General features: G+C 42.3%; 1 protein-coding gene and 1 long non-coding RNA gene across 9 annotated transcripts; one reads left to right on the top strand and one right to left on the bottom strand.

Moving 5' to 3' along the window:
* Positions 1 to 29,622: 29,622 nt before the first annotated feature.
* On the bottom strand, positions 29,623 to 93,201 carry WT1 (WT1 transcription factor). 5 transcript variants are annotated; one of them, XM_072619238.1, is made up of 10 exons: positions 92,325 to 93,201; positions 84,131 to 84,253; positions 83,011 to 83,113; positions 65,910 to 65,987; positions 65,012 to 65,062; positions 49,296 to 49,392; positions 44,922 to 45,072; positions 37,074 to 37,163; positions 36,368 to 36,460; positions 29,623 to 31,053 (listed from the first exon to the last, which is right to left on the bottom strand). In XM_072619238.1, exons 1-10 carry the CDS (start codon positions 92,758 to 92,760, stop codon positions 30,932 to 30,934), a joined length of 1,344 nt encoding a protein of 447 aa, XP_072475339.1. In that variant the 5' UTR covers positions 92,761 to 93,201; the 3' UTR covers positions 29,623 to 30,931. The 5 variants fall into 5 exon arrangements, with proteins under 5 accessions (XP_072475339.1, XP_072475340.1, XP_072475341.1 ...); XM_072619239.1 differs by having other exon boundaries at positions 36,377 to 36,460; XM_072619240.1 differs by lacking the exon at positions 65,012 to 65,062.
* Positions 93,202 to 93,380: 179 nt separating this feature from the next.
* Positions 93,381 to 133,387, top strand: LOC140510507 (uncharacterized). Of its 4 annotated transcripts, XR_011969257.1 has the most exons (7): positions 93,414 to 93,537; positions 115,191 to 115,291; positions 118,263 to 118,379; positions 122,989 to 123,246; positions 123,767 to 123,876; positions 126,117 to 126,230; positions 127,013 to 127,686. It is a non-coding gene; the product is annotated as an uncharacterized lncRNA (long non-coding RNA). The 4 variants fall into 4 exon arrangements; XR_011969256.1 differs by lacking the exons at positions 118,263 to 118,379; positions 127,013 to 127,686 and adding an exon at positions 131,469 to 133,387 and having other exon boundaries at positions 93,381 to 93,537; XR_011969258.1 differs by lacking the exon at positions 118,263 to 118,379 and having other exon boundaries at positions 93,381 to 93,537.
* The last annotated feature ends 10,792 nt before the right edge of the window (positions 133,388 to 144,179 follow it).

The raw sequence follows: 144,179 nt of genomic DNA, 5'->3' as shown, positions 1-144,179 counted from the left end.
ACCTGAGAGTTACTGTGATCTGACCCCCTCCCTTTACAGATGAGGAAGCCAGCGCCCAGGGAAATGAAACCATTTGTCCAAGATTACATAGGCAAGGTTTGAATTCCGTTCTTCTCACTCCAAATCAACAAAACTCATACTATTAAACCAGAAAACCTGTGTTTGATTCCTGCTGTGGTCACCCACATAAAAGCTTAACTTCCCTCTACCTCGGTTTTTTCATCTCAGAAAGAGAGAGAGAGATAGACAGATGTGTTTATGTATATATGTATATGTACACCCATATGTATGTATACATACATATATATGTATGTTAGCCTTTATTTGAGCCATTATTAATATTGTTAATATAAGGGACTTAGAGATGTTGGATGAGTTGCCCAATGTCACAAGAGCATTTTGACAGGAGGGAGGAAGCAGACAGGACTAGTACTTGAGTCTTTTGACATGTCCTATGGTGCCCTTTCCGCTGAACCCCCCTAATTCCTTTCTTATGAAGCAGTGGGACCCTTCAGTGAACCCAAATAGTGGTTTAGTTTGTCTAAACATCAAGCAATTTCGAGAAATAATCCCTGGAAACTAAAGAAGTCTGTAAATTACCATGATCTTTCACTGGCCAAATCCTTAGAGGTTCAGGGTTAGGGTTCATGAAGTAGTTTCTCAAATGAATGGACTCATAGCCCTGCTCTGCCACAGATTAATGACTTACTGAATGAGGCTAGTCATTTGATCCCCAGGAAATGTTTCTATACAAGGGTCACCGTTGCCAGCATTAGAATCCATAAGAGCGAATAACACCTCAAGGCTGGGAGTGAGTGATTTAAGTTTGGTGTTCCCCTCCTGGAGCCAACAAGGAACATCAGCCCACTTAACAGCTTGAGTCCAGTGTCATCCTCTGTTCTCCAGCTCCACTGCCCTCTATTCCTCCCTATCACTTGGTGATCCTCCAACTACCCAGAATGAAAAGTCCTAGGGAAGCCAGGACTTCCATGTGGAAAAGTCACATGGAACCTTCTCTACTGCTGCCCCAAGAAGTCCATTCCAAGCCAAGGGCAAAGGGAACATGGTGAACTCTGAGTAATTCACCCAGCTGGCTGTGTGAGTGAGGCAAGCACGGGTTACGGCAGCAGTAAACAACAGTCTCTGATATGTCCATTAGAAAGTGTAAATCAGCACTCTTTGGGAGGTTCATCACCCTTCATCTAGACTAACAGCTCCTGTTGGTGTGGCTTAAGAATAAGAAGGAAAAGGAAGCATTAAGGCATTGAGGCAACTACCATGCTGGACTTAGAGTCCAGGAGAGCTGAATTCAAATCCTGCCTCAGATACTTACTGACAATGTGACCCTTAGCAAGTCACTTAATTTCTCTCAGTCTTGATTTTCTCATCTGTAAAATAGTGATAATAACAGCAGCTATGAGACAGTATATATAAAGTATTTTGCAAACCTTCGAGTGCAACATGAATGACAGCTATTATTATTAAGGGGCAAAGTGACTAACCTCTCTGACCTGAGCATAACCTCAGTCCTTCGATAAGACAGACTCTTCTGCCGGGCCTTGTGGGGCTTAAATCCAATCCAGGAAAGAATAAGGTGAGCAGCCTCTGTGAGGGACTGGACACACATCTGTATGACCTTTGTCTCTGCTGTCTGTGCCCGGAGACTTAGCAACAAGCCTTGGCTATAAATCATGAAGCAGTCCAAATGGAGCTGTCCACTCACAGCTCTAAAGCAGAGCATCCCCTTGCCACCCGATTTGTATTCTCCTAGATGGTCCCTGGGCCTTTGAAGTTGAGGACAGCTCCCCACATGGGAGGGATGTACAGGGAAGGGGGGAAGATGGACTTGGCTTTTTATCAAAGAAATGAATAACTAACAGCTTCAGGCTTATGGCCTCCAGAAAGGGGACTCATCCCACTTCATTATCTGTTCTTCATTACTCTTCCTGGATGCTCTTCCGAAATGTTTGAGGATGCTTCCTCCCATGAACCATGCTATTTTTTCAGAGGGTACCTTCAAAAATCCAAGTTGGATTACCTAGAAACTCATTGAATTGGTGGAGGGAATTCTCCCTCAGGACTGGCTGTGTTGTGTTGTGTTTAGAGAGGCAGCCTTGTAGAGTGAAAAGAGAATTTATATATTTAAAGTTGGGAGATACCTAGATCTAAATCCTGTTTCTGACACCATGTGACCATGGAAAAGTCAATCAATCTCTGTGTGCCTCAGTTTGCTCATCTATAAAGTGGAGCATTTAGACTAGAAGATCTCTAAGGTGCTTTTTAGCTCTTAGTCTCCAATCCTAAATTAGAAAGACAAGCAGAGAAGGAGACAGAAAGGCTTAATGACTTTCAATTCAACAAGTATTTATTAAGCAACTACTATTGGAAAGTACTGGGAACTCATAGTTGAAAAATGACACAGCTGCTGCCCTCAAAGTGTTTCTATTCTACTAAGGAAGGTGGCCCAGTGGAAAGAGCACTAAATATGGAATCAGAGGAACTAGTTCAAATCTCACCTCTGTCATTTACTACCTATGCGACCTTGGGCAATTCACTTTACTCCTAAGGCTTCTAGCTGTCAATCCCATCCGCTCAGACCACAAAACATTCTCAAGTTCTCATTCTCTAATCTGGAGTCTCTTCCAATGGCCAGTGATGTTGGTCCCATGTACTCTGCCCCATATCTGGGGACACACATCGGGACCACATCTGGCATATTGTATTTAGATCTGGGCACCACAATTTAAGATGGATATTGATAAATTGCAAATCAAACCAGAGATCCAAAAGGAGAGAAAGTAATTAGGATCAATCAATCCACAAGCTTTTCTTCAGTTCTTACTGTGTGCAGACACCATGCTCCCTGGAGGAAATACAAATTCAAAATCAAAATGGTTCTTGCCCTCAGAGTGTTTGCTTTCTCCCCAATAGTGGAGACCCTTGATTTCATGCCATATGAGACGAGGCTGAAGGAATTAAGCATATTTATAGATGTGAGGGGAAGGGCATGACAGAGGTTAGAGTTCAAGTATTTGAAAGGCTGTCATGTGTATGGAAGAGGAATGAGGCTTGTTCTACTTGGTCCCACAGGGCTGAACCAAGAGCAATGGGGAAAGCTAAAAAAAGAGGAAGATTTAGGCTTGATGTCAGAAACATTTCCTACCAATTGTTGAAGCTAACTCAAAGTGAAATGCTATGCCTTGGAAAGTAGAGGATTTCCCTTTCTCCCTGAGGTCTTCAAGCAAAGACTGGAGGACCACTTGACAAGGAGGCATAGAGTCTAAGATCCCATCCAACACTGAGAATCAATGACTCATGGTCAAGTCTGGCAAAGATGCGCACTTCAAGAGAATTGGGATGAGCTATGCCCCACCCCCACACACTATTTTTCTAAGTCGTGAGCATCCTATAGAAGAGTGGACCGGGATGATGGCTCTACCATAATTAGTGGATGCTGGGTCACAGTGGCAGTAAAAGAGTGCTAAGCCATCTGCAGCCTGTATTCTCTCCATCGGGAGACATAATCCTCCAATGGTGCAGGCTGGTGTGTTTTGTTGTTCTAAAGCTGAGAAAGCAGTTCAAATAAAGCACAGTGCTCTTCTGTCCTGGCATTGGGGAATGGGGAAGATGTTGGTCCTTATTCATGCTTTAGTTTGATGATGATTTTCCTTTTTTTATTGTAAGAAGGGGACCTAGCAACTGACAGATCTTTTTGAGTTAACAAGTTGCTTAAAACAAAAAATGCAACATCATGGAGCAGTTCCAATGGAATATTTTTTTCCAGTTGGTAAATATTGTCTCCTTGTTTAGTAACTTTCCATTCCTGCCATCATCATGCTTTAAGATGTCTCCTTTTAAAATTTTTATTCATTTATTTTTAGTTTTCAACATTCATTTCCACAAGATTTTGAGTTCCAAATTTTCTCCCCATCTCTCCCCTCCCCCACCCCAAGACACCATGCATTCTGATTACCCCTTCCCCCAATCTGCCCTCCCTTCTATCACACCCTTCCCTTCCCTTATCTCCATTTTCTCTCTTTTCTTGTAGGGCAAGATGCATTTCTATACCCCATTATCTGTATTTCTTATTTCCCAGTTGCATGCAAAAACAATTCTCAACATTTGTTCCTAAAACTTTGAGTTCCAACTTCTCTCCCTTCCTCCCTCCCCAACCATCCCCACTGAGAAGGCAAGCAACTCAATATAGTCTGTATATGTGTAGTTATGCAAAAGACTTCTATAACAGTCGTGTTGTAAAAGATTGACTATATCTCCCTCCGTCCTATCCTGCCCCCCATTTATCCCATTCTCTCTTTTGACCTGTCCCTCCCCAAAAGTGTTTACTTCTAGTTACTCCCTCCTCCCACTTGCCCTCCCTTCTATCATCCCCCCTATACCCTACTTATCCTTCTCCCCTACTTTCCTGTAGTGTAAGATAGATTTTCATACCAAATTGAGTGTGCAAGTTATTTCCTCATGTCTTAAGATGATTCCTTTGAAGATAGTAAATACAGGTAGCCCCTTATATCTCATATTTAAATCTTAGTGATTACATCCCTACAATCTCTCTCATATCTATCCCTTCCTTTCTATTCCCACTGTTGCGGTTGTTTAGTCGATTAGTCTTGTCTCACTCTTTGTGATCCCATTTGGGATTTTCTCCACAAAGATGCTGGTGTGGTTTGCCATTTCCTTCTCCAGCTCATTTTACAGATGAGAAAATTGAAGCAAACAAGGTGAGGTGACTTCCCCAGGGTCACACTGCTAGTAAGTGTTTGAGGTCAGATTTGAATACAGATCCTCCTGATTTTACAATTGGTGCTCTATTCACTGAGCTACCTAGCTGCCCTCAATATTCTCACTACCACCATGCGACTACCTGTCAGATTTTGGGTCAGTTACATAAACTTTTCAGGTCTCAGTTTCCTCATTTGTAAAATGATGGCACTGAATTAAATGATTCCTGAGCTCTCTTTCAGCTGTGATCCTCTGCACCTTGGTGATCATTGGCATTTTCAGTGCTACTTGCACTGTCTGTATATGGGAAACATTAAATATGTCAAATACTAAACATAAAATACTTCTCTGGACAGATGTGGCAACCTCCTAATGGATCTTCCCACATCAACTCTAGCTTGCCTCCAATCCAGTCTTCCCACTGTTGTCCTTTATTCTAAGCAGATCTGGTCATCCTACCTCACTGCTCAAGAATCCTCAGTGACTCCCTATTGTCTCCCAAGTAGAGCTTAAACATCTGTTTAATTATCTCCACAGTCTGGTGTTGCCTCACCTTTCCAGCTGAAGTTAGTAATGGTCCCTTCCACACTGTCTAAACCCCAGCCTCATTGGTACACTGTAAGCAGGGAACATCTCTGCTCTCTGTGCCTGAAATGTTCTACTTCCCTTCCTCACTTTTTAAATGACTGTCCATCCTTGAAAGCTCATCTCAAATACCACCTTTTCAATGAATTCTTTCCTCATCCCCCAGGTCCATAAAAAGCCCCACTCCCTTCTAGACCTCATATCAATCTGATTTGGTTTTAAACTTCTGTAGTACACTGAGGAAGTTATCTCATGTATTATAGGCATCTAGGTGGCTCCATAGAGCATAGAGTACTGGGTCTGGAGTCAGGAAGACCCAGCTTCCCGAGTTCAAATCTGGCCTCAGACACTTGCTAGCTCTGTGACCCTGGGCAAGTCACTTCACCCTGTTTGCCTCAGTTTTCTCATCTGTAAAATGAGCTGGAGAAGGAAATGGCAAACCATGCCAGTATCTTTGCCAAGAAAACCCCAGTCAGTTCTTGGGTCAGTCACATAAACTCTTTGAGCCTCAGTTTCCTCATCTGTAAAATGATGGGGTTGGATTAAATGATTCCTGAGCTCCCTTCCAGCTATGATCCTTTGTACCTTGATGATCATTAGCATTTTTAGTGCCACTTGCACTATCTGCATTTGGGAAACATTAAACAACAGTGCATTGAGCTATAAACATGGAAGAAACAAAGGCAGATATGTGTCATTGCTGGAAGAGTACAATGTGCTTTCTGGAGAGAAATCAAAGGAATTCAAATACCATAAATGAAAATCAGTCTCTACGCCTTTGAGACGTCCAATCCTGCACACTCCCCAGTGTTCACCTTGAGTCAATCCAGAGTAATGCTACTGAGTAAAGATACCAGAGGGATCCTTAAACAGGACATGGTTGGATTGAATTGAACCAGGGGCAAGTCCTTTTCCTTCTAAGAGTATCCAGGGGGCCATCTCCAGGCATGCTGATCTATACCTAGCCACTGGACTCAGGTGGCTCCAGAGGAGAAAGTGAGACTGGTGACCTTCGTGCACAGTCCTACCTCACTTAAATCCAATTCATTGCAAGTCATGACATCATCTTCCTGATGTCATAGCCCTCTTTGAGAATGAAGGATGAATAATGACAACAAGAGCCTTAATTTCATCTACAAAATGGAATAATGATATATGCCTATCTACCTCACAGACAGGAGTTCAATGAATGGGCAGTGGGTCATCTCCATCTACCTCACAAAATCATTGTGGGCAGAGAGTTAGGCACATTCCATTCCAACAGGAATGAGATCTTTTTGGAAGTTGCAAAGGTACAGATTGATTTACTAATATGTTTTAAATTATATTAATAAATTATTAATCAATTTATATATTTTTAATTAACTAGGAGACAACGAGGTGTCACAGCGAATAGGGCACCGGATCTGAAATCAAGATGACCTGAGTTCAAATCCAGCTCCAGACACACACTAGCCCCTGGGAAAGTCTAAACTCTGCTTGCCTCAGTTTTCTCATCTATAAAATGGGAAGGATAACAGCACCTACCTCCAGGGTTGTTGTGAGGATCAAATGAAATATTTGTAGAGTACTTTGCAAACTATCAAGCATAATATAAATGCTAGGTATTATTATTAATAATTATTATTAATTATTATTAATCTCTCTGATTCTTCCCAGCACAAAATTTAAATAGGATCATAGATGCCTGTGTCTTTTTTTTTAATACTACTCCTTTCCTTTTTGGTGACTTGGAATTACACATTGTTGCTTTATAAGACCATGGTGTAGAGATTGTTTGTCACCACTCAGATTTCTCCAGCTTGTTTTCTACTTTTGTCTAGAGACACAGGCTGGAACACTTTGAAAGTAGGGACCAGGAACAAGGTGATATGGGAAATGAATCACAAGCCCTTCGTTACTGTGAGATTCTGAGCATGAAAATAATAAACATTTCACAAAACGTCCTATCAGAGACTTTGCCTCCCCTTTATCATTGGGAAGATTTGTCTGTAGCATCTATAATCACTACATCTTATTATCAAGAAGAGCTGACAGCAGTCAGAAGCCTTGTGTTCAAACTCACTTCTGTCACTTACTTCTCTTGTGACCTTGGACAAGTCACAACCTTTCTGGGACTCAGTTTTCTCCCTTGTGTCACCCTCATCCCAATGCCCATTAATATAGAACTCTCTCCTTATTGGTAGAGATCAATGTCCCTGGCCTACATATCAAAAATGGCTTGTCCATTTATATGCAAGGAACCACAGCAGTGCTGAGAAAATGGCTACTATTTTTTAAAATTGAGTTCTTCCCAGAACTTTTATTTTGAGGAAGGGTCCACGTCAGACATCCTTCCTTCCTCTCCCAACTCTGCTTCTGACTCTCAGAATTTCAGTACCATCTCCCCACCTCCTTTAATTTAATTTAAAAGTAATTGAAATGATTTAACCTCCTTTCTTTAATCTGTTGTCTTCCGTCATTAGACTATAAGATCCTTGAGGGTAGGGACTGTAATTCTTTTTACTTCTGTTCTATCCCCAGCATTTAGCCCATTGCTTAGGATACAAGTAAGTGCTTAATAAATGCTAATTGGTGATTATTGCCATTAATTAAAATGATGATGTTAGTAATGACGATGATGAAGTCTCATTCCTTGTAATGATAAAAACTAATGCTGAAATTGTACTTTAAGGTTTGCAAAGTACTTTCTGAATGAGATCTCATTGGAGTGTCATGATATCCCCGAGAGGTCAGGAGCAAGGAATTATTATTCCCATTTTACAGATGAGAAAATTGAGGCTCAGGAAGGAGAAGTGACTTGCCCAGTCTCTTTTTCATGTCCATCATGCCATCCCCTGCTGAAGGATCCCTCTGGCCTCTCTCCTCAGTGGCTTTCCACTTGACCGAGCTAAGCTGAACATTTCCTGTTCAATGGTGAACATCCTCTCATGATAGCCCTTCACCACAATGGTTCAGAGCTCTTGGATTAGCGAAGCAAAAATCCCCCAATTGTACATGAGTGCTCTTTCAACTTCCCAGATGAGAATAAACATTCCTTTCCAGGACACAGAGGCAAGTTTCCTCAAATGAGCCTCAGTCATCAGGATAATTAATAACTGTCTTTAAAGGAATAAGACTTGCTGCTGATTTAATGGAGCATCCGGGGGAGGGAAACATAAGGAATTAAAATGCATTTTTCTTTCCATTTATTGCTGCTATCGGGGCTTTGCAGATTCCATACAAGAGACTGATTAGCAAGGGTTAAAACAAAAGTCTCTCTTTAAGTAAAATAAGACTTTCCCCCAAATTTGACAGTTACTGAGAAAGGACCAACCCTACCCTCCCCAAAACTCTGTGTTGACAAATACCATGTAGGGAAATGTCTTTGTTCTTATCAAATAACGAATGCTATCTGTGTTCCTGCATTTTTTCCTGAAGGAACCAAGCACAAAGTGAATACAATTTGATACAAAGAAATGAATTTGCTTGGGAGCTATTGGACAAAAACATGCTGACAATTAAAACAGGGGCTAAAATGCATTGTTTTTTAAAGTTCCTGCCAAAAGTCCTTTTTTGTGAAAGTAATAAAAAACAATGACAATTGAAATTCATGTGTTTAGCGCTTGCGACAGGCTTTATGTACTTTATTGTACAACCACCTTAGGTAGTAGGTGCTATTTTTATCCCCATTATACAGATGAGGAAACTGAGGTTCCTAGAAGTTAGGAACTTGCCTAAGGGCACATAGCTAATGAAGTCAAGGGAGGATTCTAACTGGAATTTCCCCGACTCCAAGTCCAATACACTCCATCATGCCAAGCTAGAAGCAAAATATACACACGGACACACACATTACCCTGGAAACAAAGTAGAATACCCACCACCTAAGAAAAGACTGAGCAAATTCTAATACAGGAAGAAAGCAAAAATGTATCCCGATTCTAAATGACAAATGTAAGGAATTCAGAAAAATTTAGGAAACTTTGTATAATGGCTAAAAAGACAAGAAAGTAGAACCGAGAGGGTGAAGTATACAGTGGGCATATAAAAAAGTAAAGGAAAACCCTCCTGGAAAATGACAGATTTCAAATTAGAGCAATGCCCAAACTGGATTCCAGAGGAAGAATGATGTGACGTTTTTCCTTCCTTTCAATATCAAGGTGGTGGACTACGGGTTCAGGATGCAGCCAACACTGTCAGATATGATTGATGTGATTGCTGATATGGCTTAACTATTTTTTACTGGTGGCACAGTAATGGATAGAGCCCTAGGCCTAGAATCAGGAAAACAACTTCAAATCTGCTCAGCTACTTACTAGTGATTGACCCTGAGTAAGTCACAAACTCTGTTTTGCTTCAGCTCCTCAATTGAAATGGTTATAATAATAGCACCTACTTTGCAAGGCTGTTGTACAATGCTTGGCACATAGTAAGTGCTTAATAAATTTTTATTCCTTTCCCTTTTCCCTACTCTTTGTTGCAATGGAAAATTCTAGAGCAGGGATATTTTTAAAAATCAGTAAAGCATATATCTATTTACCTATTTATACATTTTTTATTTCATTTCAAAGATTATGATGAAAGGTATCCTGAACACGGATAATCTGCAAGTCTGAGGACTTGGAGCACAAGGGTCTAAACTCCTTTGGAGGTATTGCCCTCCGAGGCTGGGACTTAACTGTCCGAATAGCTTCTTAGACTAACGTAATGATTTACCAGTCTCACTAGGCAGCCACTCAATCAAGGTCTCTCTAATCCCTTAATGGTCTCTGCTGTGTCTCCAATGTAGCCCCCCAAATTCCATAGCCCTCTCTGCTACACTGGCTACAATGACCTGCCCCTCTCCCCTGACTTATCTTATCAAGCAGCTAATTCCCACAAATTCTCCTTTAGTTCAAGTGAAAAAAAGATGAAATGACTTTGGAGTCATAAATTTGTCACTCTCCGGACAGACGCTTAGGCCAGAAAATCTTGATCAAGTGGGGGATTAGTCACTGACTTGGATAACTGAGGCCCGCAAGGGCAGAGCTTGTTTATTGATTAAGAAAGAAAGAAAGGAAGAAAAAAGTTTACATAGAGAATTAAGATGTGAGTCAGCTGGTAAGTGGAGAATAATCCTTCATGTGGGATAATGAGACAGTTAGCACACACTGTCTTAGGGCAGCTGGATGGGCTGCCTTAAACAGAGCTAATCAGGCTAGTAATGAGGGAGAGGCTCTGAGAGGCTGTTATCGTACAGTGCAGTTCTGGACCCCAAATCACCATGGTCCCTCTGCTTGCCTCAGTGCTTAGGCCAAAGAGAGAAGCAACTGGGGTCCATAAATTTGTACCTTCGTTGGTGAACTCCCCCCAGAGCTGCATGGCCTGTCAAGAGGATAAAGGTAGACAGAGTGCTGCTGAAGGAAAAGGGTGGGAGCAAAAACCAACAAAATCCTGAGAAAGGGGAGTGCAGACAAGTAGGAGCTTTTGGAATTATCAGTGTGACATACCTCCATCCCAAGACAGGCAACTTGCCCTAGCAGATCTAGCAGATAGAGAGGACTTGTCTTTTGGTTGAACCATCCAAAGCTGGACTTTAGACAACATCTAGACCAGTCTCTTCATTTTAAAGTTAAGGGAAATGAAAACCAAAGAATTTAAAAGGTTTTCCCATGACCACACAGGTAGTCAATGGCAGAGGGGAGACTAGAACCCAGGCCCTCAGACTCCAGAGTCAAAGTTCTTTCTACTGCATCAGTCAGAAGAAGAGCTGAGTTTTAATTCTCACTCTACCATTTACTGTCTAAGTAACTTTGAGAAAATTATATAATTGCCTGGGCCTCAGTTTCCCTCATTGTAAAATGACTAGATCTTCCCAAAATTCCCTTCTACCTCTAAATTTATGATCTTATAATAATGAATGTAAAACATGGACAATAGTCACCTAGGATGAGGTGTGGATGGCTTTCTATTTATCCCTCCATAAGAAGTGCCTACTAGGCAGCACCACAGCCAACAAAGTGCTGGGTCTGGAGTCAGGAAGACCTGAGTTCAAATCCTGCCTCAGAAGCTGACTAGCTGTGTCACTTTGGAGAAGTTACAACCTTCTGTTTGACTCAGTCTTCTCAACTGAGAAGATGAGATAGTAATAGCACCTACCTTGCAGGGTTGTTGTAAGGAATAAACGAGGTGATATTTGTAAAACACTTAGCACAATAGGTGCTTAATAAACTCTTATTTTCTTCATTCCATATTGATAATTATATGGGTTATACCAACACCTTTATAATACTCCCAGAGATAGAGAGACATAAGTGATGGATAAATGATAGATAAATGGTAAATAGATAGATGAATGGATGGATAAATGGAAGACAGACAGACAAATAGATAGATGGATGGATGGATGGATAGATGGAAGATAGATGGATGGATAGATGGAAGATAGATGGATGGATGGATAGATGGAAGATAGATGGATGGATGGATAGATGGATGGATAGATGGATGATTTATTAAGCATGCTGCCACGCATTGTGCCAAGAACTGGGAATACAAAGACAAGCAAAAAGAAAGTCAGTCCCTGTCCTCAAAGAGCTTATATTCTAATGAGGGAAGGGAATCCATAAAAGGGAGCTGAAAATCATTGGGAAAGGGGGACATGAAGGCACCCTCCAGGAGCCATGGTGGAGAAGTCAAAAGAGCCAGGGGTGGAGCCAGAAAAGGAACAAAGGAACGAATATGGCTGGTCCAGACAGCTCCTACAAATGGAGGCTTGGGAGGAACTTGACAATTGGAAGAGCCTGACTTCTTCCCTCAGGATGGAGAAGGCTGATCAAACATGATGGATGAGTCCAGAGAGTCAGGTACAACCAGAAGAGAAGTAAAGAAGTGAGAAAGGTAAGACAAACATCATAAAACAACAAGAAAATAAAGGAACATGGACCAGAAATAATCCCAGGCAACAATTCCAAATCAACTTTGACATTCCAGTGGCTCCAGTCTCATCATAGGAACCTACCTAAGCTTCTAAACTTTTATTACTCTGAGAGCTGAAGCTCCTACCAAAGGGAAACAGTGGCTTAGAAGTACCAAAGAGTTGTATTCTAATAGGAAGGAGTTATTTGTCCATTCTCTGTGTAATCCACAAAGTTCATTGGTTCAAACCCTTCACCCTCTTGAACATACCTTCCTCTGATGTTAATCTACCATTGATTTTAAAACTTTCCCTACTTACAAGAGATTGGAGAGAATCCAGTCTCTAAAAAATGGATTCCCATTTTGGTGGGGTTTTTTGCTTAAGAAAGCCTTATAAATATTAGACTGATGCCAAGGGGAATACCCTCAGAGGTGAATTCGTTCCTCCTAGTCCCTGGGGGAAATTTGGTAAACGTCTCTGTACTCTCTGGCAATTAATTTTCAGTGTTGATCTATCTACCATGACTGGGCAGCAACAAGAGGCATGTGTGTTCACCATAGGGTCAGGATCAGACAGGCAGAGCTACAGCATTATGAAGGGGAACAAGCCCAAATGACCTACAGTGAAAGTTGATTGTCTTTGTAGTTCCCCTTCGGTGTGGTGTCTGAAGGTCCTTCTTCCTCTCATTTATCTTTCAATTACTCATGAACTTCTAATTATGAAAAAGATAGCATAAAACACAACCCCTACTAGAAACAAAGGTCAAGACATCACACACTTAAAATTAAAGGGTGCTTGTCATTCAGGTGAGTTTTAGGAGTGTTTTTTCTCTCTCTGGCACTAATTTGAACCTTTACTCGCTCTTTCCTCCTTCTCGCCCCCCATTACTTGCTAGTGCTACCCCACCATGGGTTCTGGGAGAAGACTGGACTGAATTTTAGCCCAGTTTCTACTGGCAATGGTTCCAGTAAGTTCATATTCAAATGCAGCACCTCTGCCTAATGAGTCTGTCTTAACTACTGTTGGGCTGGGCCCTGAGGGTCACTAGGTCACTCCTGAAGGTCACTCCTTGCCTTTAGGGTCATGGATGTTGACCTGACTGCAAAACTTAGCATGGATTCTCAGACTCCTGGAGGCTCTCTCCTGACCTTTGGAATATTACAAGATCAGAGACTCAAGAGGAATCTTCTTCACCTAAAATCAAAGAACAAATCAGTAGATAGGCAAAAGACCTAACACTGGGCCTTGGAGGGAAAGAGCCCAAGGCTTCCTCCCTTACAGCATGGTCTCTCACCAGATGGCATCAGAGAAGGAATCAAATCAGGGGCAGGGCTCTAGGGTAAGAGAGGGCCAATCTGGGCTAAAGTCTTTTGAAGGCACCCTCAAGCTCTTATTCTACAAACGGTAGCCAATTCAAGAGGTTACCATCCACCCAATGGTTGGCATATCAGAAGCAGTAACAGAATGTCTTCTTAGACACCAACAATACCACTGCTCTCCTACAAGCAGGCTTCCCAGTATCTTCCACTTAGGAAATTTGCATCAAATCTAGTACATTCAAACATAGTAATTCATTTTGTGAATATACCAGTGTCCATTATATTAATATTGCAGAAATTCTCTTATGCACATATAGACTTAGACACAAATTGGTATAAGTGTGCATATACTTTAGTAGTATATGTAATATAAGCAATTTATAACATATAGCACTTTCCTCTCCTCTCCTTTTCTTTCCTTTCCCTTCCTTTCTCAAAACCTTAAAGAAACACAAATGAGCCTTTAAAAGAATACACTTCCTCTTTCAGACCAGCTCTCAGTGATTGGCCAATAATACGTCCCAGCCCAAGCCTCACTTACTCATTGTTTGGATTTTGATGACTCAGAGTGAGTGCAGATAGCAATTATTTCTTTTCTGGCAAAAACCCTGAGAGTCTTCCCCTTCCAGACTGATTCTTTGGTGAAGGCAAACTGGGCCATCTTTTGCCTCCATTCTTACTTAGCCTTTGATCATTGAATTGGTGTTGCCTCAGACAAAGTGAGACCTGGGAAGACCTTAGCTTAAAAAGGCCAAGGTTCCACACTGCACTGAGGCCATTACCAGTTATCCTAACCTTACTAAGTCTCACCAATGGATTCCTGATGACTCTGGAGGAGAGAGTAAGGCTGGTGACTTTGCACAGCCCTATCTCACTTCAAACCAATTAACTTTTGAGTCAAGACATTATCCCCCTGATGTCCTTGGTCCTCTTGGAGAACAAAGAACAAGCAACAACAAGAGAGGTGGGGTTGAGCGTCTTGACATACCTTCATGCACACTTAGGACACACCTCCCTCTAGTTGTTGGGGAAATGGGAAATGAATGGTTGGGAAAGAAAAGGAAGGATGGCTACCCTACGCATCCAATATGCAATGTAACCCCATCCTGTCCTACTGACATTATGTAAATATCTATTGAGTACAAGAATTAGTCATCAGCTATCCTTCATCATTGCTACCTGTTGAGTCCATCTAGAAGCAGTGTGGCACAGTGGAAAGTCTAACGTAATGACCAACCATAATTTCAGAGTACCACATTATGAATAATGCTATCCACAACCTGACAAAGAAGTAAAGAACTTGGATATGCAAAATGAGGCCTGGATTTTCCAACACAGACAATGTGGGAATTTGTTTTGGTTGATTATATGTATTTGTTACAATAGTTTTGGTCTTTTTTTGTTTTTCAGAGGTGGGGAAAGATAGGAGGAAGATAAAACAAATGCTTATTAATGAAAAAATTTAATTTTTAAAAAAGAAAGAGCACTGGATTTGAGGTCAGAGGACATGGTTTCATCTCCCATTCCTGCACTGTCCTCTGCACCTGAAATGCTCTCCATTCTCACCTCTTCCTCTTAATTTCCCTGATTTCTTTCAAGACCCACTTCAAGTCCACACTTCTACAAGAGTCCTTTCCTGCTCCACTCCAGCTACTGTTGCAGTCTAGGAGTCTTGGCAACCCTGAAATGCAAGGGCAAAAATGTGGGTCTGCCTGGAAAGAATTCAAGCACTCAAACCTTCTTCCAATCAGAGACAAGATTTATTGTGTTGCCAATAGAAGTGGGCAAGATTTTAAGGATCCATGCTATTTGTGATGCCAATACAAGTGGACTAGATTTTAAGAATCTGAGAAATTTAATGGGGGCTAGATGGACCCTAACCCTACAGTGAAAGGGCTACATTCCTATGATAAAACAGCTCTAAGATAAGTGGGCCTGGCACATGGCAGGCATCTAACAAATGTTTTTTGATTGATTGATTGAAAGAATAGCATTCTCTCTCTCATTACCCTGTTAGTAAGAGTTGTAAATGAGAAAAAGGCTGAGTTGTCATGAATAAGATGAGAATTTGTAAAAAGTCTGAAAAATTTTTTGAATTATTAGAAAAATAAAAATTTTTGATGTAAATCACGGTAATCATCACCCTTATAATACAATGAGCATTTACGTAGCATTTTAACGTTTGCAAAAACATTTACAAATGATCTCTTTGTGTGTGAAAATGTATACATAACATGCATTTATTATATATAGTGAAATTTCACTTGTATCCATGGTGGACTTGGAATGGTATTGGAAGGCAGAGTGATGGACTAAATGATCTCTCACCACTTCCTTCCCTATGTTTATATAACCCAAGTGTTTCTAATTTAATCAAGCACAGAAAGCCCCTAAAAATGCCAGTTCCATGTAGCAACACTTTTCAACAGTCAAGAATATCAATAGTCATTTCTAGCTAATGGCCAAAATAAACACCCAGTAAAAGGAGGGGAGGGGGAGCCCTTCATCATTTAAAAAAAAAGCCTCACATAATTTACATTTGGTCAATAATCTGCTCCAAGTACATTTACTTCTTTAACTGATATTTCATTTTTTGCCAATTTTCCAGCTTTGTCTTATCTTCTACCACGTCACATTCCAGCCAAGGAGAATGCTTCATCTCCCTTTGCCGTCTTGCCGCTAGTTTTACTCTTCGAGGAGCAGCCAGATTCCTGGATGACAGATGGCCCATCATCTATCAGTAATTTTGGTCTCCAGTTGGAGTGGATGAGTCAGTATGCTCAGCAGTTCTGGGCAACAGTTTCCATGTTCTCTGGAGCCTGGCCCCAGCTTCATTCTAAGGTTTGTCCTTTATGTATGCCAGAAATCTGAATTCTAATTATCCTCAAGCATCCACAGTGCTTCCCGAGGTTATTCTGGCCGTCTTGCTTTGGGAAGAGAGGAGTCCAAGCTATGGGCAACAAGAGATTGAAAACAGGAGGCGCAATCTTTCAAGTGTAACATCCACAGTTGGTTATTAGGTAGGGCTGTAGTGCTAGACAGAGAGGAAGCAATACTGTGCTAAGCATTTTACAATTATTACTTCATCTGATCTTCACAACAACCTTGCGAGGTAGATGCTCATTTTACAGTTGAGGAAACTGAGGCAAGCAGGGTTAAGTGACTTGCCCAGAGTCACACTGCTCATAAGTGTCTGAGGTCAGATTTGAACTCAGGAAGAGGAGTCTTCCTGACTCCAGGTCCAGAATTCTATCCACTGAACCACCTAGCTACCCCATATCTTTATATACAAAGACAAAATATAAGCTCCTTGAGAGCAAGACATGTCAGGCCCAGAGAGTAGTGACTTGCCTTGGCCAAGGTCATTCAAGTACTAGTGGCAGAGTTGGAATTTGATCTCAGATCTTCCGACTCCAATGCAGCGTGTTTGCTGATACCTAACCCTAACCCTGACAATCACTGTCTAGACCTGCTCTCTACCAAGGCCTAAACCCAAGAGAGAAGGGCTAGGCACCCCCTAATAGAGACCAGAGTAGAAAGAGAGAGAGACAGAGAGTTAATGTTCTCGACATAAACAGGTGATAAAAGCCGATAACAAGAATGACAAAATGAAGAGGAAAACCAGTGCTCCAAAGATTTATAGGCCAGCTAAAGCAGAACTAAATAAGTGATAACCATGCTGATAAAGTGCCATGGGGCATCCCCCATCTAAACAGCCAGGCCACTTCAGTGCTTCTTTATATCACAATGACACTCGTCTGCTTACACTGGCACCCGACCTTTTGCTCCTGGGGAAGTATGTCCACCATCTTGTTGCCTTGAGTGTTGCTGGACTCATCAAGGAGGGGTTTGATGGCCTGACGCTGACAAATAGCCTTTTCAGAAAGTCCAGTTATCCTTGACTGGATGCAGATGGCCCCGTGAAAAATGAAATATGCCAGGAGACGTTGCCTTTATCAGTTGTAACAGTTCAGCAGGGCCTAGACTTCCTCATCCTTGGCCTGAGTAAGCCGGCCTTCTGTTTTAGCACTGTATCACAGACTGTCCTAATGAATTCTTGTAACGCACTGCAGCCCAGATAAATATGCGTATATTAATGCTCTTTGGCAGGCTGGGTCTTGGTACAGACCTCACCCCGGTGTTTGAATTCCAGCTGGAGAAGACGAGGAGGAATGCAAGCAGAGAAACATTGCATCTCTCAGTCCAACTCTCCTTCTGTCAATCCATTGATCAACAAGCATTTATTAAGCACTTACTGTTTACTGGGCATTATGCTAGGCACTGGAGATACAGAGACAAAAATGAGACTGTCCTTGAGGAGTTTCAATTCTACTGAACAGAAGACAACTCTCTAAGAGAGACAATTCTCCATTATCTCATATGGGCTATCCATTGAGTGAGTTATCCGTGTCATAGTTTTGAATGTAGGACACCTTTTCTTATCAAAGACAGTATAGTCCAGTGCATAGATTTGCAACCTTGGTTCAAATCCTAGCATGACACAAGGAAAAGAACATTGGACTTAGAGTCAGAAGACCTGAGATTGAATCTCCTCTCTGTCATTTACTGCCTGTGGTTGTTTATCCTTCATTTCAAAGCAGACCAATGACATCACAGGATGATATCTTGACTCTTGCATGATTTGGATTTAAATGAGACAGAGCAGCTCAAAGTCATGGGCCTCACTCTTTCTTCCAGGGTCATCAAAGGCCAGTAGTAAGGCAAAATTCAGGACAACTAGCAATGGCATGGGATTCAGTGGATGACCTTGGCATCCTCGATGTCTGACCAAGCCCTAAGCACTCCACAGCTCCTGCTTCAGTCACCTTAATGGCTACTGGAGCGTTCTCATCCACCCATCCCATTAGGGGAAGTATTCCCATGCTTGGGGTACACACCGTCCTAACTGACTATCAGGTTTGAGGCATGTTGGTCACCCTTACCCTGATTTAGCCCATAAACAGTTTACCAAGGTGTGATCACTGCACATACTACAGCTTCTTGGAGTCACAGGTGAGAGTTGAGTGCCAGGTGGACACCAAAGGTGGATGAGCAGCCCTGAAAAGGACTCAGCAACCCTCCCACCAGAGGTGTTAGTCTTCCCTGAGTACCCCAAACATCATGATCTGTATGACTTTGGGCAGTGGTAGAAAGGGGGCTGGTTCTAAGTCAGATGACCTGGATTTAAATTTGGGCTAATCACTTCACTCCTCTTTGCACCTCAGTTTTCTCATCTGCAAAATTAAATGAGGAGGTTGAGCTAGATAGTCCCTAATATTCCTTCTAGCTTAAAGTTATGATCCTATTATCTCCTTGGGCCTCAGTTTCCTCATTTGCAAATTGAAGGTATTGAACTATGTTCCTTTTAGCTATGATTCCTTGATTCTCTATGGTCCTCTAGCTAATTCATGCTTAGAAAAGTCAATCCAACATACAGTGTTGAAGAATCTCTTATGGGAAAGATGCTTTGCTAAGATGCTGGGGGTATACTGGGAATAGACTGGAGCTAAATAAGACACAATCCCTGCCCTCAAGAAGCTGATAGTCTCAAAAGCAAAAATGATGGAAATATCAGCCCAAGTCAGACATAGACACAGACACTGATCTGATATTCTGATGTCTGATTTTAGGACAAAAGGGAGGAAGCGGTGTATTGATCTGGATATTTACTACATATCTAGACCTTTGGTATCATGCAGAGAAGAATCAGATAATTAACTTAATTTTTTACTTAAATTTCATCCAGGTTTCAGGTTTCTTTAAATAGTCATAACTAAAAAGATAAAACTTTAAAAAACAATTGCGTCACTTATTGCAAAGCCAAATACTATGGAAAGTATGAACTTTTTAAATTAAAATTCTTATTTATTTTCATTAAAATTATGCTAACTCTCCTAGTACAGGTAAACAAAATTTCCCATATTATTGTCCGGAGCTGGCCAGGTACATACTTGAGGTTCAATGATCCACAGACCCTCCCCACAAGAGAAACACCTGTCTAATTCATAATTTGGCACAGTGGATAGAATGGTGCACCTGGAGTCAGGAAGACTCATCTTCCTGAGTTCAAATCCAGCCTCAGACAGTAACTATGTGACACTGGGCAGGTCACTTAACCCTGTTCGTCTCAGTTCCTCATCTGTAAAAATGAGCTAGAGAAGGAAATGGCAATCTTTGTCAAGATCACAAAGAGGCAGACACAACTGAACAACAGCACATATATCCTCTATGGATGGTCAGCTTGATCAAGGGGATTTTTTACTAAGAGCTACACTGCTCTAGGAATGAGAAGGCCTGAATTTGAACTCCAGCTCAGCCATTTATGTGGTCTTTCTCAAATCACTTCATCTTTCTGAGCAGTGGTTTCCTCATTTGTAGAAGGAGGGAGTTGAATCTGCTCATCTGTAAGATTTTTAAGGTCCCTTCTGGTTTCAGGCTTCTAGGACCCACTAGTGGCTTGGAACAAGAAAGCACTGGATTCCAGCTTATTCACAAAAAAATGTCAGTTGCCCAGAACTACAGGACTTCAGATACCTCTTCCAGGTTCAGAATCTGTGATGAGCTATTCTAAGAGATTTATGTGTTGTTCAGTCTTTTCAGTTGTGTCTGACTCTTCCTGACCCTGTTTGGGGTTTCCTTGGCAAAGATACTAGAGTGGTTTGCCATTTTCTTCTCCAGCTCATCTTACAGATGAAGAAACTGAGGCAAACAGGGTTTAGTGATTTGCTCAGGATCACACAACTAGTAAATATCTGAGGCTGGATTTGAACTCAGGAAGATGAGTCTTCCAGTCTGGTATTCTGTCCGTTTCACCACCTAGCTGCCCAAGAGACTTACAGAATCCTCTAAAAAAAAAAAATCAAGATCCAAAAAGATCTCAGTACACTGAATCTAATAAGACAAAACTGAAGGAGAGCAAACATTAAGTCCTACCCTTGGGTTCAAGGAATCAACTGTAGACCCACAGGATTGGGGAGGCGAAGAGTAGTTAGACAACAGGTGGGACATATCAGAGAGGGTCAGTGACCAGCAACCTCAACAGCTCACGATGGGAGCCCAAAGCACAAACAGAATAGCACACTGCAGGAAGAGATACGGAATGTCAGGGACCAGGGAAGCCAGGCTTGGCCCCAGCCAGGTCACCTCTGGAATTCAGCTATGGCTGCCCCATTTTAGAAAGGAAATGGACAATCCTTTCATGAAGGATAACAACGAGAGCCTCAGGAATAGTGGATTCCTATTTCCTCCTCCTCCTCCTTCTCCTTCTCTTCTTCTTCTTCACCTTCTTCTTCCTCTTTCTCCTCCTTCTCCTTCTTCTCCTCCTCCTCCTTCTCCTCCTCTTCCTCCTCTTCCTTCTCCTTCTCTCTCCCTCCTTCTCCCTACCTCATCCAGGCTAGAAGTGCAGCAGTCACACATAGTCTAATTTCACCATTGATTCACATGGTAAACAGGTCTGTTTCCACCTTGGGTCACTATCTCCCTGTTAAGCAACCTGTTCTTCAAGACTCATCACATTGGAGTTATCATATTAGTGTGGACAACCAATTTATGTTAACCCAGCTGCAGCTCAGAACTCCCAAGCTCAAGAGATCCAGCAGCCCCAGTCTCCCCAGGAGCAGGGACTATGAGGGTACATGCCCACACCCAGACTAGATTCCCTCTTATTGCTGGTTTCTGTGGGGAAGTTAGAGGACTATTCCTTGGGGTATTATGGAGGAGATTCTTATTCAGGTAGGGGTACAATTATATGGCACCTAATGGGTCTCAGAATCCCTCCACCTTATATTATCACGATCACCCACTGCGCTTCTACAGCCCAGGCATATTGTCCCTCGTTGAATAGATTTTCATCTTAGCCACCTGATGAGACAGGTCCTGTTTTCTCATTTCTTCATCCTGGAATTCCACATTTAATAATGGCATAATATATTGGTAATAGCACTCTATAATGTTCAAAGTATTTTTCCATCCAACATCTTATTTGTGCTGCAATGGACAGAGCTCTGGCACTGAAGTCAGGAAGACTTGAATTCAAATACAGCCTAATATGCCTGCTATCTGTGTGAACCTGGGCAAGTCACTTAACCCTGTTTGCCCCATTTTCCTCATCTGCAAAATGTGCTGGAGAAGGAAATGGCAAACCAGTCCGCCTCTTTGCCAAGGAAACTCCAAATGGGGTCACAGAGAATTGGGCACAACTGAACAACAACAATACCATTTGTGGCATATGGTTCAGTGCCCCCAACAGGTCAATCAGCTTGACACATAGCACCACAGTATCTACAAGGCACTCACTATATAGTCAGTCAGTCAACAAGTATTTAGTAGTGAGCCAAGCACTGTATTAAGCTCCAGAAATATAAAGGAAGAAAAGTAATGATAAAATAGTCCTTGCTCTCAAGAAACATACATTCTAACAAAGGAGACAACATGTAAATGGCTAGGTCCATACAAAATATATGGCTAGATATAAGACTAGATAAAAGTAACCTCAGAGGGGAAAGCATTGACAGCTGAGGAACCTAGAACAGTTGCCTTGGAAGGTAGAATTTGGGCTGGGTCTCAAAGGAAGCCAGAGATGGAAGAGCTCCAAGGAAAAAAGCAAGTATTTACTCTGTGCCAGACTGTAAGCACTGGAGATACAAATACATCAATCTAATGGGAAAGACAAAACATAAAAAGGGGCAAAAAGGGTGTGGGAGGAAAATGAAGGCAAAAGCCAGTGACAGGGCAAGGAAAAGGGAAAAGGCCAGCTGAGTCCCTGCACAAAACGTGTCAGGAGAAACTCACCAATGGGAGAAGGGGCTGGGCTTACAATGGGGTGTTCCAGGATGAGATAGTTGCAACAATCACTGAACGTCACCCAACCAGTATGAGGAGGGCCCAGGAACCAAGGGAAATTCAAGGATGAGACAGAATATGGTTTGGAAGTCTGAGAGCCAGGAACAAGGCCGGCAGGGGAATGAGACTTCAAAACCAGTTTGTCCTCTCTCTCTCTCCTCTGCCCACCCACCCCCAATTATCATCTCCTACAATCCTTTCATTTTATACATGAGGTTGCCTTATTTGGATACGTCCAGTAATCCCTTACAGGTAGTCTTACAGAAGAGGTGAAGAGAACTTTGGGTATGGCCAATGTCCTATTGCCCTTGGCCTCTCACAAATCACTAGTTCCCTTCTAGTTCTTCTTCTGCTCTAGCCTTAAGCAGTCCTATAAGGGAGTTATCTCTAAGACTTGGGCATAGGAGTTTAGAAAAATGGGTGCTTTGGTTAGATGAGAATGGTTATTCCCAGGGCCCAGTGCTGAGTGCCTAAGGAACATGGTTGCTCAGTCATGGAGTTTTTGAGAAGATCCAGGGATTTGGGAAGTCACAGCCTCAACTGGGTTTCCTTGGGAAAGGGTAGGCAAAGGAAATGGGATCATAGGTTTGGAACAGGGAGATACCTTAGAGGTCATTGAGGGTTATTCTTATTTTACTGGTCAGGAAATCAAAGCTCAGAGCCATACAGCTAGTGTCTCAGACAAGTTTTAAATCTAGCAAATATATTGGTAAGATAGAGACTGTGTAAATAGAATGAGGAAAAAACCCTTTTCATTTCTACTTGGAAAGCCTACTGAACCAGCTCTGCCACTTCTGGGGTGAGTTTGGACAAGTCCCCCTCTTTGGGGCTCAGTTTTCTCATCTATACAATGAGAGGTTGGATCAGTCTAAGAGTTTGTAGCTTTTTTAGGTCATGGAACCCATAGAAACCAATGGATTCTTCAGGGAAAAAAAAAGTTTGTAAGTGCATAAAATAAATGGGATTACAATGGAAACTAATTATATTGAAATATAGCTATAAACAAATGAAAAGCTCCAGGTTCATAGATCTCTGAAATCTATCTGTGGACCTGAGGGGAAGAACCACTGGATTTGTTCTATAAGGTTCCTTTTAGCTCTGAGAACTATAGGTCTGTGAGCACATGCTAACATGTTGCCTACTGAAATAGACAGCTTCCTCCACCTCCCCTTCCTTCTTGCTATGGGGTTATTTGGGAAAGCAGGATGCTACCATTTAAAAATCATCATTGACCTTGAACTTTCAAAGTTTCTCAATTTTCCCTTTTCATCTTTGTCCGACTGGCAATACATTACGCCATTTCTCAAATTCTGGCGTTTAACCTAAAGTAGAGATAAAAAACATCTTTCACAAACAGTGTCTACAAAATGTGTAACTAGGGGAGAAAAAGTTCTTTTTACCAATCAGGTTCTCGTAGATCTATTCTCTTTCTTTTGGTCTTTTCTTTAGTTCTGGAAATAAGCTGACACAGATTTTATTTCCTGGCATCCATTTTCTTCTGGCTCTTGGAGTCCATTTGTGATTAGATGGGGGTAATGTCTGCTCCAAAGCAGTATGGTTTCCACCATGGGATGTGGGTAGCTGGGCTGACTCAGGTCCATGATAGGGTCAGGCTCTATTAGGGTTGCATTTTCCTGTCAGGCCACTCTGATGATTTTCCAATGGAATATTGAAGTATTAGAATATCATCAGTATATTATAATGGATGCCATTTCAAGTTTAGGGTCAAGGAAACCAAGGTTCAAATTCTGCCTCTAAGACTTACTAGCTATGACACCCTGGGCAATCCACGGTACCTCTCTGTCTGCCAGAGACAACTCCAGGATTTATCTATTCAGTCATGGTGGTGAGGTGGCACAGTAGGCGGAGTACTGGATTGAGCATAAGGCTTGAATTTGCAGCCTGCTTTAGATGTTTACTAGCTGTGTGGCCTTGGATAAGTTACTTAAATTCTATCAGCCTCAGTTTCCTCATCTGTAAAATCAGATAACAATAACACCTTCCCAGGGCTGTGAGGATCAAGACAGGTAACACACATAAATCACTTTGCATATTTTAAACTGCTACATTAATGCTAGCTATTATTGTTTTTGCAGTTTTCCCAGTGGTGAAAGGAGTTTCCAAACCCCACAACAACAAAGTCACAGATCCTTGCAATTTCTCATACCATCAAAAAGCCTTCATAGCTGTCCAATTAGAAACAAATAGAAATTTGCCTTTGATAATCAAAAGGTTTATTTAAAAAACCAAATATTAGACTAAATTCCCAAGGTCATTTAGGGTACTTTTTCCACAGGGGTTTTTTTCACATTAATCTGAGAGAAATTTTAAGGATACATTATCACTCTCAGAGTTTCAGAGAACAATATCTTTGAGGAAATTTGGCCTGCTAGGTAAATAGCTGGCTTTTAAGTCAGGAAGCCCAGGGTTTGAAACCCACCAAGGATACATACTTGCTGTACAAACCTGATCCAGTAACTTAAACTCTCAACACTCTGGGTAACTTATGAATTTCAGCAGTTAGGTGACCCAGTGAATAAAGTGCTGGACCTGAAGTCAGGAAGACCTAAGTTCCAATCAGCCTCAAACACTTTCTAATTGTGTGACCCTAGGCCAATCACTTACCTTCTGCTTCAGTTTTTCATCTGATAAAATGAAAATATTTGTAAAGTAATTTGCAAACCTTAGACACTGTATAAATGACAGCTGTTACTATTGCTATTATCTCAAAGATTATAATTTCATAGCAGATACCAAGCTGCATTGAGTAAGAGGAGCTTTCTCCTTAGGTCCTTATTACAGCGAAATTACAGGTTTACCAAAAATTTACCCAAAAAAAAGAGCTCTCCCAAGGTTATATAAAATTCTTTTTATTTTTTTTAATTAACAAGCATTTTTCTTTCCCTCCTCCTCCCACTGGAGGCATGGAACACCTTTGTAACAAATATTCATAGTCAAAACAAATCCCCAGCCTTTTTTTTCTCTCCTCTCTTTTCCTCTCCTCGACTGTATCCCTGGAACTTCATCTTACCATGTGTGTTGTGTGCCCTGGACCAAGACTCAGAAATCACGATCAACCTCATCTAGAGCAGACACAGATGAGAGGCTCTGGTCTCCCTGTCTCCTTCTTCCACCCCCTCCCCTAGGGCTCCATCTTTGACTCTTTGCTCTGAATGTGCCCCCCACCCCCACCCCTTCATAACCTGTTCTTGAACTTAAATAACAAATGACTATTTAAGCCAAAAAAACGAACCAAATTCCCACATCGGTCATGTCAAAAATTCCTTATTCTGACCCCATTACCTACCAGTCCCGAGATAGGCAACATGCTTTATCATCTGTCCTTTGCAATCAGACCACAGAAAGTTCAATTTGAAAAAAGCTTATTTAAAAGAGGCCTAATTAGTGTCAGTCTAACAATTCTTATAGTCATGAAGGATATGGAGCTGAGTCCCTTGATTTCACACATAAGGAAACTGAGACCAGGGCATATAAAACAATTTGCCTTATGTCACACAGTTAATAAATAGTAGAGTTCAGACTTGAAAGCATTTCTTTTATTTCCTAAATCCATGGTGTATTCGCTAAACCTTGTTTCTTCCTTCCAATTTGAAAACTACCAACAGCAGGATCTATGGTCTTCCTTTTTGAGCCTTGGTAAAATGTTTGTCTGGAGAGATTCAGAACCTGGAAGAGCTTAGGAAAGAAGCAGATTATCTCCAAAGAGGGTTCCGTGGCCCCTTTTCCTTCAGTGGCCCTTGGTAGCAAAGCAGTCATTGGCTAATTAGCAAAGTAGAAAACTGGGGACCATCCTGATGCCATGGTACCATCATTGACCAGACTTAGCCGGACAGAACTTTGCTGGAAACACAGGTTTGGAGCCAACCAAGAGCATGGTTGTAAGAACAGAGTAGGTTCTGATTTTCTCCTAACTCAGTTTTCACCAAGGGAAAAGGAGGAAAACAGATTTGGCTGTTGTTAGCTATTCATTAGTTGTACGACTTCAGGCAAACTGCTTTACCTGCCTTACCCTCAGTTTCCTTAGGTGCAAGATCAAAGAGTTCAACTCTAATATATGAATCCTTATGTTGTACTTAATACACCTCATATTACGTGTATCCTTTGTGGCAAACTTCAGGAGAAATATGCGTTAACAGTTGTACAAGATGGGTTGTGATTTGCATTGTTGGAGAGAGTACTCACATCAATGAGATTACAATTCCACTGGAATATTGGACTATGGGATACTCCCTCCCCTGACAGATTGTAGCTCTCATGCTTCCATAGACCATGTTCTGTCTGAGTTTCATCATACTGGTGCCAACCTGGTGTTACATTCCTCTGATTTTGACTTGCTTCTTAGATGACAGATGAACAATCCATCACTAGGCTTATGCTAGGGCTCCATCAGCATGGCCTTCCAAGAACTCAGCATCATGAGAGCCAAGCATAACTCACAGAAAGAAGGGTCCCATATACACCAAACTATTCAGAGCAGCATTTTTTTAATGGAAGCGAAGAACTTGAAACAAAGTAGATGCCCACTAGTTGGGGAGTGACTAATCCAATTGTGGCACATGAATATGATATATGCACCATAAAAAAATAATGAATGGGAAGAATTCAGCAAAGCACAGGAAGACATCTATGAAACAGATGCAAAGTGAAATTAGCAGAACCAGGAAAGCAACATTCGTAAAAATTGCAACAATGTAAACGGCAAGAACAAAAACCCCAAGCTGAATATGGTGACGAAGCTGAGCCCTGGACAAAAGTGAGAAAATGTACCTCTCCCTTTTTTATAAAAGTGGGGGACCATGGGTGTCAATTCTGAATATGTCGTCAGACTCAGTTGATTTGCTGTTAGTTTGGCCAAACTGCTTTTTTTGTTTTTCTTCCTATTTCATTCTTTGTTGGGATGGATTGATGTGTATATAGGGGAGGAATATATTTGAAAAGCAAAATGATGTAAAAACATAAAATTATCAATAAAAAATGTTTAAGAAAGTGTAGACATGTTGCTGCCACAGTGTAGTACTAGAGGAAGACTTGAATCAAGGAGTTATTTTTAAAAGGAAACAGAAAAAAACCACACTATCTTCCTGGCACTTAATATGGTACCTAGCATGCAGGACTGTGCACAAAAATAGTAACAAATCAATCCATATGCAGTCTGTCATTCAGTTCACTCAGAGTTCTTGGGGTCCATTGTTTATATGACCCTATAATAGATTCTTTAGTGGTAGATGGAGACCCTGCCTTTTAGGCAATAAATCTTCAGTCATTCTAAGGGGATCAGAACCCTTGCTCCAAGCAGGATTTTTGGAACTATACTTTTGATGGCAGCATGACATAACAGATAGAATGCTGAACTTGAAGGCAGAAAGATCTGGATTTAAATCTCACCTGTGATAATCACCAGCTGTGCCTCCCTAGGATCCCTTTACTCTGGTTCTACTCTGGTTTGTCATTTCAGAATAGCATTTGTGCCTTCCAGTGCCTTAAAAAAGGAGGGATTGGAACTTGTGAGAAAAGACCTTCAGGCAGATTGAAGAGGCATCCAGGTGACACAGTGAATAGAGTATTGGACATGGAATCAGGAAGACTTGAGTTCAAATTCTGTCTCACTTATTTACTAGCTACAAGTAACTGTGCTATTACTTACTAGCTCTAAGTGACCCAGAACAAGTCACTTATCCTCTCTCAGACTCACTTTCTTCAGCTATAATGTGAGGAAAACAATCACACAGAGTTGTTATGATAATTAAATGAGATATAGATATATGTAAAGTGCTTTGCAACCCTCAGAGTGCTAGGTAAATGCTACCTGTTTGTGTTTAGAGGTAAGTGGACACTCTGAGGAGCAGAAAATACCAATAGGTTTGTGACAAAAAGAATGTTGGACCTTGAGTCAGGAGACCTGGGTCTGAATACCCTATCAGCTCTTTAATACATGGGTGATCGTGAGAAAACTAGCTTTGTATTCATTGGAGTGGGGCTTGGATTAGAAACTCTCTAAGATGCTAATACTCCTCTTTTGGCCAGCCTTAATGAACCCAACTTTTATTAAGAGCTCAGAGCTAAGTGGTTTTGTCTTAGGGTTTTTTCCCCAAATCTGGAAAGCTCTCCACATCTGATGTGTGCCATACTTATTCTGAGCTTCTCCAGAGAAGTGCTGTCTTCTGGCAGGAAAAGATAAAAATGCAAGATACCAATGAGTCACTAACTCAGCTAAAATTAACAGTGATGCAACAGCCATCTGAAAAAAGAAAGTGATGGTGGGGTGGATGACCCATTGATTGTTATGTTGTCCCAGGTTACAGCCAGAATTCAATACAGAAAATACCTCTCTGGGGCTGGCTAAAATACACCTTTAAAGAATAAAAGGAACAGAGAATTCATGCAGACTCAAAGATACCACTTTAGGTAACCACAAATCTGTGTGTTTATTTGCAATGGCAGACATAGTTTACTGCCAGCGTCAGGCTTCCATTTCATGCATGGCTGTCTTGGAAAGACTGAGTGGTTTCCAACCTGTGAAGGCATTTAAAGAAACTATGGCCATAAATTAAGTTGTACATGGTGTCCACTGTATCAGCTCCTTAGCTCAAGGGGATGTGTGTGAACAGCTCAGAAAGGCTGGTCACCACTTAAGGGCTTCATTTTCATGGGCTGACCTGGAACGAGAGGTGATGGCTTCCATGGTGATCCACTAAACAAAAGTAACTTAAAGGTTGCTCTATAACCCTAACTTCTACCCATTCCACCCCTCATCCCAGTGAACACACAGAGCCCATCCCCAGCCATAACTCCTGCCCCAGAAGAACAGCATGACTGCTTTATAACACCATGTGAAATCAAACACTGTTGGTATTTTTTCCCCTTGCTGGGACAATTCTGAATGAAGATGGATAAATTGTGGTCAGGACCTAAGCAGGTTAAGTAGTGGTCATCATGCCGAGAGAGAGAGAGAGAGAGAGAGAGAGAGAGAGAGAGAGAGAGAGAGAGAGAGAGAGACAGACAGACAGACAGACAGACAGACAGACAGAGACACAGAGAGAGACAGAGAAAGAGAGACAGAGAGAGGAAAGAAGGAAGGAAGGAAGGAAGGAAGGAAGGAAGGAAGGAAGGAAGGAAGGAAGGAAGGAAGGAAGGAAGGAAGGAAGGAAGGAAAGAAGGAAGGAATTAGGCCCAACTGGGCAAAAACATTTGTAATCTACTACCAGTTGCAACAGAAGGCAGATGTTGGAATCTCACGTGTTTCCTTTTCGAATGGGTTTTAATTGAAATTGAAGGTGAAAAATGCAGATTACATTCTTACGTGTTATCATCATCATCATTATCATCATCAATATGTTAAAACAGTAACATCTGAACAGTGAGGCATCTAGTATTTATACACTTTCTAATTTTAATTGGCTAAGAACAATGCATTATCAGATAGATAATTACACAATCATTTCAAGCCACAGTCAATAATAAACTCCCTCCCTCAAAACAGAGCAACAGAAAAGACCCTCCCCCAACAATATATTTTTCTCACACTGATGAGTCTCTTCCCTTCCCCCCCGCCCCACATATTCTTTTAGACCCAGAGTCTTTTTAAGTTATTTAGAAACAATTTCTCCATGGAGATCCTGGACCAGCCCCCCTTTTCTCTTAGTTCCATCTCAATTTTTACAACTTTGCAACCACATAACCAGTGTGGTCTCGCCACATAACCAGTGTGGTCTCGCCATCACAATAAAGTCCTGAATGATTAGAACAATTTCTCGTTTCTCTAACATGAGGAGAAGTGAGCATCTCTAAAAATAAGCTGTAATTCATACCAAAATAACAATAAAAATAACAATAATAAAATTTCAGCTCCACAGAACAGTTTCTTCAGATCGCTATAACAATATTAAAAACAAGTTAATTTACTGGTAAAAATTCTTTTGAATTTTGCTACAGAGGTACTGATTAGTTCTGATTTTTTTTTTAGCTGCTTTATAAACAAGGATTTTTTTTTCTTTAAGTGAACTGGTAGAGGAGACTTTCCTGCCCTCCAGGTTAGAATCACGCTTGACCCCAGGGAATGCTGTGTGAGAAACCCACCCACCCCCAAACGCCCTGGTTTTCTGATTTATGTCTCACTGTTAGTAAATGGAAACCGTGACAAAGTTTACATTAGCAGACACATAGACATGCCCCAGCCTATAAATATTCCACAACAGAAAATAGTGTCATGAATCCATCCCAAGAGAAACTCAAGGTTTCTTTGGAACTTTGGAGAAGGGGGTAAGAACAACTCTCTTTCACAGTGAGAACCCCAGGTGCGAGATGATTCAGATCTTACTGAAACTGGGACATTGAGCCCTGGGGAGTGAATGAAGAGATGGGAAAATGGAGGCCACCCTGCTGCCTGACAAACCTGGAACTGGTTCCATCTGAACAGGTTAACTTGTCTTCACAGTCAGTTGTGGTTTCCTTATCGTAAAGGTGGCTGAGGATGAGTTTAAAGCCCAATTCCACAGTGATTCGCAGAACATCCTGCCCGGGAGATGGACGCATCCTTGAACTTGATCCTTTAAAGTGTCAGCTGGAGCTTGGTCATGTTCCTTTGATGCATGTTGTGGTGACGCACTAACTCATCTGAGCGGGCAAATTTTTTCTGACAACTGGGCCACCGGCAGCTGAAGGGCTTTTCACCTGTTAAGAGAAGAAATGATCAGGGGCACGGGCAGCTGAGGAAACGGGCACATGCACAGTACCAAAGACACACCCAGGATCAAAGGCATGGGTTAAGTCATGATAAAGGAGCAGAAGGAGCTGCCATGGGAAGTCATCGGATCACAGGATTTAGGGCCAGAAGGGACCTGAGAGGCCAGCTAGTCCAATGCTCTCATGTTACAGATGAGGAAACTGAGTCTTGGGGGACGGAAATGACTTGGAGCTGGAAGGGACCCTTACACAGGTTGAAGTCCAAACCCCTCCTTTCACAGATGAGGTCATTGAAGGCTAAGAAGGCTGTGACTTGTTTAAGGTCACAGAGGTAGCAAATGTCCATGGCTGGATTTGAACTCAGGTCCTTTAACTTTAGAGCTCTTTCCACCACACCACCATGTTTCTCATAGCGATATACTCCAACCCCCTCATTTTAAATGAGATTACTTGCCTACACTCACATAGGTAATTAGTACCCAAGCTGGGATTTTAATTTACTTCTTCGACTCTAAATACTCCATTCTCCCCAATTGCACCATGAAGCCCACTAGTGGGCATGCTCTCAGTAAAGCTCTTCAAGGAAAAGCTGGATGACCATCTTGCACCACGTTGTCAAGTATCATTCACAGAATAAGCATCAATTGCATTTCTATCCACTGTCACTGGACACAAAAAAGAGTAGATCACTGATCCTTGGACGCTACATGAGATGCTACATGGCCGCTGAGGTCCCTTCCAGCTCTGAAGTTCTGTGATTTTGAGTCTCGAAATTAGTTTGGACTCTTTTCCTGAAAAAAAAGCGAGCTTAATATGAAGCAGAAAAGTGACATGGCCCTAAAGCCACAGTCACAGAAATAAGGTATCCAGGCCTGGGAAGGTGATGGCACCATCCTGTCCTCTGCCTTGATCAGACGTGTTCAGTCCTGGGACTGGGTAATCCAGGAGGTGTCAGGACTGGAAGCCAGGCCATATGAGAACAGATGGAAGGAATTGTGATCACAGGACATAGACTTAGACCTGCACCTCAGGCTTATCTAGTCCAACCCCCCTCCCTCATTTTACAGATGAAGAAACTGAGGCCCAAGGAAGTGAGGTAACTTGCCCAAGGTTACACAGGTAGTAAGCAGCAGAGCTGGGATTCGAACCCAGGTCCTCTGACTCCAAATCCAGCATTCTTTCCATTGCACCACACTGGTGATATTTACCCTGTAAAACAGAAGACTTAGGGGGTACATACTCTCTGTTTACAAATGCTTGAGTTTTCGTGGGAAAGGGAGAAAAGTTTTGCTTTGTCTTAGAGTTCAGAAGTAGGACCAAGAGAAGAAATAGAAGTGAATTTCAGCTCAATATAAGGAGACACTTCCAACAACGGGACTTCGATCTATCCAAAGCTGGAATGAGCTGGTTCAACTCTGTCCCAGGAGGTCAGATGGCTACCTCTCAGGGATAAAGTAGAGGAGGATCTTATTAAGGTGGGGGTTCAAGCAGATGATCTCTGAGGCTCTTCCCATCTCCGAGATTCTCTTAAGTGCTTTCTAAAGAGATTCTTAAAATGCAGAGACTGAAAGAGGCTTCTAGGGTTCTTAACCTTCTTTGTATTTGTAGAGTCTGATAAAGCCTGTAGAACCCCTCTCAGAATCATGCTCATAAAGGCATAAAATAAAATAGCATAGCTTTACAAAGGAAATCAAATAGATTGAAGTATAATAAGCAAAATAAAAAAAGGTCACAGGCCCCCAGTTAAGAACCCCTGCTGTAGAAGAAATACAGGAATTGGAATATTTTAATTGACAATTTATATGGAAGGGTCCGTTAGTTCCTACCCTTTGACATTTAATTAAATGCTGATCAAGTCCCTAAAAACCAAAGGTAACAAAATAAAATATTAATCAGTCAGAGGACTTGAGGAATAGGGAAGGTTGGGTAAATAGAATCTTTTGGTTCACTCCTATGTAAATAGAAAATATATTTTTTTTGTTTCATCCCCTGATTACGAGGATCCTTGAGACTGGAGGAACCTTAGGGGTGATGATTCTATGCCAACTCATATCTGAAGAAGGAAACTTTATTTTTAAACTTGAAAAAAAAACTTTATAAGAACCACTAGTTTGCTTTCCTGCATCAGTAAGCACAGTATAATGAGCATCTTCCCTTGGTAACTGAGAACTTTCCAGGGCATGAAAGAGAAGACAGTTTGGGAGGAACAGGCCTGGACTGAGGTGTTTGTAGGCCCTACTAGCCCCCTAGTGGATACATATTTGTAAATGCATGGGATTTAGCAATAGAAAAGTCTCAAAAGCTCCATCCTCAGAGTTAGCTTCATGGAGAGAGCAGAGGATGACCTACGGATAGCCTACATGATTACAGCGGCATCTCCTTCTGTCACAAGATAAATAAAAGTCCCTTATAAGGTTGGACAAACCACCATGAATGATGGATAGGAATATACAGAGAAGAGTTACACAGGCTGGGCAAACATTTAACTCTTCCAGCCAGAAAAAGGAGTATCAGTGATCTTGAGGGTTCTAGGTGTTAGTTCTGCACAGTTGAAGTCTTGCTTATCAAGCTTTGCCTCAAACTCTCTAGATCAACATCTCTCAACTAAAGCGATCTCATCTCAGCATGACCATCCAAAAGATAGGCTACATAAGAACAATGAAATCCTTTATTTTCCAGTTTCTAAAAACTCTCACATGCCTTGCCAGAAACAGAAGAATAGACTGTGACTCTGCGATTAATACGAATGCTACAGAAATCATTCTATAAACCATCGGAAGGACCTTGGAAGGCCACCAGCTGCCCTAGTACTCCCTGTGAGCATCATTCATGTTGCCTGCCTTAGAGGGGACATCTGGGATCATCATATTACCATTCCTAATGGCAACAGTCCCTTGAATATGATTTTTTAAGGGCTTGTGGTTACTACAGACAACTTCATGACTACTCATGGGAGGAGTAAAATAAACTTTGGAAAAGTTTATTAATTCTTCCTAACTACTAAAACACTCATTTGGTGCATTAGATTTTGTTATATTTGGGAGGTGGAAGGTGGAATTCAGCTCTGGAAACTGGATGTGAATACAAGCAGAAAGAGAACACCAATCACTGCTCTATTCTACAGCCTTATCAACTTTTGCTTCAACTTTTCACCCCTTTCAACATGGCAAAAATGCAGCTAAGTAAATTATTCTTTTTGGATCACAAAAGGAATTCCTGTTGATGTCAACTATCTCACTGGCTCAGGCTATTTTCAAATGAAATTATCAACTTAATTATCAAGCACAGGTGCATTTTCCAAAGGCATCTGGGAAATTTTCCTTTTCCCTGCCATGCTGAGTTCTCTCCCACCATATGGGAATATATCCAGAAGAAGAAGAAACTGCCCCAAATATACAAGGTATCCCAGAAATCTTAGTGCAATTATTTTAAGTTATTGAAACTTAAAATTTCACTAAGACTTTTGGAATACCCTATAGGTATACAAAGAGTAGCCAAGTGAAACGTAGGATACATGCTGTTGGACACTGTCCTTGGTGACTCTCTGCGAGGCCAGGGCAATCTGAGTCTGCACATATATCCTTATACCAAGAAGGATGACATAGGAAACAAGTAAAAGAGAGAGGCCTTCTGGGTAATTAGGGACATCATTTTCCTTCTTTAGACTTTCCATAAAATGAGGGGGATGGACAGAATGGTTTTGAAGGCTCCTTCCAGTTCTAACTCCTACGACCCTGTGATCCCTAAGCATCTCTGTGGAAGGCAGAGATGTCTCTGCCCCTTCTCTGCCAAAGCCAGTCCTCACTCTCTTGCCTTTGTAGAGGGGAGACTCAGACTCCGTGTGCATTTCTAGGTGAGCAGCTAAAGACAGTAACATGGATTGTGTGAGATCATGTATGAGAATCGTGACACACAATACTAACGGAAAGGTAGCTAGGTGACACAGTGGACAGAGCTCTGGGTCTAGAGTCAGGAAAACCCGAGTTCAAATTGAGACTCAGACTCTTCATAGCTATGTGACCCTGGGCAAGTCACTTAACCTGTGCTTCCCTCATTTTCCTCATCTGTAAAATGAGGATAATAATAACAGCACCTGCCTCACAAGACTGCTGTGAGGAGCAAAGGAGATACTGTCTACAGAATACGTCACACGGTGCCTGGCACAGAGTAGGTGCTTTTGTCATGTTTATTCCCCTCCCTTCCTTTCCCAAAAGAAGTGCTATCATTATTGTTTCGACAGGAAAGCAGGACAAAACACACACATGCTGGTTTGGGAAAAGCATTCCTTTTGATGGAATACAAGGAATAATATAAAAGGCCATGTTCTTGGCCCTTGGGTCATGGTACAGAAAGAACAATGGGCCTCAAATGAGCACATTTGGGTTCCAGTCCTAGCTCTGACACTTAGTGGCTGTGTAACCTCAGACAAGTTCTTTCGCCTCTAGAGGCCGTGTCCTCATCTATAAAATGAGGAGGCTGGACTAGGTGACCTTTGAGATCCCTATTAGTTCTAGGATCCCATGGTCTGTGCTGTCGCCTCCCATTTCCATTGTACTCTAAGGTTTACGATACATTTTCCTGCCAACAACTCTGAAGAGGGTATGCAGTTTTTGAATTATTCCTCCCATTTTATCAGACAAGAGAAACCAAGTCTCTGAGGGAAAAAAGCCTAGACTAGCATCACACAGCGAGGACCAAGATCTGAACTGTCCCAACTCGAGTTCCACCACTATCTACCCTGACCTTCGGGAAAACACTTAACTCCTCTGGACCTCAGTTCTCATCGGTGAAGTGACCTCTAAGGTATTTTTGTGCTCTAACATGCTATGATTCTATCAAACATGCTCCATCAGCCTGGGAGAATTAATTATTCCTTGCACCAGGGCAGTGGTTACAAGATCTCTGAAATTGGCCAAGGTGGCTCATCTCTCCTGAAAGAGAATGACCTTAATGAGATCTATAAAGAGTAGTTATTTGGGGGGTTTGAGGCATGCTGCTTTTCCACTGAAGCTGGTCATTGCCTAAAAATTTCATAGGGGATAAAATCTGATTCTGAACAAGGATCTCTTCTACCTCTTCAAAGATAATTGATTTTTAAACATGTCGGATAGGAAACAAAGGTTCTTATCTCTGCCTATTCTCTTTGCTTTTTTCTTTCCTTGAACATTTCAATGAATTGTCCTTTTCCTTGGGTTAGATTAGACCTGCCTGGGTTTGGGTCCTTTTTCATGACAAGCAACTTCATTCCACATATACATCAAGAAAACAATGAAAAATAAATGTGAAGAAAAGTTTTACGCACTTGTTTTACCTGTATGAGTCCTGGTGTGAGTCTTCAGGTGGTCGGACCGGGAGAACTTTCTCTGACAGGTTTTACACTGGAATGGTTTCACACCTAAACAGATAGAGAGAGTCTAGTCCCAAACTGGAAAACCTTGGGTGGAGAGCGCAAGGACGTTAGGTGTGTCCCCACCAAGAGACTTCCAACAGGTACTAGAATTAATAGCTACTATTTATCCCAAACTCAAGAAACAAATGGCTCTTCACACCAGCCTTCTTCTGTGTTGGGAGCTAGGTTCTCCACCAGAAATGTTCAGCTTCTTCCTAACTCCAAAAGAACTGAAATATACCTTCAGAGTCAGTTTGGAAGGTGGCAAATTTCTCATCTCTAAAACCTTTCTCTCTTTGTCTCTCTCTGTATCTTTCTATCTCTCTCTGTCTCTCTCAATCTCTGTTTATCTCTCTCTGTCTCTGTCTATCTCTCTAACTCTCCCTGTCTGACTCATTACTTCCAGATGACTGCTAATAGGACTATTATTCTGTGGTTTGGGGTGATTAAAATGATATCTTGGTTTTCTTTGTTTGAAGCAGAAAGTCAACAGAGATGAGAAGTTTCATGGAAATATTAAACAGAAGAGTGACTCATGACCTAATTCCAACTAGCAGTATTCAGCATTAATGAAAGCCAAGAAAATATTCACTTCCTGTCAAGAGCTGGACCTACAAACCTGTGTGTCTCCTTTGGTGTCTTTTGAGTTGGTCCGACCGAGAGAATCGCCGCTCACAGTCCTTGAAGTCACACTGGTAGGGTTTCTCACCTTAAAGAGGACACAGGTAACACATGAAAAATAATATTGGACATGGGAAGCAGAGAGACAAAGGACAACTCTGCCTCCATTGAGAATGGAGAATACCAAAGAGAAACAAGAAGAGCTTCTCTTATGGGTAATATTAAATCTCCATTTTTGGAACCAATCCTGGATGACAAATCCAGCATCATGTATTATGGGAAACTAAGATGTTGGAATCAATTCAGTTCAATAAGTATTTACTGAGTGCCTACTATGTGCCACTCAGTCAGCAAACATTTGTTAAACACATATGATGTAAGGGATGCTGTGCTAAGCACTGGGTGTATACAGAAAAACAAAATTTGAAAAACCAAAACAGTCCCAACTCTCAAGGCGCATATATTCTAAAAATGGGGAAGGCAAGACAATATGTAAATATCTAGGTTCACACAAGACACATACAAGAAGTTTGTACTGAATCGACTTAAATGTGAACTCATTATAACCACCACCACCAATCCCAAGTAGCCTGTCAGCTTCTGGAGGTCAGAAGCTGTATCACTTCTATATTTACATCCCTAGAGCCTAGCACAATCCTTGGCATATAGTAGTTGCTTAATCAATGCCAATTGATTGCTGGTTGATTGATTTCATCCACAAAACTTATAAAAATGGTTTAATAAATTGTAAAGGGGTTGGGACTGAAGCGGAGAGTAAAGGGAACAAGCATTTATTAAGTACCTACTATGTGCCAAGCACTATTATAAGGGCTTTAGAAACATTATCTCATTTGACTAAAAGATCATAGGTAGAAAGCTGGAAGAGATCCCAGAGGTTATCTAATCCAACTTTCTCATTTTTCAGATGGGGAAACTGAGAGCTTGAGAAGACAACAGGTAGGATTTGAACCTGGGTCCTCTGATTTGAGATCTCTATCCTCGGACACTTGCCAGCTGGATGACCCTGGGCAAGTCAGTTAACCACTGCCAGCCTCAGTTTCCTCAACTGTAAAAACAGGAATATAACAGCATTTACCTCACAGGGTGTTTGTGAGCATCCAATGAGATAATACTTATCAACACCTTTAGCAGAGTGCTGGCACATAGCAGATGTTATATAAACGCTTATTCTGTCCTTCCACCACCGATGGTGGGAATACCCACATTGACAAAATCCAAGAGAAGGGGTTCTTAAGTTTGTCTATAAACTCTTAAAACATCTCCATTGATAACTGTATATCTATGTAACTGGTTTCCTTTGCAACCCATGCATTTTATTTTATGCATTTGAAAGCCAGTATTTGGGGGAGGAGGGCATGGTGTATAAGCTTCCCCAGACTGCCCGTGGGGTCCAGGACACAAAAAAGGTTGAGAACTCCCCCTCTGAGTCCTCCCATAGTAACAGTTGACATTTATTCAGCTTTCTAAGGTGCAGATCTTAACGTATCTCACGTGATCCTTCAAATCTCGAGTGGAAAATGATATAATTAGTCCCATTTTTACACGTGAGGAAACTGAGACTGAGATCATGAAGTGACTTGCTCAGGATCACAACATAGCTAGCAAGGATCTGAGACAGGATTTGATCTCAGGCCTTGTGTACTCCATCGTACTATCCACATGATACGCTGCATCCCTACAAGAGTGTTGTATTTGTAGTCAGGAGAACCCAGCCTGATACAGATTCCTAACTGTATGCCCGTGGGCAAATCACTTAATCTCTCACAGCCTCAGTTTCCCAATCTTTAAAATAGAACAATTATATCACCCACCTCAAAGAGTTGTTGAGTAGATCAAATAAGATAATATATGTCAACTTATTTAAAAATCCTTAAAGTGCCATTAAAATGATAGTTATTATTATGAAAAAATGTTGGCTGCTTCTTAAACGGGAAGATTAGATGCCTGGATTGTGAAATTGCTTTTCAAGGTCTGGCCTCAGTAAGTGAAGCCCCTTGCCTAGAAAAACCACTAATGTTGGGAACAAAGCTGGAGAGGCCAGCTCAGTGACCACAGGGACTTCCTGGCTTCTCTGTGGAATCCCCAGGTCTAGCTGGAGTAGGATATGTCCACAACTTTGACTACTTCTGTGCGTCTAGGATTTTCCAGGAGGCTATAAATGTCCCAACAGCATTTTTTAAAAATTAGTTATGGGGAGGGAAAGTTGCTCACTATAGTAACAAGATCATAGAATCATGGAATCTGAGAGCTAGAATGGACCTTGCAGCTCATTTTGATCAGCCCTTAACTCAAGCAGACATCCCTCTACAAGGAGGGTTCTGAACCTGGCATTCATGGACCCCCAGAAGTCCTATGCATAGATTTCAGGGGGGTTGTGGGATCGAACAGAGGAAAGAAATTACAACTATATTTTCACCGACTTCTAACGTTAATTTAGAATCTTATTCTGAGAAGGCATTCATAGGCTTCACCGTACTGCCAAAGGGGGCCATGACACAAAAAGCCAATCAGTAAATAAACATTTATCAAACACCCTACTATGTGCAAGGCACTGACCAAGAAGAGAAATGATGAAGAACTTCTGCTTTTCAACATCCCAGCTGGCCAATAGCATCTTGGCATGTAGGACAGAGATAGGGACAGGACCTGTGATTTCTTTGGGATGAGGACCTCCCAAATGAGGAAACTCCCTCTACCAATGCAAGATAGCCCCTCTTCCACAATCTATAGTCTGAGAAAGCTGCCAAGGCCATTGAGAGAAAGTTAAGTGACTGACTCAAGATTCCACTATCAGTATGTATCAGAGGTGTACCATAGTGCCTGGCACATAGTGACTGACTGGCTGGACATAAACTCAGGTTTTCCTAGCTTCAAGGCTAGCCACAATCCCCCATACCACTCTACCTGCCTTGATGCATATGTGTGCGTGTACCTGTATGTGTGTGTGTGTGTGTGTGTAGATATATATATATATAATAGACCTATATGTGTGTATATATGTATGCATGAAGACATATGTATACATATACATGTATATGGATTTTTTCTTGAAGATCAATTGTCCAATAAGCATTTATTAAGCACTGTGTGCAAGATATTCTGTTAGGCACTGACAATACAAAGATAAAATAGTACCTGTCCTCAAGAAGCTTATACTCATTCTATCCAGGGAAACAAAGGAGAAAGGGAAAGAGAATAAACACTGAGATGGCGGCTACTACGTGGCAGGCACTGTGCTGAGTGCTTTTCTTTCTTTTTTTCATGTTTTTAACAAACGTTCTCATCCAATCCTCACAACAACCCTGGAAGATGGATGCATTATCCCCATTTTACAGTTGTGGAAACTGAGGCAAACAGAGGCTAAATGACTTGTTCAAGGTCATACAGCTAGTAAGTATCTGAGCCAAGGTTTGAACTCAGGTCCTCCTGACTCCAGGCTCAGAGATCTGCTGCATCACCATGTACCAATGTAAGTGGATATATGTTATGTACAAGGAGCTATATATGCATAATATATGCAAAAGTACTTTGTGGGAGGAGACATCCACAGTTGAATGAGTCACCAAGCCCCTTGTAAGAGGAGGGCACTTCAGTTAAACCCCAAAGGAAAGAAGAGATTCAAAGAGAAGGCCTGGTGGACAGGCTGGGTCAAGGCATGGAGATGTGTGTGAGGGATGCTACGAAGACCAGCTTGACTGGACCACAGAAAGGAAGAAGAACGATGTGGAGAATGAAGCTGGAGAAGCAGGTTGGAGCCAATCCATGGAGAGCTTTCAATTCTAGACAGAGGAGCTTATGGTTAATCCTAGAGGCAATAAGGGAGCATCCAAGTCTCTTGAGCTCCAACTGTCACTGATAACTAATGATACTTGGTCACTAAACCCACTTATCTCAGGAGAGAGGTGGGAGGCTCTGGGTGAGTGATACTGCATGCACAATCAGGGAAGATCACTGGATAGGTTGTTTGTACTGCACTGTTTTCCTTTGTTACAAGGTAAAACTCAATGGGGAAGGGAAATATTGCAAACTGACTGACTGAAGTATGCCACCCTACTTCTGGTGGAGTGACAGACTCAAGATGCAGAATGAGACAGACTTTTTTTAGACATGGTCCACTCTGGAGTTTGTTTCACTTGACTATGCATGTTTATCACATAGGCTTTATTTTTTTTTCTAATCCATCAGTGAGAGGTGGGAAGAAGGGTGGGGGAAGATAATTTTTAAAATTTAATTTAAAAAAGAAATGACTAACATCAAAAGGCATAAATAAAACATCTTTAAAAATTATTCTCCATTTCCAATTGTTTTGAAAGGAAACACCATCTTCTGTATTATGTGAAAATTTACTGTATCATCATTTTTCTAATCTTTATCCTTAAATATCCTTAAATATTTGCCAATGTTAACATTAATTTGGGTTTGTACATGAGTTAACATTTCTCAAATGCAATTAACAAGTTTAATTATGAAGAATTGAGTGATCAAAGGTCTAGAATAGATCCATTTATTCAATGAATACATCTCTTACGTGTGGGTATAAGTGTCTATGTTGGGCACTTGGGGGGAAAGACAATTTTTAGATAAGATATAGTTCTTTCTCTCTTGGGTCTAAGTGATAGCCTTCTGCGGGGTAAGATGTGGGTGCATATAGCATTATCTAAGTTTATTATGGAGGTCTTTGAGGAAGGAAAAGAGAGATCCTTAATGACCAGGCAGATCATAGATGGCTTCTGGAAAGAGGCAGTATTTGCTCAGGGCTATAAAGGCCAAGTGGGAATTCAGTAGGCAAAGAAGGGGAGGGCATTCCCAGAAAATGATGTTACCAAAAGCAGAGAGGGCACAAGAGCACAATCTGTGTTTGGGAGGCAGAGAAATGTTCAGTTTAGCTGGAGTATAGTGTGATTGAAGGGGGATAATTTGAAATCAGGGCAGGAAAGTAGATGGGAGATTGTGGAAGGCCTTAAAGGCCAAGCAAAGGAATGCGAACTTTGACAGTAGCCAAAAATGCCCTTGCACAAACGGTCCCCACATTCAGAATGTGCTCCCTCCTCACCTCGGCCTCTTATATCATCCCTTATTTCTTTCAAGGCTCAATTCCGGTGGCTCCTCCTCCATGAAGACTTTCCTGATTACTGCAATAGTTAGGTCACTCTACCCCTCCCTCAAAATCATTTTGCCATGGTTTCTATATATTTGATATTGATTTACTTATGTACATATTGTTCCCTCCCCTAAAATCTAAGCTCCTGGAGGGCAGTTATTCAAGTGGTCAACAAATATTTATTGTCAACTATGTGAAAGGCAGTATGCTAAGGGCTGGAGATACAAAAAAAGGCAAAAGACAGTCCCCACCCTCAAGATTACAATGTTATGAGGGGGAGCACATGCAAACAAGAAAGTACAAATAAGATTGTAGACAGGATAAATTGGTGATTATCAATGGAGGGAAAGCTCTAGCATTAAGGGTGCTTGGGAAAGGCCTCTTATCTTCATTTTTTTTATCCCTTGCATCTAGTAGAGTGCCAGGAACATAGGATACCCCAAATAAATGATTGTTGAATAAATAAATGAACCCCTGAGGATTTAGGGGGAAGAGGGGTGCATGACCAGCTTTGTTTTCTGTTTCCCAGCAGAAGGGAATTTCATCATCATCGCCATCATCATCATCATCATCCTCAACATCACCATCATCATCATCACCATCCTCATCATCGCCATCCTCATCATCGCCATCATCATCGTTATAATAGCAATACTGAAACTTTTCTTCCCAGATGGAGATGATGTTACTGACCAGTAGACTGTGGGCCCTTAATTATGTTTTCATTGTTGGGGGAGATTTTGACTACTTCCACCACATGTGCACATCTGCTAAGGAATGGGAAGGGGTGCTCTGAAGCCTGTTGACACATCCAACATCCCTGTAGACCAACACCCCACATTTATGAAATGCCAGGTCACAAACTAGTCCAAGAGTGTCTGTGACCATGAGGAGAACAGAGCCAACTGGCCTTTACACCAGGGAAAACATGACCTTGGCCTCAGAAGCACTGCATTCCCATCAACTGGGATTGTGCTAGATTGTCACGTAGCCTCTTTTAAAGAGAATTTTTAAAAAATGAAAAGATTTCCCAAACACTCTACCCTTCTCAGCCCACTCAAAATTTCTACTAGCTTGCAAAGCAGAATTTCTCTTTGCTACCTCTCATTTCTTCTTTGCTCCTCAGCTGTGACCAAAATGTTGGTCCCTCAAAGAAGGAGTGGGCCAGTGGGAAGCAAAGACTCACTGAATCTCAAAGGAAAGAACTTCTACTTCTACTAATTCCTAGGAAGGTTTGACTTAAAAGCAATAATAGCTAGCATTTCTATAGCACTCTAAAGTTTGCAAAGAGCTTCACATGGGTTATTTCACTTGATCATCCCTCTAGAGTGCCAAGCCTGGAATCAGGAAGCCTCATCTTTTTCAGTTCAAATCTAGTCTCAAGACACTTACTAGCTGTGTTACTCTGAACAAGTCATCTCACTCTTTTTGCCTCAGTTTCCTCATTTGTAAAATGAGCTGGAGAAGGAAATGGCAAACCACTCCAGTATCTTTGGGGTCACAAAATGTCAAACCTAACTGAAAAATGACTGAACAACAATGAGGTGAGGACTCTGTGAAATAGACGTTATTTTTATCCTATTTTACAAATAAGGAAACTGAGGCTGAGAGGTTACAATTAAGCAACTTGCCCAGGATCATACAGCTAATAGGTCAATGCTGCAGGATCTGGATTCTTCATCCTAATTCCAAGTCTAGGATTCTACCCACTACCCCACAAATCTGGACTAAATTAACTTCTCTGTAACTCCCCTCCCCTCCTTTGCTCCTCGATTTGAAAGAACAAATGTAATAACTAATCCTTTGCCCACGTGTCAGTCTTTCTACTAATTCAAGATGACTAACACTCTCTCCCTCCTTTCCCTCCATTGTCTCGTCTCCAGATTAAATACCCTTAGTTCTTTTGATTGATATTCATATGACTTGAGCTTAATTAAAGACTTTCATCATCCTGCTTTTCCTCCTTTCCCCAGCTTGCTTATAACCTTCCTAAAATAACTTGTTGTTCAGTCATGTCCAATTCTTTGTTGAACCCATTTGGGGTTTTCTTGGCAAAGACCCTGCAGTGGTTTGCCATTTCTTTCTCCAACTCATTTTACGGATGAGGAAACTAAGGCAAAAAGGGTGAAGTGACTTCCCTAGGGTCATACAGCTACTAAGTGTCTGAGTCCAGATTTGAACTTAAGAAGATGAGTCTTCCTGATTCTCAGTCCAGAACTCAATCCACTGCTCCCCCTACCAGCTCCTAAAATATGGGGCTCAGAACCTCGCACAATATTTTAGATATAGTAGCACCAGGAAAGAGTCTACTCTAGTGGGACTGACAGCAGTATAGGGAAGTGAATAAAGCACAAGACCTGGAGTCAGGAAGACCTCAGTTCATATCCTACCTCAGATACTAGTCATAGGAATGAACCTCTGAGTACCTCTATTTCCTGGATTTGATGGCTTCCAAGGTGCCATTTTGCTCTAAATCTAACACCTCTTCCTCTCTCCATTCACCTCTGTTAGTCCATCCTTAAACCTCTCAAAACCCTCCTTACTTCCCACTACAAAAATCCCTTGTTTCCTTCCCACCATCCCTAAACCCACCTTGGATCCATGTTTGAAATACTTCCATAAGGTTCTTAGGGTAAATCCCAGGGGTCGCTGTCCAACACAGAGCAGCTCAGAGTGAGAACAGCTAGGAGTGAGCTCAGATGAAAAGGAGTGAGATTGACTTACCAGTATGCTTTCTGCTATGCATCTGTAAGTGGGACAGTTTAAAGTATCTCTTGTTACAGCCTGGATACGCACACATGAATGGGCGTTTCTCATTGGTCTCTGTGGCTGACCTCACGATAGTAGGGGCCACCCCAGGTACTCGCCGGACATCCTGCAGTGACAAAGCCACAGGTCAGATGAAGTGTTACCTCTTAGAATACAACTGTAAGGGATAGATGGGAACATCCAGGTCCCTCCCTGGGGAGGGAAATGGACAAGTAGGTGGAGCCATAATGCTTAGAGCACTGGGCTTGAAATCAGACTCCTCATTCTGAGTTCAAATCCAGCCTCAGACACTTCCCAGCTGGGTGACCCTGGGCAAGTCACTTAATCCTGTTTGCCTCAGTTTTCTCATCTTTAAAATGGTCTGGACAAGGTAATGGCAAACCACTCCAGTGTCTCTGCCAAGAAAAATCGGATCACGAAGAGTCAGACACAATTGAAACAACTGAGCAGGTTACACCAAGAATGGAAGAAAATTAAAAAAAAATGATGAGCCGGGAAAGCTCCCAATACATCCTAAGTTTCTGGCCTTCCCCTTCTCCAGGGGAAGCACTGAGGTGGTACTTTCAAAGTCACTGACACAAAAAACTATAAAGTTGCTCACATTCTTTGACCCTGTGATTCTCCTTTGGGAAATAAGCCCCAAGTAAGGAAAAATAGCCAACATTTCTATTTAGCTTCCAGGCTTTCAAGTACTTTATGTACAATATCTCATAATGACCCTGTGGAGTAGGAACTAATGGGTATTATTATCCCAAAGAAACAGTTTCAATTTAAAAAAATTGAAAAAAAAGAAAGAGTCTCAGTCATTGAGTAACTTGGCCAGGGTCACCCAACTAGGGTCAGTGGTGAGATTCAAACTCATGCTTTTTCTGACTCCAAGTCCAGAGTTCTTTCCTTGATACCATGATGTTCCCCGATGTAATAAAAAGAGGAGGTGAGAAAAAAAAGGAATTTGCATAAAAATACTCGCTTGTTTTTCAATAATTTTTTTACTCATGTTCGACTCCTCTTGACCCCATTTGAGGTTTTCCTGGCAAAGATACTAAAAAGGGTTGCTTTTTTTCTCCAGCTCATTTGACAGATGAGGAAACTGAGGCAAACAGAGTGGAGTGATTTGCCCAGAGTCACACAGTTAATGAATGTCTGAGGCTGGATTTGAAGTCAGGAATTTGATTCTTCCCAGGCCTGGCACTCCATTCACTGTGCCACCTAGCTGCCTTTTCATGACCATTTTTAAAAACGTGTCATTTCATTCCTCCTCTCATGAGGAACATCCTCTACCCAGCCATATCAGCTCCTTCTCTGTGACAACCTTAACTCTAACAGATTATGTGACTTTCCTAGGGTAGCACAGCTGGTGTTCTTGAACTCAGGTCTTTCTGACTTTGAGACCAGCTACCATTTACCCTCAAATTCTGATCTCCTAATAGTTTAGTCTGTCTTCATCTACCTATGCATCACTTTATCATTTTAGTGGACCTTATCACTTTCTTAAGATTCTTTACTCCAGGTATAATGCCAGGATTCTGTAGATTCTCCCATATCTATTGGTTATCTTGCCTGTTAGGGAGATATCTGAACTATCCATCCCCTCCCATGCCTAGCATAGGCTTTTGCATATAGTAGGTGCTTATTAAGCTCAATGGAAAGATGGATGGATGGATGAGTGAATGAATGAATGAATGAATGAATGAATAATGTACTTGACACACACAGTGCTTAAAAATGTTAGAAACTTAGGATGGTTAGAACTGAAAGGGCTTTAGAACATAGAACATCAGAGAAAGCCCTTAGAACAGAATGGTTTAGACCTTTAAAGCAATTTTAAGCCTAGACCATAGAATATAAGAGGTGACAGAGACCTTAAAGGGGTGGAGAACCCGAGGCTTCAAGCCACATGTGACCTCAAGGCCATAGGTTCCCCATCCTTGTGTCTTAGAACATAGAACACAGAATGTTATAGCCAGAAGAAACTTCAGATTATAAAATGCTAGAGCCAGAAGGGACATTAGAGACCCTCTGGCCACCCTCTTCACTTTATAAATGAGGAAATAGAGACTCAAAGAACTTAATTGACCTTCTTTAGGCTACCCACCTAATGAGTCCCAGAGCTGGAGCTAGAATTCAGTTCTCTTTAAATCCTGTAAAGCATTTTCCCGCTATGTCATATTCCAAGGTATTTTCACAAGCTACCAGGTATTTTCGGTAGATGATCAAATTGATAGACCATCACAGTATCTTGGCATAACTAGCTGAGATGTCATGAATGTCACTTTTGATTTTAGAAATTTTGGTACAAAAATTAAGAGATAAAGCAACACCATTTTATTCATTTGTAAAATTAGTGAGTAGGATGAGGCAATCTCCCAAGGCCCTTCCAGCAAAGACAATTCTATGATTCTCATCCAGAATTCTAACCATGGACCACTGAAATTAAGCAGGGATGATTGGAAAAGACCAAAAGAAAGTCAAAGGAAATACTGTCCTTGCCTCCAATCCACAATAAATGAACTATAGTGATAGAATGACAAAAGAGTTTTCAGTGAAATGAGTCTGGAACAGTGAAGACAATCAGGGGAAAAAACTGTTAAGATCTTGGTGTAAAATAACTTAGCTAGAAAATGAGGAGGTTCAACTAGCTCATCATTCTCTCTCACCTCTAAAATTCTATTATTTCATTGCCATAAGGGTTCTTAACCTGGGGTCCATGACTTTGATTTTCTTTTTTCTATTTTGAGAACTGCATTTCAATATAATTGGTTTCAATTGTAATTCTTTGTATTTCATTTTATGCATTAAAAAATATTATTCTGAGAAGGGGTCCCTAGACTTACCAGACTACCAAAGAGGAGCATGATACACAGGAAAAAAACTAAGAGTGTCTGTTTTAAAGACTTGTAGGTTTTAGCACTGAAAAGGAACTTCAGTATCATATTATCTAATAGTCCCTTCATTTTACAGATGAAGAAATCAAGGCCCAGAGTGATTAAGCAGCTAACTTTTGCAAAACTGACATGTATTTGGGATTCAAACCCTGTTTTCTGACACCCAATCCAGTGGCTTTTTCCACTATGCCATGGTCTCCTACATGTTGCTTCTGCTAGTAGAGAATCAAGGAAGGTAGCCTCCTCAACCTCTGACCTCGCAGTCATTCCAGACCATTCCTGCATCTCTAGAAAAGGAAGCCCATCTAGTTCCAGTTTAGTCCTACTCAGAGATGAAAGTATTTGGGAATCTCTCAAGATTTTCCTGGTTGTATTGAATTGAATTCAGTATGAAGGAAGTGGTCAAATGGGAGTTTCTATATTACATAAAATATCTGTGTTCCATCACAAAGGAACTTCACTGGAAACATTACCAAGGATCTCTCACTGATGATGCCAGCAGCCCCCAGCCAATTTCAGTTATTTCTAATCTTGGACACTGGTTACTTTGAAGAAAGCATCCCATGAGTGATAGGAGCTGTAACACTAAGAGCCAGTTACAGTACCAATCTTTGGTAACTGTATTCATTTTTGAGCTGTTGAAAAGAGCTGGGGAGGTGGCCTTCAACAAAGTTCTCTGATTTCTCAGAAACTTTTTAACTGTTATTTTGCGTTGGATTTGTAGCTCCCTGGGGGCTGGTCCTTCCCTCACAGTGGCCCATTGTTAAGGTGGCTCCCTCTGGACAAAGGAGACCAATGTGCAAGGTCAGCCCAATAGAAGGACCACCCTGAATGAGTATAACTGACATTTTTCACATCTGCAAAGTGCTTGCCATACATTAGAGCAGTTGACCCTCACTAATGACCTCTTAAGGTTGGGACTCCAAGTCAAATCATCCCCATTTTATAGATGAGGGAAGTGGAGCTCAGAGACATAAGTGGTTTAGTTTACTGGATACAAAGCTGGACTTGGAATCTCGGTTTCCTCATCTGTAAAATGATGAGGTTCTAACTCTAAATTTGTGATCTTATGATTTGTCCATGGTCATACAGCTACTAAGCCTCAGAGACAAAGGCAGGTGTTAGTGTCCCCATTTTATGGAGCAAACTCAGTTCTTCCAGATCCTAGGTCCACTCACTGCAGGAGCCCTGTATCCCCTCACAGCCTCTCAAGGTAAAGGAAAGTTGAAGAAGAGGAAAGGGCAGGAAGGATCTTGGTTTGAGTCATAGAGTTTATATTGGCTTGCGGAGGAGTAGGAAACCAGCTTATCTGGAGGATGGGGATCCTTGCTGTCAACAAGAGGTGCCCTAAAATTAGCAACAGATTACCGAACACCCAACAAATAGTCAGTGAAGAACCAAAAGGTGAGTTTGGGGGAAGGGGGGGTGAGTAGGAAATACTCACTTGTATTCCTCTAAAGACACCATGAGTGTGTATCCTGTATTGGGCTCCACAGAGGATTGGAGTGGCGTGGTTATCATTTTCATATCCTGTGGTATGACTGCAAGCATAAAGAAAGAAGAATTCATGAAATTCACAGCTCCCTTTTGGAGACACCAAGCTTCCAATCCAAGGGGGGAAATCCTTTAAAAGCCCCCCAAAACAGACTCTGCCTTTGGTCTTTGCCCTGGGAGGGGGAGGGGAAGCCAAACCAGCATAAATGCAGTGCTGGACCATGGGAGCAAACTGCTCATTCAACCCCCTGGCCTTTGCTTTTTGTCCAGCTTCATCCACGGTGGCTTGGAATGGATAAGAAGCTCTTAGTTCCTGAGGCCCATATCTGGGAGAGTCTGCCTCTCACAGGGTGAGCAGAGAGGACTCCAAGGGGAGTGTTTACCATCCAAATGGCAGACCAGGCGGGCAAGAGCATCTTAGGAATGAGCAGAATGCCTCAAGTTTAACTTGAAGTCCCCTGGATCTTTGTCAGCACCTCATGACTCAGATGTTACCAGATAGCACCAAGAAAGTGATGACATTTACAAGAATAGATGCCATGGCCTGAGCAGTGGGGATTACAAATCAGTGGCCTAGCTCCACTTAACTCCCAGATCGGCTTTCCAGATTAGTTTAACCCTTTGTGCCTGATTCAGACTGGCCGCAGAGAAATCCCTGACACCCTCCTCCCCCCCAAAAAACCCATTAGAATAATCTCCCCCTCCTGATCAAGGCACTCAGGAGAATCTAGAAGAGTTAAGAAAAACACTTAAGCTGAGAAGGATCCCTCCCACCAATCTACAAGAAATGGGGGTGGGGGGTTAGGGAAGGTGGGTGAAGGCCCCCAGAGAGATGGTCATTGGGAATGTTCCCCTCCCCGCCATGGGCTGGCACAATGAACCCATGTTCTATGCACCCCCAGTGAGTAGAATCTGGATTTATAAATTAGAAGTCTCCCTGACTCCTACTTTAAGCAGGATGGAATAGGGAGAGATGGTGGAACTGTGGCGTCAGAAAGACCTGTTTTCAAATCCTTCTTCCAACCCTAGCAGAAGTAGGAACTTCACTTCCCACCATAAAACTTCCTAAGAAGCTTCATACTATAGGTGTGGGGCTATCACTTAGCCTCAGTTTCCTCATCTGTAAAATGGCTAGGCTGGATTAGATGACCTCCATGGTCTCTATCTACGTTCCTACCAGAAGCCAGAAAGGGCATAGAGATGTGTTTTAATGACTGACTCTTCCAATTTCAGTTCAATCACCTTTGCAGTTGTTTCTGACTCTTTGTGAGCTCATTTGTGGTTTTCTTGGCCAATATACTGGGGTGGTTTACCATTTCCTTCTCTCCCTCATTTTTAACAGATGAGGAAACTGAGGCAAACAGGTTAAATGACTTCCCAATGGTCATACAGCTAGTAAGTGTCTAAGGCCATATTTGAACCCACATTTTCCAGACTCCAGACCCAGCACTGTATTCACTGAGTCACCTAGCTGCCTGATTTTCCCAGTTGCCAAGGCTCAGAGTCTGTGATGTCTTCCCTCTCTTCCACCTCCCACATTCAATGAGTTGCCATAGTTCTATTGTCTCTAACTGAATGAAATCTCATGGGTCAGTCCTTTCTTTTCCACTCCCATGGCTATGACCTTCACTCTGGACCCAGTCACCTCTTGCCTGGACCATTACAATTGGATCCTCATTGGTCTTTTTGCTTCTGCTCTCTCTTCTCTAAGGGGCCACTTCACACCATAGCCAAAATCATCTTCCCAATGCACAAATGTCATGTCACTGACCTGCTCAAGCACCTCCAATGGCTCCCCATTGTTTAACCAATAAAATGGAAACTCCTCAAACCTAGTATTCAAGAGCCTCCATGTCATGGCTCCAATCAGTCTTTCTAGCTTAATTTTACACACCTTCCTTGATACATACTCAGTCTTCTAACTAAAGGCTCCATTTGCCAATCTTACTCTCAAATTGTGGTATAAAGGAGAGAATATTGCCTCTGGGTTCGAATTCTGCCTCTGACACTGACCACCTATATGACCATGAATAAGCAAAGTCACTTCCCTTGGCCTCAGTTTCCTCATCTGTACAATGAAAGATTGGACAAGGTAATCCCTTCCAGCCTTGGATGTATGATCTTATGATTTCCCTCAGCTTCATTCACTGACACACCCAACTCCCACTTCAAAGAAGGGGTTGCCCTGCTTCTTCCCTGACATTTCTACTTGTTGAAATTTTCCCTTTCCTTCAAGGTCTAACTCAGGTATAATTTCCTTCCTGAAGTTTTCTCTGATTCTCCACTTCATCCCTTCTATCTCCTCAAATCTTTCACACTTCTCAATTGGAGCCCTCCTAGACATTGAAAATTCATATTATATTTATTTCACAGATTCATAGATATGGAGCTAGAAGGATCATCCAAGTCTTTATTTTACAAGTGAGGAAACTGAGGCCCAAGAGGTGAAGTAGCTGAAGGTCATAAAAGCGGTAAGCAGAGCAGGATTTGAACCCAGACTCCAAGTTCAGCTCTTTCCATTACACCACACTGCCTACATGTCATAGGCAGCTATGACATATATGACATAGCCTAGGCAGCTAGAAGTCATGGAGAATGTGTCCTTCATTTTGCTCTTTATGACCTAGATGTAAATCACAGAATTTAGAGCCAAAACAAACCTTAACAGTAATCTAATTCAACTCTCTCATCTTATAGATGAGGAATTTGGTAGCCTCGACAGGGGAAGGTAGCCTCCTCAACCTCTACTAGACAAACTGGAGACCCAGCTATTAGAAGGGGTTTGGAGGAGGGGCTGCTCTAGTATTCTCCCTTTAGTTCCAGCCCTGCCTGGGGTTTTGAGAAAGGCTCATCTGGCTTCTTGGTGTGGAATCATAATAACAAATTTGGAGAAGTGTGTGGTATCTCTTCTCAGCTATCTCTCTGAGGCAGCTTGGTGACTCAGTTGATAAAGTTCTAAACCTGGAATCAGGAAGACATGAGCTCAAATCCAGCCTCAGATACTTATTAACTGTGTGACCCTGGGCAAGTCACTTAACTGCTCTCTACCTCAGTTTCCTTTACTATAAAATGTGCCCAATGATAATAATATCACCTACCTCCTAGGGCTGATGAGAGGATCAAGTGAGATGATATTTATAAAGTGCTTGGTTTAGCATCTGGCACACAGTAGGTACTTAAGAAATGCTTGTTTTCTCACTCCCTTCTTCGCTTTCTCTAAGCTAAAATCATCACCCATAAAAACCTCGGTTTTTCAAGGAGACAGATCAAAATTGAAAAAGAACATAAAAAAATAGAAGGGGAGGAGAATCCATCACCCAGAGTATCCATCATCCATGAGCAAACAGTATTGGAGAAACTGAATGGAATTGGGCTGTAAGAAATGGTGGATTTGAAGAAGTTAGAGAAACATGAGAAATCTCCAGTGAATGTGTGCAGAATGAGGAAAGCCATCCCTGGAGAACAGCAAACACACAACCATGTCAAAGAAAAGAACGCTAAAAGGCACCCGACCTCTCCAAGCACACCTCTCTCCTCTCCAGAGAGGGGCAGGGAGGAGGAGACAGCACAAGACGTTTCATGTGCTGGCAGATATGTCTCTGTGGCTCTGTTTAACTGTTTTTCTTTGTTGCCATGGGAGATTCTAGTCTGGAGGTTAGGGTAGGCTATATCAGGTGATTATTATGGTTATAAAAAAAGCAAAAAAAGCATTTAAAAAAATTTAGCGTCCAGTCTCTGACATTACAAACCTGAAAACATTCTAAAAATAATAGCCAGCATTTATACGGCACTGTACAGTTCGCAAAGGCTTCTACATATGGTAGCTCATCTGATCCTCTTGACAACCGTGGGGGTCATTATTATGCTTATTTTACAGATGGGGAAACTGAGGCATTGAGCAGGTTAAGTAACTTGCCCAGGGTCACATGACTAGCAAGTGTCTGAAGCAGAATTCAAATTCAGGTATTCCTGACTCCAGCATTCCATCCATTACAGCACTCAGCTACTTGGTGGATATCTGGGAAAGGAGAGGCCAGGTCAAAGTCATGAGGAAACGAGTTAATATTGTTGGCCAAGTGTGCATGGGAAGCAGCTAAGAAAGAGATGACATCATCAAAGTTCTTGGCTGATAAGACCCATGAAGCTCTTTCTGCCCCTTTGTTTAGCTCCAAATTCTGCAGGAAGTGAGACCATCACCCCAGTGGACATCCTCAAAGGTGGAGTTCGAGGGACTTTGTCTGGAGTGAGGAAACCAAAGCACAAAATTATGGAAAAGCAGAATGTTCCCAAATCCACAGAGTGTTTGCTTGTAAGCTCATTGCAAATAGAGATAATTTCATTCATTTTCTTTGTTTCCCCAGTACCTAGAACAGTGCCAGGTAAACAGAAGAAGCTTCATAATGCTTGTCGATTGATTGATTCCCTCTAATCTGGAGCACGTAGATGAGCTCCAGGAGGACCATGAAGCAGAATTTCCCAGGGATACTTTCATAACAAAACTGAAGCAGTAATAATAACAACTTCCATGTCTCTGATGCTTTAAGACTTACAAAACATATTCCTCATCACAGCTCTGTGAGGCTGGTAGTGAAGATATTTTCATCCCCATCTGACATATGAGTAAACTAAATGGGTTTCTTCTCCAGGAAATACTTTTGGTCCCTGTGGTTGTCTGTCACAGGCACACACGATCATGGATTTAGAGCTATAAGGGGACTCAGAAGTCTTATCTAAGCCAATCCTCTCCATTTTACAGTTAAGGAAACTAAGTCTTGGAGATTAAGGGACTTATTTGACCAAGGTCTTATAGATAATAAGTCACAGAGGCAGAATCTTAGAAACCAAGCCTCTTGACTTGAAAGCCAATGCTCTTTGCCCTATAATACTATCCATCTCCTCCTCCTCAAATTATCAAGGTCATGTCAAACTCCCTCTAAGCACCTAGAGTGTCACATGTGTGAGGCACTAGTGATTCAAAGATAAAACAGGACATATCTCCTACTCGGAAGGAGCTTATAATACAATAGAGAGGAGATTGGGAAGAATGTATACAAATAGCTATGACCAGGAAGGATATGAGAAGTGCAAATTGAAAGATTAGACAAAGTAATAGAAATCTGAGGAGGGAGTGATCAACTTCAGGTGGGGAGAGGCTAATCAGGAAAGACATCCTCTACAAGGTAGCAGCTGAGTTGGGCCTTGAAGGAAGGAAAGGATTAAATTACTTGGAGGGAGGGAGATCCATTCCAGGAGGTGTGTGAAAGTGTGAACAAAGGTTCAGAGAGGGCAGGATGAGAACACCAGATGCAGAGTAACCCAGTTTGGGTAAAACACAGAGTATCAGTGGGAAATAAGAGAGGAAGGCAGGTTGGGGGCAGAGGGTGAGTACCTTAAAGCTGGAATCCAGAGTCTGTATATTATTTGATAGGGCAATGGAAGTTCATAGGAACTTTAAAAAAAAAACACTAATGTCAGAGTGGCCTATTAGGAAGGTTATTCTTTCAGCAGGGTGAGACAATGTTTTGAAGTCAGAGACCTGGTTCTCCTTTCACGTCTGCCACTTACTATAACCTGTGTTTCTTTAAGCAAGTGATACAATCAAGTCACTTAAATTCTCTAGACCTAAATGCCAGGTCTGGAGTCAGGAAGACTTGAGCTCAAATCTAGCCTCAGACACAAGCTGTGTGACCCTGGGCAAGTCCTTTGACCCTGTTTGCCTCAGTTTCCTCCTCTGTAAAATGTGCTGGAGAAGGAAATGGAAAACCACTCTAGTATCTTTACCAAGAAAACCCTAAATGAGGTCATGAAGAGTCAGACACAACTGAAAATGACTGAACAAAAACAACAAAAAAGCCTTCTCTTCTGCAAAATGAGGACATTGGACTAAATTTACAGTAAGGTCCCTCCCAGCTCTAAAGCTATGGCCTCTTTATTTGGTATATACTTAGGGATGTATATGTATCTCTCCTGATAGAATGTAAGGTCTTTGAGGGCAAGGACTCTTTCATTTTTTGTCTTTTGGCTCAGTCATTTTTCAGTTGTGTCTGACTTTCCATGACACCATTTGGAGTTTTCTTGGCAAAGATGCTGGAATGGTTTGCCATTTCCTTCTACAGCTCATTTTACAGAGGAGGAAACAGAGGCAGATAGGGTAAAGTGACTTGCCCAGGGTCCCACAGTGAGCAAGTGTCTGAGGCTGGATTTGAACTCAGAAAGAAGAATCTTCCTGACTCCGGGTCTGGTGCTCTATCCACTGCACCACCTAGCTGCCCCAAGGTACAGAGCTTGTCACATATTAGTTATGTAATAAATGCTTGATTAGTGGATAATCCTGGATATTCAGTGGATAATGAGCTGAGCTGAAAATTCTAGCCCTGTCTCTTACTATGTACATATGATGGGATTCATTGTTTAGAAACTAATAGCGATGGTTAGCTTTTCTCAACATGGGGCAGCTACCAGAGCCATTTTTCATGGGTAACATACAGGTGTTTTGGGAACTGAATGTGACCTTGCTCTCTGGAATATCTAGACCATGTCATTCGTATGCAGATATGGTACCAGAACACTGGGCCATTGAGCCTTTGTGAGCTTTCTCTGTTTGACTATTTCATTTTTCTTTATTGGAAATAATATTTTGTTCATTTTTAATGCTAATGGCAAAGAATTGTGGGGGAAAGAGGGAGCTGAGGAGGGAAGCCCATGACATGCCCTGCTCAGGATGCCTAAATTGCCATTCTAGGACTCAAGATTGATGAATAAAAATCAAACCTAACCAGCAAAACAATATTGAGGCATTTCGGTGCAGGACAAGCAAAACAAAATGAACCTTCAGATCAACCCTGCAATTCAAAATGTAAGAATATCACAAGCAGGAATTGAGTCAAATTAGTCTGAGCATGAGGGGAGGGGTAATCAGGGAAGGTTTCCTGTAGGAGGCAGTGGCTTCTAGAGTGTTAAAGCCTCCATAGAATAAAAGTTCTTTGAAGACAAAATCATTTTATTTTTTTATCTTCATATACTTAGGATCTAGCACTGCATTGTATTAGGCGCTTAATAAATGCTTGTTGATTGAAAAGAACTTCTGCACTAAACGTCTGTGCTCTAAATTTCAGCACTCTGAAGCAAAGGCTCATTGATCTCACTCTCAATATGGCTTTCTTAATTAGTGCTAGTATGTGATTCCTCTAACCACAACTAACATATAATAGCACCTAATATGTGCTCGATTCTATGCTAAGTGCTTTCCAATTATCATCTCATTTGATATTCACAACAACCCTGCAAGATAAATGCCATTGTTATACCCGTTTTACAGATGAGGAAACTGAGGCAAACAGCCATTAAGTGTGCCACCTCACTGTCCCAGGAAGAATAAAAATTCTCCCTGGTTTTTTTTGTAAGCACTTTCTCCTGATAATCAGAAGGCAACAAGGGAGCAAGAATAGTTCTCAGTCCCCCATACATCTAGTGACTTCATTTCCTACAATAGTCTGAACCTGGCCTTACATATTTTTTTTCCTAGGCAGTTGAAAAATAAACCAAGGAAAACTTGCCTCACAGTCTTCCTTGGTATTTGTAAAAGCAGGCCCCATAGAACCTAAATTCTAATATCTAAGCCATTGAACATTCAATTGCAGCCCAGAAGATCACTACTATATGCGCAATCATTTTTTAAAATAATAATAATGATCATTTTGATCTTCTACAGAACATGAGAAGAGGTTTTTTTCCTCTAAAAAAAAAGTAGGATAGAACCCTACAGATGAGGAAAAGCAGAACTGTGTCCTAAAGCCAGATCAATGGGAAACGTTGAAAATAAATAGCATTTTCTGAAAACAATTAGCATGTCATATGAATATTCAAAAAGGAAAAACCTAAGGCCTGTGATCTCTCTCACACACCTTCTGTTATTGGCTAGGGAAGTCTCAGCTCTCCCATTCTTAAACACAGGGGGTGGTGACATCTTGTCTTCACCTGGTTATTGTCTCCAATCAGGATGAAAGCAAGCACCCTGGGAAGATTGTAGGCTTGGGCACATCCTGGGAAATGGAATTCAGGTTCTGATGTTCATCTCTACACCTAGTAGTATGAGCCTCTCCCCATCCCATTTTCATTTGCCTTTTTTTCAGTAATGTAGGGAGTTCCTGGAGGACCTGCCTTCATAGACACAAGTCAGCTTTCCTTTTGCACCTCAGGATCTCAGACAGTTGTCTAGAGCACTGAGGAGTTATGTGACTTGCCTGGGGATTCACAGACACTATGAGTCAGAAATGGGACTTGAACCCTAGCCTTCCTGACTTTGAGGCCAAGACTCTTATCTCCTCCACTACATTCCCTCTCTCTCTCTCTCTCTCTCTCTTATTCTTCCCTTCCCTCCCTCTCTCTGGAAAAACAGGCTACAGTCAGAGTATGAAATGCTAAATAAAAAAATTACATTTCATCCTAAAAGCAATAGACAACCCCTGGATCTTCTTCAGTGGGTAAGTGGAATGACAGACTTGGGCTTTACAAATTTCTATTTAGCATCTGTGTGAGAGATCATTTGGAGCAGAGAGAGAGTAGATGCAAGGAGGCCAATCAGAAGACAGTTGCAATAGTCCAGGGAAGAGGTGATAGAGGTTTTAGCTAGGTTGGTTGTAGAGTAAGAGAAAGGAAACAAGACATGGGAAATGCTGTGAAAGTGGAAAGGACAAGACTTGGCAACCAATTGTATGGGGGTGGAATAAACCATAGACGTCATCTAGTCCAACACCCTCATTTTACATATGAGGAAACTGAGGCTCTCATCCCTTCAAGTCCAACATTCCTTATGTGAAATTACTTTGTATTACTTTGTGTTTCAATGGATCCCCAGCTTCTATTTTAGTCTTTGTATGGAGTTCTCAAATGGTATCATTTAAATGGAAAAGAATTCCACTTTCTCTAAGGGATTTTTTTTTAAACCATCACTTTTCGGGGAAGGGAAACCTTGACTGGAATGTAAATCTAAAGGTAAAGACGGCAAATTTTGAAATGATTCTGCTTGCCATTTGGAAGGAGTTCCTCTAAACTCACCACTTTGTACTTTGAACCTATTTCACATTAAAATCAGAGACTTAGAAATGAAGAACAAATGAATGTCCCTTCTCACTTATCAATAAGGGGGAAAAGCTGTAAAAATAATTTAACAGCTGTTTTGAACAGAGGTGTCAAACATACCTGCTGTATGTGGCAGCACTTCCCACCCACCCTCTACCCAACCAGATTAAAATGTAATTGGACAATATTTAACAAAATAAGGAAAACTGCAATAGGACACAGACAATGCCAATGTGTGGTTTTCTCAAGTCAATTTTAACACCACTGCTGTAGAGCAACTGCTTGTTGGACAACTTTTTTTCCAATGCCTTCCATACCTACATTGTTCCTAGAGGCAAAAAGTAATAATTTAAATTATTCTACTGAAAATTCACAGCATGCTTCCTGTTAGTAAGTCTTTAGGAAGATTTGAAAGGAAGAAATAGGTATCAAACTTTGATCTGAGAGCCCTTAAGATCATAGGACTTAGAATCTTAGCGATCATCTTCTCCAATCCCCTCAGTTTAAAGATGAGGGAATTGGAGATGAGAAAAGTGAAGTGACTTGACCAAGGACACACAGCTAAAAAGTAGCTGAGCTGGATAAGAAATGATGAGTAGGTGAATTTCAGAAAAACCTGAACCGATGCAAAGTGAAGAGAGCAGAACCAGGAGAACATTGTACACAGTAAGAGCAATATTGTCCAATGAAGAATTGTAAAGGATTTAGCTCCTCTCAGCAATACGATGGTCCAAGACCATTCTGAAGGATTCATAATGAAAATGGTTATCTGCCTCCAGAGAAAGAATTTAGATTGTCTGAATACAGACTGAAGCATGCTATTTTTCACTCTTTCCCTTGTTTTGTTTTGTTTAAATTATCTTGTACAAACTGACTAATATGGAAGCATTTTATGTGATTGTACATGTATAACCTTCATCAGATGGCTTACCATCTGGGATGGGGGAGGGGAGGAGGGACAGAATTTGGAACTCAAAACTTAAAAAAAGAACAAAGGTTAAAATTTATTTTAACATGTAACGGGGGAATAAAATATTTTTAAAAAGAAAAAAGGGAAACAAAAGAATGAATAAGGTTAAACATGTTCTGGCAAGTGCTAGCATGCTTTGGGGGTCTTGTCAAATTATTTAAGATGAGAACTCATTAATAGTCTGTGTGTTCATGTTTGCTAGGGTAATTGTCTATAAATTGGGCAAATGGTCTAAACTGAATAAGATCCCAGAAGGAAATGAGTGGGAAAGGGGGAGAAAAGTGGGGGAAACAGAAAAGAGAGAAGTGGGGAGTTGGAGAAGCTACTGAATTAGTCTACTGTAAGTGAGAGGAACAAGGGACTCGACATTAAATCATAACCAGCCATTTCCTATTCCACAAACCCAAGAGTCTCCTCCTTTGTTCTCCACATTATGGCTGACAGACCTCAGCCAAGCCGAAGACAAGAAGATAATTAATGAAGAACTCAAGAGCAAACAGAACTGCATTAGAGAAATCAAGAATGGTGGAGGAAAGAGGAGAGTCAGGGGCGTGGATTTTCATGGAGGAAAACTTCTCCATCTTTGCCTTGCATCTCAAGCCCAAAGCCCCTCAGGAGCCACTTAGAAACAGGCCATTCATTTTCAAGATGGAAATCTCTTGGAAGGGTACCTTATGTTCACTGAGCCTGAGATTGGAGGTGCTGGGCTGTGTATTGTAACTCTTGGCCAGAAGAAACAGATAACTCCTTTGGCAGAGTCTCAGTGATGAGACCATGTCTAGTGCTGACTTTCTACAGATTCTACAGTCTTGGCCCTACCAAAACGTCAGCCTTATTTTTACCATCGATCACTCATCTCAATTCTCTCTCTTTCTCTCTCTCTCTCTCTCTCTCTCTCTCTCTCTCTCTCTCTCTCTCTCTCTCTCTCTCTCTCTCTCTCTCTCTCTCTCTCTTTCTCTCCCTCCCCCTCCTTCCCTCCCTCCCTCCCTCTCTGTCTCTGTCTCTCAATCTTTTTGGTGTTTTCCTCCTTGAAAACATCCACAGGTCAAATACTCTGTGCTCCTCACTGGCTGTGAACTTCTTGGACATGCAAGGGAACATTTGTTCTGCTGCATACTCCGTCCATATTTCCATTGTGTTGGATTTCCCACTCCCCCTTCCCAAGTCCCTGGAGGATAACCTCTTCCTCATTTTAATAGCTTGGACCCCAGTCAAGGTTGATGTGTTTCTCCATTTTGCAGGATATTTTCTCCAGAAAAGACAAAACAGTATCTAACAGTGTTAGTTTAACAGCCTGGTTTTTTTTTTTAATCCTTTAGAAACCAGAAACCATGAAGAAAATGGAGGAAAGATGGTTCCTTTTTAAAACTCCAAATTGAACAGAAAAGCAAAGTATTTTTTAAATTACACACAGTGACATACCACAGAAATAATCCCCTTAAAACTCATCTTTCCTTAAGAGTCCCACTTTTTAAAAATCTAATAGTCTTTTGGTGGGGCAATGGGAGGCAATGAGCATCCTAAAATATCTTATGCCTGCCTTGAATTCAGACAGGAATAGCATGTCCTATATTAGCAGCCATAAGAAATGCCTATTCCTGGATTTCAAAGGTAGCACAGCCTTGACCACCAATCAATAGGCATTTATCAAACATTTGTCATATGCCAGGCATCGTAACCATGTCATTCCCCTGCTCACACCTTTGTCTCTAGCATAAAATACAAATTCCTAGACCTTGCCCTGAAGACCTTCCTCCCTTGGGCTCTGACATTTCCAGATTGATTTCATGTTATTCCCCTTCATGCATGCCATGTCCTGGCTAGACTTCCCCAAACTTGCCATGCTATCTCCTGCCTCTTCTGTGTACTCATATGGATTAAGTTCAGCACTTGCAAGGTACTACATCCTTATTCCTGCCTTTTAGAACACTTATCTCCCATTCAGAATCAGTTTGAGTCCCACCTCCCCTGGCCCAAGTGGGTTCTCTCACTCTTCAAATGTTCCAGCTATTTCAAACTTCTATTTAAAACCCAAGTCACAGGCTAAGGTTTTGTTTGTTTTTTAAAGACAAATACCTCTAACTTTCCTCACTGCAGTTATCTGATACATACTTTTATCCCAAAGATAATTCTGTACCACTGATGGGGAAGGGTTTTTGCATTCAATATCACAGGCATTAAAGGTTGACACCAAGGTCTCCACAATCAAAGCAAAGAGCTGATTTGGACCAATTGACTGACTAAATCAGATTTTTTTTCTATCAGGGTTATGCAGATACTTTTGATCTTCCGCCATGGCATCCCAGTTTTTATGATACAAACATGTAATTTTCATAATAGAAATAGTAGTGAAGACTCATAGTGGCATAAAATCACAAATCTATAATGTGCCCAAAGAAGTCAGGCTAGTGATCCTTCAATCCCTTCCAGCTTGGACATTCTATGGTTGAAGGCCCTCTCGGCTCTGATGTACTATGTCCTTTGTTTGAATGCTTGCTTTCTATTCCAACATTCCATATTCCATATTCCAATATCCCACCAAACTCTGCCATTCCATGTTCTCTGTTCTAGAGTCTTCCAGATCTGACATTCTAGGTTCTGGCTTTTAATTTCCTTCCCAGCTCCGATATTCTGTATTCTAGGTTGTAAGGTCCCTTTTAGCCTGACATACTATGATCTGTGTCCTAAGGAGCCTTTCTATTTCTCCAACAGCCCAGCTTCCATTTGTTTTGTTTATTTATATTTTCTTATGCACATAGTGTTGTCTCCCCTCTAGTAGAGCAGACGCGTTTGGAGGGCAGGGACGTTTTCGTAGTTGCCTCTCTTCAGAAGTGATAAGACTCCTACAGTGCATGACAACACCACGGCAATGAAAATAACAATAGCTGTAATTTAAATAGCACTTTAAAGTTTGCAAAGTGTTTTACTAATATTATCTAATTTTGTCCTCACAACAACCCTGGCAGGTGGTTAATATTATCATCCCCATTTTATAGATGAAGAAACTAAGGCAGACAGAAGTAAAGTGATCTGCCCAGGGTCACACAACTAGTATGTATCTGATACGGGATTCAAATTCAGGTCTTTCTGACTCCACATCCAGCACTCTCCACCATGCCTGACACATAGCACATGCTTGAAAAATACTTATTGATGGATTGGTTGGTTGATTCATTGTCCTAAGGGCCCTTCCAGACCTAACATTCTATTATTCTATGAAAGGGAGTTCCCCAAAGTTGCTGATCCAGAGTACAGTGGACAGTACCAGAGTAACACAAGTCAGAGAATCGGGGTGCACCTGTTCTGCTGCATACCCTGTGGGGAGTATGGGGAAGTTCTATAACTTCTTTGAACCCTTCTAATCTGTAAATCTGGGTACAGTAAGCTGCCTTCCTGGGGGCAACTAGGTGGCACAGTGAGTAGAGCACCAGCCCTGGAGTCAGGATGACCTGAGTTCAAATCCAACCTCAGACACCTGACACCAATCGCCTTGCCTTCTCCCTTCCAAAAAAAATAATTGAAGAAAAAAGTAAACTGCCTCCCTCACAAGAATTTGGGGGGGGGGGAGGCCAAAGGAAGTAATAGTGGCCAAGTGCTATGCAATGGGAAGGACTAATATGTATTTATTCAAATGACTGCTTTTATGCAGCAAGTCTAAACTACTAGGTAGTGCCACAATACCCAGAGCTTTGAGTCTGGAGTCAGGACGATCTGAGTCCAACTCCCACATCACATACTAAGTTGTGTGACCTTGGGTAAGTCACATAACATCTGGTTTCCTCACCTATAAGACGGGGATAATAATGGCACCTACTTCCCAGAATTATTGTGACAACAAAATGAAACAACATGTAGAAAGCACTTTGAAAACCTTCACATGTTGAGCTAAACTGCAGCTATTACCACTATATTACCACTCTTGGTCATTGTCGGTGCTATGGGACACTATTCATAGGAGATCTACAGCTTCTGAACACACTGGGTATATGGGAATCATCTTGCATTTTAATAGTCCTGTTTCCAAATGGATTTAATCCACCAATGGATTTTTAAAAACCCGCAAGTCTTTTCCTCCAGATAGTACAGAAGGAGGCAGACTAATGACTAACAATCATAACAATAGTAACATTTATAAATTTTTAATTATATAATAATAATATTAATATAAATATATCTGTTATAATTATATTTGTTATAATTATAAATAAAATAATTGTAATAATTATAATAAATACAATTATAATTATATAATTCTTTAAGATTTGTTGAAAAGTCTGTACTTCATCCTAAATTTATCTGTATATACATAGACATATATGCATACTCAAAAGGACTTGTTACATATACATACACATCTATCTGTATGTATGTATGTATGCATAAGTCCTACTGAATTAGTCCAGGAGATACTATATCCAGTTGGTCAAATATTAGATCACAGCCGCGATCTTTTAAAGTTATTGAGTTTCTTGGTAATTCTTTGCCAGTCCACCCACCCACCTTTTACATTGGCAAATTTCCAAAATCCCTTGTAAAATCCCTTTAAAATCTTGAATGGTATTGAGACGCATAACACATGAAAAACATGGAACACCTCACAATGACCTTCAGCCTCTTCTGTGGGGTAGGTTTGGTTTAAAGGGAAGGGAAATAATTCTTAAACCCCAAGTTGAAGAAAGAGAAAAGGGCAAGAAGCCAACTAAGGGATTCCAAAGAAGAGAAAGCATGGCCAGTGCTTGGAAGCATGGAAACTTAAGATAAGAGGAGATACAAAAGACAGAATTCTTATATTGTCAACTCCAGCCTACAGGAAAGTGGGAGACAGTAAGATGCTGACTTAATGGGAAAGGAAAACTGGACACCACCACAACCAACATACAGATAAGGAAGGTAAGGATGTTCCTGATTGACCACAAGCAGCTCTGGGCAGCAGAGAAATATTTGGCAACAAAGCATTGGTGGATCCGAGATCCAAAATGCCAGCCTTAATATCAGGAAAGCTGTTGGATGTACCAGAAAATTAAGAAGGGAAGAGAAAAAGGGGAAATGGTCCTGGGCTCTGGGAATGGAAAGAATGAGAAAATAATCCACAGGGCTAGTCCTAGGGACAGGGGCTGAAGAAAGCATAACCATCAGGGAATTAAAAGATATAGGTCTTGGCAGAACTTGAGAGGAGGTCAACGGTTCACCCTAAAAAACTTTAAAGAAAGGAGAAGAAAAGTGAGTGAAGAAAAATACAGAGCTCAGCATGTATATATAGCGGGCACTCCTTAGGTGGTAGATCTAAGAGAAATAAGCAGAACACCACAAAATGAACATAGTTGTGAAATATGTACTAAGAAAAGTAGTGAGTCATCTATTGGACTCTGAAAACGGCACGCAATCACTACATATCTCAGGTGTTATATCATTCTCTTCCCATGACAATCCTAAGTCAAGCACAAGAAAAAGAGCAAGATATTGGGCTTTGGCCCCTGCTGTTTCTGAGCCCATCCCCAGTGGCCCCACGGTACTGTCCCTGATCATCCTCCATCAGCTTGGACTTGTAATGCTCCTACTGCCATATGCCAGTGGCAGCACCATTACTTTTGGAAACCAGAGTATCAGTCACTCACTTGCTTTGCCCTTCTGTCCATTTCAATGAGCTGGAGTTGCCAGCAGCAGGTCTAGAAGAGAAGAAGAAGAGGTAGGGTGGGGATGGCGCATGCATGGTGGTGGGTAAGCCAACCTACCTAGAAATCCAACAAGGAGCCAACGTTTTCTTAAGAGATACAAAGATGATGGGGCATCTCAAAAGAATTTGGTATATCCCCAGCCCTGCCAGGTCTGATTTCTGATACCCTTCCTTGTTCTAACATCTATTGTAAGGAGATGAGGGGCTTTGAAAGAGTTTTCTCCTGCTAGCTAGAACCATCTCCAAATTACTCGTCTTCCTGTGGGTGCTGAAGTTACCTTAGGACCTGTTATCAGACAGGTAATACATTCCCTATTGTAGTAGAATATCAATCAGGGTGGATGCCTGAGGGTGGGACCATACTCAAGCAGATCTGACTGTTGACTGTCCAAAGCATCATCACTCAAATACAGATTTGGGGCCTGGACTTTGTACACTGAAAGCATATCTTGATAAGCATAATGCATACCATCTGTAAATAACATTTCCTCCAAAATGTGAACTTTAGGGGAAAATCAGCTGAATGAACAAAAGTTTGGAGAACTCCAAGGCATTTAATATGAAATGACCACATTGAAATTGAAATTTTTGTCACCAAGCCCATAGCCCAGGGAAAATGTTGCACATTAGACCCCAAAAAGCAATTTTTTAAAAAAATCTTAAAATTATCCAAAAGATCACCAACCACACGCACAAAAAAATTACCTGACAAAGAAAGGCACCTGAATGCCACAGTTGTTGCCTGATGCCCACCATTACCTTAAAACTGGGTCAGACAAAATCAAGTTACTATCCCTGAACAATCACTTGAGAGAGGACCGTGAGAGGTCCAAACTTACCCCTTCAGTGTGGCCCCTAGGTTCATCTGGTTCCAGGTCATGCATTCTAGCTGCGAGGTCATTTGGTACAGATTGTCACTGTGAGAGAAATAGCCAGAGTTAGAGGAAGGAAGGAAGTAAACAAACATTTATTAAGTGCCTACTCTATACCAGATACCATGCTATGTTCTTTACAAATATGATTTCATTTGAGCCTTACAATAACCCAGGAAGGGAGGAGTTATTATTATTACTAACATGACTATCATTATCTTTATTATCCTCATTTTACAGTTGAGAAAACTGAAACAGACTGAGATTCAGTGACTTGCCCAGAATCAAACAGCTAGTAAATGTCAGAGGCTCGATTTGAATTCAGATCTTCCTAATCTCAAGGCCAACATTCTAACCAATGTACCATCTACCCAATCAGAATCCAAATGGATACAATTCTTCTTGCCAAATGTAGCAACATTTTCATTTTCCTCTAGAGAAAAAATTTCCACCCTTCATTTCCTATTGTAAGTATGAAACATAGTCACAGAAGGTCCAAGCTTCTTGGCAGGGGAAGGGACCTTGTCAGTCACCTAGTCTGACCGATACCCAAAAAGAATCCCCATTACAACATCTCTCGTAATTTGTCACCCACCTTCTGTTGAAAGGTTTCTCCTAAGGAGGCCGACTAAACTCTCCAAACACCCATTCCACTTTGGGCTTTCTATCTGCTCTCCCCATCTCCGTTCTTTGGGTCCATACCCCAAATCTGGGATGCACTCATTTATCATCTCCCCATAGATCCCACTCATCCCTTCAGACGCAGCCCAGAGAGCACCTTCTATATGAAGCTTTTTCTGATTGGCCCAAGTGCTAGGGCCCTTCCTCTTGAATCACCTGATATCTAACTACCTTTTTATTTATTTGTATTTATTCCGTATGTACTTAAATGGGGTATCCCCAGGCCTAGAGCAGTTTTGATCTTAGTTAGCTATTAAAGATTAAAATGGCACTAAGACTTTGAGTTATGGTGGATAAAGCACCAGTCCCAGAGTTGGCAGGACTTGAGTTCAAATTTGAGTGTCCTCAGACACTTCCTAGCTGTATGACCCTAGGCAAGTCACTTAGCTCTGTTTGCCTCAGTTTCCTTGTCTATAAAATGGGCTGGAGAAGGAAATGGCAAACCATTCCAGTATCTTAGCCAAGAAAATCTCAAATGGGGTCATAGAGAGTCAGATATGACTGAAACAACTCAACAACAATAACAAAGAATTCAAGGATGCCTCGTGTAGGGGGTGGCTACCTTTGCCATGGTCTGACACAGGGACTGCCTGTAGCAGGAGCTTAATGAATGCTTGTAGAGAACACAGATTGGACAGCTCTCCTTGTTAGGAAGGCTTTCCTGACATCAAACCCAGATCGGCTTCCTTGGAACGTGTGCCCATCACTCCTACTTCTGCCATTCAATGGACCCGATAGAATTCCTCTTTCCTCTGCCAACCCTTCAAATATTTGGAGATACCTATTATGTCCCCCCACCACTCCTCAGTCCTTTCTTCATCCACCACAAATTCCTATGTCATGAATTCAAGGTTCTTCACCATTCAGGTTGCACTGGTCTGGAAAGCAGAATCATTCATTCAGGTTACATTCCTCTGGACATTAGAGTCATTCAAAGACCCAGTAGGAATAGCAGTGTTAGTATCTGACACTTAGAAAGCTTTAAGGTGATAGTGTATCTTATACACATTATCTTATTTGGCTCTCACAGTACCCTTGTGAGGTGGTTAATAGATGTGTTATTCAACCCCCTTTTACAGATGAGAAGACGAAAGTTCAGAGAGGAAATTAAGTGACTCGTCTAGGGTCTCACAGCTAGTGAGAGTCAGAGAGGGGATATGAACCTATTCTGAAACCAGACTCCACATCCAGCATCCTAAGAAAGGACCATTTCCATGTCCTTAGGAAAACAAAGACTTGCGATTTTAAAGAGATCTTTAGATAGAGGCAAAGGCTGGAGAGACAGATCGTATGAAAGGTCACATGGATTCTGTAACTCCAAGTTCAAGTCAAAAGCCTGAAGCTAAACCGTAAAGGACAGCAGATTAAGTGTTCATGAAAATTCATTAAGGTGTTTTGATCAAAAGAGGAAGGACACACGGTTTTTGGTAGCCCGAAATGATGGCAAGTGAAGAGTGACGGGTTGGTCATTACTAATGGATGTGACATAGAAGCAAAAATCAATCTGGAGAGTGTTTTGCCAGAAAAGAAAAGATGTTGGGAGAGGAGGGAAGCTGATGGCTGGCACATCTGAAGTACGTAAGTACTTCAGAAATGCTTGCTGGTTGATACTGGAAATCACAATCCATCTGTGACTTCAATGAGGAGACCTCAGAGACTGTCTGTTCAATACAGTACGGATAAGGAAACCAAGACCCAGGGTGGTCAACAAGTCAATAAGCTTTTACCAAGTACTTAGTATGGATCAGGTACTGGGCTAAGCCCTGGGGATACAAACATAGCTCCTTTCATGGAGTTCACAGGCAAGTTAAGTCACTTGCCTACAATCAGTAAACATTTATTAAGCACCTACTAAGGGCTAGACTCCAAACCCAGCAGTCTAGCAACTGTGAAACATTGCTGCTACATACAGAAGCATAGAAAAAAGTCCTTACTCATCACATATGGCATCTCAGAATCCCACTGGAGTAGGGAACAACATCTACTAAGCAATAATGGATCACAAATCCTGAGAATCTGCCCTCTCTACATGGCATGCTTCACCAGGCATGAGCAACACCAAGCTTTAATTAAAAAGATATTTTTGTCAGGCCAACAGAAAATGGGACCCTGAGGAAGGAGGCTTCCACAGGGAGATGATGGACATGGCCACCATTGCCCAATAAATGAGGGGGGCCCAGTGCTTTCTCCCCAGTTTGATTAATCAAAGCAAAGCACATCTGAGTCTTATGTAATCATGTCTAAAATGATTCTTTAACTCCCCAGGGCAGGTCCCTATGATAAAGAGGAAATCAGATTCCAAGAGATTTTGCATATGAAAAGTCAAGTAACTTCAAGCTCCAAGTATGCAAAGCATCATTTGTCAGAAAGGTTGGCCCCCATCATTCATCCTCTTGTCGGACTGGCTTTTATGCTACTATAATATCCTGCATATTATCCCCCCTTCCAAAAAAGAAAGAAAGGAAGAATTAAACCTTCCTACGGTTTCCCCATTGGCAACAGCCAGCCGTGCTGGTCTGTGCCACCACATTGCACAATTCCAGAAATTCTTTGCTGTAAGGTGGGTGTAATTAATTCCTGCAGGACCCAGATTTTTATTAGAAGCGCCAGCCCAGTGCATTTCCAGGAGGAGACTCTGCTAACTTTCTTTAGGCCGACAGTTCATTAATAAGAGACCTCCTCCACAATTTCAACTGGTTTTTGTTCTCCTTCGCCTTTTCATCAGGCAATCCATTTATTCATCTTGTCATTAATCTAAGCCAACAAGCATTGTATTCCCCAGGCAGCTGTATATTTTTGTGACAATTTTTTTCCCCTTTTTAAAAATATTGCTCACCCACTAAAATCACTCAGCCCAACTGACAGTTCTCCTAGGCCTGTCCAGATCCCCTGAATCCTTCTTCATTTTAATTCATTAGAATGTCACAGGAAACATCTTGGGATTTTAAGGAGTTGAAGGAGACAGACTTCTCAAACTCAGCTTCGGTACGGAAACACCTCTATGACTTGCACCTAAAGGAACTTCACAGTTTGGGCAGCCCTGAGCTTGAGTTCAAAGGGGACAAGGCAAAGAGAAAGGTTACTGGCACTCAAGTCACTAGATCTTGGATACAGGATTTTTTTCTCAAAGTCTTCCTCAAAGAAACAGCTTCAAATTGAAATGGTTATTTAAGTAAAATGTAAATTTGTGAAGTCAACTATCGGTTTTGTGGTAGAATTATGACTGCTACAGATAAATAATAAAGAAAATGGAAGGCATGACTTGGGAAAAAAATTGATATTCTGATGCCTTCTAGGGAACATCCGCTTTCAGGAAGAGGGGTGGAGACAGCATCTCCAACAAAGCTCCACCATAGAGCCATAACAAGCAACTTCTACCAGTGCCCACCCACCCCCAAAAGGGGAACTCTGAAATGCTTAAAGAGAGTAAGGCGAGAGATGCAAAAAATGCCACATTAACTTCCTATTTTAATTAATTAGGTGTTATGTGCAGTTAAAGCTCTGTCTTGTCAATGCCACCTAAAATTTTGGTGCCCTAGGCAAAGCTCCAGATGCTCCACTTCATTATGGTTCTATGTCACTACTGACTCTGTCTTCGATGAGTTGTACAATTCTGTCTTCGATCCATGATTTACCCACAAGTTACCACGTAGGCTTTTGCTTCAGGAGACGAGATCTCACCAGGATCCTAGGAGGAGGACCTATTCATTATCCTTATCTTCCTAACGATTATTCCAGACTGGAAACTGGTAGGAGGGGATTGGGAAGGGTAGTGTTCAGAAGACACCCCAGGCTGATTTCCCAGTGGTGATGTTACGGATCAGTCTAGTTTTAACCACATCCTTCCTATCATTCTCAGGGGACTCTCGGAGGTTCAGCCTACTAAGCTAGCTCTACCTTTCCAACTGAAAGTAGGAACATAATTTGGAGTTAAAAGGGCCCTGTGAGATCATCTCATCCAAATCCCTCATTTTACTGAAGAAGAAACAGAAGCCTGGAGTGAGAAAGTGACTCACCCAAGGTCATAGAGTTAGTTAGTAAGTCACAGAACTAGGATTTAAAACCAGGTCTTCAGTTACCAAATCCTTTCCCCTTTCCAAGCAAAACTAGAGAAACAATGGATGCTGAGAAAAGAGTCCATAATACAATGATAAAAAGCAAGGGTTATACCCAAGGGCACTTTCACAATTTACCAGTATTCCTTTAGCTCAAAAATCACTCTGTGTTACTTTGAATATGTTTTGTATTTGTTTATCCATAGACATGCTTTATCCTTCACCCCAGAAGAATGTGAAAGGTCCTTGAAGGCAGGGGCTAGTTTCCTTTTTAGGGGGGAGAGGGTGTGAAATCTTTGTATCCCTGACTCAGATCACAACAACTTGTACATAACACAGGGGTTTAATATGTGTTTGTTGAATGGAATGGAACTGCAAACCTTTGAAGGTGAAACCAACAAATCTGTATTTCTTTTTAAAGAAAGCTGTACTCTGAATACCCGTAACAACAAATATTGGACTCAGAGAACAGAAAGTCTTTCAACTCCAAATGTGGCATTTTCTCCACAGTAAAACTCCAGAGTGCAAATACCATCAGATGGGGAAAGCATCGAGGCTACACAGAGATCGAAAGGGGCTTTAAAATCCTGGATCTCACAACCCCTCCCTTCTTTTGGGTATGAGGGTATATATTTGTACCAGTAGAGGAATTTCTCTATGTGTGTATATGTGTATGTGTATGTATATTTTATGTATATAAATGCATAATAATAATAGCTAACATTATTACTGCACTTTAAGATTTTCAAAGCATTTTACAAATATCATCCCATTTTATCCACACAACTACCCTGAATCAGTGTTGCTCAGTCATGTCTGACTCTTCACAGCTCCATTTGGAGTTCCCTTGGCAAAGACACTAGAGTGATTTTTAGTTCTTCCTCCAGCCCATTTTACAGATGAGGAAACTGAGGCAGACAGAGGTTAAGTGATTTTGCTCAGGGTCACACAGTCAGTAAGAGTATAAAATTGGATTTGAGCCCAGGTCTTTCTGACTCCAAGTCCAGTTCTCTACTGTGTCTCCTAGCTTCTCAATTTATATATAGGTGTGTATATATGTATGTGCATGTATATATGCATATACACACATATACATATGTGTGCATGTATACATACATGTACATTTACAAGTACTCATGTAAGTATGTGTGTACATATATATGTAGTGTGGTACACAGAATAAATTTAGGAACAAGAATTTGCTAAAAAATACTGTTTTAAATATGTAAGAGAAGCCCATCCTAAAATGTGAGTAAACAAAATAATAAATTTTTTAAAGGAAGTTTTAAAAAAAGACTCAAGGCCACAAACTCCCCAAAACGTTTTAAAGTTCTTTTTCAGGTTAAAAACAGTTATCTGTTCTCTCCGTAAGAAATATTTGAAGTGGAGGACAGCCGAGAGAGGGAAGAGATTTCTACAACAGGGATTCATACAAGTTGGAGACAAATGAAAGGAAGTCAGCCTTAAGCAACCAAAAGCACATAAAAGGAAATCAGTAGTAGATCATTTGGTTGTTTTGGCCTACACTGCTGGGTGACCAAGTTCTCGACCTCCTCACAAAACTTTTTTTAAACAGCTGTAATCTGGGCTGGAACTCCTCCATCCCCCCTCTTAAAATCCCATCTTGATTCCCAGTAAATGTTGAGCCTTGCCAGTGTTTACTACATCCAGTGAATACAAGGTAGGAAAATCCCTTCCCTCCTCGACAGGAGCCATAACTGGTGGCTATCTCTGTCACCTCAAAGAGATGCCCCATCTCGGACGTGCTGACGCATCTCAGAATGGAGACCAGGGAGTTGGCAAAGCCAACTGGACTAAAGTAGCCACTTCCCCAAAGGGAAGGCCAAACGAGATGTCAGAGCTGGAAGACTCATCCAGGATAAAAATCTCTGACCTTTCAAATGTCTGCAGTTACCATTCACCCTCCTTCCTATTCCCCACCCTTCACTCTCTCCCCTCTACACACGCACGCACGCACACACACACACACACACACACACACACACACACACACACACACACACTAAAGCTACATGGAAGAGTTCTTTCACAATCAAAAAAGCAAGTCTCCAACTCAGAGACTTTCCCCCGCACACATTTCCTTGCATGGCGCCTTGGAAGCTGACTCCTTAAAAATCTGTCGCCTTCCTTCTGGCCAAACTCACTTGTGTTTATGATCTCTCAAAGTTACGGAACTTTTTGCTCTTGCTAACTTAGCTGGCCAAGAGCACAGCCAGAGACTAGGCTTCTGCTCGTAAACCTGAAGACTGTAGGGACACCAAGGGAATGTTGTCATTGGACTTCACCCCTGTTGATAAATGTGACTTGATACCCCAGAGGACAGGTCATGGATTTTTACCCTGAGGAGCGGGGACCACCTGTGATATCCGTCATGAGATGCATCCTTGGGCAATCTTTTGAACAGTTGGGGATGGTAAGAACTGAAGAGTTGTGAGAAACTCCCTCCCATTCCCCCCACACACACATACACTGGCCTGGTGGTACACTTCTATGGTTATGTTACAGGGGATATACCTACAACCTAGGTCATGCACTTAGAATAGCCTGACCTTCCAAGCTCAGAACAAACTAAAACTTTCTCACTGCTAAACAACCTACATAAAATAATGGTAAAGGGTTCAAAACATCATCACCTTTGACTCAGTAATCCGACTACTTGTGTACCCTAAAGATACAGTTATTCATTTTTGTAGAAATGTAGAGTAGTATACTAAATTACGGTGCCGGGTCTGCAGTCAAGAAGACCTAGGTTCATATCCAGCCTCAAAATGCTTACTAGCTGCGTAACCTGGATCAATCATTTAACCTCTGTTCGCCTCAGTTTCCTCATCTGTCAAAAAATAGAGACAATTATAATACTTACTTCCCAGGGTTGTTGTAAAGATCAAATGGGGTTATATATGTAAAGTGCTTTGCAAACCTTAATGAACTATGGAAATGCTAGCTATTATTGTTGGTTTTTCAAACAACTCTGTGGCTACCCAATAATACCTCTTCTCTCACACACACACATACACACACACACACACACACACACACACATTTGTATCTAATGGTAGCCATCTCTGAGGAGGGGAGGGGAAATAAAGAGAAAGGTACATGATAATTGTGCAGTATATATAAAAGGAATAGTACATTATACATAATAGATCTGCAGTTTCCAGATCAATCCCCTTTTTTTTTCTATACCACTTTGCTATGGAAATGTTTGTCTTATTTCTAAAGTTCAGAATAAAAAAAAAATGTTTAAAGAAAATGATTCCCAGTAAATGTTGAAGCTTGCCAGTGCTCCCTTGTAGAACCTTCCCTTATAACAAAAAATACAGTGAAGCAAAATCCACCCACTAGCCATATGCTAGTGTGCCTCATTCCAGACCTCCTAAACCACCAGCTCTCTGCCAAGAGAGGAGGGGCATGTTTCACCCCCAGTCCTTTAATGGAACGGAAGCCCCTTGAGGGCAGGGAGGATTTCACTTTTTTGTTGTATCCCCAGGACTTAGCCCAGTTCCAGGCACAAAGTAGGTGCTTAATAAATGCCTGTTGACTGATTGATTGACTGACTGATGGATTGCATTGGTCAGAGTTCTAGTGTCTTTCAATGTTATTGTTTTTAATGTGAAGTGATTCAGAGGAAGGAAGCAGAATCAGAACAATATAGAAAATGATCAACAGTAAATAACGTAGCCAACGATGTTCATAATAACAATAATAACAGCAGAAAAACAAACAGACAAAAGGGAGGATCAGAAAATGATGCAGAAGCCAACAGGACTTTTTTTGTTACTGTTTTTTAAACTAAGGATAAAGGGGGAAAGGGGTTAGTGGATAGAAGCCCAGTCTTAGACCTGTGCTTGCAGTTAAGTAGTTTAACCTCACCACTTCCCCAAGCACTTGTCTTGAGCTGCTGCTCTGCACGGGCTGGGGGGGAGGGGGGAGAGGGAAGAATTTCCACCAGGAATTCTCAAAACCAACGGGAAAAAACATAACCACCGCTCCCCCCAGAAAGTTTGCATATCCTTTTTTTAAAAAAACACATTGTAAATCACATGGAATTTTTACTTTTCTGTGCAGTTATTTTTAAACTTTTGCTTATTTATTTGAATGTTTGGTTTTTGCTGATGGTTTCTGGGCACAGAACAAAAATGCTTTCATAAAATGAAATAATAAACAACTAGCCCAATTGGTAAGAGAACCAATTAGCCAGATCACTAGTTGTGAATGACAAACACAAAATTATTAACATTCAAACCAGGTCATTTTTCCTTTGAGTAGAGAGACAATTTGTTATATTGAAAAGAGTCATGGTGTAAGAGACAGGTCGTAGACTTGAGTCAGAAGGACCAGGATTCACATTCTCCCTCTGAGTAGCATTGTGTTACTGAGTAAAAATTGCTGACCTGATCTGTGACTCAGTTTCCCTATCTGTACAATGAGGAGGTTAGAGCCAATGGTCTCTATGGTGACTTCCAGTTCTAAAGTGATGACCCCTAGAGTCCTTGACCAGGCAGTAATAGACCTGGGATCTGGTCCCAACTTTGCCACACAGTCACTTGGAAAATCACTTCTCCCTGAGTCCCCTTTTATATTCTAAGGTCCCTTCCAACTCTGACATTCTATGTTCTATGTGCTACGGTCCCTTTCAGAGCTAATACTCTGTCATAGAATAAAAAAAAACTCAAACTCTCAAGACATCCAGAGGTCAGAAAGGGAAAAAAGGGGAGTATAGGAAGCAGGAGAGATTCCATTTAAATTGATCATTGATAAATAATTTGTTCATTGAAGTATCTGAAGGTCAGAGGGCCTCAGTGCTACAGGAAGGATGACATAAGAGGTAGATCAGCTAACTTTGGACGGAGCTGCGGTCCATCAGCCAATTAATTAGCATGCATTAGTCTCTACTGTGACAGGCGCTACGAACACAGACAGAAGCCCCAAAAATAGCTCCTGAAACAGTACAAGCAAGGAGGTAGAAGACTGGAGCAAGAGAAGAGAGACTTCAATTTGGGGGGGGTGGGCACAGGGCTGTGATTCAAACACAGCTTAGGAGAACCATGACGATGAAGATGAAGATGATAATCACCAGAACTTGGGGAGGATTTCAAGATTTGCAAAGCTTTTTACAAGTATGATTGGCATCTTTCCAAACACCCCAGGAGGATCACCAGTGGAGAGTGGGAAAGGACAGAATGCGCTTGGCTATTGAAGAGGGGAGGAGGGCAGCCTGGACCCGGAGTCAGTAAGACCTGAGTTCAAATCTGGCTTCAGATACCAGCTGTATGACTCTCAGTGAGTCACTTAACTCTATTTGCCTCAGTTTCCTCACCTGTCAAATGATGTGGAGAAGGAAATGGGAAGCCATTCCACTATCTGCCAAGAAAGCCCCAAATGGGGTGGTAAAGAGTCTGACTCTACTGGAATCACTGAACAACAGATGGGGGGAAGAAAGGAGTTACAGAAGGCTTAAGGGTGAGATGAATCTAGGAAAAAAGAAAGAGGCAGGAGATTTACACATTCAGGCAACTCCCAGAAGGAGAAGTAGGAACCAATGCTGCCAGACTCTCTTCCTCCATAATATATGGAAAACTGGACTGCTGAGAAGGGGGTAGCCTTAGCCCTGGGAGGTGGGATTCCTGCCTCCCACCCCCATTCCTCTGAATGATTAGTAAATATTCATCCTTAGAAAGGTTGGAAATCAAGGACATGTGGGATGCAAAATGAACAAATAATGAGCCATCCACCATCGCTGAAGAAGATCTGGAGCCATTTTTAAATCTTGGGTTCTAATCATAGATCTAATGCTTACTTACTACCTCTGTGACACTGGGCAAACTATTTCATTCCTCTGGACCTCAGCTTCTTCATCTGAAAAATGGAGCTGTATTGTGGAATAGTGAAAAGAAGCCTGGTCTGGAGTCACAAGGCCTGGGTTCAAATCTTACCTCTGAGGCTTAATATCTGTATAATGTCACTTAACCTCCCTAAACCACAGGTTTCTCATCTGTAAAATGAGGGGGGTTGGATTAGTTGACCTGTGAGGTCCCTTCTTCCTGTAGCTACTAAGAGACAGACTCCAGCACCAACCTGAGCACATCTTGTGATAAATGTCACCTTGGGAATGAAACCATTGGAATGTAAAGTCCCTGAAGAGAGGGATTATTTTCAAAGATTTTTGAATCCCCAGCCCATAGCACTGTGCTTGAAATGTAGCAAGAGCTTAATAAATCCTTGTTGATTAATTGATTGGGGAAGACACTCCAAGAAAGATATAAACAAATCCATAAGAGAAAAAAAAGTCTGAACTTGGTCCTTGGCAAACATATTGGTCTGGGTATATGGAGGAAATAGAAAGGAGATTGCTACAACAGACCAGCCCTTCACCCATCTATGATCCACTATTATTTTTCATCACTAGCTGTGCGCGCGCGCGTGCATGCATGCGTGTGTGTGTGTGTGTGCGTGTGTGTGTGTGTGTAAGGGAAATTTCATTCTTCAATGGGAAAAACTTGTACAGGAAGGATTGATGGCATAGTCTAAGTATAGATTGAAAGTACAGTAAGTATATATATTAAAAGTAAATTGTTGAAAGTATATTAAGAGTATAGTAAGTATATATTGAAAGTAAGAATACACATTGAAAGTAAGATCGAATATTGAAAAGAATGGGCAACTGATTTGTATAAAAATTATTTGAAAATCATCTGTAGTCTCTCCCTGTTATCACTACATCTGGAGAAGTATAGAAAGCTTTCTGCAAACCTTAACGTACTAAATAAATGCTAAGCTTGGCAGTAAGCGGCCTGGGGAATAGAAGTCTGAGACTGGACACAGGAACACCTGAATTCAAAATCAGCCTTAGACATCTATCAGTTTTGTGATACCGAGCAAGTTACTTCATCTCTCAGTTTCCTCACCTGTAACATGGGGATCATAATAACCCCTATCTCACAGCATTTTTGTGGGGATCAGATGAGATACTTATAAAAGTGCTTAGCACCCTACCTGGCCATAGGTGTAGTTATAAAGGTGCTTATTTCCTTTTCTTTCTCAGCTGTCACCATTGGCATCAGCAGCAAGCATTTATCAAGTACCTACTAAGTGCCTATCACTATTCTCAATACTGGCGATAGAAAGAAATGTAAAAAAATATATAGGAGAGATATATCATGGGAAGGGCAAATCCCCTGTGCTAACTGGGCCAGCCTCCTGGACTTTGCCCAATAGACCCCAGTTTCTCTTTGCTTTCCCTGCTTGGAATTCCTAGCTCCTTTGGAGACCCAGCTTATGCACCCATTCCTATAGAGGCTTCTCATCAGACTAGTTATTAAGGATGTTTAGTCACCTCCAATTCTTCCTGATTCTATTTGAGGTCTTCTTGGAAAAGATACTGGAACGGTTTGATATTTCCTTCCCCAGCTCATTTTTTTACAGATGAGGAAACTGAGGCAAAGAGGGTTAAGTGACCTGCCCAAGGTCACATAGCAAGTAAGTGTCTGAAGTCATATTTGAACTCCAGGCTGCCACTGTATCCACTGTACCATCACTAATAATGTCCAGTTATTACTGTAGTCTCCCTATTAAGGTTATTTTGTATTACATTGTGTCTAAATTGTATTGATTCCTCTCTGCACTTATAGTCCTTTATAGAAAAAATAAGACCTTTGATTTCAAGGGATTTCAACTGGCTTTGTCCTCATATTCCCAGGAACTAACACTATCCCTTACCCAGGGCACATACTAAGAATTTAATGTTTGTTGAATTGGATTAAGAACAGCTTAAAAAAAAAAAGTCCTCAATTAATGTTTCTATCATTTAAAATCTCTCTGAACCTCAGTTTCTTCAACTGTAAGATCAAAGAGTTGGACTCAATGAACCTGAAGGTCAAGTTCAGCTTTAAATCTAGGATCTGAATATAATGAGTAAAACCACTTATCCAGGAACACCTAGGCTGAAATATGATTGAGTACCCTGAAGGGGCAAAAAAGAAGTGTGCCATTGTCAACACCTTCTAGTTATGGGACCTTCCCTCAAGATAACTGGTCATGTGACAGTCTGATACATGAGGGTCAACTGCTGGATATGTACATATTATTAAAGTTTGATTTCTTTCTTATTTTTACTAGATAAAAATAAATGTAAAAATGTTTTAAAAATCCACGATCTGGACTCTCCAAATACTGTCTGAATTTTTCCAGTTTTCAAAGGAGTAGCAACAACTCTGGAGTCATTTGCTGAGAGATGAAGATGGATGCCTTGGGGACATTCCAATTACATTCAAGTAGTTAAGCTCTAGGAGTAGTCCTACAGCGAAAGGAGGCCTCCTATTTGAGGAGAGGGGCCATTCCCAAGAAGAGGAAGCATCATTCACCAAAGGATTCTGGGATAAGGAAGTTGCCCAGTAGGAAAGAGTCCTTCTACAAGAACTTTCCTTATTTCCTGGCCTCAGAGCATCCCAGCCGGGTGAAGCAGGTCCTTTGGAGAAGAAGTAGATACAAAGGGGGGAAGGGTGAGGGAGAGATCTTGGCAGCTGTTTGGGCCATTGATTCCTAAGAGTTGCCTCGTACAGTCAAGGCTCTGGTTCTCAGCTTTGGACAGTAGCGTGACACGCTCCCTCCAACACGCAGGCAGACAGCCTCGGGACACAGCCTGGCCTTGAGGGGATTTGGGGGAGAGGGATTGGTATCCTCCCTTCCTTCGGCTGCGGGCTCCCTTAGCCAAGGCTTCCGCCCCCGGGTCTGGAAGAGGTCCAACTCAAACCCCAGGCACCTCCTAGATCACTTTAATTAAAAGGGATCTGGCTCAGAGCAGGAAAGAGGAGGTGACCTCCCTCCCCCGGGGTCCCAAGGGCTGGGAGGAGGGGAGGGAAGGGTGTGTGTGTTAGTGGGTCGCAGCCACAGTTCCCAGAGGCCCGCCAGATTCCTCCAGCTCCCCCGAGCCCGATTTCCTGTTCCAATCCCTTCTCTTTTCCTGGAGTCCCCAGAGGCGCCCGGCTGTCCCCCCTCCCACCTCCTCCCTAAAGCTAGCGCTCCCACTCCCCCACAGTGCCTTTCGGCATCTAGCTTCCAAGATGGCAAAGGGATGCTGCCCGTGTGCCAGGAGAGCTAGGCCTGGGTGGGGTGAGCGAAGAAAGGTCAAGGTCCACGCCCAAGGCCCGGAAAGGGCCGAAGAGAGGCTGTTGAAAGAAAGTGTGACCCTAGGCCTGGGGGCTCCGGCCTGAGGAAGGCACTGGCTAAGAACGCTGCCATCAAAACCCCTCTGGGGTCCACCTCCCGGGAAGTTGGCAAGATCCTTGCTCTGCCCTGCCCTCTGCAACCCCCACCCCACAGAAGCCACGCCTTTACCAGAAGCAGACGGACTGGACCCTGGGCACAAGGAGCCTTACCTTGCTCCAAGACCCATCCGAGCGGAAGGAGTATAAAAGCAAACCCCGACTGAGGCAAGCCTCAGGGATCTAGTGGGAGAAGACGGGCCAGGCTGGGAGCGATTCTCCCTCCGCCAAACTAGCTACCTGCACTAACCTGCACTGGCTTTTGGACCCACAAAATACAACAGACTGCGCACCAGAGATCGGGCCCCATTTTAAGCCAGGGCAAGAAAAAGGAGAGTGGAAGGGCTTTCCCAGGCTCCCCCGATGCCGTCGAAAAGAACAGACTTGAAGGAGCACAAAGCTAGGGTTCGGGCGGTCCTCAGGTGCACTCAACCAGAGCCCCTCCTCCCACCTGGGGTACCAGAGGACCAGTCTCTGTCCTTCCCCCCACCCTCTCCCCACTCAATCTCTCCTGACAGGCCTTTTTCCTTCCTTCATTACCTCACTACCTCCTTCCCTTTGACGTCAGTCCTGCCCCCCTCCCGCCCCCAGCACAGAAGGGAGAAAAGTTGGGGTGGGGGTGGGGGATAATGGGAAGTATCAGGATCCCCCCCAGCTGGGGGAGGGGGAAGATGAGGTAATGAGAGGCCAATGGAGAGCCGGAAAACAACGTGGCCACTTCCCCTCTTTCTCCCTGCTTCCCCCACCCCTATCCCATCCCTGTTCCCACCTCCTCCCTCCCCCCTCCCCCCCAGTCCCTGACTGCGCCCGATGTCTGCGCCCGAGTTACTAAGCAACCCTATCGGAGTCGCGGGACTGAAGCCAAGTTCACCAAAAGTTGAAGAATAAATTTGGGGGAGGGGAGGTCGGGGGGGGGGGTGCGGAGGAGGGAAGGAAAGTTTCTCTCGAAGCTCCCGAGAGCAGGACAAAGGGCCCAAGCTGGGGCTGCCTCCCCGCGACGGCGGCGGCTACAGGGGCAGACACTGCGAGCCGCCCGAGAGCTATTCCGGCTCCCGGCCCGCTCCCGACAGTGACCCTTCTAGGCGGAGCTTGGGGAGAGAGAGCCTCTGAGACCCGAGATGCTCCCTGCCTGGAGGGCCGGAGGGCCAAAGGGTTTCCAAGGTTCCCAAAAGGAAAAGGGAAAGGCAGAAGCCCAGGAAGATGGAGTTAGAGTTAGATTAGAAATCTTCTAATCCAGTCTCTTACCTCAATTTTGCAGGCGAGGAAACCGAGGCCCAGAGAAACTGTCACTTGGCCAGCGTCCACCCTTTCCACTACACTCCGCTGTCCCCTTAGAATATTTCAGGGGAGTCACTCTCAAACGGAGGCAACTCCTAGTGTTTACTAACTCTTTGCCTGAAAAGTTCTTTCCTCCCCCCTGATACTCAGTTTCTCCGTTTGTCAAATGGGAATAATAAATACAAAGCATGACAGAAGAAACTAATGATATCGAAATATTTTTTCTCTAACTTCGCAGACCCCCTCTTTTCCAACTTCCCCCCTCCCCCCCCCCCCCCCCCCCCCCCCCAGTCTGTGGACTCCAGATTAAGAATCTCAACTCTACGTAAAGTAAGCTGTTATTAAGAGAAAGCACAGCCCTGGCTCTCCATCTCCCTTCATCCAATCAGTAATTAGTTCCTCTTTATGTTGAAAGTCGTTTCACTGCAGACCTGCTTAAAAATAACAAGCACGCATTCATATTACGATTCTGACTTTGCAAAGTGTTTCCTTGTATTATCTGCTTCAAGCTGCACAACAACCTGAAAGGCAGGTATGTAGTTATTATTTGCCCCATTTTATGGATGAGTAAACCATGTCTCACAGAGACGAAATGTCTTTGCAGAAGGTCACACGGTATCAGAAATCAAATCAGGTGTTGCTAACTCCAAATCAAAAACTCTATCCACGGAACCACACTGCCTTCCCGTCACCATCATCATTTCTATTACGAACATGGGAGTGGGGGAGAGACCAGACCTGTGATGTCATCGGTACAGGGAACTTCCAAGAGAAACCTTTCTCTATCCATGACCATCAGCAATTTCTCTGCCACTCACAGTCTGAGACAGCTGCCTAAGGGAGTGAGGGGTTAAGTGATTTGCCCAGGGTCACATAGCCTGTATGAGAAAGGACTTAAACTCGAGCCTTCCTGACTCTAACGACCATTCTCTCCTCCAGGCTGCCTCAGTATTCTTCTCATCATCACCATCACTGGTGTCACCATTACCATTATCATCTCATCATTTTTGTTATCTGCCTAGTACTTATCAGCTGGAATTCAGATAAAATGGTGGTGGTGGTGGTTATTGTTTTTATCTGTGTTGGTGTTCAGACTGACAAGATATATTTATAGTCCTTGTTAGTGTCTAGAACAACCTAAAGTGGGAATGCTAAGAAAAAGGTCTAGATCCTGAATTTAGGAGTAGGGAATAAGGTGAGCTTTCATTGACCAGTCCCTGAGCAAGCTCCTTTCTTCCTGGGAGTTTCAAGGATGTGCTTAAGACAGGTCTTAGTAGGCTGAACATTCCTCATAGCACCAATGACCCTGCTTCCCTTCCTTGTCTTGGGGTATGGACTGCGACAGGGGTGGGGAACCTGCGGCCTCAAGGACACATATGGCCTTCTAAGGTCCTTGGGTGCAGCTTTTTGATTGAGTCTGAATTTTACAGAACAAATACTTTTATGTAGGGGATCTGTTCTGTGAAGTTTGGATTCTGTCAAAGGGCCGAACTTGAGGACCTAGAGGGCCACATATGGGCCTCAAGGCCGCAGGTTCCCCACCCCTGGCTGAGGGATGCAATGAGTTGCCTTAAGCCCCTAGCATTTCTCACAAGAAGCTATAAAGGTTGCTCTTTATAGACTGTCCCAAGTTGGTTCCCAGGACCCAGGACAGCGCGCAGGTCCCTCTTTCCCCCGAAGAACTCAGCTTCTAAGACTCCAAGCTAGGGACAGGATTCCGGGAGATTTTTCTGACTTCGACGGAGAGAAGGCCCGGAGAATTTTTACCTGTTGTAGGGAGTCCGGAGCAGCAGGGCCTGACTACCGGTGCAGCTGTCGGTGGGCGTGTGGCATCCATAGACTGGGGGAGGCACGGAGTATTGCTGCTCGCCTACAGAAAGGGAGAGGTGGGAGAGGGGTCTTTAAGGTGTAGAATCACGACTTTTTGCGGGATGGGCAGAACCTGAACAAGGTCTACCCGTCCCCTAGGTAAGACTTGAACATTGTGGCGGTAACCCTCTGGGTTTGAACATTACGCTCCTCCCTTCCCATTCACCCCGACCCCAAAACTGTGTTCCTGACCACCGGAGGCCTTGTCTTCTCTAGTATGTAATGGCTCACGATTTGATTTAATACAAAATAAACCTCTGCGTGTCTTGAAGGGGATCGTGGGGGAACAGGACAACCCTGGAATTTACACTATTTATTCTTTTAAACGTACTTCAAAATATCCAAAAGATTTATGATTTCACCACGTGGATGTTCCCGCGGCCAGAAGACTCTTCATGACCTTGCTGGATTGGGGTTTGGGGAGGGGGCGGGACCTCTGATTGGCTTGGGACTTGCCTTCACCATCCGGGCTAACAATGTTTTTAGAGTTTTAATACGTTCCCTGGAGCATGTCATGGTCATAGTTAGCGTCAGAGATAGAGCAGAACCCAGGTCAATCAGATTCCACCATCCAGTACGCCCCAGAATGAATTGGGGTGACTTCCCCGGCCCACACCAAAAACAAACAAACAAAAAACCACCCAACACCTAGTGTTCTGGTAATGAACCTTTCCAAATTTAGCTATACTAATGTTGTAACCACCGTACTTGACACCTTTGTAAACAAGAGGTTTTCAAATGGAGATCTTGAACGTGGCTTACCAGGACTCTGCCTATCTTGGTCTACTTCTGATCCTGGTTCTGGGGGTAGGTAGCAGGATGATACGGTAGGGGAATCAGCATCGTCTTTTGCTTTCCTTCCCAAATCCTAGAACTGAAGGGGGCTCCTGGTGCTCAGGAAGAAGGACCCTGGAACCTCTTTCTGCACCCATCACACTACCCTTTCTTAAGTCACAACAGCATGCACGCAGGCTGGGTTGAGTGGGGACAGAACCTCATTTTTTGTCTCCGTCCTTACCTAAGGAACCCTGCTGACCAATGGGGTCCTCGTGTTTGAAGGAGTGATTGGGAAACTGCGCTGCATGGTGTGAGGGCGTGTGTCCATAGCCGGGCGTTCCGTCAAAAGTGACAGTGCTGTATCCTGAGTGTAGCAAGGAGAGAAGCACACGGATTAGTGAGCTACCTACCATCCTAGGAGGAAAGGCTTTCTGGATTCCCCTCCTCAGGCCCGATACAATGGACAAGAATACATCCTCTCCTCCTCGTCCTCTCCACCCACATTGGGTAAAACCAGCAAAACTATCCCTTCTTGCCATCTTTCCATCCAGTCTCATTAAGTGGCATGGGGATTTGAGTTGAGAAGAGGGAAAGGGGAGAAACAAAGAGAAGAGAGGAGAAATGGGGAGGAGAAAGAAGAGGAGGGGAAGGGAAAAGAGAGGAGGGGAAGAGAGGAGAAGGGGGATGAAAGGAGGGGAGAGGAGAAGAGGGAGATACCTAGTCTCTGCCTCCATTCAAAATGTACTTCTCAACTATTTTCTAACTGATTGACTTCCAGGTACTCAGAATTCAAAAGTCTAAAGCAGTGCCAATGAAACACTACTTTCCCCTTCTGGAGAAAGTTGCTCTCTCAGAAAACTCAAACAACCAGACTCTTCCAGGGACCAAGCAGATTCAGAGAGTGAAATGAATCCGCTCTGTTGACCCCTCAGTGACACCAAACCGTAAATCAGCAGCCCCGGCACCAACTTTCATTAATGACTCGGAGCCAGTTAAAGAAGTCGAACTTTAAAAAAATGTAATTACTGAGTAAATGTTATCCGTCGGCTGCTCCTCGGCTCATCACCATCCACACCAGGATTCCTCAAGCTAGCTGCTGTCCGAGAGGTGTTTGGGGGAACCGGCCCTTCTGGCTCAGTTTCTGCTCTCTCTCGGAGACGGTGTCTCCTGCTTGAGCCATCTTTCCCTGCATTCCCAGCCCAGGAGACCCCATGATTTCCCCCAGATATTTGTGTGACACTGAGCCAGCCAAAAGGCCTCTCTGTAACGCAGTGTTCTCATCGGATAAATGGGGAGAATAGTACTCAACTCTGACTACCCCATAGAGTAGTTGTGAGAAAAAGTTTTACACAGATTCAATTGGTGGGTGAAAAGATAGGACGCCTTACTGAATTGGATGGGATTGCTTACTCCCTGGAATGATATTATGCACCATGAAAAAATGAATCCTTTTATTGCATAGACAGAAATTTGAGCTGAAAGGAAAGGAAGTCACCTAGTGCAATTTCCTCATTTTACAGATAAGGAAACTGAGTCCCAGAGAAGGTAAATGCTTTGCCCTAAGCCATAGGTCGTCTAACTCCAAATCTGGCAACCTCTACTGTTCCATGCTATTTCTATTTTTGCTACTTGTTTTCTCCACCTACAAATTGAGAGCAATGTCGGTCGCCTGTACTCTTCCACTCTGCTAGGAGGTGGGAACTGTAGAAAGAGATTTTGGATTCTTGGTGGGAATCAGTGTGTGTGCTTGTGTGGGGGCAGCGTGGGCACAAGGAGTGGGAGAATATCTGAGACAATAGGAGAATTCACCCCGAGTTCCTGGATCTGGGAGGGGTGTGGATTAGGGAGGGAGAGAGGGCATTCTTCCAAGGTTGTTGGAACTCAGGGCTGTCTCACACCACCACTATTCCCTCACGCCTGGTCCTTCTCTCTTGTATATATCTGGGACTAAAGAAAGTAGGCGACATTGAAGGATGCAGAGAGGGGAAAGGGACCAAGGACTAATGACTTCAAACAAGCAAGACATGTAATGAGAAAAGGGCACTGCATATATAAGGGACAGTGTGCAAATGGGCGTAAATGCTGGTTGTTACTCCTAGATGAACGACGTTGTGGGCCACTTCTCTGGGCCTGGATTTTACCATCTGTAAAATGAGAAGACTGAAGGTGTTGATCTCTAAGGTCCTTTCCAACTCTAGAATTCTCCTATCCCTGAAAACAGATCTAGACTAACCAGCAAAATATCTTTGCTGGGGGCAGAGCGCTGGTTTAACCGAGTACTAAGAAAATTCTAGAACGACTAATTCTCATTCCTGTGGCAGTTTACAAAGCTTTTTCCTTATGATGTTGTTAGGCAGGGAGTTAGGGCAGCTTTCGTTGTCCCCTTTTTTACCAAGGAGGAAAAAACCGTCTAGAGGGGGAGAGTGACCTAGCTAAAGCCTCACAGCTGGTAAATCGAAGCACGGGTTCTTGAACTCAAGGCTCCTAGCTCCACTTCTGGGAATCTTCCCTCCTCCTCTTAAGAAGAGGAAACGCAACAAGCAATTGGCTACCGCATTTGGATTACCTGGAAGACCCTTCGGGAGTCTCCCTAGCCCCACTTTCTGCACTCCTGGACTGACCCTGGGGAGACACACCCACCTGATCTCCCCGAGAGTCCCCAGCAGCCGAGGCTATAGCACTCTATCCTGGAAGCCCCCAGACCCTGGGCAGTTATTCTCCTGCGGCCAGCTAGCTTTTCGCTTGACGCACAGGGCTGACAACTGAGTCCCCTTTAGCAAGCAGGGATGCGCAGCAAACAGAACCCCGGGGTTTTTGCCTCAAACAATCAAATCGCAGATGTTCGTTCAAGGAACTCAAAGGATTGAATTAGGTCTGCCATGCGCTCTAAATAGTAGGCTGATTGCTGCGAAGTGAACAGGAAGCCAGGACCAGTTTCTAGATTGGTCCTCAATAAACCACCCCTTACTTACCCGATGCCCCTAAGCAAATAACTTGTGCTTTCTGGGTCTCAGGGTCGGCATCTACAAAATGGAGTAACTAGATTTGCGGAACAAATATCCTAATCCAAACGAGATAACGCATGGTGCTATGCAGAGGAGTCTAACGGTTAGAGTTATTGTTTCCCCAACTGTTCTTTATTTTGTCACAGTGACCGGGCCATTTAAAGCCACAAACCTCAGCTTCCAAACACAATCAGACCATCGCCACCCAGGTTTTTTTTTTTTTTCAGAAAATAGGAGAGTTTTGAAGTACTCCTATTCAGTCTCGCCCCCCTTCCCCTTTAAGAACTTGGAACCAGATGGTCTTCCTCGTTGTACCCTCTAGTCACATTCCCGCAGCCCTGAACTCCTAAGACACTTTGCCCAGTAACTCGGACGTTCTGGACAGATCCTGCCATGCATCATCCTGCTTGTCTTCCAACCCCTGCTCAAGACTGGACAAAATCAGCTCTTGCAGCCCAATGTGGAGTATCTCTCCATGTCTGCGCTTCCCAACTGCCTCACCTACTTAGGGAGGATGGCCCCGGAGGCCTGGAATAGCGGAGCTAGGCTGAGGCAGGAGAGGTTCAGGGCCTCTTCCACTACGAGCCATCATGACCTTTAGTCATCGATCTGAACCAAAAGACTCGGGTAGTCACCATTCCCATCACCTCAGCCAACAGCACCCCGCTATCCTGAGCGCCTACCCACCCCCCAAAGACATTTTCTGGTAGTGCCTGTCCCCGACCCCCCCAAAGAGATAAGAGTTCAGTTCTGAAGACGCCTGGAGCGAAAGAGGACTGTTGAAATTAGGAGCTTATCAGAACTCAGGCTGATTAAACCACGTAGTCCTTCTGCTTGCTGCAGCACCAAGCTTTCAACTTTGTTGGGGGGTGGGGGGCTGGATAACAGCTGGGAGAGAACGGAAGGCTGCTGCTCAGGGAACGGGCAAAGCTTCTGTTTTTCAGCTCTTGGAGAGAGGGAGGCACTGGCTGCCAAGGTAAGGTCTTTCCCACGGTCAGCCCGGGCCTCTAAGCTGAGAGCAGCCTTGACCGCCTTGGTTAGGGGTCGATCTTTAACTCACCTTCCGTCAGGAGGAAAGGTCAGAACTGACCCTGACGATCCCCTCTCCAAGCGATCCCCAAGGGCTTAAGGGGGAAGAGTATTCTCATTATAGGTCTGGGAGATCAAGTAGTTGGTTGGGGCCAAGAACTAGGTGACACAGAGGAAAATCGATGAGAGTGGTTTCCACTTAGAGTAGTAGTTAATACTCTAATAAGCACATTCTTCACAACCCTGTGAGGTTGATGAGAAAGATGTCTATACACCTTGGACCAAGACTTCAAATCCTGAGACCTCAGTTTTCTCCTCTGTAAAATGAGGGTGTTGGACTACATTAAAGCTAAATTTCCTTGAAACTCTACAGTGCTACAATTCCCACTTTAATGGTTTTACAGAAGAGGAAACTGAGGCTCGGGCTATGCCCCAGGCTACATAGCTAGCAAGTGCCAGAGCCAGTCCTCCAAAGCTCCTTCCTTCACACTCCAAAGCTCCTTCCTTCACCCTAGCCAGCTCTAAAAAAGCATCCTTCTCCATCAAAAGCTAATGTTTCATGAAATAAAAACAAGGTAGACAACACAAATCTCTTTCCTGCAACTGAATGGTAGCCAGTCCTGCTTTTCTGGCACTGGTGAAGGGCAGGGAACTTTGGGTGTCCTCAGAACAGTGGAGGAGAAATGAATTGGTTGGAATCTTCACACCAACATGACTGGAGAAACTCATACATGCCCTGTCCTATCCCTGCTCTCAGAATTCCCCTAGAGTTCTTCCTAACTGCCAAGGCCCGACCCCTACCCTACCACGCTCCGGGAATGGGTTCTGAAGTCCTGGGGTCACCCCCTCAAGTGCAAGAGCTTCTGAAGGGAGCTGAGTCAGCGAGGAATTGCCTCTCTCAGGATAGGGAAGACGGGCACACACCCCTGGGATTCAGTCCCTTCTCACTTCTCTTGGAGAAAAAATAGGGCAGAAGGAAACTCTGGTACAGGGCAGACACAGAAGGGTGAGCCATCGCCTGGAGAAAAAGATCAGGTGCACTTCTCCTTCCCCACTGGACTTGAGCACATAATCACCTGGGTTTGGGACACAGGGACGGGACACTGGCCGAGTAGGTCCATCCAAGTCCGAAAAAGCTTTTGTACACTCCGAGGAAGAGGGAGTCAGTCAATCTGTCAGTCAGTCTCATCTCCTAGATGGCTGAAAGATTTCAAGTGGCCCAGAGAAATGCTGAGAGATCTGGCTACAGAGCTGGTTTGTCCTAGACTTCTCAAGGGATATTACAAGGTATATCACCTGTCAAGGGGACAGATAGCAAATTTTCTCCATTCCCTGGTACCAATAAGGAAATACCAAATCCTGAAGAGTCACCTGCCTCCCCCTTCCACCCAGATCCTCAGTCTCCAACCCCACTTTCTCATCTGTTATCTGAAATAAAAGCAAAATGGCCTCTGTCTGGAGCCTGTTTATTTATATTTGCATTTTAATCAGGGATTAAATAAGAATTACAAAAGAACTGCTGGGATGGAGTCCCTCCAAAAGATCATTTTCTTCCTTCCTTCCTTCCTTTCTTTCTCTCTCTCTCTCTCTCTCTCTCTCTCTCTCTCTCTCTCTCTCTCTCTCTCTCTCTCTCTCTCTCTGTCTCTCTCTCTCCCTCTTCCTCTGTGTCTGTCTCTGTCTCTCTCTGTTTCTCTGTTTCTGTCTCTCTGTCTCTCTTTCTCTGTCTCTCTCTCTGTTTCAGTCTGTCTCTGAATCTGTGTGTGTGTGTGTGTGTGTGTGTGTATGTCTTTCTCTATCTGTCCCTCTCCCCTACTATACAAGAAAACAAGATTGCCAGTTCTTCCCTGGTTTCCTAGTTTATGATGAATGCTTAGCTCAGCGCAGCAGTTACTGAAACTCTCAAGTAGTCCAGAAAGGTGTCTGCCTTGGGCTCCCTGATCCCACACACCTGGACTTCTAGACCCTCTTGGAACTGTGTGGGATTCAGGGCCTCAGTCTATGAACTGAGTAAACGCTAGAGGATTGGGCCAGGCTAAAGTGGGGTGCTTTCAACTATGGGGTACACTAGATGCTGATCCCGACTCTGGCAGCCAGGCTCCTGAATGGAGTCTCAACCTCGAGCAGAACAAGACTTTCCCTTCTTCGTAGAATTCAGATCTGGAAAGATGTCAATCATTAGAGATCATCCAGTGAAGGGGTTCTTCACCTTTTTTGTGTCCCGGACCCCTTTGGCAGACTGAGAAAGCCTATAAAGTCCTTCTCAGAATAACGTTGATACATGCATAAAATAAAATGCATAGTAGGATTACAAAGGAAATCAATTATATTGAAATACTTATCAAAATGCTTTCTAAAACATTATGGACCTTAAGTTAAGAAGCTCTGATTTTGCAAATGAGTAAGGTGAGGCACCAAGATAAAGTGCTTTGCCCAAGGATACACAGCTAATAAACAAGCGGAGTTAAGGTTTCAACTAGGATTCTTTCCACCCTTCCCCAACCTGGTAGGGAAACAGGCACTAGCCCAATTGTCTTGATAAGGACAAGGAAAAGAATTCTAGGCTAGGGAAGTCTCCCATGGTTTCTGGCCCCGACCACCACTCCCAGGACCCTTAGGACTGCATCTTCATGGTCATTTCGGGGGAACAAGTTGGGAATAAGGAAGGAAGGAAAAAGCAGCTTCACCGCTCAGGCCCTGAAGCGAGTTTCAGTTTCTCTAAGGCCTGAGTAGTGGGGAGGGGTGGGAAGGTTTCGGAAGTGTAGAATTCCCCCATTTATGGGTCGTCAAAGTTTCAGGGAAGAAACTAAAAAACAGCCCCCTGGAGAGCGCGTCTCAGCAGCTTGGAAGAGAACATCGCAATTAGGTGTTAGGATACTCCACTGACTGTCTTCCCATCAGTCCGCTAGTTCCAGAAACAACGAAATCCCATGACCAGGTGGGGTCTCCGAGCCTGGGGAGACAGGCTTACACAGTTTCTTTCGTACAGAATTCCCGAGGAGTACAGTACAACCTGGCTGGTTTTACCTTTTTGATTGCCAGGAAAATCACAAACGAATTATCCGAAAATACAGACGACACAGGATGCTGCTTTAACCTCGGGTTATCTAAATTCCTCCCTCTGTTAACAATGAGATGTAGACCAACGAAATCAGACTCGAGTTCCCTTTTCTGTCCTTTTCCCTCCCACATGCAGTTTTCTATAGCATCGTGAGCATTACCCCCCCTAATTACATTTGAAAAATAAATATTTCCTAGCAATGAAGCCTTGAGAAGTCATTTAACTGCTCTGATCCTCAGTTTCCAATTCTGTAAAATGAGAGGATTGGACCAAAGAGTCTCTAAGTTCCTTCCCAGATCTAAAATAAGGTTCGCTTCTAAAGGTTGGCGGCCTTAAACCGGTTCTGGGCTTGAGGCACCGCCGGCTGGTCTTAGAGTTGGGTCGAACCCTATTTAACATGGTTTTTAATTACACGGATTTGAATAATATTGTCACCAGTCGAAACTTGACTACTTTTATATTAAAGATACACAGTAACCGTTAATCTGTATCCTCCACCCGTCAAAATCAGCGCTAGAAACCGACACTTGTTAGAAAAGGTAAGTACCTCGAAGCGGGTACAGTGAAAATAAAGATCTCGAGAAATACGAAATCAACAAGCCTGTTATATTTCAATTTATGCTGGCTCCTTATCGTCGGCAGCAACAGAGCCCGAGTAGCCGAAGTGACTGGAGAAGCCATGAGGCAGCTCTTGAGCTCCCCAGTCCCTTGCCTGGGGTCAGACTGGAAGACATGGGGGGAAATCCCTCCTATTTCTTTGATTCTGTGATGGAAGACTTAAGTCTCTTAAGCTTCTAGCTCTTTTACATACTGGGCATCCCTCCCCGGGCAGCATCAACCCTTCCCTGCTAGCCACTTCGTTGCTCCCCAGGTTTATAGGATGCCTCATTAGCCCAGAAGTCCAAGAGTGACCGAGAGTTGGCCCTCCCGGCTCCTGCGAACAGTCTAGAAACTTTCCCTGAGCGATCCTGGCTTAGGGAAAAAAAAGTGGGCGGCAAGGCTTTACATTGGCCAAGCACACCCAGGCCGAACCTTTTGAGGTCTCTAACTCCCTTGCCCCCAAGGTCTCAGCGTCTCATTTAGATGAAGACAGGAGGGCAGGCCTAGGGAGGACGTTGGGAGACAATGCTGCGGTTCCCCACCTTCAGGATCCCCCAGGAACCTTGATATTTCAGAAAGGGCCCATCAGATGCAATAAGCCAGAACCAGAAATGGGCTCAAGTGGAGCAAGCAAGAGGCGGAAGAGAGAAGCGAGCGACAATTGTCTGGGCTGCTCTAGCTCAGTAACGGGGTGTAGGGCTGCGCTGCGCTGCACTCCCCCAAGGCGCAGCGCTCGTGCTTACCCTGGTTACGGATGGTCGGCTGGCTCTCTAGGCAGCTGGGCAGATAGGGAGCGTTGGGAAACATCCTGGCCTGGCCCGAGGGCGGTTGGCTGGGCGGGGGCGGACCGAAGGGGCCATAGCGACAGGCTCCAGCTGTACCGGTGAACTGGCCGGAGAAGTGGACTGTGAAGGCGCTCAGGCACTGCTCCTCGTGCGGCTCTGCGCCGCCCCAGCTCGGCTCCTGCTTGATGAAGGAGTGAGGCGGCGGCGGCGGCGGCGGGGCTGGCGGGGGCGCGGGGGCGCTCAAGGAGCCGTAGGCAGAGGCGCCCGGGGGCGCAAAGTCCAGCACTGGGGCCCACTGCGCTGCGCCACTCACAGGCAGGGCGCAGCCTCCGCCGCCGCCCAGCGAGGGCACAGCAGGCAGCAGAGCATTCAGATCCCGCACGTCGGAGCCCATGGACTGCTCCCCGCCGGCCGGCCCCCGGCTCCGCCGCCCCTGCAGGCGCTCGCCTCCCTGCCCGATGGAAGTGAACTTGCTCCAGGTGCCACCCGGGCCCCGCGCTCCTGGTTGCTCCGGCTGTTGCAGGCACCAAGGCCCAGAGCGAAGCGCACGGGGAGACGCCGGCTCGGGGGCACACGTGGAAGCCGGCTCCGGCGGTAGTAGGAAGTCCAGGGTCGCGGCGAGAAGGAGGCAGAGGCAGCCGCAGCGGGGCCTTGGCTCATGGACTGCGGTCCGGGTTAGATGAGTGGGTGGGTGGGTGAGTAGAAGAGTGGGCGAGTGGGAGGACAGCGAAGAGAAAGGAGGGAGTTGATTGTCCGGCTGGAGAGAGCCCCCTGGGTGTGGACTCTGCCTTGAACTCCTTACCCCGACCGCCTGGCTGCCCCCGGCTTCCCAAAGCTCAAATAAGAGGGGCTGGTGGCGGGGGAGGAGGAGGAGCTAGGACATCCAGCTGCTCCATTCACACCGCAGCCCAGGCCCTACTAGGCAGCAGGCTCTGCTCCCTGGGGCAACCTGAGTGCGGGGAGGGGAGGAGAGTGAGTCAGGGGCGGGGTAGGGCGGACTTGGGGGAGGATCTCAAACAGAGAAGCCCTCCTCCCCCCCCCAAACCCGCAAACCGCTCGAGATCAACTATCCTGTGGGACCGCTCCCCTGCCTCTCTACCCCCAAGCCTGAGCTCCCCCTGTATGATTTTGCGGGTGTCGGGGTCTCCAGACAGAGGGAGGGGCATTCCAGGTAAGACGTGTTTACGGAGAAACTGGACAGACACGCGAAGGAGGGGGTCATAAGGAAGACAGTGGGCGGGGGGGGGGGGCAGTTGCAGGGGGGCGGGACTTTGGGAAACTTGGCTGGCTTGTAAGGAGTAGGGAACCCTCATGCACCTTGCCCACCATTCTGGTCCCGGTTACAGAGCAAACAGAGGTGGAGTGGGACACTTTAATTCTGGATTTACGGGCACCTTCTGCAGAGGAGGGAAAGGGATCTTTGTGGATCTCTGCAACCCGGGGACCAGAAGCTGCCCTGAGCATTTCTGCGTTCTGGAGTTGGGGGTGGAGGGGTGTGCTGTCTGAGATCAGGGCTATAGCTGAGCACGGTGGGACGAATTCTGCCTCACCTAATCTGGTTTGGGTGATGGGTGAGCCGGGACGAAGCTGACCCTGGGAGGTGAGCAAGTGCCCAGAATATCGGGAGAGTGTATCAACCATAATAAATCTGCCCAGTTTCGATGATTGCGTTCCTTCCTTGGCAGAAGTGTATTCCTTTATTCTTATTTCTTTATTCTTAAAATTCGTGACAGTGGTACCTGCTCTTGGGAATATCCCACACTTCAACCCGACCGCACAACAAGGGAAAAAAGACATTGGGACGTTCTTGACCCGGGATGGGGGAGAGCCGCTCCCGTAGCCCAAGAACTCAGGAAACCCCCAAAGAGGGGGTTTCCCTATCTCCCTATCTCCCTGTCTCTCAAGTTTACGAACGCCGTCCCGAGTCACGGACCTCCAACTTTTTTTCTGGAGATCCCACACCACCCAAATCATTGCTATTAACTTCAATCCCGAGCCAGGGAGTTGTGGGAGGGGAACGGGAGTGGGAGATTGGAAAAAAAATGATAGTACTAGGACGTTCCCAGAGGATGTCCCAGCAGAATTCAGCCCTGGAGATTGAATACCGTGTGCTCAGAGGCTCAACTGTGTTCTCGGGGCCTGAAAAACCCATTGTCATGGGGATGGAAAAGTCAAAAAAACGCCCCTATCTTCCAGGGTTTGCTTCTCTATAATTAAAGCCCACTTCCCCATCCACCCAACCTACTCTGAAATCCTTGGCTTCCTGGAGAGATTGCAGGTTTCTTTGAGTATGCTATACTGGGTAGAAGAGCCTCTTGCCCCTTCTTTCCCTTGCTTTTTCTAAAATTGTAGCAAGAGTGTGCGGGAGAAGGAGCCAACTGGATCGCTGGATGAGAAACCACGCAAAGTGGTTGTCCGATGTCCCCTGGCCTCTCCACGCAAGGCCAGCAGCCAACTGCTTGTTTGTTTTTGGTTTGGAGTTTGGTTTGGGGGGGGCAGGGAAGTGTTTCCCCAGAGAAATAACTGCACAGGAAGAACTCAGTAGCTTCCCACTTGGCTAAGGGGCCCTAACTGAATTATTGAAATTGGGGGCTGTTGTTTCCCCCCCCTAGCTGGACCAGCATCACCATGGTTCCTGGCTGCGGGTCATGAGGGCATGGTCTTACTCGTGTCCAGAAACACAGATAAGGTGCTCCCAGAAGAGCCTAACTCTCTCTGCTTTGGTTGAATGAATGAATGAACGAATGAATGAGTACAGCAATACACTCCATATACAATAACCTTATTTTTCGAAGATTGTGTAAATTCCTTGCAGCAGAGAAGCCTGGGAGAAAGATGTTATTTAAGAAATGACCAAACAAATAAAGCCCCGCATCTCGTCTCTCTCGCATTTTGTTTTGAAGTACTGAATCCTTTCACGCACCTCATACACACACCCCAAGCCTCTGGTAATTGTACATCACCTTCAGAATTGCTTTGTGCAGCAACCCACCAATCCGTCACCTCCCTACCGCATTTAGATCATTAAAGAACAACATTTTCCTCATCCTTAATCCCCACCTTTCAGTTCCTCTGTCCCTCCCTCCTTTCCTCGATCCATACCAAATCTTTAAGATTATTGTGTTTGTTTTAGCAAAACGAGTCTCCTGCTTCATTTTGGGGTGGGTTTGCCCACAGGTTTTGTTTTTCTAGAGGAAAATAGAAAACTCTCTCAGTTAGCAAGCCCAACTCTGCCAGGACACGCGAAGCCAGGGTTTCTTGTCTATTTCTTGCCTTCTATTTCCCAGGTTGTGGAACATATTGCTTTTTCATAAGCTGGGATCAGGCGTAGGACTTTCTGAGGAAATAAGGGAGGAAATCTAGGGATTTCGATTTCTAAACCAATACGTCCTGATTCTATTTTGTGTGTGCGTGCCTTTGTAGGTTTCGGGTTTGGGTGGTGAATTTTATTGCTGCTTTGTTTTTGTTGCATTTTGCGGGGGGAAATTTTGTTGCTTAATTAAGAGTCAAGCCTGCCGTATTCTTCGTACGGATTTTCTTTGCTTCGCGCTTGGGGCTGTAATGAAGCATCTGGGGCTACAGGCGACCCAAATCCTTTGCGGTCCCACATTCCCCTCCACACATACACCTGTTCTGTCTCCTGGAAGAAATTTAGGAATAAGAGAATTGGAAGCTAATTCCAGCCCCCTCCTCCTCTTTGGGACCTTCCACACCCCACTCCGACCAGAGCTCCGGGAAACAAAGGAAAACAGACGAACGAGGTTCCTCTCCCGAGTCCCTTCGTCTCTCCCTTTCCTTTCCTTTTGCCCTCTTGGGGACAGTAAGGAAGGGAGCTCTAGGCCCGGCTCAACTCTACCCGCGGGTCCTAAATCCATAGAGTGAAGGCTCTCAGAGTATATACTCCCAAGATAGCCTCTTCCACCCTCTCCTATGCCTCCTGGGTCTCTCCAGGAGCTGGGCTAGGAATGGGGAATCACTAGCTTCCATGGGTCTAAAAGAGAGGGAAAGAGGAGTCCCAGCTCTGAAACAGTAAGCCAATGGGCGAACTTCCCTCTCCCTTCTAGACTGACCCCTCGGGAGTGCAGCCCTCTGGTCCCACTCGGCAGTCTTGGCCCTTACTTCTCCAAGCAAACCTAGGGTGGGAGACCGCCTCCAGGATCTCCCTCAAGAGTTCCCGGGCCTCCCCTTAGGGCTCCTTAGCCCAATTCCTCCGCCTCCTCATTCCAGGATCACCCAGCAGCCTGAGAAAAGAAACCAGAGACAGGAGGGAATGTACCTTCCCCGCACCCAAGAGAGATCGCGGCTGGTGCGAAGTCTCTCTGGTGGGGGTGGAAGTGGTGGGTAGGGATGGGAAAGAGCGGGGTCGGGGGAGGTAGGGCAGCCTAGGGCTGCTCTCCTTCCCCCTCCTACTACTCTAGGGGCTCCATGGAGCCGGAGTGGCGACACTGGGAGGAAGAGAAAGGATGGGTACGGGGGAGGGGGGCGGCCTGCTGATGGAGAGGGGCAGAGAGGAGCTCAGAAAAAAAAAAAGAAAACCATGCCAAAAGAGTCTTTGATATAGCGCTTCTCGGACTTGGAAGATGTATCTATACATATGTGTACATATGCATGCACATGTGCATACGTATAATATAGATGTATTATTGTGAAATCAAAAGGAGCGGGATTCCTGGGAGAAGGGCGGAGAGGGAGTTGCCGTGCCCCCAGACCCCTGCCTTCCACTCTTGAGCGCTGTCAGCCACATCTAACCGAGCGCGAGGCGGGCCAGATTAGCCTCTGGCACCAGGGAATAACCCGGCGCTCGTGGAGCCGGCCTGGCCCCTCTCCCTGCGTAACCTCCTGAGCCGCGGACAACTGAACAAACACGCGGGAAGCCCAGCGATCTGTCAAGAACCTTGTCCTCCTGCCCCAGCGAGCTGAAGCCCGTAATAAATAGTGGGCCTGACCTCCCCTTGCCCCTCGAGAAAAACCGGAGGAGCCGGAGCTCAGCGCTCAATCGCTCCTCCGAGGCCAACTTAGCACCTAGAGGAGGAGAAGGGCAGCCCCAGGGGCTGAGACGCGCGGAGGGCTGTGGGAGGCTCCCGGCAGCTGCGCCTACGCGTCTGCTCCCACCTCACGGCGCCCCCAGCCCCCATCTCCGCCCCTGCTAGTGGAGGGTCCACCCGGGTCAGGACCACGCGGACGCGCTGCAGAATTGTTAGAAAAAATGAAAATTCCAAGCTCCGCTTCAGACAAGAAAAAAGGAAAAGTGCGGCTAGAAAAGAATTAACTGCCCCATGGGCTATGTGGACACTAATATGCCCCTAAGGGTGACTAAAGGCTGCCCTGCCCTGGCTCCGCTTACCACCCACCCCATAGCCCCCGGGACCTCTCTGCGCCCCCCACCCGGGTCCCTGCTAAATTGTCCGCCCTAGTAAGATGCAACTTGACGCGGGACGGAGGAGGAGCAGGCTTTCCCGGTTCTTGTGCGAGGCGCACCATTCTCAGCCAGGACTGATTTATTCCCTCCAAGACTGAAGTCAGTGCCACCCCAGGCTCCCGAGCTGCAGCCCTGCCACCGCGAGACGAAAGTTCCCAGGTCCCCTGGAGAAGCCCTAAATAAAAGAATCCGGCAGAGTCCAAGCTATTATTTTACCGTAAATCTTGTAAATTCTGGAACTAATTACATAGAGGATATGTCTCAATTTGTTCTGCATTTATGCCACATTGGGAATGGAGTCGGGGCCGTAACCAGAACAGATCCCTCCAGCTCGTGAAATTGATGAACTGAGAGCTGCTTCCAGTCCTGGACACGCCATCTGGAATTCCAGTCTGAGACTACAATTAGAACTCCTGACCCCGGATTCAACTCTGCAAAGAAGCAAAAAAAGTTACTTGTTCTGCACCTGTAAAAGAAAGGGGGGGGGGGGGGGGTTCGCTCAATCTCTGAATCTTTCTGATCTTATAAAATTCCTTCCAAATGTTGGGGGGGGGGGCTGTGTTTGTGTGCCTGCGTTTTTAAAAAGGCACAGAAGATGATGGAACATCTTTTATGGACTGGATTTTATCTCCTCCACCTTCCTCCAACCAGCTGGAGCGAGTTTAATAATAGTCCGCGCCTCTGTGTGTTGGGTTTAATTATGTAGGACACCGCAGACACTTTGCAAGCAAATGAGCGTGCTAAATATTTTATCACACTGTGAGTCCCCTTTTGAGAAAGAGCTTAATTGCAGGAATCTCTCTAGAGCTAAAAACTTCTGGGTTTTGATGGCTGCTTCAGTCTTCCAGAAAGTCAGTAATTTTTATTTGTGGCCCAAGGCAGCTGGGTCAATTTCTTCCTCTCGGCAAGAACTTGTTGCTTTAATTTTCCTCTTATACAGACCCCTTGAAGAAAATGAACCCCAGGGCAGTACAGGGGAACTGGTTAAATTTATTAGTATAATGCTTAGGCAAAATGTGAATATAAATCATCCCGATGTAATAAGCCATAAAATATCCCAATGAAGCTAGTCCCCTTGCCAAAATCCCGGTGTATAAAAGTTCATATAAAACAAGGTATCAGTATTATCTTTCATACTGGATGTATAGGGGATTGTAACAGTATCCAAAATTTTTCGGGTAGAGAGAAGGGTGTATTAAATGGAGCTAAGTATCACCATTTTAGCAATATGTTAGGGGAAGAGGAAAACAGGACTATCTTGCATTTTATGGGGACGATTTATAAATTATTTTTAAAGGTATGCAGAAAACAGTTCTTTGCGGAGTTATTGCTGAGGGGAGAGAGGGAATGAGAAAGGGGGAAAGAGACAGACGGACAGAGAAGAAGGGTGGGGGAGAAAGAGAGGAAGAGAGTGAGAGTGAGACAGACGGAGAGAGAGAGAGAGAGAGAGAGAGAGAGAGAGAGAGAGAGAGAGAGAGAGAGAGAGAGAGAGAGATCGAAAAACTTATTTTTCAAAGGCCAGTCTAATCTCATGAGCAGTTTAAGCAGAAAATGTAGTGGCACCCGTTTTCCCCATAGATAACTTCATGAGACATTACTGAACCGACACCTGGATGTCTGTCTGTGAATCCGGATATGCATCTAGTCTGTGGTGCAAAGATGTGCCTGTAGGTCAGCCAGAGCTGGGAAAGAAGGAAGGGATGGAAAAGATGGAGAATGAGTGAGGAAGGGGATTGGCAGGAGGGGGAGAGAGAGAAGAGAAGGTGTCCTGAGATGTAGCAGAAGAGTTTCTGGTTTAGATTTCCCCAAGGCAAGAAGGGAGCAGGATAAAATTGATTGCAATTGATGCTTACACCGTTGATAACCTTGGGTCTTCCTAATCTTAGTAAAATAACAGCACATTTTGTGCCTTTTGGAAACAATCGTTCCAAAGTCTATTTTTCAAGCGTGAGGATAAAGCAATATGTATCTTTGGGGGAAGGAGGAGGGAAGTGGAGGAGGGAGACAGAAGATAAATTTTTTTCAGGAACTTGATTAAGGAAATTTGCCGAAATCACAGAATTCAAATGAAAAATATTAAGTAGCTACTATTGGCAAAATTCTCTGCTAGTCATTGGGAATATAAAGGTTAAAAGTTAAATTCACCAAGACACATGCAACTCTCCCACCCTGGAGTCCTGATACAGATGGTGCGTCTCACTTGCTCACAGCTTAGAATCACGTGAAACTTGACTTTATAGATAGGTTTGGAAATCCCTCCCCCAGTCAATCTATGACGTGACCTGCCTTCTAGTCTATAGTGGATTCTGATGATCAATTCCAATTATGTTTTCCTTGAATTGCAAACAATTTTCCAGCTTTTAGGTCTAAAAGAGTTTTCTATTTCCTTCCTTGCTCCAGGTTCCAAGGGTTTAGGGCAGGATGAGGAAAACTAGTTTTCTCACAAATTGTATCTCTACACCATCCAACCAATCCATCAGTGAAGTAAAAATATAAAAACCAAACTGATTCTTGGGTGCTATATAGACCCCAATATGTCCCAGCGTTTTAACTGAATGTCTTGCTTTTCAGGCCGTTGTTTGGACGTATCGTTGACGCAGCAATAGTGGATGTATCTTTGGGAGAAGGAAGCATGACTTTTTAAGGAAAGGAGTACTGGGAACAGGAGTCAGGAAGATCTAGATTCAATTCTTGCCTTTTCATTTGCTAGTTGTGTGACCTTGGACAAGCCACTTAACCTCCCTTTGCCTTAATTTCCCTATCTATAAAGTGGATTTTATAGCATTGGTAGCACCTATTTCATAGAGTCCTATTGAGTCTCAAATGAGAATGGGTATGTAATGCTTTGTAAACTTGAAAGAACCATGTAAATGTCCATTTTTATTACTGAGTAAATAATTCTGACCTTAATCCATATTAAAATGCCAGAGTCTGAATTAATATTGATATCTTTTCAATACAAGGGACACACATTGAATATGATTTTCTATTTCATTTGGATTATGGAGACTGGAAAGATCGACATGGGCTGTGGCCCCACTATCACATGACTCAGTTTTTGTTTTGTGTCTCAGAAACCGCTGGGAAAAGTTTCTAATTGGAACAAATCTGAGCTGTTCCCTTTAATTTGCTTATTTATTTAATAAACTTGTTAATATTTTTTTATTTCCATGCCATTTAGCTCAGAATATACCCCATCCCTTCCCTTCTTTAGTGAGTCTTCCTTTGTAATAAAGATTTTTAAACAGTTCTACAAGCTAACTGTTTTTGATAGCATATGCAACATTTCACACCCATAGCCCTCCCCATACCCTCCCCCCACACACACTTTCCCAATGATATGGGAGAGGTGCATTTCTTTTCTTTCTTTTTGCCCCCAATTACCAAATTTTTTTCTTCTTTCCATTTTCCCCACCCACTGGGAAAAAAATAAATACAAAATTCTTGTGACAAATATGCATAGTAAAAAAATAAAACCAAATTCCCTTATCGACCATGTCCAAAACACGTCTCACTCTAACTATACTCCAATACTTCTTCCCATCTCCTTCCCAAGACCAAACTTGGTCATTATAATTACTCAGTGTTCATTTTGGGTTTTGTTCTTTCCATTTACATTGTTGTAGTCAAAATGCATATTGTTTTCCTAGCCTTGCTTACTTTATTTTGCATCAGTTTATAGGAGTCTTTCCGTGCTTTTCCTAATCCTTCATATTCACTGCATTTTTATGATGTCATTCTTTGCCATTCTGGAAAGTCTTTCAATGTGGCCCTTTTTGTAACCAGAGTAACTATGGAGAGATACTGCATCAGGAAGCTGGTCTCTTGGTAAGGATTTGGAGGGGGAGGGAGGTAGTTAAAATAAGACATGAAAGAAAAAGAAAAATGTCCATCAGTCCTGTGTGATGCCCTTTCTCTTCTGTAATGACAATGTTGGATTAGCACGAAGGGGAAAGAGACAGGTACTAAGAATCACAGTTTTTAGGCCCTCAGTAAACTTTGACTGTTGACACTTTCAACATTAGAGCCTTGTTCAGTGACCAGTGAGTGGACATATTGCTAGAATAACTGCTATGTATCAACCATGACATTCTTGCTATAAACAAAATAAGAAGAAAGTTATAGCTAAATGCAAGGGTGGTTCACAAGGACTACTTGGAAAGGCAAAGAAATAGTTGGAAAAATGAATTTTATCTTGTGCCCAGAAGCAACAAGAAACATTATTTCATAGGATATTTTATTATCATGTATTGCAGAGTTGATACTGTACAAAAATAGACAACCATGATTAGGTATCAATATCTGCTGCTGACAATGATGTGGAAGAAAAATTATATGAAGAATTGGAGAAGACCATCCAAATTAAATCAACGTTCACTTTTATACTTGGTGTCTTTAAATGCAAAAGTGGGAAAAGGTGAAGATGGAAAAATATATGGGAAAGCATGGTTCAGGATAAAGGAAACAAAGGACTTGAAGATTACTAAGAAGTCTCCTCTACCTCATGAACACCTTTTAAAAAAAGAATTGGTCTGGACTTAGCAAATACCAAATAACACCATAAAGAACAAATATTCTAATAACCAGGAAAATAATTGTTATTAAAATGAATTATCCCTGAGCTAACTGTCTGCATATGGTCAAGCCACTGATCCATAAGAACTGAAATAAGAATTTGTAAAAGAAATAAAAACAAAAAGAATAACCATGAGTAAAAGATATTACATTTGACACAACTTGTCCTAGAATTACTTAAACAAGTAGTTGAAAATCAAAAATAAGAAATAAAGAATAGAAATGAGATCAATATGGACTTCAATATGAAGTATAACCAAAGTAAATTAATTGCCACAAAAAGAGCCCTAAAACAGCTAGTCAATAAACATCTAAATTACAAAATAGAGAAAGATGCCTACCAAAGGCAACACCAGGCTTGAATATAAACTTGATGTAAAATCTCACTAAGAAGGATAGTGGACAGTCATGAGCAGTATCATCTTACAAATCAGAGGGAAGCTATAGAAGACAAAACCAGTTTTTAAAAAGCTTAGAAAGATATCCCAAGTCATGCCAAGGACATTCAAGGAGGAAAATGGAAGGACAGTGCACAGAAGCAAACTGGTAAAAGTCAACTTAACTAATAATTTTCCCCTGAAAGATTCTGGAACCACCAAACCTGGATCCCAAAATCACAGACCCAGATATGCTAATAGAGGAGTGGGAATGTCACTAGAGAGAAGAAAGATGGGGCAAGTAGCTATTTTTAGACCAATCATATGTAAAGGAGATCCATGCTAGAGATGATAAAATTTTGAGAACACTGAGCAGCTGATATCCACAGTATCTGAACAAGGAAAGACATCAGAGATATGAGAAAACCTCAGAACATACTAATACCGAAAAATACGAATGAGAGAACATTAAGAACTACTGACCAGTATGTTTACTCTCCTATCCATACACAATCTTTATAAGAACCCTTTATGAGGATATTTGTAGGAAACAGTCTTTTTCAAGTCACATTCAATAATAGACTATGTCTACCATTTTACAATGAACTGAAAGATGTAAGATCTCTTTGTGATTGTTGTTTCTTGATTATGAAAAGGCATCAGATTCAATAGATCAGAATATTACCTTACCATCTCTTTTACAATAAGGCACCTGCAATTTCATACATCAATATGCTTTGACATTCTTTGGAAGATATAACAACGAAATAACCCTATTCAGTGATACTCTGATAATAAACATTAGTGGAAGCATAAAATATTAAATATACACTGTGATAGAGAGATCTAGGACAGAGTACAAATCAAATGAGGGATTTCCTATGAATGATAAAGTCTTATGATTGCATCAAGTCCCAGAACACTGCAGAGCCTCATGGAAGAGATCTATCTGTAAGCACAAAAAGAAGTTTGGCCTTTCCATTCACACAGGAAAGACCAACTGGATGAAAAATCTATGGCCCAGATTTCAACATGCATTTGGATGGAGATTTTGGTCAACAAGATGTGTATCTAGGACAGACTGTTAAAGTGGACAACAAATTAGGCTCAGGATCATCTAGGAGCAGAGGCTGTATTGCTTTCAGAAGAGTAGAAAAATTTTTACCGCTCCTAAGCTTCTCATGAAAGAAAAGGTCCATATTTTCAACACTTATGCTCTATTGGTGTTACCATATGGTAGGAGGCAACAAACTATGACCTTTAAGCCAAGTCCAGCCGGCCAAACTCTTTTGCACATCTTACAAGTTAAATTTTTTCTTTTTTACATTTTAAAACAATTCTTAGCTCATGGGTCATACAAAAGCAGACAAGGAGGCAGAGTTGGTCCATGGGCTATAGTTTGCTGACCCTGTATGGCATCAAGATTTGGAATATAACTGACTCCAAAGAATTAAAAGATGTATTTAACACAGAGGACAACAGAGAGAGAGAGATGGTGTTTGTGAGCAGCCTACAGTATATAACCGATGAAGAACTCTAAAGAATGACAACAGAAAACATCATCAAGGAATTGTATGATAGGAAGAGACAGACTGGTCATACGGCAGGAAGGAGGGGTGTTAGATAACAGACAAGGTACTTCACTGGTACCATGAAATGTCAGAAGAACATGAGAAAATGGACCATTGGGTGGACCCCTCCCTGCCGTGGTTAACTTATGAAAAAAAAGAGTCCCCCAGGTTCAGCTACCCTGGATAGGTTGCTGTATACATGATTAGAGGGAACTCTCCAATTGATGAGATCACATATCTAGTTGGGCACTAAAGGGCCACCTTTCAGTTGGAGGAGGTAGAGTGTCTTCAGATCCTCTCCTTACTAGCTGGCTCCAAGTTTAATATTTTAATATTTTATTTTTCCCAATGACATGTAAAAAATAATTTTAACCAAGTTTAATCATAGTTGTGCTACATAGAGAGCGTATATCTTGATATACACAAAAAGATAAAACCCAACATCAATGGAAAACAAAGGTACAAAAAAAATTCCCCAAATCTATGTGATGGGAAGGGACATGCCAATGGGATTTGATGTTTTGTGTTTTTTAAAGTATGGTTTTGCTGAAATATTTTCATTAAGGTAAGTTAAAGTTAATTATCATTCTATTTTTTTATCCTTAATACATAATTTTTTCTTTTACTATAGATGGGAGAAAGTTAATCCTGGTGCCTCTCCTGAGGTTATCTCCTAATTTATTCTGCTTCTATCTTGTTTGCACAGATTCATTAGCATCTTGCTCTATTGAGGGCGGGGCCTGCTTTTTTACCCTTTTAGTATTCCCATTAGGGAAGAGGGAAGGATATTTGCAATAACTATGATGATGTAAGAAACAGAAAATATCAATAAAAATTTATCAAAGAAAAAGAAAAGAAAACATTTCCCATTGTGAGGTGACTATGGATTACTGGGCAGTTCTTCGCACAGAACTTTGTCCACTCCTGGGTGCAAAGCAGGGCAGCATTTGTTGTGCATATCCATAGTATCTCACTCCAGAAATTCCATCACATGCATTTGAAATCTTAAAGGCAGATGATCAGTTTGTGAAAAATAGGTCTCTCCCTCCCCCCACAAAAAAATCCATTATACTGAAACATATGATGGCTTATAAACTTATGAGGTATTTTTATTTACATCATCTTATATCTGTACCTCACAGGATATTATAAGAATTAGTGTCCCTGTTTTATAGATAGAGCAACTGAATATCGAAGAGCCTAACCAGATCATTACCCTCCTTCAAGTTCTCATCATCTATCACATGGGCCACCGCAACAGCCTCATGACATCTTCTTGTTCAATGTCTCATCTCTAGAATTTATCCTCCATACTGTTGATAAAATGATGTGTGTGCGTGACCACGCTCTTCCTCTGCTCACAAATCTTCAGTAGCTGCTTATTGCCTCTAGGAGAAAATACACTCAGCATGGTATTTAAAAAACTCTGCTATCTGGCTACAACATACCTATCTAGATTTATTTCCTATTGTTTCCCTTGACATAATCTAAAAACTAAATATAAAAGTCCACAGGCTTTATGAAATATGTTTTTTCTGTGAATTGGTTCACTAAGGTCAGAATTCCATCTCCCATTTCCGTCCCTTTACACATGTAACTCCGCTAGTTACGTATGTGCCTTCTGGTCCTCTGAGAAAGGAGATTATGACACCGTGGGTCTGGGGAGATGTGATGACTAATGGACAGATAGACCTCTAAGAGAAGCAGAGAAAGAGATAATAGAAGAATTGGACTTTAGTTAATGAAGAGGAGTTTTATAGAATCCCAAACGTGGGGGAAAGCCTTTACCTCCCAAAATTTCCAGCACCTACACCCTCCCAGGACCCCTCCAATGAGATTGTTGTTTCCTAAGTTGTACAGAGATTTCTTACTCCTAGGTTACAAAACCCCTTAACACATATATTCTATCACTTAGACCATTCTGTCTGTCTTCATTAACGTTTTTGCTTGTCTGATTTGATAAATATTTATTTTTGTGTAATAACTATTTGGTGGGAGAAGAAACTAAACCAGCCAAGAGAAAGCTAACTTTTATCCTCTAGGTTTTGATGGAACTATTTCCCTTCTTGTAGAAAAGAGGGAAAGTAACTCTCATCCTCACTCCTCTAAAAGGATTGGACCCCTAGAGTGTTTTGACTTGCAGTCTCCTAAGTCTCTCCCTATTCATTACTGCCTCCTAGCTTCAAGTTTCATCTAAAGTCCTACTTGCTGCACGATGTCCTTCCAGATCCCCTTTAATGGTAATACCTTCTCTCTATTGGTTATCTCCAATTCATCCTGTATGTATCTTGTTTGGATATAGTGGTTCTCATGTTGTTTCCCCCATTATACTGTAAACTCCTTGAGAACAGGGACTCTCTTTTGCTGGCACAGGGCCTGACAAATAGTAGATGCTTAATTATTGCTAGTTGACTGAATGACTGACCCTAGACTTCAAATATGTGACTGTAGTCGATAGATATAATTCCATCTCAATACCCCCTCTTGAAGGTAGGAGATCAAAGGAGAATCCATCAACTAGCGATGAAAGTCCTACTATCCACATAGATGTAAATCCAATTTCCATAAGGTATGGGGTGAGGCATTTCGGAGCTACCTACAAATCCCTGGACATTTAGTCGTTCTGTTACAAAGGTCACTGTTACACAGAGATGGACAAAAGCACTCCAATGGACATACAAAATTCTCCCATCCCTGGGAGGCACACCTTCCTCATCTCCACGCCTTTGGATGCCTATTCAACTCAGAGGCTAACTCTTCTGGGAAGTCTTTCCTGATTCCCTTAATTGTTAGTGCTTTTGTCCTCCTCTAATTACCTTGTACTTAATTATCTGTGTACACATAGCATCCTCCACCCCCAGCAGAATTTAAGTTCTTTGAGAGCAGGGGCTGATTTTTTTCCTCCAAAGTGGGTAGCACAGTACCTTGCTAAATAGTTGTGGACGCCATTATTGTTGAGTCATTTCAGTCGTGTCCACCTCTTAGTGACCCTATTTGGGTTTGGTTTGTGTTTTGGGGGTTTTTGTTTCTGATCTTGAAACATTTGGGGGTTTTAATTAAGTTCCCCCAAAACAACAACAGATAAGATCACCAGCAGAATTGTACTATGCTGAATATTTTAACAGTACACCATCTGGAAATCTATTTATTATTCTTGCTAATTAAATGTTATCTACAGTTGTCTCTGAAAGAAGACATTTTTTTAAGTTTTTCACCTTCTATTTCTCATTGTCCTGAGGCGTGTCCCACATTGCCCTACCAAAGTTACATCTCTGTTCTCAACTCTTGGTCGGTCCAACGTTCTTTCCACTACTCCAGGCTGAAAGCCGGACTCTGAGAAGAATTTTCCATTTCCTCCTTTTAGAACTGCCAATGTCTTATCAAAGCTTTACTATTTCAGTATGTCTTTAAAAAAAATAACTTCCTCTCAAAAAATAAAAAAAGAACAGATTATTTCGCAGACAGAATACTGATCACAATTTTTCTAAGATGCCTTTAATTGTGTCATTTGTCTTTGGAGGGGACCATTTTCATTTTCCCTTTTCCTCACTGCGTCTCTTTACTGACTCAGCTCACTCTGAGAGTTGTTAACACTGGACTTTTTTTTTTTTTCAAATAAGTTGGGGATTGTTTTCAGCAAAAGATGAGGAAAAGCAGTTTGGTTTGACCCTCTCTCTGGAGTTGCCCCATGGCATTTATTAATAGCTCTGTAAATAGACTTAGGCATAGTATCATCTTGCTACTTTCAATATTACCAAGTTTATGAGAAGTTGCCTAGAAAAAACAAGATAAAGTCTCCAGAAATCTGATGCTGGTCAATCGTCCATTAATTCCAGCTTTCATAAATCACACACGAATGAACCGTCCATTGTGATCACTGTTCCAGATCTAAAGGGTGTTTTTTTTTTCCTCTTCCTCCTTTAGTAGACTCTCAGAAAGCCCAAGTTATGTGTCTACTGATAGAAAGACTAATTACAAAGCTTCCCAAGAGATCACAAATATGAACTTTAATCAGCCTAGGCTAGAGAAGTAGCCATGGTATTTTCGATTCATTCATTGATAAACAGAAGAATGTAAGTTATATGTGAATCTAAATTTAGGGTAAAAACTGATCCTCCAGCAGTGTATCACCCTAGTGATGAAGCAAATATAGACATCGTACTTCAAGTTTGCCATCTTAAAGAGACAGCCTGGTCAAGAGGAGTTAGATTCTAAAATCCTAATTCTAACCCTTAGTATCTATGTCACTAAATTTAAGCAGGTCACTTAATGTTTCATGTATGCTTCATTTTCCTCATCTGTGAAATGGGGTTAATACCAGTGGTACCAACAGTTATTTGTAAGGTTGAAATGAAAAAATATAGGTGTAAAAATACGTCATATTCTTTAGATACTTAGAAATGCTATCTAAATGTCAACTATTATTCATAGATTCTTCTCAATGCGCTTTTAAATTGTACCTTCATTTATACATTCTACAAATATTTATAGATTACAGATAATGTTTAAAGCTCTGTCCTAGGTAATATGGAAAATATAAAATATATACTGTCCCTGAATAGAATGTCAAAAATCATTCCTTAATTTTTCCTGAATCTACCCAACCCAGCTCCTTTACCCAAGGTGCAGCTTGTACAAATTACGTTTAATAAACATTTGATTATTGAATGAATGAATAAAACAAACTTGAGTAGTTGGGCTCATATTTTTTACTTCTCACTCATATAATTTTCTTCTTTCATATTTTAAATTTTTATTGTGGTCCATCTTTATATAACCGTTAAATAAAAATTATTTCTTGATCTGTTATCAGTATCATCATGGCACTAGAGCCAGAGGTGGGGAACCTGCAGCCTTGAGGCCACATGTGGCCCTCTAGGACCTCAAGTGTGGCCCTTTGACTGAATCCAAACATCACAGAATGAATGGGATTTGTATAATCACTAGTCACTAGACCATAAGTTCTTTGAACCATTTTAAATCAAACTTTATATCTCTTCTTGTGTATGCTGTAAATGCTTTAAAATCTTTGTTGTTTTTGTTAATTGTCTTTTTTTAAAAAAATATTACCCCCAAGACAGAGAAATCTGAACAATTTCCTTAATGAGAGGTAGTTGGGTGGTACAATGGATAGAGCCTAGAGTCAGAAAGACCTGAGTTCAAATCCTGCCTCAGACACTTATAAACTATGTGACTCTAGGCAAGCCACTCAATCTGTTCGCCTATAAAATGGAGATAATAATACCATCTACTTTTCAGAGCTGTTGTGAGGATCAAGTGAGATAATAATTATAAATTGCTTAGCACAGTGTCTGACACATAAGTGCCATATTATTATTAATGAATGGAACATTCTAGTAACCTTCACTAAAATTTTTTATAATTTTTAATTTCATGACTCAACATGAGTTTCAAACATCAATAAAACCAATTGAATATACTTCACAATTATTTGCATTAGTATAAATGAAATCATATGAATGATATGTCCCTAATGATATATCAGATATTCCCTATCCCCCCTTTAGCCTTTTGCTCATTTATCCCAATATATTTGTGACAGGACCCAGCTGGATAACTATGTCCCCTGGTAAACAGGAATTTTTCATGGTTTATCTACTTGAGCTCCTGGAGAACTGCAAGCCCGTACTTACAAGATGAGTCTCTATCCCATCCTAACAGAGGCAAGACAAACCAGAGAAGAGCCTGAGTGAGGACAAAACCTAGAGTTAAGTAGATGAGATAGGGCTCCAAAGACAGATGGGAAAACTAGGTTTGCTTTTCAATGACATCTTATTACAACCTTATAACATTCCTCTGCACTATGTACAATACTTTATTTCAGTCACTCTTCAATTGTTAGACATTTCACTTATTTCCAGATTTCATTTTGGTTTTTTTACTATAACAAATATTGCTGTTATAATGGAATCTATAGTTTCTGTGTGTGTGTGTGTCTGTCTCTGTATGTCTGTCTGTCTCTGTCTCTCTCTTCCTAGTAATCAGATAATATAGTTTTATGGATGCTGCTTTAGAAGAAAATTCATTTCAATAATGGAGATTAAAAAATGTTTTATTTATGTCCCATTTGTTAGACCTGTAATTCATGACACAGGGACCATCAAAATCCCTGGAGTCCTACAGACCATGTATGGTCTTGGGAGATGACCTAAGGAAGAATTATTTTCCTTTTTGCCTTGTTGGCCCCACCTAGAGTTTACTTCAGTAAAATTTCCAAATGTAGTTCGAGTCTAGGTTTTCACAAATACAGATAAAAGGCATCTCTAGTTCCTATAAAAGCACTGAAGGTAGTAGATGCATATGGGTAAGGAAAAACATTTCATCACATAGAAAATGCTGAAAATGAAAAGTACTCCAAGTAACCATAAACAAATACCAAAAACACATAAAACCCTCAAAATAACCCATAAGTTTCCCTGGCAAATGAGCTGAACTTCAATGGCCAGTTCTTTTACATTACAATGAAGTCTATCTCCTTCAGAGTCTTACACAGTGTCCTTTGTGGTTTAGATTTCCCTGGAAGGCAAAAATATTTTTAGTTTATTCAATTGGCCAACCCATTTCTCACCAGACTTATGCTGTAATTATTCACTATAATAATGGGGATAGTAAGGGTGGTGGCAAGCTTGATTGCTTGTCCTCCAATTCACGACTTTGACCATTGTCACATGGTGTCTTCTTTCTCCAAGAGATAAACTACATCAGGAACTCCCCTTCTCCCTCTAGAAGGATAATTCTCAAGATAACCCCCAAGGCAGATGATACCTAGGCAATATTCTTTCTCTAGTGAGAAGGCTAGAATATGGGGTTAAAATGCCTAGGAAATTGAAATGCCCTTCAGTCTATATAGGATGTTCAGATTCAGAAACATTGATCATGAACTTTTGGTACAATAGAAAGAGCAAGGACTTTAGCATGAGATCATGGGGTTAAAATCCCTCCACTGATGCTTATTACCTTTGTGACCTTGGATAAATCATGTAACTTTAATGGACTTTGGTTTCTTCACCATTAAAATAAAGAGGTTGGACTAGATGTTCTCTGAGGGCCTTGACAGCTCTTGATCTGTGAGCCCATTAACTTCTTTCAAGCACATTGTCATTGCCTTGGCTGCTTTTATCTCTTGGGATAGAAATGCCCACCTTCAGGAACTCTTCTCTCAGACCACACGGACAAACACACCTGCTTTTTCCATGCACTTCAGCCTTTACTCAGGGCACATGAACTCTTTCTCTCTCTTTGCCTCCGCCCTCCCTCACACCCACCCCACGTTGTACTCTGGAAGACAGGTACAAGGGAAAAGGCAAAACGTCCATCCATCTGAGACTCAGTCAGTCAGTTATCCTGAGGCAAACTCAGTATTTGAAATTCAATCAGGAGCCATCTCAGGTTGCCAACAAGCTGCCACTGGGCACACACAGACAAAAGCTATATGCTTACAAGTCCATCCTGCCTAAGGGGAGATTTAAGGTTGACAAATTGGAAGGACTTCTCTCCTCAATTCCCTTCACACAGAGAGCATTGCCACTTCCTAGGAAATCTCAGAACCTTCCCTTGTAACAGAGAAACACAGTCATATAATAAAAAATCATCACAGTGACTACATGTGACAGCTTACATAGCATTCTCTTTGGTCCACCACTTCACCAAAGAGAAGATGAAGAGCTTGTATGTTTTCATCTCTCATCTGAAACTAGCATTGGTCATTGCCTTTGGCTTGAATTCTGATATCTCTTAATGTTTTATTTACATTAGTTTAGTCATTTTCTATATATTTTCTTGGTTCATTTCTTTATCCTGCATTATTTTACCACTAGCCCCCCTGATATTTCTCTGAATTTTCTGAATACTTGTCCTTTTTTTAGTAATGTAATAACATTTCATGGCATTCATATACCACAGTTTGCTCAGCAATTCCTGAGAGGTTCATGCTTTGTGTCTCGTTTTTTTGAGGGGGCTTTTTGTTACCATAACAAATGTTTCCATGATATTTTAGTTTAAATGGGACTTTTCATCTCAAATCTAATCCAGTCAAGCAGGAATTTATTAATTGCTTGTTAATAGGCCAAGTAGTATGCTAGGAACTGAGCCTATTTTCTATTTGGGTAAGAGGGTAGAAAATGAATATACTTTCTATCTTTCAGTCTCCTTAGAGTACATCCCAATCCTAGAGATCTTGACTGGACTACAGACACTCTAGAAATGAGCTAGACTCTACCAGCCCCCAAGATGCACTCAATAATGGCATTAGCTGATGGCTCATTCTTTGCAAAGAAACTCCAAGGCATCACCTCCCCGATGTCATGGTCCTCTTCAAAAATAAGGGACAAGTAGCAACCATCACACAGTCACAGCAAATGCAGTAACCACCTCCTGTGCATTTTCTTTTCTTTAGTGTTAGGTTTTGGGGGGGGGAGGAGTAATCAGGGTTAGGTGACTTGCCCAGGGTCCACTGCGCCACCTAGCTGTCTCTCTTGTGTATTTTCATCTATTGTTCCCCATGCCTGGAATTCTCTCCCTCCTCTACTCCACCTCCTGGCTTCTCCGGCTTTCTTCAAGACCTAACTAAAGTCCCACGTACTCCAAGAAGTTTTTCTCTATTTCTCCCTTAATGCTAACACCTTCCCTCTGCCGATTCATTCCAATTTATCCTGTATACAGCTTGTTTGTTTATAGTTGTTTGCCTGCTTTCCCATTAGACTTAGCTCCTTGAGAATGGAGACTATCTTTTGCTTTTCTTTGCAGCTCCCGTGCTTGGCATATGGTAGACACTTAATAAATGTTTGTAGATTAACTGATTCATCATCATACGAAGATACTTCTTAAAGGAACTGGAAGATACTTCTGTCATCCAATTCAGCTTTCTCATTAGCACATCTGATTGGAGAGATTCTTGGATCCTCCTTTTCTGATGATTTATAAACAAATTAGCAAGAACCTCAGCTGCCTGCCAACATATATGCACTACCAGGAAATCTGAGATCTTGAGAAATGACTCCAGTTTCTCACAGTCCAATAATTTCTGCTCAAGGACCAAATAAATATCACCAGCTATTCCGGATACCTGACATATTTATTGCGACATCCCCTCTGAGCCTTTCCCAGTTTGATGTGTTCTCACACATTGTTGGTTTTCTCCCCCCAAATTATGTTATGAAAGAAGTTACAGAAAATGTAGGCTGGAGAAACAAGATATTATCTTTTGGAGAGGACAGAGCCTACATTAACAGAGACGGCTCATCCATTCAGAGGCTTCTAAAGCCAACATGCTCCAGTGGGTGTGATAAATCCCCAGGATCTGAATCCCAGATTTTGCAGTTGGACATCTAAGTCAGCATGAACAGTTCAGTTATGTTCCAAATGAACACAATGTATTATTATTGGATAAGCAGGAACATCTGTTAGGTCAATTGTGTTATGTTCCCTTGAAGACAATGGGATTCTCTAAACACATACCTAATTACCTCAATCTCAGAGGACTCAGTAATAGGGTGCTTAATACTCCTAAGGAACTGTCTATCTAACTCTCCCTCTTAAAGATGACTTTCTTATTTGGCACTTACATCAAGAGGAATACTATCCAACTCATTCCCTGAGGAAGACTCCAAAAGAAAAATCCTTTGGTTTCAAACAACATAATTTAGAGAAAAATCAAAACACTATTCTATTGGTGCTCTTTTCTTCTAATACTGTTCTCTGCTGAGTGACTCCCTGCTCCCAATAGAACCTTCCTTTGATGAATCAATAAGTTAAGCAAACAGACTAACATATTGGTCATGCCTATAAATGTATGCCTCTTTCTGCCCCTGTAGACCACCACCTCTCTTCACAGAGGCCAGAGGCATGCTTTATGGACTCTCCTCTGGGGCCATGATGAATCACTAGCGGATTCAAAGTTCTGAAGCTTTCAGGGTTGTTTGTCTGAGCATCCTTGTGATCCTGTGATTCCAGAGGACCAATGATGAAGCATCTTCTCATAGAGATGTGATGGACTCAAGATGTATAACGACACAGATTTTGGGGCATGGCTAATGTGGGAATTTGTTTTTAACCTCACCATGCTTTTATGTCACAAAAATTTTCTTTTTCTTTTTCCAGTGGAGAGAGGAGTATTTATGGTAGAGAGAGGAAAGAAATGCTTATTAATGGGAAAAAATATTTTTTAAAAAAGAAAGGCATATTTTTTAAAAGAAAACTATCATTGTGGCCATTTTCGAGAAATGGTGTCAGCAAAGCCTAGCTTCCCACATTCAGACAAAATTGAGATTCTTTAAATAATTCTTGTTAGAAGAGACTCTTAAATGCCTCTCACTAAGTGCCTCTATTCCATTCTCCCTAATTTCCCAAATTTAACTTGACCCTTCTAGTAACACCTTTGTTGTCCTTCAGTCATTGCAGTTGTGTCTGACTCTTTGTGACCTCATTTGGGGTTTTCTTGGCAAAGATACTGGAATGATATGCCATTTCCTTCTCCAGCTCATTTTACAGATAAGGAAACTGAGGCAAACAGGAGGAAGTGACTTGTTCAGGGTCACACTACTAATAAGTGTCTGAGGTCAGACTTGAACTCAGGATCCAGTGCTCTATCTATTCAGCCACCTACCTGTCCCAAGTAAACACATAGGTCAAACCAAATATAGCTTACAGAATAGTATAATGGAAAAAGACCTAAGTGTGGAACCAGAGAACCTAAGTTCATTTCCTAGCTTTGCTCATTTCTACATAGGGATTCAGTTTTCTCATCTGTGAACTAAGACCATTGGACCAAAAGACCTCTAAGTTCCTTCCAAGTTCTAAATCAGGGATCGTTTGACCTGTTTTCAGCCTGAGACAGCATAATTTTCTTTCTATCTCATTCAAGGATTTCAGATTTGAATGTGCAGGAGCCTAGCGCCAAGACTGTCTACTACATAAAGGAAGGCTTCTTCAGAGGTGAAGTGACTCAGATGAGCTCCTACAATGGTAAGTCTAAGTTGGGTGATGTTGGGTGATATTGGTAGCATTAAAGAACCGTAGACTCTCTGGTTTGTAAGGGACTTCAGAGGTCATCTCATCTTTCCTAATACTCAGTCATGAATCTGCTCCACAGTTACTCTCAACAGATGGTCTTCTGATCCCTACTTTAACACTTCCACTCATAGGAATTAATTTACTTCAAAACAGAAAGACATTCAAGCTGTACAAGTCGGATGGACCGCCATTCTGTTTGGGAGTTGTACTGGGAACCTTCAGTAGACTTCCCTGGGTTGGAGTGAGAGAGAGAGGGTGACTATAGATAGACTCTTATAGTTCCAATTCATTCACCTTTAGAGCCAGAAGAAACATTCAAGGTCATTGTTTTACTAATGAGAAAAGGAAGGCCACAGGAGAGTTCTCTCACTTGCCTAAGGTCAGATACCTAGTAATGAAACAGAAACAAGACTAGAAATCAAGCCTCAGAGCAATCAGCTACCAGTGTTTACCCATAAGTTTTACAGCTTACAAAGCACTTTTTTAAAAAAAATAAATTTTATGGTCAGCTTTTGTTTTTACGTTGCTTAGATTTCTCCTGAATCCTTCCCTCTACCCCTTCCTGGAGAACCATCCTTTAGGAAAGAGAGAGAGAAGGACTAGAGAGAGTGAGAAAGAAAGAGAGAGAGAGAGAGAGAGAGAGAGAGAGAGAGAGAGAGAGAGAGAGAGAGAGAGAGAGAGGAAAGAAGGAAGAAAAAGAGAGGAAGAAAGAGAAAAAGGAAGAAAGATGGGAAAAGGGAAGGAAGATGGGAAGAAAAAAAAGAAGGAAAAGAAAAAGAAAAAAGAGGAAGAGAAAAATCATCAAAATTGATCTCTATATCGGGGGGTGGGGGTGGGAAGGAAATCTAACAATACATACATTATATCACCTCCAGACTCCAGGCATTTTCTCTGGCTGTCCCCCATGCCTGGAATTCTCCCCCTTCTCATCTCTGCCTCCTGACTTCTCTAGCTTTCTTCAAGTCCCAGCTAAAACCCTACCTTCTTCAAGAAGCCTTTCCTGATCCACCTTAATGCTGATTAATTACCATTTATCTTGTATATAGTTTGTCCATAGATTTTTGTACATAGATTGTCTTCCCCATTGGACTTTGAAATCCTTGAAAGCAGGGGTTATCTATTACCTTTCTTTGTATCCCCAGCACTTAGTATAGTGACTGGCATACAGGAGGTACTTAATAAATGCTTATTGACAGACTGGGTACAAAGGAGTGAGAGGTGTTTTCTCCTCTGCGTTGAGGCTGCACTCATTATGTTTCCCTCCTAAACAACTTTCCTATAGCAATTAGGGGCACCACCATTCTCTCAGTCACTGGGGCTCTCCACCTACTCACCATCCTCAGCCCCTCATCCTCACTCCTTCCATATCCAATCAGTTACCAAGCCCAGCCATTTCTATCTTTATAATTTCTTTCACATGTACCTCCTGGCACAGCCACCATCCTGGTTTAGACTTCATTCCCCAACTATTGCAATAAACTGTTGAATGGTTTTCCCTGCCAAAATGTCTCCCCACTCTAGTCCATCCTCAGTTTTCCTGAAGCACATGTCTGACTGTATTACCGTGCTATTCAATAAACTGCAGTGATACCCATCACCTCCAGGACCAAATATAAAACCCTCTGTTTAGTGTTCAAAACCCTTTATAACTTGTCCTCGTTGTACCCTTCCACTCTTCTTACACCTTACTCCCCTCCATTTTTCAATCTAGTGACACTGGATCTCCATATTGTCCCTTGAACAAGACCCTCCATCTTGACTCAGAGACACTTTTACTGTCTGTCCTCCATGCCTCAAACTCTGTCGTCCTCATCTTCACTTCCTAGGTTCCTTAGATTCCTTGACTTCCTTGAAGTTTCATTTAAAGTTTCATTTTCTGCAAGAAGCCTTCCCAATCTTCCTTAGTGCCTTTCCTCTGTGATTCTCTCCAGTGTGACCCATCTATATCTTCTTTGCACATAGTTCTTTACATTCTGTCTCCCCATTAGACCATAAGCCACTTGAAAGCTAGGATTTCTTTTCCTTCTGTTATATTCTCAGAGTAGAACACATTGCCTGGCACGTGGTAGCTGTTTAATAAATGCTTGTTGACTTGATTGGGAGTCAAGCTTTGTAATTGTGTGTGCGTGTACATACACACATATCTTTATAATTTTGCAACATTCTTTTCCGATATTTTATGGTTGTTGCTTTTTCATTTACATTATTGTAGTCACTGTATCCATTGTTTTCTTGGCTTTGCTTACTTTATCTTGCATCAGTTCATAAAAGTCTTTCCATGCTTCTCTGTGCTTATCACATACATCATTTCTTACAGCAGAGTAATATTTCATTACAGTCATGTACCACAATTTACTTAGTCACCTCCCCAGTTAATTCGCATGTATTTTGCTTGCAGTTTCTTTGCTATGACAAAAAGTTTTGCTAAAGCTTAAAACCCCTCGAAGACTTTAGAACTCCTTGTATTTTCTTTCTTTATTATCAGTGGCTTTCTTGGAGCGAATCCTGAGTGGTGACATCTCGACCTTTGAGTGTGGACATTTTACTCATTTTGGCTCACAACTAGCAAGTGACACATCATGAGGGAGGGAGAAGACGTCAGTATTATTGTCCTCATTTCACAGATAAGGAAACTCAGATTCTGAGAAGTTGTTGACTTGCCCAATAACACATCTAGTAACTGTCAGAAGCAGAATTTGAACCTGGTTCCTGACCCCCAAAGCTGGCACTCTTTCTGCTACATCACTCTCAATGTTCTTAAAAATAAGCAATCACCTATGTGCTTCATAGAGGGAATAATGGGGGGGGGAAGATATTATTGAAAATTAATTATTTATACTAACTAGGAGATGATCAACAACCATGGATGTTTGAATGAGAAGGGACTTTCTCATACATATAAAACAACCCTCTCCTTTTATAGATGAGGAAACTGCAGCCTAGAGAGCTGAAGGGACATATCCAAGGTCACAAAGGTGGGAAGTAACTGGGACAGGATTCAAACTTGACTCCATCACTCTTTCCACCAACTAACATGAATGTAAGTTCCTAGAGGGGCAGAAATTTTTATGGGATTTTTTCTCTTCATATTCCAGTGCTTTTCATAATTGAGGTGTGGGGTGGAGTCCAAACCTGTGATTTCATAAGCATAGGGAATTCCTTGTGTGAAATCTTCCTCCACCAGTTTGGGATTTGTCTTCAACTTAAAGAGTTGCTTATGGCCCTGACAGTTCAAGTGACCTCTCCATGGTCTCAGAGTCCATATGTATCAAAGGCAGTACTTGTATTCAGGTCTTGCTCACTCCAAGACCAACTCTCTATCCACTACCATATGGCTACCTGGCTCATTAATAAATGCTTGTTAGATAGATTCGATTGGTCCTGTCAACTCTCTCTGCTCCCTACCCAGATCTCTGTGGTTGTTGAAGAGAAAGACTGGAAGGCTGGGGATGAAAAAATGAGTCCAAGAGAGATGGGCCTGATGCTCGCTGGGAGAAGCATTTGAACCAGCTTACCTGAATGGACCAAAAGGTCGAATTCAAACCACATAGAAGTTAGCTGGGGCTGCATTGGAATAAAAGCAACTGACCCAAAAGAAATTCCACGATCCACAAAGGCATTGCTCATGTGCCCTGTCTGTATCCCTTGAGTCAGCCAAAATGAGGCAGCATCTTTGGGAGGGGTGTTACGCAACACCCAAACTGAACAGAAATGGAACAGAGATCAAGTTCCAAGATTTCAGGCAAAACAAAGCATTTCTTCTAATTTGTCTCCCAAGGGCCTGAAAGGCATTTCATACATGTCCAACAAGACATTGAAAATAATTATCCAGAAGAGTAATAGCTCCCTTGGTTGTTTTAATGTATTTTTGTCTACAAACAAGAGAAGTTCTCGAAACGGCCGCCTTGGCTTGCCTTGAAAGGTCCCTAGAACAAAAGCACTTTGAGTGACCCCATGATTATTAAACAACAGTAACCAACCATATAGAAGGGCCTGGAAAAGAAAAAAAAAAGACAAAACAGCTGACATCCTTTTTGATGTCAGACCGAATTTTTGTTCCTTTAAAACCAAATGAAAACCAGGGCCTCAGAAACTCATCAAAAAATGATGCAATTTCTTTAGCGGCATATTAAGTAAGAACTTAGAACGAATTGGAAAATGCACACATTGGAAAAGGGAAACAAGCAGTTAAAGCATTAGAATCCTGCATCATGCACTGACCAAATGTCACTTCCTCGGAAATGTCACAGTGGAGCGTGCCTCCTGCCTCGAGTTTGAGATCAGGTCTGGAATGAGGCATACTTTGTCAGCCATGACCAAAGACGTACTTTGCTTTGCTTAATTATTCTTCTTTGTTACAAGAAACGGTTCCAACGAAGGAGCAAAGGAATTTAGGGGAGAGTGATTACAAAATGAGGGTGATAAAAATACACATATTTCTCCATATAAATGTTATATATAAATAACTGAGAGGTGGTATGATGGAATGGATAGAGAGTTGGTCTCAAAACCAGGAATTTTGAACCAGGACTCAAAATCCTCATTTCTGAAAAATACTGGCTACGTGACTTTGGACAAGTACCTTAACCTCTCAGTGCTCTAGGCAATTCTCTAAGATTATAAGTATCTTCGAAGGGGTTGACCTGCATTGGCAGAAAAGAGTTTTCTCACACAGGATAATATATTAATACATGTGTATGTATATACATATATGTATACATAACTATTTTCTTATATAATTACAATAAAATTATAATTATATAATATATAAAACCTACATGTATGTAGATGTATAAGTGTGTATATATACATATATATGTACACACACACACACACACACACACACACACACACACACACACACATACAAATACAGGTTAGTCTCTGCCCAGACTAAGTGATATGTTTCTTGGGTCAGGGGTTTCTTCCTTGGCTAAGCTGATCCAGGCATAGGACCAATGAATCACAGAACTTTGAAATTAGAAAAGAAGACAGAAATCATCTATCTCCTTTCCTTTCATTCTACCCCCTTAGTGGTGGAGGTAAAAGAGATAGAAATGAGGATGACATTTCAGTTCTGTGCAAAGGAAAAATAGTCTTTTTTTAAGAAAATAAGCTTTTATTAATATCTTTTGTTTTTGCACCACCTACATTTTCACCTGTATGCTTTCCCTTCCTTCTTGCCTCCATAGAGGCATCTTACGTAACAATGAATGGTCTGAAAAAGAAAAAAAAAGGAAGAAGGAAAAGAAATCAACAAAATCAATATATTGAAAAACCCTGACATGTATATGACATGATATGTAATGTTCCATACCCGTGAATCTCTTCAATAGGTAAAAGAGGAAAAGGGGTATATTATTATATTTCTTCTTTGGGGCAAAGCTTGTTCGTTGTCATTTTAAAACATTCATTTTCAGTTGTTACATGGTATGGCTCTTTCCATTTACGTTGTTTTCTGTTGTTAACTGTTGCCCATTTACATTGTTTCTCTCCTTCAGACAATTGTTGTAGCCATAGTTCATATTATTTTTTTGTCTACTTACTTCACTTTGCATCAGTTCAGTTAAGTCTTTCTATGCTTCTCTGCATTCCTCATATTTATCAAAGAAATAAGTTCTCCTTAAGATAAAGCGATAGCTACCACCAGGACAAGTGCAAAGGAAACACCCTGAAACTTGACCTCAGACTTCCCCTTAGATGGATACTGGGAGATAGGGGTCAGATGTCTCATTCAGAAAAAATCAGAGCTTGGAAGAGCTGCAATATTTTTGCCTGCTTGAACGCTTCAGGAAAACAACATGTATCATCAATATCATATTTATAAGTTTTGGGAAAATTCAGAGCTGGCCTCTGAAAGACTTGTTGGTCACTCTTTTCCTTTATCTCTGACAAAGATCAACATGATGATAATTCTAATGATTGCACACAAAACTCCTAAGCAGCTGCCAGCAGCCGATCTCTACTGCCTGTGCAGACCTAATCAAGAAAGTATTCCTCTTTGTGAAAGCCAAACTTTATAGGACCAGGCACACAATCTCCCTTCTTTAGTCAGTTACCTTTTCTTTTTCAGGATCAAAATATTAGATTTTAGGGTTTGTGCGACTAATGTGATAAGAAAAGGTAAATTCCCAGAAAGCAAGGACAGCTGTATTTTTCCTTTGTGCCCCAGGGCCCAATATAGTGTCCGGAGCATTTTAAGCACTTGATAAAATGCTAGTTGATAAGGCCCAGGGGAGGGGGAACTCTCCTGGAAGACAAGTATACCTGGTTTGAAGTCTTACCTCTGACATGTTAGTTGTACAATCACGGTCAAGTCAATGCCTGTCTGAGGGTAGCAGACACTTTGGGCGAGTTTGAATCACCCTATTTGATACTCGACAGAGGATCATTTAGCTAACTTATTGTGTGATCGCATTTATCAAGAAGGGCAGCGAGGTGGGGCAGTAGATAGCATGCTAGCCTGAAATCAAGAAGACTCATTTTTCTGAGTTCAAATCTGGCCTCAGACACTAGCTATGTGACCCTGGGCAAGTTACTTAACCTGTTTGCCTCAGTTTCCTCATCTGTAAAATGAGCTAGAGATGGAAATGGTCAAATCACTCCAGTATCTTTGCCAAGAAAACGCCAAATGGAGTCAAGATGAGTCAGACATGCAAGAAAAAAGAATTAAACATATTTATCAAGAAATCTCTTAGATGCCTCATTAAAGGATAGTCTTTGAGGCTGCACTTTGCTCAAAAAGGTTAATTTTAAAAAAATCTTGTCTTCTCTACAGCTTTCAATACAGAACAATAAACGTTTATTAATCACCTCCCCTGTGCCAGGAACTGTGCTAAGCGCTAGGGATACAATAAATAAAAAGAAAGTCCTTGCCCTCAAGGACCTTACTCTCTAAGGAGAGGGAGACAACATTCAAAAGGATGCAGGAAAGTAGGGAGAATACACATAGGGGTATCTTGTTCCATGGAGTAGGTACCAGACAGAGCAGCAGATGCAAAGTGGAGTGAGTTGAGCCCAGTTTCTGTCCTCAATAAAGAAAGGCATTGGGAGGAGTTTGGTGCTCCTTCCTCCTGCCCTCCAATCAGAGGGCAAAGGAGACTGTGTCAATCAAGACTTGAGTTAGCAGCATGGTGATGAGTTTAGAAATAATGGCCAATCCTGGGAGAGGAGCATCTCATTCCTTGGAGTTGAACCTAGGCAGAGCAGCAGATGGAGGTCATTCAGGCAATGAATCAATCAACAAACATTTATTAAAAGTCTACTATGTGCCAGGCAGTTTTAGATAAAGCATCTACAAAGCCAAAAGCCAAGTTGTCCCTGTCCTCAAGGAGTTTACTTGCTACACCTATAGGCATATATAAAATTCATGCAAGGTAATTGGGGAAAAGACATGAGGAAGATTCAGTCTCTAGAAATGTGTTTGCAAACACATTTCCTGATTGCTCCCTTTTGATTTTTTTTAAAACTAAACATATCTTTGATATATATAGGGATCAATCTCATTAAGATTATACAGAGACAAGAAAATGGACACATGGGCCCATCATTATGGATATGTTCTTGATCATCTTTTTTAAAAAATTAATAATAGCATCTCCATAAAATCACGCTTCTCAGTAATCATTTTGTGTCTTCCAATTTTTCAGATAAATTAAAAATTGAGCAGCAAGATCCTGTTTGCAGAGAACATTATACTCTTTGTGTGAAGCCCCAGAGTATGACAGAACTTCATCAGTGAGGTCTACAACCATCTAGAAGAGCTTGGTCTAACCATCTAAACAGGAAAAATCAAATGGATGAAAAATGCCTATAAATAAGAACTGGTGTTTATATAATGCTCAAAGTCTTGCAAAGCTCTTTTTCTATGAAGTATCTCAACTGATCATCATAACAGGCCCTGTGAGGTAAGTGGTTTGAGGATATCACGCGCTGAAGTGGACACTCTGCTTTCCCTGCTATATGCTAGGAAAAGTAAATATGTTTACCCTGCAGAATGACACATTTTTAGACATGTCATTGTGGGGATTGGCTTTTTTAAGTATTCATATTTGTTGCAAGGTATTTTTTTTTCCTTTTCTCTGGTTTTTTTTCAATTTGTATGGGGGAGGGAGTAAGAGGAATGGGGGAATTAGTGATAGGGTTGAAAAGCAAGGAAGAAAAGAGAGTCATCGAAGCATTGTTTTTAATGCACAGAGAGACCAGATGGAAGAGCAGGAAAAAAAAAACACAAGACAATCAGGACAGCTTTGAAAGTTACATATTGAGTTAATTATGTGCTTAAGAGGAAAAGCAAGTTGCCTATAATGAAGATTCATGGTTTCACGTGCGATCTTCTCCTCCTGTTCTATTTGTATATAGAAACGTTCATTTTATTTGATGTTTGTAAAGTTCAGAATGAAACATCAATATATTTACGTTCTCCAGTGGAAGTACATGAGGATGGTCAGAGCAGGGTCTGCAGAGGAGATACTCTTGATTCATTGCAAAGCCACCCCTGTTATCATCCCTTGCCTGTTATCATTCCAATTTTACAGGTAAGAAAATTGAGGCTTACAGAGGTTTTATAATTTGTCCATGCTAATATAGCTAATAAAGGTTGGAATCAGGATTTGAACTTCTCTCTCATAGCTTCAAAGCCAGAGATCTTTGTACTGTACTACACTGTGTCTATGGTCTAGATCAGGGTTGGGGAATCTGCAGCCTCAAGCCCACATTGGCCTTCTAAGTCCTTGGGTGTAGCCTTTTGACTGAGTCCAGGTTTTACATAACAAATTCTTTTCATTAAGGGGACTTGTTCTGTGAAGACTGAATTCAGTCAAAGACCCAGTAATACATGCTTTATGTTCTACATTCTAAAGTCCTTTGCTGGGCCAACATTCCAAGTTCAATATTCTAAGGTTTCTTCCAGTTTTAACATTCCATGTTGTGTGTTCTAAGGTCTCTTACAACTATAACATTTTATGTTCTAAAGTCCCTTGCAGTCCCTTACAATCCCATGCTGGTTCTGTGGTTATTACAGTACATGAGGTTTGAGGATTTTATACAAAAAATGACAGGTTCTTTACAAAAGAATCTCAACTGTATCCTGGGAGAATTCAATGTGTCTGCCTTTTTCTAGGGTGCTAAGATAAGAGAATATCAGAGAAGCAGGAACAGAAGGGGAGGATGTTGTCTCTTCACTCCAGGGACATCTCTATAGTTTTTCTTCTTTAGATTTTGTTCCCCTTCTGAAATTCTCTTGTAGCTGGAAATTGTAATTAGTTAAATTGAAAGCTACCTGAAATCGCTATCAAGAGAGCTGGATACTGCTCAATGAAAATTCATTCAGACTGTAGTAGGGCTCCAAAACTGAATCCTATTCCATTTTGGAGACCACTTTTCTAGTAGCTGGATATCAACATCCACCATCGGATGTCTCTCTCCACTGTACAGTGCTGAAATCTGACAAAAATCTTCTTTGGTTCTCCTCTGAACTCCATTTGCCCCACTTCTTTCAATTCTGATAAAATTATTTCAAGGTGAATGTGTAATCATCACTAGATTATGACTTAATCTTGTTAGACTTCAGGTGCATTCAAGATAGGTATCTCCCTGACTGGATTCCAGAAAATATCCTGCTCTCATTAGCAACACATTCATTAACACCTCTTAGACCTGACTAAGTCACTCCTATGCTCCCTATTGCCTAGAGGATAATGTTAAAAGTCTAGCATTCAAGGTTCAGTCTGGCACCGCTCTTCCATTACAGACTTATTTCCTGATACTGTCCCTGCCCAGGCTGGGACTTTACTAGTCTGTTCCACAAATGTGCGTGTTCCTCTTTATGCATGCTATTCTCTATATCCGGATTGGCCTTTTTCCTTCTTCCCCTCTAAAATCTCAGCTCAAGTGTCACCCATTCCATGAAGCTGTTACTGATCCTTCTAAGTTGGTAATGACTTTCCCCGCCAGATCTTACATAGTATGTGGCTTTGAGCCACACTCAAGCTTATCTTGAGCTACTATGGCGTTGTTCATCTTTCTGCCTTACCCCCATCCCCACTCAGGTTGTAAATGTCACGAGGACAGGGGCTCTGCTTTATCTAAACTCAGTATCTCCCCAATCCCAACTCCCAGCAACTGCTTTTCAAATAGTAGTCACCTCATGTTTATTGGACTGAATTGTCTAATTGAATTCTGTGTCTGCTCCCCATCTCATTCTGTGTCTTGAGAAAGGGATTTTGAACATCTTAAAACCCGTTATGAATGTGAACTCTTACCATTATTGTTTTCTTTTTATTATGTCCTTTAGTTTTAAATACAGCTATACCTCATTTTATTATGCTTCACAGATATTGCATTTTTTACAAATTTTCAAATTTAAGAGGCAACCTTGCATCAAGCAAATCGATGAGCACCAGTTTTCCAACAGCACGTGCTCACATCATGTCTCTACGTCACATTTTGGTAATTCTCACAATATTTCAAACGTTTTCATTATTATTTCTGTTGTGGTGATCTGTGATCAGAGATTTTTGATGTTACTATTGGAAATGTTTTGGGGAACCACGAACCACACTCAGATAACACAGTGAATTTATTTGATAAATGTGCATCTTCTGATTGTTCCACTGGCCTGTCATTCCCCATCTCCTTCTCACTCTCCTTGGGCCTTCCTATTCCCTGAGACACAAAAATAGTGAAACTAGGCCAGTTAATAACCTTACAATGGCCTCTAGGTATTCAAGCGAAGAATCAATCAATAAGGCAAATTTCATTGCTGTCTTACTTTAAGAAATTTCCGCAGCCATCCTAACCTTCGGCACCCACCACCCTGATCAGTCAGCAGTCATCAACATGGAGGCAAGACCTTCCATCACATTGCAACTTGCTGAAGGCTCAGATGATGGTTAGTATTTTTAACAATGAAGTATTTTTAAATTAAGGTATGTACATTTTTTGGACCTAATAATATTGTACACTTAATAGACTACAGTACGCTGTCAACATAACTCTTATATGCACTGAGAAACCAAAAAATTCATGTGATTCACTTTATTGAGGTGGTCTGGAACTGAACTGCACTATCTCTGAGATGTGCCTATGCCTATATATCCTTTTCATTACTAACAATTACATACTTTTAATTACATCCTTGTAATGATCCCTAAATGATGTGACTGACCTCTTCTTGAGGCTAGGGAGAATTTCCCAGCCCTTCCATCCCAGTTGATAGTACTTTCTTGCTTATGCTGGTATTAGTGTGTGTGTGTGTGTGTGTGTGTGTGTGTGTGTGTGTTTCATTTATCTGTGTACATGTCATTCTTTCCCTCTTCCACCAGTAGAAAGTAAACTCGTTGGGATCAGTATGGTGTGGTGGCTAGAGTTCTGGACCTTGAGTCAAAAAGACCTGAGTTCGAATCCTGCCTCAAATCCATACTAGCTGTGTGACTATGGACCATTTCTGGGTCTCAATTTCCTTACCTGTAAAAAGGGGGAAGTTCAACTCAGTGATCTATAAGGTCCCTTCCTGCTCTATGACTGTTTTACTTCTGTCTTCACATCCCCACAGTGTAGCACAGTGCCAATCCATAATGCCTACTTATACCATGGTAAATTGAATGAAGTGATTTATTACACCATCATTCTTAGTTAAAATTGTTGTTATTTGTTTGTCTTTCATTCTCCAAGAGGACCATAACATCAAGATGATGACATGACTTGCAGTTGACTTTGATTTGACTGAGGGAGGACTGTGCAAGGTCATCAACCTCACTTTATTTTGAGCTCTCTGGGTCCAATGACCTGATATTCATCAGGACAACTGGAGATGGTCCAGGATGCAATGGGAGACCCTGACCTTTTCAGGCTAAGGTCTTATCACGTTCTCACTTTGAGTGAGATACAGCCATTCAATGAAAGGGCTTCTTTAAGGTATTCAAGGGATGGCCCCTTTAATCAAAAAAAAAAAAATCAAAGTAGGAGGGGAAGACTCTCAGGGTTCCTGGGTAAAAGAGAAATAATTACTATTTAGTAATAACTAAATGACTAAACTAAACTAAATAACCTAGTTACCATACTTTCACTCAGTATCCTCTCAAAATGTTTTTTAAATTGTAAATCTGGTTGTGCTCATCCTCATGCAAGAGATAGTCTGGTAGTTGACATGACTATAATTTTTACTATCCACAACCCATACTTCTATAGTGTTTTAAGGTTTACTAAGAGCTGTCCCTACAACAATCCTGTAAAGTTGGTAAGAATTACCTTTCCCATTTGGCAGGTGAATAAATTGAGAATGAGCAAGTTTAAGTGATTTGCTCCAGATTGCGATGCTTAATAAATGTTGGAGATGAGAATTGGAATCCAATTTGTAACATTCTTTCTAGCTGTCATTCCATTATAGTACACTGACATATAGAGATGTTCTTTTTTCCCCCCTTAAAGGGTGATGCATGGGATATTCCAGAATAGGAAATGAAATCAGTCCTTTGGTCCAAGACATTGTAGCTCAAGAAGACACCCATGGAGATGGAAGCTGTTGTATCCTAGCTTGAGATGAGAGGGTGGGGGGCACTCAATATCTGTGAGTAATTAAGGAAAACTTCTCATCTAGGGAGTAGCAGTCCTTTCCTGAGGGGAGATGCAGGGTCCAAATCTGGATCCAAGAGAGTGTAAATCAAATATTCAAGTCAAGCTAGTATATGAGGGTTGCTTCAGAGGGCCAAAAGCAAAGGGAAAATCATTTGAACAAGCCAAGATTCAGGCCAACAAGTTGGGATCAGCAAAGGAGGGAGAATACAGGGACTGCTGGGGAACTGGTTGTACTCCACCTGTCTCCCCAGAGCTTTCAGCAAAGCTGTCTGATTTTCCTTCCTCTTTCCTGTCCTGATGTGCCTTCATGATCATGGTCAAGTCTACCATGTTCTCCACTGACTCCGCCATGCGAGTAAGGCTCAGACAGAACAACCTTCTAGAAGCATCTTGGCTAATTCAGTGACCAAAGTAGCAGAAATGTGCCAGATATGGAAAGACAAGCACAGTCTTAGTAAGGCTAATACAGGAGTTCTTAATGTGGGGTCCATGGACTCCGAAAGAGCCTATAGAAAGATTTCAGGAGATCCATGAGCTTAGATAGAAAATATTGCATTGTTATTTCAACATAATTGGTTTCCTTCATCATGCTATGTATTTTATTTTATACAATTAAAAACATTATTCTGGGGGTGTAGTCAAGATGGTGGAGTAAAAGCAGGGAATTCCCTGAGCTCTCCCCCAAAGACCTCCAAATACCTTTAAAAATTATTCTAAACAAAGCCTAGAGTTACAGAACCCACAAAATGTCAGAGTGAAACAAATTCCCAGCTTAAGACAACCTGGAAAGTTGACAGGAAGGGTCTTTCAGACCTGGCAGGGAATGGAGCACAGTCCAGTGTGGGCTGCACCAGCACAGACCCTGGAGCAGGCCTCAGGGACTGAATCATTGTTAGCTGTGGCCATTTCTAGACTTTTCAACCCACAAATGCCAAAAAGGTCAATGAGGAAAACTCTGTGAGACCTGCGTGAAAGAGGAGCGTGGGGTCTCACAGGTCCAGCCCCAGCTCTAGGTCAGTGGGGGTGGTGGCAGCAGTAGCAATAGAAGCTGCTTCCAGAGCTCTGGGTTCACAGATAGTGGGTGATCAAGCACCTGATACAAAATCCCTGAAGCCTAAGACAATACACCCACCCCCACCCCACTCCCACTGGAAGCAGAGTCCTACCTTAACAAAGAGTTAGAAAGTCAAGTGTTTGGCTTGGAAGATGAGTAAGCATCACAAAAGAACTCAGACTATAGAATCTTACTTTGGTGACAAGGAAGATCAGGGCATACAACCCCAGAGGAGGACAGTGGAGTCAAAGTTTCTACATCAGAAGCATTATTCTGAAGAGGGATCCAGAGGGTTCACCAGAAACCCAAAGGGTCCAAGACACCAAAATGATCCAGAATCCCTACTCAACAATGTGGCAAAGACATTGATCAGTTTTTGTCCTCTATAATGTACATTCTGATTCATAGGGTCTTGGTATCACAGAATCACAAACTTAAAGGTGCTAGAAGGGAACTCAGAGACCACTGAGTTCAAACCCTCATATTACACATAAGGAAACTAAAGGCAGGGAAGTGACTTAACCAAGATGATGCATATAATAAGTATTGGAAGTAGGATTCCAACCCAAGTTCTCTGATCTCCAAGTCATTGCTCTTGCTACCCTGCCATGACCATGCTCTGATTGTTGATGGTAATTCATTGAAGGCACTGAGGCAGAGTTGGAGGCTATGGCTCATTTTGCTGAGGATGCCAGATACATTACAAAGCAGACTGGATGGTTGCTCCTCTCAGGAAAACAATACATCCTGTTCTTTCCCTGTGACTTAGTCAGTTTGCTACTTCTCTCCATCTCCAGGGCATCATTACAAGGAGGAGAGATTACAGTGCTCTAGGGATCCTCTCTCAAGGGTGAGGACCCTAGCACAGGGCTGTCAATGGCTATGGGATTGATGAAGGCAGCTCCTTTTGCTGACCTCCTGCTGGCACCAAAACCAGTTGGCACACCACGTTTCCCAAGGTGTATTGTGCCCTGAGAGAGGGAGCTGAGAGACGCTCTTGGCTACAAGTTCAGCTTTCTAGAGTCAATAAACCCTGTGGTCAGCATAAGACTGCTCTGACTTTTGGATAACAAATGGAGAGGAGCTGCCATTGGGAAGAGAAAGAACAATCGTGTTTTGACAGATGTGACTAAGAGAGAGGTAGACAGACTGTGCTGGTCAAAAAGTAGATTAAGGGGAAGGAAGAAAAATGTTGACCAGGCTGCCTTGGCAAGAGGTGGCACCACCCCATGGAGGTTTTCACTAGGGTGACAAATGGGCTGACCATAGGCCTGGGAGCTGCTTGGGTTATGAAATAAATGCTAAATCAACAGAGCAGCTCTGTTTCATGGAGCTTTCAGAACCAGACTAAGAGCCATCAGTTAGATGCCATTTTAAGGCTTGCAAAGAACTTTCAATATGTATGGTTTGTGTGTCTACCATGAAGGTTATGTTTATGTTCCCATGGGTTATCTAAAATGCTTTTCTCAAGGAGGCATGAACAAATTCCTCTGAAATATTACCCACCTTTCTCCAAGAAAAGCTTTGATTCCTGCCTGGAGAGGAGTCAAAGACTTGGGGCCACAAAGCTGGTTGCAAAGAAAGGGCACAAGTCTAGAAGTGTATCTATCTGCCCACACAAATCTCGTTAGACTAGGGGGTATTATTTTTAATAATAATAATGATAATAGCTAGCATTTATATAGTGCTGAATATGTACTAGGCACTGTGCTAAGCCTAGGGACACAAAAAAAGCAAAAGACAGTGTCTGGCCTCAAGGAGCTTACCAGCTAATGGGAGTGACCACATGCAAATAAATATATACAAAGCAAAGTAATAGGAAAATTAATGGAGGGAACACATTGGAATTAAGCAGGGTTGGAGATGGCTTCGTGTAGGAGGCAGGATTTTAGCTACAATACTGGGACATAGGTGCTGTTATTGCCCCCATTTCACAAATAAGGAAACGGAGGCAAACAGGACCAAATGACTTGCCCAGGGTCACACACATTTGAACTCCAGTCTTCCTGACTCCACCCCCAGTGCTCTTTACGCTGAGTCGCCTAGTTGCCTTACGATTCAAGTCGCTTCTTCCCCTTAAAGGGGAATGGGTACCCAGCTTATAAACAAAGGTTTGACCCCTTCCCACCAAATGCTAGCCACATAAAAAAGCATCACAAAGGGTGAATAAGTCCATTTATCTAGGCAAATAGCAAGCAAAAATTAGCGGTTATACAAATAATACTATACCAGTCAGTACATATTTATCAAGTGCCAACTATGTACCAGGCAGTGGGCTACATCATGGAGTTACAAATAAGAAAATAAAGAGAGCCTTTGCTGTCTTACATTCCCAAGGAGCTTACGTTCTAATGGGGGAAGACAATACACAAAAAGAAATTGAAAAACGGGGGCAAGGGAGGAAGGTACCCTGTGCTGGGACATGATAAAAAAAAAAATGTGAAGTAGTAGAGCCAGGTGGGAAATGAGATGACTGACCAGACTCTTCTTTAAATGCAGGTTTGGGTTGGAGCTCAGCACCTAGACCTCCAATCAGAGGGGTCCCAGGAGCAAGGAGTACTGGCCAAGTATGAGTACCAACGTTGGCCATTCATAAGTGTGACGTGCATGAACTCATACTGGAGAGAGTGATCCTAGATCAGCCAAAAGTCATCCAAGGGGAAATTGCCCAAAGTCTCTTGGAAGACAGGCTGGAAACCAAAGACATGTTGAGGAGCCAGTTGTTTTATATCTCTGACTTCTCAAACCTTTTCTCTCCAGGTTTTCCCCCAAAGAGCGTCTAGAACCATATGTGTACTTTTTCAAAGCAAGAAACACAAAAAACAAACTCTGACTTCTACTCCACATATAGTGTTGAGAGGCTTATCTAACAAGCACTCCAATCACACCACCAGGCTTTGACACAGGTGAAACATGCATTACCCCCACCACCACCACCAATAACCTTATTATTGAAAGGAGGGTGCTACATATATTATCATGTCCATTTTACAGCTAAGAAAACTGCGATTCAGAGAGCTTGATTGACTTGTCACACAGTTAGAAAAGGTCAAAGACAAGAGCTGAACCCAGGATGAGAATCTTAGAACTTAGTGGCCCAGTAGTCCAACTCATGTCTTCATATCTGATCTCTCTCTCTCTCTCTCTCTCTCTCTCTCTCTCTCTCTCTCTCTCTCTCTCTCTCTCTCTCTCTCTCTCTCTCTCTCTCTCCACAACTTCCATATCAAGTGGTCAACCAGTCCTTTCTTGAAGATATAAAATATGGGGGAAACCACTGCCTCCCTAGGTGGTCCTATGGCTTCAGGATAGTGCTAATTGTTAGCAAGGATTTCTTACATCAAATCTGTATTTCCATCTTTGCCGTTTCCACCCATTGATCCTAATTTTGCCTTCTGGGGCCAAATGGAGCAAATCTAATCCCATCTTCCTTCAAATACTGGAAGATAGCTATCCTGATCCTCTTGGGTCTTCCCTTCTCCAGGCTAAACATTTTGATTTCTTCCATCCAATTCTCAAACGGCATGAACTCAAAACTCTGGCATGAGCCCAGATCTCTTCTAACTCCAAATCCAACACTTGTCCCACTAAATCATGCTCCTTCTTTGAAAGCATGGAGATTTCAGTTGGTTGGTTTGCTGATCTGCATGTTTGTCTCTTTCTTTTTAAATCATCGTTACAAAAGATGGTTCATGGGGTGGGAGAGCAGGGAGAGATATATTCAGAAATGGAGGTGATCTACAAAAATTAGTAAGAAGATTTTTTTTGTAAAAAGAAAGTTTAGAGATTTCATTTGTATTTTTTCATCATTTTCAGACAGAAGAATTCCGCCCTCAATTCAGGGAAACTCTACCAAAGAGTCTCAATGAATCATAGAATGAGAGATGATATAAGTCAAACACTGCCCCTCCCCCCTTCATTTTACAGACAAATAAACTCATTTCCTGGAGATCTGCTAGTCTGGTTGAGGTGGGCTCAACCTCAAGGTGGAGAATGGAACAAGGCACTCTCTAGATACCCTTTCTAGACTTGTGATCTCATGAAAGCCCAGCCTAGCAAGGTCTAATTGTCAGCTATATTTTACGGTTTTGAAAAAAAAAATCATCTCAGAAGCAAGGTTGAGAACACATAGGAGCTACAAATAGAGAGCTTGTGACATTTAAGGTCACATAGAAAATCCAGTTATTAGCATGCATGGCATTCCCCTCCTTGACCCCAGAAGGAATGTGTAAATTGAAGCATATGGAATGCGAGAGTCTATTCAAATGTTGCATAAATCTGCCTGGAACAAAGCGTCAAATGGGATTGAGGCAAAAAGTAGGAGAGTCTGAAAATGCTCTTTCCAGCCCTATTACATAGATGTGACTGCTAGCCAACTTGGGCCACGAATGCTTTGGAGAACAATAAATTTCCAAAGAATGCTTTGTTTTTATAAATCTTTATATGAGCTGTACCTGGGTGGGGAATCTTTTCTAGACCTCAATTAAGCCCCCAAAGATTAGTTCCAGGGTGGTGGCCTGCTGCTGGGGTCATCTTGGCCTAAGGAAACCTCCAAAGCTGTAAGGATCAGAGCAATTAAAAAGATGAGAACAGTGGTAGGTTAATTAGAATTCACTTCCCCTCCCCATATCTTCTCCATAACTCCCTCCCCCTTTTTCTTTCTTTTAAGTGCCCTTCCTCTTAATTTCTCCCATTATATCTTCCTCCAAATCCCATACCACAAATATGTTGCTTAGTCAAAATATAGAACTGAAAACTAATTTTTGAATTTTTAATGTGGATTGATTAAGGTTTTTAAGCTTAGGAACAGCAAATAAAGTAAAATTGACTATTTTATATTTCTCTTCCTAAGGGGAAAAAATCCTTGGGGTTTTTTATATTTTTAGCACTCCCAGTGTGGAAACAATGCAGACTGACAATTTTTCTGTAACATGGTTTTGGTGAGTTTCCTGGGGGAAATGAGAGTTTAAACTTCTTGTCTATAAGTCAAGAAGACTCATCTTCATGAGTTCAAATCCAGTCCCAGACATTTACTAGCTTTATGACTCTGGACAAGTCACTTAAACCCTGTTTGCCTCAGTTTCCTCATCTGTAAAATGAGTTAGAGAAGGAAATGGCAAACCACTCCAGTATCTTTGCTGAGAAAACCCCAAATGGAGTCTCAGAGCATTGGAAATGACTGAAAATGACTCAACAAAAACAATCATAAAATCGATCATCATGCAGCTAGTATGGATAAGAGTCTGGACATGAACCCAAGTCTTCCATCTCTCTGTTATCCCATGCTACCTTTCTCTTTGTTGAAATTAATTCTACACATTCAACTCAACAACTTAGAGTTGTTGATTAAGGATCTTCTATGTGCAAGATATGGGAGATATAAAAAAAAAAGAAACAATTCATTCCCTCGGTGCCATCCCTTTCTACTGTTTTGTATCTTTTATGGACTTCTGTGTAATGCGAAAAGAAGGGGCATTTATTTAGCATTTACCATGTGCCAGGTACTGTGCCTAAGTTTTACAGATATCTCATCTGATCCTCACAACAGGCCTGGGTGGAAGTGCTATTATTTTCTCCATTTCACAGTTGAAGAAATTGAGGCAAACATAGGTTGAGTGACTTGCCCAGAGTCACACACCTACGAAGGGTCGGAGACTGGATTTGAACTCAAGTCTTCCTGACTCCAGGTCCAGCACTGTCTACTGCAGCTACCCAGCTGCCTCTAAATATCATAAAGAGCTTTTACAGTCAATCTCTTTTAACCCTCACATTTCACAGATGAGAAAAGACCCAGAGAAGTGAAGGCATTTGATCACACAGAGCCAGGATCCAAACATAGGCCCTCAGACTCCCAAGCTCACTCTGCTTTTGTATTGCCTGCCACTCACTCAATCAGCCCTTGAATGTTCTCCACATTCATATCTCTGGGAAGAATGTCCCATTACTCTCAGCCACTTGCCAACCCTGGAGAGCAGAAAAGATGGTGATAGCCTGAAAAGAGAATGGGTCTTGAAATGCCTTGAATAATTAGGGAATGGAAGAGGCTAGGGGTAGTGGTCAATTTTGATCCTCATAGGAAACCAGTAGCTCCAGTACAAATCTCAGCTTGTGTTGGCAAGTGAAGGTCAAATTAGGGCTGGTTGTACCAGGTTATATCACATCCCAGGTCTTCTTGACCCATCAGCCAACAGAGCACTGACCTAGGAGTCAGGATGCCTGGGACCTAATCCTCACTCTGGTGTTAACTAGCCATCTAACCAACAGCAAGGCACTTTTCTTTCTGTCTCTTTCCTCATCTGAACAAAGATGAAGGGGGCATGGAGTAGGGGGGAATAGATAAAGATCAGGGGTTCTTAATTTGTGTGTGTGTATGTGTGGTTGACATGAGGTGAAGTCCATGAACTATTTCTCAGAATGATGTTATTAAATGAATAAAATAAGACATGTAATTATAAAGGAAATCAAAATAAAGCTATCAAAATAGTAAATGAATTCATGGAGCCCATGAAACCTCTCCAGGATCTCCTCGGATCCCTTGGGTTCACTGACCTCAAGTTAAGAACCCCTGGTCTAGATAATCTTTAAGGTCCCATGTAGCACCAAATTAATATTAAATATGCAAGGTCAAAGTCCTAACGAGGGTGGGAATAACTGAGCCTTTATCCCAGGGCACTGAAAGTTAGCAGGCTGTAATAGCACCTGTGGTCCTAAAGCTGCACAGAAATAGAATTAAATACCTAGTTAGCAAAAAGAAAGCTAGCAGATGAATTACCCTTACGTGCTAAACAGTTCCCTCCCAGGTGAGCTCCAGTCCAGTGGGCTGGCCCTGCCCTCCCTTCACACTGTCATGAGATCTGACTTAGAATTGAAGGGGAATCTAGAGGTCATTTGATCCAACTCTTTTTTTTTACAGATTTGGAAACTGAGGCCCAGAAAAGTTGAGGTGAATTTCCCAACATAACATAGGCAACAAATAGCAGGGCTATAACTTGAACTCAGATCCTCCAAAAGGAATTCCCTTTCTACCTCCCACAATGCCTCTCCAATTCTTTTAGCATGGGGTGCCATAGTCTTCCCCCACAACTTCATTCGGGAGAACATTTTGTGCAGCATTTTCTACCCAGCAGAAATGGATGTTTACCTCTTTTGATAAGGAATTGACCCTTTGAGCAGCCAAACAAAATGGAGGGGCTGAGTTTTTGCACTGCACAAAGTGCCTGCTTGCTGGCAGATCACCCTGGGTATGTGGTTCCCTGGCATCAGCAGAAGTGATATCAGAAGAGGAATTTGTAGCGAGCGTTAAAGAAATTGAATCTGATTTTTGGATACAAATGGGATGCCACACTCCTCTGGGCCGACTCCTTGTTCAATGAAGCAAAGGCAGGGAAACATTTCCCCAGTGCTTCATCCAAAGGTCTGATAACTCCCTGACGCCACTGAGGGTAATGATACTCCATGGTTGAGTGGAGGGAAGCTACCCTCCCTGTTGGGCGAGCCAGCCAGCCAGCAGAGCGAGCGGGAGGAAGGAGTGACCTTCCTGATGGAGGTTTGGCAAAGCTCTCAGCCTCCACATGGTCAGTGGCCCTAGGCATGGCAGCATATAGAGAGCAGCTAGATGGAAAGAGGAGATCTGCGAACTGCAGACCTCAGGTCCTCCCCCTGCCAGACACTGGACCACAAATTCAGTTTAATTCAATAAGATTTTAGTCATTCCTCTGGATCCAAGACTCTGTCATTAAAATGACACCCCGTGAATATACCAACTCCTGGTCTTTGATTCTTGGATTCCCTGGATTGTTGCTTGAAATCTGGAAAGGACCTAGGCAGTGTGGTGTAGAAGTTAGGGCACAAGTCTTGGGGTTAGAAAGACTAGTGCTCAAATTCTACACTTACCACCTGTGTGACTCAGGGCTGCAGTCGATTTACTCCTCTGGGACTCGGTTTCCCCATATGTAAAATGGAGTTGAACTCTAATGACCTTTAAGATCCCTTTCCAACCTGAAATCTGTGATCATATGATTTGCTACTGGGGGAGACTGAGGCTGATCTATTGCTTGACCTTGAGAGTTCTGAGCCACAGTAGGTCTGAGCCAATCTGGTATCGATACAAATATGGCTAGCCTTGAGGAACAGAGCCTAAACTGGAGAGAACAGAGAGAGTGCAGCAGTTTCAAGAGATGTGGTGCAGTTAGTATAAACAAGAGTGATTGGGTATGAGCGGGGAGCTATAGAGAAGCACTGAGGATGACATGGAATCTACAAACAAGTTTAATTAGGACATCAATTTTGCTCTTGCGGAGATTACAGACAAAGATCACCATATTAGATAATGTTATATGACATATTCGTTAGAGATATACAAAACCCAGTGCTAGGTGAGGCCTGGGGTGTGGAGGAAAAGGGGAAGGTTTCATGTAGGCACTGGTGTTTATCCAGACTGGACTTTATGGGGTAGGTAGGAATTCAAGAGAAGAAGAGGCAGAGGAAGTACATTCCCAAGACAGAGATAGGAGAGTACAGTGAATGTTTGGGGGACAGAGAGTAATTTTGTTTTCCTGAATGCATGGACAGAGTAGCATGAGGGGAGGCTCAATAGGTGGGGTAATGCCAACAATCTCACTGACCCTGAATGCCAGGTAAGAATATGAACTATCCTTGGGGCCATCAAAGAATCCTTGAAGGCATTGGAACTGGGAAAAAAACTGCATGATAAAACAATGTTATAGGATACCACAATGCTTCCTGATTGCCTGGCAGGCAATTGAGTTCCTGTAAAGCTACAGTGAGCTCATTAAGAAAGAACCTACCTACCACCTCTGCCTGCCAACCATTTCAGCTGGGATAGGCAAGGATATTTTTATCAAAGAGAAGCTAAACACAAAAAGACTGGAATATCAAAGCCTAGTGTTGTGAGGGCCACTCCCCACCCCCCACCCCCTCCCCAATATTTTCAAAGACTTTGGGGACCTACAAGTCTAGGTCAATCTTCCTGTCAGAATGATAAAACCAGGATGCTAACATTCTGTGCCAAGATATAACTTTGTCATCCACAAAATCCATTATAGACCAAAATAGAATGGCCTATAATGATATCATGTTCAAAGGAGAATTAATCTGCTCAGATCCTGGCGGCAAAAAGCAGTCACTACTCAGCATCTTCCATTCTAGTCCCCATTGCACCATCTGTGTGTATGTGTGTGTGTGTGTGTGTGTGTGTATGTGTGTGTGTGTGTGTGTGTGTGTGTGTGTGTGTGTGTGCGTGTGTGGCAGGGAAAGGGATATAGTTACTCATTTCCAAAATCTAGTTTGGGCAATGGGTTTTAAAAAACTCCTGGCACATAATCCACATTGTCCAATGGGACTGAAACTTCCATGGAAGAAAGTATATTGTTTGGCATATATCCTTTGTTGGGCATTCAAAGCTCTTTATAATGTAGTCCCAACTTCCCTTAACAGCCTCTACACAAATTCTGTGATGAACTCTTATGAAAGTTTTACTGTGTCGTTGTTTTTTTTATACACAATACTCCATCTCCCACTTCTGGGCCTTTGCATTGGCTATCCCTCATGCCTGAAAAGAATTCTCCCCTCAACCTCTTAGAATCCCCAATTCAGCTCAAGCAACACATTCTTCAGGAACCTTTTCCTCATGAACCCCACCCCAACCCCATTTGCCTAGTGTCCACTTCATATAGTGTCTACTATACCTATAGATATATATATACTCCATATATATACACCACATATACTCTCTTTCTATATAAAAACACACATATATAATCTATAAAAGTGTGTATATACATATATATATACATACATATATACATATATATATATATACATACATATATACATATATATATATATATATACCCACACATAGGCATAGGGCAGTCTCTCCTTTTCTCTTTATACCCCCCAGCACCTAACCCAGCTACTGGCCCAAAGTAGGCGTTTAATAAATGCCTGTTGATTGATTGATGCTGAAAGAACCTGGAATCAGGAAGATGTTAGTTCAAAGGCCATCCTCCACACTTACAAGCTCTGTGACTCTGTGTGAGGCACTTAACCATTATAAGTCTCAGTTTCTTCATCTGTAAAATGAGGGTTATAATGGCTATTAGTGTTACCTACTTTATAGGGTTGCTTGAGGCTTACATGAAAATTATGCAATATATGCCAATGACCTGTAGATGTTGAACTGCTGGTTATTAGCACTGCTCTGGGAACCATAATGTCTTTCAGATCACTCTTACAGGCTATGGCATTTAGTCCTGCCAAGAAGGAGCCAGGCTAAGAGTTGGGCAGGATGGGCCAGAAAGTGACTTGTGTTTAATCTTATTTTTAGGGAGTTAGTGATGGCATACTCATCCCCAAAATGAGGTTTCCACCCCAAAAGAGATGAATCTCTTTGAATCTTCCTGTTTGCTGCCGTTAGCCTCAGCTTTTCTCAGGGTCAGCCAAGATACATTTGAAGGAAGGTGATGTGTGACATTCTACAGTCATATTAAAATTCTTATTCCACCTGATTTCATTTGCATGTGACCTTGACATTGCTTTTGGTGATGACTCATCACTAATGTGTGGCTGACAGGAAGAGCCATAACCAGGAGGTAGTGGCTAGGGCTTTATCCCTGGGAATAGATATTAAAGCTGAAAACTGCACTAACACTTTTGGGACACACCCACATCATCCTCATCATCCTCATCCTCGTCATCATCATTGTCATTGCCATCATCTTAGTTCCCAATGCCTCTGATTGAAAAACTCTGGCAGTGGAAGGCAGATTAACAAACTGGCCCAAGGTGACATAACTTCCAAGCAACAGAGAAAGAATTGATCCCAGATCTTCCTAACGTCAGACTTGGTACTCCATCCACTATGGAGCAGATAAAGGTCCTCATTACAAAGCTGTGAGGTGAAAGAGGCAGGAGACTTTTTCTACTCAATTCCAGAAAAGAGAACCAGGAATAATGGAGTGGAGCGAGGCAGTATGGTACAGTAGCAGACATACTGGCTCTGGAGTCAGAGGTCCTGCGTTCAGATTCTGCTTCTGAAACTACCCATAGAGCCTTAGGCAAGTCATTTAGCTTCCCAGCTTTCATCCGTTAAGTTGGGGGGAAGGGTGTCAGACTAGATGCCCCTTCTAGCTCTAGACATTGGGAAAAACTACCTACAATTAGAGATATCCTTGAGATGCAAAAGTGTCAGGTAGCACAGGGGCAGGAAATAAATTACGTGATAGTTTAATTATTTACTTAAAAGAAGTAGTAAATTGTACAAAATAGATTTGCAGTTTCACCTTCAATCATCTTTTTTTAAAAATGTTATAGCTTGTATCATTTAATAAATTAAAAATAAAATAAATTTTAAAAAATCTTAAAGTTAAAGAAGTTGACCTCAAGTTTCTAAAAAACATGTGCTCTGCTAGAAAGCATCCCAAGAAGGGACTAAGGAAAATTCAAACCAGCAATGTTCCAGCCAGTAGTGCATTAACAGAAGCCTTTCCCTAAGTGTGCTAGGTGGCACCTGGGCTGCAGTCAGAAGACCGTGTTCAAATCTGGCCTCAGACCCTTCCTAGCTGTGTGACTCTTGGCAAGTCACCTAACCCTGTTTGCCTGTTTCGTCATCTGTAAAATGAGTTGGAGAAGGAAATGGCGTATCACTCCAGTATCTTTGCCAAGAAAACCCCAAATGGGTCAGAAAGAGTCTAACATGACTGAAACACTGAAAGACGACAACAATCGCAAATTCAAAATCCTAAAGTCCAAGATTCTCAAGCCCATGGCACCTAGACCTCAAAGCTGGCACTAAGATCAGGTTCCAAGATCATCAGGCCTGACTCTAAGGTTACTAGGACCACTGGCCCTAAGGTTACTGAGCCTGCTGGTCCTAAAGCTACCAAGCTCACTGAACCAAAATGTATGATGCCTATTGAGCCCAAGGTCACTAAGTCTAAAACCAAATTCAGCTGCAGGATCACTAGGCCCAGCAATTCTAAGGCTCCCAAGTCCATACTAAGCCTACTAACTCTAAGCCTCCCAACCTTAAATGCTCTATCCAACCTTAAGGCATGCCTATGTTAAGGTCCCTGGTCCCAAGGCTACTTAGTCCCAAACCTTCAAATTAGATGATTTAGAACAAAAGAACTTCGTTAAACCCTTAGATTATTCAATTATCTGTTGACTCCTTACCGGTAGCTTACAAAGAAACCTAGCTTTTCCCCATTCTTAAAACAGAAAACCTCACTTGATCCTACCATGCTCATTAACTAACCTAAATCTCTTCCCTTCTCAACAAGCTAGCCTTCTTGAGAAAGTCATCTATATTAGATAGGATCTTTCCCCTCTCCTCTCACATTCTTCTTAGCCTCTATAATCTGACTTCTTATCTTATTATTCAACTTAAATTAGTCTCTCCAAAATTGTCACTGATCTTTTAATTGCCAACCATAATGGCCATTTCTCCCTCATTCTTCTTGACTTCTTTATGGCACTCAACACTGCTGATCACTTTCTCCTCTTCTCTCTGGTTTTCATGACACCATTCTCGACTGGCTCTTGCATGCCTGGCTTCTCTTTCAAAGTCTCCTTAGATAGTTTTTCTTCCATTTTTTCATCTTAATTACTGTAGGTATCCCCTCAGAGCATGTTCTGGACCTTCTTCTCTTTTCCCTCTACACTATCTTACTCAATGATCTCATCGGCTCCCATTCATTTAATCATTATCTCTACACTGATGCTCTACATAGGCAGCCATCATCTATTTCCTGAGGTCCTGTCCAGAATCACCAACTACTGACTGGACATTTTGAACTGGATATCCTACAGACATTTCAAATTCAACATGTTCTAAACAGAACTAATTATCTTTCCCCCCAAAATGCTCCCCTATTTTGTACCTATCTGTTTCTGTCAAAGGTACTCCCATCTCACTCACCCAGGTTCTCAGCCTTGACATTATACTTGACTCCTCATTCATTCCCATTTACCCCTCATATTCAACGTCCTGAGATTTTTGTCATTTCTACCTTCAAATATCATATCCATGCATGCATATGTCCACTTACCTCCACTCTCAGTCATCTAGTTCTGGCCCTTATTGTGTCTTTCCTGGACTGTTACAAAAGCTTTCTCGTTGGAGTCTGCCTCAAGTTTCTTTCACCCTGTGATATGTCTTCCATTCAGCTGCCAAAGTGATTTTCTTAAATGTCACCTCCCTCTTCAATAAACTCCTGGGGTTCGCTATTATTCCAGGATCAAACAGATACTTCCTTGTGTGGAGTTTCAAGCCCTTCCTTATGTGGTGCCCTCCTACCGTCCTGGTCTACTCCATTCCCTTTTGGCCAGCCTACCATCAGACGGGCCGCCATATTTGCTGTTCTTCACATAGACACAAAGGTAATAGAAACAGTATGAGACTGATAAGTTGTAGAATGTTCAAAAAATCTGCACAAAACAAACACCAAAAAAAGAAAAAAAAAGAATGGGGAAACATTAACTACAAATACGTGAGCAAAAGTGAAGCAGAATTTGAATGAACCAGAGAGTCCTACTGGGGAACTCGAGAGAATAACTGAAAACTGTTTTTTGATGGGTGTTGAGTGAGAACAAATAATTTAAACAGAAATGGTTATTGAGAAAACAACTTCAGTTGTTTATACCAGTGTTCAACGGTGTTTCTAATAAGGCATGAATGAATTCATTTTACAAAACTAAATAGCATGTAATCAAAATGACCAACTAAACTTGGTCCCGGAGAAGAGGGAAAAAAGGTAGTTCTCTTTCCTCTTTGTAGAAGTGGGGGCCTATTGGTGCAGAATATTACGTATATTGTCAGATAAGATTAATGTGTTAACTGATTTTGTTGTACTATCTTTCTGATTCTATAGGGGACCATTCTCTGCATAGGGGAAGGATATATAGGCAGAAATGAAGGTCCTGTAAAAAATGGTAGCTAGGTGTCATGGTGTATAGATCACTGGGCCTGGAATTAGGAATACCCATCTTCCTGAGTTCGGATCTGATCTCTGAGACACTCATTAGCTGTGGGATCCTGTGCAAGTCACATAACTTTGTTTGCCTCAGTCTTCTCATTAGTAAAATGAACTGAAGAAGGAAATGGCAAACCATTTTGCCAAGAAAATCCCAAACAGGGTCATGAAAACTAGAATATGACTGAAAATGATGGAACAGCAACAAAAAAGGCTATCAATAATGTTTTTAAAAGAAAAAAATTATTTTTAAAAGAAATGGAGGAGCTATTTTGGCGCAGGCTTCTGGTCCCTACGTTGGGCTGTGCTTCCTAATTCCCTGCCTCCCTCCTCTGTCCTGTCTAATTCTTGTTCAAGGTCACTTCTCCCTGGATTTCACCCCCACCACCATTTTTCTAAATGCTCATTTTCCATCTTCCTTGGAACTCCAGTATTGTAGGTGCTTTTGAGGATCCCCTCCATCGAGTTTTCATTCCCTCTTTGACATGCTAGGCAAATTTAGATTGTACCCTTTATCTCCTTTCTCTGTTTCAAGGTTATTAAATCCCCAGATGGACAGTGGGTGCCCCCTTCCTGCCCTGCCCGCCCACCTTTCCAGACTCTGCTCCCCCAGCCCCCTTTGATAACAGCACAGTTTATCATCACTCAGCATTTACAAGCCACTGGCCAGTTTTGTAACCATTCCACAACTTCATTTTCCAAATGGCTTCATTGTGAACCTTCTGCTTCTGTCTCCTCAGGGCCTCTGTCAGGAGCATTCCTGACATGGACAGGATGTCCACCCAGTTTGCTTGACCTATACAGAACTCTGGGTCTCAGCTGGGCCCATCTGACACTTTTTTTTCCTTGAAACCTTGGGCAAACAATAGGTTGATTTAGCCGTAAGGGGAATTCTTGGAAAAGCTGCCTCTGGCATTCTCTGTGCTGACAGCAGTCCACCAAAGGAAGATAAGGAGCTGGGACTGATCTCATTTCAACTACAGAAAACTTGGGGGGGGGGCGCAGAATTGGACAGTAACCTTGGAAGCAGGAGTCTTCCATCAGAGAAGCTCAACCCAAATCAAACCTCGGATGCTTAGCGCCCACATGTGGCTGGGCAGGTCACTTAACCTTAGGATCAATGTCATCACTTATAAAGTGAAGAGGACTAGATGTGTCTGGGGTCCCTTGTGGCTCTAGATCTATGAGCCTAGAATGTGCTCCTTGAGAGCAGAGGCTG

This window comes from Notamacropus eugenii, chromosome 6, assembly GCF_028372415.1.
Source record: "Notamacropus eugenii isolate mMacEug1 chromosome 6, mMacEug1.pri_v2, whole genome shotgun sequence".
In the NCBI taxonomy this organism is placed as follows: Eukaryota; Metazoa; Chordata; class Mammalia; order Diprotodontia; family Macropodidae; genus Notamacropus; species Notamacropus eugenii.
The sequence above is the reverse complement of the archived record's forward strand: the minus strand, read 5'-3'. Positions and strand labels throughout refer to the sequence as shown.

Coding starts and splice junctions, on each gene's coding strand:
- WT1 (XM_072619238.1), bottom strand. CDS start 92,760: ATGGGCTCCGACGTGCGGGATCTGAATGCTCTGCTGCCTGCTGTGCCC. Junction 49,393..65,011: donor TGGACAGAAGGGCAAAGCAA/GTGAGTGACTGA, acceptor TTATGCTTGCAG/TCATACCACAGGATATGAAA. Junction 45,073..49,295: donor GTGTCTTTAGAGGAATACAA/GTGAGTATTTCC, acceptor TTGTCACTGCAG/GATGTCCGGCGAGTACCTGG.